The sequence below is a fragment of the Nicotiana sylvestris genome, chromosome 8 (assembly GCF_000393655.2).
Source record: "Nicotiana sylvestris chromosome 8, ASM39365v2, whole genome shotgun sequence".
Taxonomy (NCBI): Eukaryota; Viridiplantae; Streptophyta; class Magnoliopsida; order Solanales; family Solanaceae; genus Nicotiana; species Nicotiana sylvestris.
Window position 1 is genome coordinate 198897744 of NC_091064.1, and position 144179 is coordinate 199041922.

At 38.0% G+C, this 144179-nt stretch overlaps 7 protein-coding genes across 12 annotated transcripts; 4 read left to right on the top strand and 3 right to left on the bottom strand.

Moving 5' to 3' along the window:
* Nucleotides 1-5879: 5879 nt before the first annotated feature.
* On the top strand, nt 5880-11930 carry LOC104224664 (deoxyhypusine hydroxylase-B-like). 2 transcript variants are annotated; one of them, XM_009776349.2, is made up of 2 exons: nt 5880-6055; nt 10462-11930. In XM_009776349.2, the coding sequence occupies exon 2, from the start codon at nt 10644-10646 to the stop codon at nt 11646-11648; it is 1005 nt and encodes a 334-aa protein (XP_009774651.1). In that variant the 5' UTR covers nt 5880-6055; nt 10462-10643; the 3' UTR covers nt 11649-11930. The 2 variants fall into 2 exon arrangements, with proteins under 2 accessions (XP_009774651.1, XP_009774656.1); XM_009776354.2 differs by lacking the exon at nt 5880-6055 and adding an exon at nt 6974-7196.
* A 150-nt stretch (nt 11931-12080) lies between these two features.
* Nucleotides 12081-17581, bottom strand: LOC104224652 ((S)-ureidoglycine aminohydrolase). Of its 2 annotated transcripts, none has more exons than XM_009776340.2 (13): nt 17425-17581; nt 17195-17329; nt 16467-16554; nt 16308-16384; nt 15835-15874; nt 15587-15653; nt 14327-14412; nt 14092-14173; nt 13820-13876; nt 13449-13487; nt 13104-13174; nt 12488-12541; nt 12081-12411 (listed from the first exon to the last, which is right to left on the bottom strand). In XM_009776340.2, exons 1-13 carry the CDS (start codon nt 17495-17497, stop codon nt 12342-12344), a joined length of 939 nt encoding a protein of 312 aa, XP_009774642.2. In that variant the 5' UTR covers nt 17498-17581; the 3' UTR covers nt 12081-12341. The 2 variants fall into 2 exon arrangements, with proteins under 2 accessions (XP_009774642.2, XP_009774637.2); XM_009776335.2 differs by having other exon boundaries at nt 17195-17338; nt 17425-17579.
* Nucleotides 17582-18604: 1023 nt separating this feature from the next.
* On the top strand, nt 18605-63559 carry LOC104224633 (uncharacterized). Of its 2 annotated transcripts, XM_070152989.1 has the most exons (35): nt 18610-18900; nt 19824-19917; nt 24761-24855; nt 24992-25545; nt 25650-25860; nt 25966-26271; nt 26739-26892; nt 27054-27191; nt 28391-28472; nt 33504-33766; nt 33854-33967; nt 34118-34380; nt 35897-36145; nt 36227-36382; nt 37154-37294; nt 37400-37642; nt 39163-39290; nt 40115-40238; nt 40362-40523; nt 40660-40807; nt 40944-41044; nt 41807-41959; nt 42387-42434; nt 42901-43008; nt 43882-43956; nt 48848-48898; nt 49883-50026; nt 50315-50442; nt 51498-51585; nt 53008-53067; nt 53134-53383; nt 56165-56316; nt 56423-56493; nt 62458-62614; nt 63146-63559. In XM_070152989.1, the coding sequence occupies exons 1-35, from the start codon at nt 18736-18738 to the stop codon at nt 63314-63316; spliced, it is 5547 nt and encodes a 1848-aa protein (XP_070009090.1). In that variant the 5' UTR covers nt 18610-18735; the 3' UTR covers nt 63317-63559. The 2 variants fall into 2 exon arrangements, with proteins under 2 accessions (XP_070009091.1, XP_070009090.1); XM_070152990.1 differs by lacking the exons at nt 51498-51585; nt 53008-53067; nt 53134-53383; ... (2 more) ...; nt 62458-62614; nt 63146-63559 and adding an exon at nt 50108-50189 and having other exon boundaries at nt 18605-18900; nt 50315-50403.
* A 97-nt stretch (nt 63560-63656) lies between these two features.
* LOC138874496 (subtilisin-like protease SBT2.5) lies at nt 63657-68515 on the top strand. Of its 3 annotated transcripts, none has more exons than XM_070152991.1 (9): nt 63657-64504; nt 64598-64748; nt 64864-65276; nt 65768-65866; nt 65957-66026; nt 66150-66432; nt 66514-66848; nt 66928-67195; nt 67473-68515. In XM_070152991.1, the coding sequence occupies exons 1-9, from the start codon at nt 64383-64385 to the stop codon at nt 68159-68161; spliced, it is 2430 nt and encodes an 809-aa protein (XP_070009092.1). In that variant the 5' UTR covers nt 63657-64382; the 3' UTR covers nt 68162-68515. The 3 variants fall into 3 exon arrangements, with proteins under 3 accessions (XP_070009092.1, XP_070009093.1, XP_070009094.1); XM_070152992.1 differs by having other exon boundaries at nt 65771-65866; XM_070152993.1 differs by having other exon boundaries at nt 63657-63832; nt 67473-68514.
* On the bottom strand, nt 68431-69594 carry LOC104224643 (uncharacterized). The gene is made up of 4 exons (XM_009776326.2): nt 69252-69594; nt 68921-69163; nt 68599-68775; nt 68431-68520 (listed from the first exon to the last, which is right to left on the bottom strand). Exons 1-4 carry the CDS (start codon nt 69264-69266, stop codon nt 68458-68460), a joined length of 498 nt encoding a protein of 165 aa, XP_009774628.1. The 5' UTR covers nt 69267-69594; the 3' UTR covers nt 68431-68457.
* Nucleotides 69595-71392: 1798 nt separating this feature from the next.
* Nucleotides 71393-73833, bottom strand: LOC104224625 (light-harvesting complex-like protein 3 isotype 2, chloroplastic). The gene is made up of 3 exons (XM_009776309.2): nt 73219-73833; nt 71973-72110; nt 71393-71891 (listed from the first exon to the last, which is right to left on the bottom strand). The coding sequence occupies exons 1-3, from the start codon at nt 73616-73618 to the stop codon at nt 71641-71643; spliced, it is 789 nt and encodes a 262-aa protein (XP_009774611.1). The 5' UTR covers nt 73619-73833; the 3' UTR covers nt 71393-71640.
* A 5199-nt stretch (nt 73834-79032) lies between these two features.
* On the top strand, nt 79033-80054 carry LOC138876227 (uncharacterized). Its single transcript, XM_070155132.1, has 2 exons — nt 79033-79301; nt 79394-80054. Exons 1-2 carry the CDS (start codon nt 79033-79035, stop codon nt 80052-80054), a joined length of 930 nt encoding a protein of 309 aa, XP_070011233.1.
* The last annotated feature ends 64125 nt before the right edge of the window (nt 80055-144179 follow it).

A 144179-nucleotide genomic window follows, 5' to 3' on the forward strand; every position in this document is an offset into this window, starting at 1 on the left:
TGTACCTGCTTCCTGCTTAGTTCGTTTTTTATTGCAACTGCCTTAACTTCAAACAAAGGAAAATTGTTAGTTTGAAATTGTGGTCGGTTTTTTTGGCCTTCATTGCTTTTCTTGGTCCCAAGCCTCATTTTTGTTGAGAAAATTCGCCATTGATTGGATTCCAAGGCAACCTCCTTTCAAACTGATAAGACTCAGTATTTCAGGATTTCACGATGATTTGTGCGTGTACGGCTCTGTTTCTTCCGTCTCGCTCTGTTTGGGGATTTTGAGGTAATCAAACGCCACGATCAGTTGGGATTGGACTGACGCATCACTGAGGCCGGGTATGTTCTCCACCTCTTGCCAGACAGAGCCCTGTGAAACCGGTCCTGCCACCTTTTCTTTCTAGCATGTTTTAGGGCTTAGGGTTAAAACGAAAAAGAATCCAAAGAAAGGTAAACAAAGAGCGAGGAAATGAATTTAAAAGAGAAGCGTCCTTTTCGGGAAAAAGAAAGACTTATCTGAGGTGCATGCTGGCTATAAATTGACATGACCTGCTTTTTGGACTGGATGCCCGATTCTCACGAACCTACATTTTCTCACGAACCAAAACGGATCTATGTTTCCAAACCAGGGAAGCTTGCCAGAACCTTCTGTGGTGAAATCCTCTTTTCGGCCGACAGCGCCCTTTGCGAGTTTTCGCTAGCCGACCTCTCTCATTTCTCTTCTTACCGCCGCCTTATAGTGCTCGTCATGAGTTTTCACTAACAAGACTCTCTCATTTTGATTTCTTTGCTCGCCATCGCCTTATGGTGCCTGTAGGTTTTCACCAATAAGACTCTCTCATTTATTTCTCTCATCCTGACTGCGTCGGATCCGAGCAACTGCGTCCTTTGATTTTGAAGAAACTTTTGCCGATTGATTGGAAGGACTTACAACAGGTTTGGGGTCAAAATAACTTGGATCGAATTACAACTTTGGAATCGTCCAGGCGGGATTATCGCCGAATTATTATAATGTCTGCCCCAGTTTAAATTTTGGGGAAAAACTGGATTTTTGTTTTGGTGTGACTGAACCCCATAGAGAGGCTGCCTACGTATCCTTTCGGAATCAAGTCAAACGTAGTTCAGGAAATTTTCATTTTTTTTTGACTGAGCACTTCCGGGTTCCAAATGGGTAATGAAAGAAAGGAAAACGGCTCAAAGGGTTAGCAAAGGATTTGAGTGTTTGGGTAGCGGGAATGAAAGCCTTCGTCTTCTCAATTGTGCAAAAACAATCAGAGCAAGTTCAGACATAGTATCTTTTTACTACATCCGCATTCACGGCTGTGTCGGGATCTTTTCCTTCAATATCACCTAGATATAATGCTCCCCTAGGCAATATCTTCCTGATGATGTATGGATCTTTTCAATTAGGAGCAAATTTTCCTTTCGCTTCCTGGTGATGTGGAATAATGCGCCTTAACACCAGTTGACCTACCTCAAAATTCCTGGGTCGCACTTTTTTGTTGTAAGCACGGGCCATTCTTTATTGGTACAACTGCCCGTGACAGACCGCAGCCATTCGCTTTTCATCGATCAGCGTTAACTGTTCCAAACGGGTTTTGACCCACTCACTGTCTTCAATTTCAGCTTCAACAATGATCCGGAGAGAAGGGATTTCTACCTCTGCCGGTATTACCGCCTCGGTCCCGTAAACCAACAAGTATCGGGTTGCCCCTACTGATGTGCGTACTGTAGTGCGATATCCCAGCAGGGCGAAAGGTAACTGCTCATGCCATTGTCTGGAACTCTGGGTTGTCTTCCTCAAAATCTTCTTGATGTTTTTGTTCGCTGCTTCAACAGCGCCGTTGGCCTTGGGCCGATAAGGAGTGGAATTCATATACGTTATTTTGAACTGTTCGCACACATCCTCCATCAAATGACTATTCAGGTTTGCTGCATTATCTGTGATTATAGTTGTAGGAATACCGAAACGACAGATAAGATTTGAATGTATGAAATCCACCACGGCTTTCTTAGTGACCGATTTGAGAGTGACAGCCTCGACCCATTTTGTGAAGTAGTCGATAGCGACCAATATGAATCTGTGTCCATTTGAAGCTTTGGGCTCAATTGGACCAATGACATCCATACCCCAGGCAACAAATGACCAAGGTGCAGACATGGGATGCAGTTCTGTGGGAGGTGCGTGAATTAGATCTCCATGCACCTGACACTGATGACACTTTTGAACGAAGCTGAAACAGTCCTTTTCCATGGTCATCCAGTAATACCCAACCCGAAGGATTTTCTTTGCCAAAACATACCCGTTCATATGAGGTCCACACACTCCTGCGTGTACTTCATGCATGATTCTACCTGCTTCTTCGGCGTCAACACATCTTAATAAGTTGAGATCAAGGGTTCTTTTATACAATATCTCACCGCTCAAAAAGAATCCACTTACCTGCCGCCTAATAGTTCTCTTCTGATCTCTAGTAGCATGTTCGGGGTATTCTTGTGTTTTCAAGAACCTCTTAACATCCTGGTACCATGGCTGGATACTTGGTCCTGCCTCGATGGCATTGCAGTAACCATGCCTTTCCCTGATTTGGATTTCCAAGGGATCGATGTGGGCATTGCCTGGATAAGGTAACATTGAAGCTAAAGTGGCAAGTGCATCGGCTAATTCATTGTGACATCGCGGGATATACCTGAACTCTACTGATCTGAACCGCTTGCTGAGATCCTCTACGTGCTGCCGGTAAGGAATAAGCTTGACATCTCGAGTTTCCCATTCACCCTGGCCTTGCCGGATAATCAAATCAGAATCCCCCATAATCAACAAATCCCCAACATCTAGATCGATAGCCATATTCATGCCCATGATGCAGGCTTCATATTCAGCTGTATTGTTCGTGCAAAAGAAACGAAGCCTAGCTGTAGCCGGATAATGTTGACCAGCAGGTGAGATCAAGATTGCCCCTATTCCTACACCTTTGGCGTTTACGGCCCCATCAAAGAACATCTTCCAAACGTGAGTGTTTTCCGAGACCACTTCTATGGTATTTATTTCTTCATCTGGAAAATAAGTACTCAATGGCTGGTATTCCTCATCAACCGGATTTTTGGCCAAATGATCTGCTAATGCCTGGGCTTTCATTGCCGTACGGGTGACATAGACTATGTCAAATTCAGTAAGCAAGATTTGCCACTTGGCCAGTCTTCCAGTAGGCATTGGTTTCTGAAATATATACTTCAAAGGATCCAGCCTGCTTATGAGGTAAGTAGTGTGAGTTTGAAGATAATGTCTCAATTTTTGAGCAACCCATGTTAAAGCACAACACGTTCTTTCCAGCAGAGTATACTTGGCCTCGTAGCCGGTGAATTTCTTGCTCAAGTAGTAGATCGCCTGCTCCTTCTTTCCGGTTATGTCATGTTGCCCGAGGACGCAACCGAAAGAATTTTCCAAGACTGTCAGATACAAGAACATGGGTCTCTCTGGCTCTGGCAGGACCAAAACTGGGGGATTTAAAAGATATTCTTTGATCTTGTCAAAGGCTTCTTGACATTCAGCCATCCATTTGATCATTACATCCTTCCTTAATAGCTTAAATATGGGCTCACACGTGCTAGTCAGCTGGGCAATGAATCGACTGATATAGTTTAACCTGCCCAACAGACTCATCACGTCTTTCTTCGTTCTTGGGAGAGGTAGATCTCTGATAGATTTTATCTTTGTTGGATCTAACTCTATACCTCTCCTGCTTACTATGAAACCCAAAAGATAGCCTGATAGGACTCCGAAGGCGCATTTGGCCGGGTTCAGCTTCAAGTCGTACTTTCTCAGTCTCTCGAAGAATTTCCTCAAGTCTTGGATATGATTGCCCCGAGTCCTGGACTTTATTATCACATCGTCCACATACACCTCTATTTCTTGATGCATCATGTCATGAAAAATGGCAGTCATGGCTCTCATGTAAGTTGCCCCAGCATTCTTCAGACCGAATGGCATAACCCGGTAATAGTAAGTGCCCCATGGTATAGTGAAGGCAGTCTTCTCGGCGTCTTCTTCATCCATCAATACCTGATGATATCCAACGTAACAATCTATGAAATATCTTCTATTCATGGGTCTCAGAAAAACACATATTTGATAAAGTTTACCCGAAAGGTATATTGATTTTTATGGTATTCCGAGAAAATCTTATTAACGTATTTCTTATGCATTTCATGCATTGCATTCATTTACACTGACCCATGACCAGATGGTATTATATACGCGTATATATATATATATATATATATATATATATATATATATGTGTGTGTGTGTGTGTGTGTGTGTGTGTGTGTGTGTGTGTGTGTGTGTATGTATGTATATGTGATATGGGAAAAGGTTACGGCGTTATGTACGCACCACCACCAGATCAGTTAGTATATGTAGATGATGTTGCCCACAGTGGCCGAGACGATATGATGGGATGCCCTCAGAGGCTTGATGATTTTATGTACACCTATACCTATGCATGATACGACATTTATACGCACGTGCATGACATTATAAATGTTTCAGAATTTACCAAGTTATTTAGACTTACAGATGGATTTCTTTATTCTATGTTTCATCTATGTCTTTTATGTACTGATTTTCATGCCTTACATACTCAGTACATTATTCGTACTGACACCCTATTTTTCGGGGCATGCGTTTCATGCCCGCAGGTGCAGGTAGGCAAGTCGACGATCCCCCTTCTTAGGATCCTTGATCAGCGAGAGTTGGCGTGCTCCACTCGATCTGGAGCTGCTTTTGATTTTGGTACGATATGCTAGTATACACATATGGGTATGACGTGGCCCAGTCCTGTCCCTGTACAGTTGTATTTTCTATTAGAGGTCCGTAGACAATTATGTATAGTTGAATAATATGTGGCCTTGATGGCTTCTAGTTTTGGGTATATAGTTGTCTATAGCAGCCTTGCCGGCTCGCCCACTGTATTTTCGCATGTATATGTACATATATTTTTTGGACAGGTTTCCTTCGCATATGTTATTCATGTTTATATCTTAAACGCATGCTTAAGGGTGTTCGACAGGTAGGACTCGGGCACCCGTCGCGGCCCATCGGTTTGGGTCATGACACCCCCAACGTTCAACAATTGAAAGATGTTACTTTTACTAATGGTTTTGTTTTATAGGAGTATTGCTTTTCAAATTTCCTGATAATTCCATTATAGCAACTGGATCTTAATGACAACTTGTCATTGTTGTTTTAGAACTTCAACTCTAAGAATGCTGAAGTTCAGCAAATATAAACAAAAACTTTAGCTCCTAGAATTCTGAAGTTCAACAAATACAAAACAAACTTCCGCTCTGTAGTTCATCACAAACATAACAAAGCTTCAGCTAAAACATGCTGAAGTTCAGCAAATTTAGAACAAAACTTCAGCTAAAACATGCTGAAGTTCAGGAAATTGAGAACAAAATTTCAGCTGCTAGAATGCTTAAGTTCAACAATTACAAACAAAACTTCAGCTACTAGACTGCTTAAGTTCAGCCATTACAAACAAAAACTTCAGCCTACTTCAGACCCGTCTACTAGAATGCTGAAGTTTGCGTGAATGCCTTTGCTACTTCAGGCCCGTATGCCTGAAATTACGCGAAAAATGGGTACGCTTGTAATTTTTTTGCAAAGCGGATATAAATAAAAACGTGATCCAAAAAACAGATATAGATTCAAATGCCCCGCTAATTTCTCCATTTTATGTTCGGGCCTGGGCTGCACTAACGTATAAAGTTATAAACTACTGTAGTAAATACGACAAAGCAAAGAGAAAGGCTTTCAAAATAATCCCTAATGATTGGACTCTAGATTAAAATCAATCCTCGTTCCTTAATTTGGAGCACTAATAGTCCTCCGACTTCTAGTCCAACTCCAACTGAGACGGAGTTAAAATAATCACGTGTTTATCGCGTGCTTCCATTACAAAACGAAAAAAACACGTTCTTCCCCAAAATCAAACCCTAGCCCTAATCGACAAAAAGAGAACCTGATTTACGACATAGGCTGCGACGAAAGAGCTGAGATATCAACGGTCTGTGATTCTCCTACTAATCCCTGATTATTGCTTGTGATTCTTTTGGCGGTTTTATGTCTGATTTCATGATTGTTTACTTGATGTGTTATTTTCTAAACGAAACTTTGTGCTTCCATTTTGTCTTTCAAGTACAAACTGAATTGAGGTAAAATGATTTTTTTTACTTGGAAGTTTGTAGTAGTTGTGGGTATTCCACTGCTGAAAAAAGTGAAAAATTTTCATATGCAGAGCGAGTATTGCAGCAACTGCAATTATAAGGTATCTAGGAAGTAGGAGAAACATAAAAAAATGGCCCCTTGGAAAATGCAACTGGCTCTAAACTGAGATATGAGAGAGATGATTGATAAATTAACTCGACTGTTTTAAATAGGAATTAGCTTGACACACAGGGGCCATATATTTGTTGTTTCACATGATTTAAGAACCTGTGGAACCAATACAAAATTTAAGGAATAGATGGCAAAAAAATCTCAATTTTCTAGGTTTACAGAGATTTGTTTTTCTTTTAAAATGGTTAAGTTGTTCTGTGATACTCTGTTTTGGAGGATAAAAAATTGAGAGAGAACCTATACGGACTTATCAATAAAAAGAATAAAAAAGAGAAAGGTATTAAGAGAGGTAAAGAAGGGTTGACTTTGGGGCTGGATATATATAATATGGGTAACCCCAAAGTAGTCAGACTGATTTCATATTTGTGCAATACTGTTATCTGTTTTATTAGTGTCAGTCTAGGTTTTTTTTTTTAAATTAAAGGCCACTAGGTTTTGTGCCACCTAGTGGCTATTTTATTTAGGGATAGCAATTGGGGCAGGATGGTGCGGGGCAGGGCTAACCTTAGATGGGGCGGGGCAGGGGACGATTTTAAAGGGGCAGGACGGTGCGAGGCAGGGCAAAGTGTTATATTTGAAAACTTTTAATAGGGCACGTAGGGTTGGGCACATTACGGGTTAATAGTTGGGTTAGACCCGCGTACTTTTCTTATTTTTCCCCAAATCAAACCCTCCAATTCCCAAACTTCCTCAACTCTCCAGCAATTCTTCTTCCTCAACTCTCCTGCGATTCTTCTTCCTCATACCTCAAACCTTCTTCGATTCTTCTTCCTCCTGGCTCGGGGCAAAGTTTTCTCCAGCAAATCCAGGTAATGCTCTCAATTTCTCTTTCTCTCAGCTTCTCCATCACAGTTGATGTTCTTCTTTTCCTCTTAGTAAGAAATCTTAGGAGGTAGAAAATCTTCTTAGAAAGAACTGTAACATTGTATTCCCTTTATAGGAAACAAATAAACAAGATGACCCTATGGAAATGGTTGAAGCCGAGGTTTTAAAACTGGAGAAGACAATACTTATATCAGTTGGAGAGAAAGAAACAACTGAATTTTTTAAGAGCAAAAGGCAGAATGTAATGACCTTGAAACACAGTTGCATTTTTTTGGCTAACCTTTTGGTGCAACAGGGCTGATGTTAATGATACAGAAGCCATACTTGACTTTCTTAACTCGTTACATAGCTATCCCTAGCATCTCTTTATGCTGGGTCTTCATATCAATAAAATCACCCTATTGAGTGTATATTAGAAAAAAGATTTGCTTTATGAGGAATGTCTGAATTATGATCTAGATTATGGGTTATTTTTGCTTTGCAAATCATTAGTTGATCATTACTGATTTGTTATTCTAGCTATTTCTTTTGATTGTCTAGAACCTTTCTATATATATAGAAAAGAAAATTGCTTCTGGTGTTGAAGACGATATTTTATTGTGTTGGCATTGAGATGTATACTATGCCATAAACGAATAACCAGCTCCTGCAAATGAATTACTCTGATTGATTGAACGAATGTCTGCAGCAGAAAAAGGATTCTCTCTGTGCAGAAGTCACTTATGTGCTTAAAAGAATGTTTTCTTGTCTTTGTTTTACTATATTAAGTATTTAGTAAATAAGTTTTGGATCTGTGCTTTCTTTATTTTTTTATTTTGTGGGATTGTGGATTCTTGAAGCATTTATGTGAAACAAGGAGGTGATTCGTGTTAAATATCCTGTAATTGCTTTCCACTTTCCAGATTAACATTCTGCTTATGTTTTTGTTTCTCTATTTGGTCCGCTTTTGTTCTATCTTAGGGATTTTACTTTCTAGGGTGATTCGTGTCAAATGAAAGTCGAGTTAATTTCCTTTTTGAACACTGTAATCTGACCTTAAACAATTTTCCGTCCTCTGAAGAAATTTCAACTTAAAATAAACGATACATTTTCAGAAATTGATCCAAGTAGCTATTTACAAGCACGGGTTAATGCTATTATATCAATTTTGTTACTAGGAAAGCCAAGTAAAATAAAGAGTCCAACTATGAGAAAAAACTCAACCAAACATACAAAATTTTGTTCCTATATTACATTTAAGAAACAGTATAAAAAAGGCTAAACATAACATTACAAATTAGAAAATAAAGAAAAAAAATAAAAGAGCGTCTAAACGGGGCAGGGTGGGGCAGGGAAAAATTTGAAAAAGGGCTAAATAGGGCAGGGCAGGGCGGGTCAAAATATTAGCAGGTCAAGGCTTGCCCCGCCCCGCCCTAACCTGCCCTGGCCCATTTACACCCCTAATTTTATTAATAAAAGAAATGGTACCAACAAAAACCAAATTGCCTTAAAAAGAAAAGGAAAAAGAAAGACCGGCACACTACACTAAACATTAAGCTAAGCAAAGTAGCAGCCATTGAACTCGATCTGAACGACCCTTTGCGGCCGATTTCAATAGATTCTATCTTGACGCTCCATGGATCTCAGGTTTGTTGCTTATCCCTATTGGTTTCTTCCTTTTGTGCTTCGGGATTTGTGTCGATCTGGGTTGATTTTTCTCTTGGTCTGCTCTAAATTGAGTATTTTTTGTTGATGAGCCTCCATTGGTTCCGATCTTGTGCTGATTGTGGGATTTCTGAGTTATTCCGTATCTCTTTGTTGTGTGTTTGTGTTTTTCTAATGTATCCAATTGCTTCTTGATTCCCTAGCTATCTGCTTCTCCAATCTGTTCCTGCTTGTGAATTGGGAATTCTTTGTTGTATTAGTCATTGCATGCCTGTGCTTTGTGATAATTTTGATTGCATATCTTTGTGTATGTTTCGGATCTGCCCGTTTCTCCATTGTTATCAACATGTATAGTTTAATACTTTGTTCGAACGCCTGAGATTTCTCAGATGAATAACCCATGACTTTAGAACCTGCACCTAAAACAGCTATGTTAGTGAAACACTTGATCTCCATTCTCTTCTTCCTAAGATTTTGAGAATTTTGATCGCTCAGATGCTTGCTCCTCCTTCCTGTCTCTGCCCCTTTCTTCCTTTTATCTCCCAACCACTCCATCATCTTCTACAGTTCCTCACCCTTAGGTAGGGTATATTACTCTTATCACTGTTTATAAGCTTCCTTCCCCATGATTCCATTTCTAGGAAATTATTAGCAGTGTAATCTCCTCTGTCCAGAGCGAAATTTTCCAGAAAATCTGCAAGTTTATTCCGTTGCCTGAATATATGGTTAACTATCACATTTCTTTCACCCATGATCCTCCAAATTTCCTCCATTATATTGATGATTTGCCAAGGACTCTGCCACCTCTTTTCCATTATATTTTTCAGCACCATAGAATCAGTTTCTAAATATCATTTGGTGGATATGCATCCTTTCCATGTACTTTAGTGCCTGTATAATAGCCTCCGCTTCAGCCTGTGTATTAGTGTAATTGCCATCCCTCATCTCCTGAGATTGAGCATGTACTTGATCTCCATTATTATTTCTGATATAAAAACTTCAAGAACTTCTACCTGGGTTTCCTCTTGATGCCCCATCAGTGTTGCATTTTACCCATCATGTATCTGGTGGCCTCCAACATACTTGATAGATCTTTAACTTAGGGGAATAAGATTGCAATGACTTCAATAACTCTAACCAGTTATATGGGCTACTTGAAGTTACTCCTCCTTGTCTTCATGAATAAAATCACAGTATGCATGATCTTATACTTCAGTTTGTTAACAGTCTAGGTGTCTTGAAAGTGGGTAACTTGATAAAAACTGATTGAATAGGTTGAGCGGTAATGTTCAACTGATTGTTGCATTGAAACAGTCTGTGTGGGATGCATTGCTTATCCTAATACTTAACTGGCCATACAACAACGGGAACAAGTGCGCCTCAATCCTAGCTAAATAATTATTGTTCTTAATCTAAATAATAAAATTTGATTATACGTTTGCTTTTACTTCTATAAGGTGTTTACTCTTCTATATGTTCATATTTGTCCATTCTTTATTTCAAGAATGATTCCAACAAGAAAGATTCACATGCTTAGTTATGCAACAGATACAAAATCATAGTTTCATTACATTTTGGTACTGAACATGCATTTTTCAATTGCAGGGTTTATAATTCTGTTAGTTTTGGTATTGAAGTGATGAAGAAATAGATTAAAGATCCAAACTTGGTTAGTAATATTTGCTACCTGCGCCTGTGCATAAGTCTCTTGAAGGCGAATTGCCAAAATTTTGGTTGGGTGACAACATTATTCCTGTGAAGTTTCAATCTCCGGCTTAGGCATATACATGGAGGTCAGAGTTGATGAGACTGAAACTGTAGTTGGAGTGGAGGACCAAGATGATCTTCCAAAAAATTCATTTAAAGTCTCTCAGGAGATGGAGAAGTTTCTATGTGACAGATTGCTGGACCAAGAGCAACCAATTTCAGAGCGTTTTAGAGCTCTTTTCTCTCTGAGGAACCTTCGGGGCTCAGGTCCACGAAATGCCCTTATTAATGCAACAAGGGACCCCTCAAATCTCTTGGCACATGAGGCTGCATTCGCACTGGGTCAAATGCAAGATGCTGATGCTATTCCTGCTTTAGAAAGAGTTCTATTTGATTTCTCCTTGCATCCAATTGTTAGGCATGAGGCTGCAGAGGCACTTGGTGCAATTGGTTTGGAAAGTAATATTTCACTTCTAGAAAGAAGTTTGGCTTCAGATCCAGCTCAAGAGGTCCGAGAGACATGTGAACTGGCTCTCAGTCGAATCAAAGAGCTGAAGAATTTAGGAGCTGATGACGGTTCCTCAACAGTGGTGTCGTCACCCTTTCTGTCAGTAGACCCAGCTGCTCCTGCTGCTTATTCCTCTGTTGAGGACCTAAGGGAAGTTCTTTTGAGTGAAGAAAAGGGCATGTATGAACGCTATGCTGCTCTCTTTGCACTACGAAACATTGGAGGAGAGGAAGCTATCTCTGCAATTATTGGATCTTTAGGTTCAACGAGTGCTCTATTAAAGCATGAGGTTGCTTATGTATTGGGTCAATTGCAGAACAAAAAGGCTTCAGATGCCCTGTCCAGGACACTTAAAGATGTCAATGAGCATCCGATGGTTAGACATGAAGCAGCCGAAGCTCTTGGGTCTATAGCAGATGCTGAATGTCTTGCACTTCTTGAGGATTTTGCTAAGGATCCTGAGCCTATTGTTTCACAAAGTTGTGAAGTTGCTCTTAGCATGCTTGAGTTCGAGAAATCAGGCAAATCCTTTGAGTTTCTCTTCATGCAGATGCCTCATGTCGAGCAGGTCTCGTAGGAAGTGTCTGGCTATACTTAAATGCTTGTCACATCTGCTGATCTCAGAAGATAATTCAGTTCCCTGTGCAATTAACATTTATCCAATTGTAACTGGTTTCATTATAATGTTTGGTTGGATTGTATAATTGAGTTTAATCATAAGGTCATTTTTTTTTACTACTAAAGGTCATTTGTGACTCCTAAAATAAACATTGTATCACTAAACATGAACAACTTTATGGACTCTTTATACATTAACAATGAATTAAGTAATATGGAGTGAGATTCATTAAGCTACTGATTTGTTGGTTTTTCTGCTTAAAGTTAGGCTCGTCTTCTTCCTCTTTTCTTTTCTACCCGTGGTTTGAATGTTGTAGTTTATGGGGGTTTAAAGCTCCTGTTTTGGAAGCCTATTGGCCTTACTACTATCTATTATTGGAATTCGAAAAAAGAAATAAACGGAAGTCTCATTCTCATATTTCCCTTCTCATAACATGGCAAGATATTTGGAAATATTTAAGTTCTTTCTTTCCTCATTCTGACAAAGGCAACAATGATCGGTGATTGTTTTAACTAAGAATTCAATAAATGCACATAAGGTTTATGTCAGCCCAAAAGATAGGGTGGTCAAGGAGAAAAAGTGACGTTGTGCAAAGCATGCTGTTGAGCTGTTCAAACCAATACTCAGAACAGAGTGATCTGCCGAATGTCACTACAGTGGATTCCTGTTTACGTCTTTGTACAACAAGTAGCGCGAACGTGTCTTGCCCAGTGCAGCATACCTGAAAGGAAGAGCAAACATATCACTAAGACATGGTTTCACATATTTGCAGTAGAAAGATCGTGCGTCACACTTACCACTGAGGCACAAATGGTGCCATCCAAATAGCATCACCGGCTTGAATCGGGTACCTATCCAAAAGAAAATGGGAGAATGTTAGACCATGATTTTAGGTTGCTGAAGTGTCAATAGATTGAAAGCAAGAAATCTATTCCGGAGTATGTTAAAGTTCTAGTCTTTTACTATCCATCTGAAAAGAAGTTCAGAGATATGCACGAATGCTTGCATGGATACATTACCTAAGACAAAGTTGCTAATTCTTGAGGCTAATATCTCATGGCAAATAAATTTTCCACCATTTGCAGATCTTAGGTTTTATATTCAGACTACGAAATGCTGATTGGTTAAAGATAGCAGTCAAAGGTACTGAAAATTATAATGATGTTATTGTCATTAGGCATCTACAATGTTCAATGGACACAACACTTTTCAAATCATTTCCTAGCTTTACGCTCATGAGCTTCTTCGTAAAAGAATTTCACTTTTCAGAGAATAAGAAATACTTTTTGTCAAAACATTTTATCTTCTACCAAATGGAGCCATAGTGCATGCATATATTTACAAAGGCATACATGTAAATGATTCCAGGAGATCTTATCAAATCCAGATCAATATATAGAGTTTGATCCTTACCAGCTATCACCCAGTCGATAAATACCTTGCCCCTCCAAAAGCAGCAAACCATGCTGGTTATAATGAACTTCCTGCAATCCAGCCAGAAATACGTTTTATATACAACTTGAAGTAATTGCAGGTGAGAAACAATTGGTTCTCAACGATATTATGGAAGATCAAGCAAGATGCCAGTTAATCATCTAGTGTAATTATTAATGCTAAAGAATACCGTCAAATATTGTATAGGCAACGTAAAATAACTTTTATGTCTTCTTCTTTTATACAAGTGCCTTGCTGATACAATGTGACAGAACTAGGAGAACCAGGGAAAGGGACGCAAGCAATACTAGTGAAAAAGTATACCTTGACATTGAGAAATTCTCCTGGTTGGAAATCCATGATCTTCCGCAGGCAGAAACATGTGGCAGAAATAAAGGAAACAAAGAATTTAGGACAACACTACTGAAGAAGATCCAAGCGAGACTATTGTCTACTTTAGCTCTATGTGTATAAGTTTGCCTGTGGGTAAAAATTACTATGGATACACTTTCAGCCAGCTTCGAGGAACCTTGTTTACATCTAAGCAAAATTTCATTCATTTGCAGAAGTTTTATATTACTCAACTCTACCAACTCTAAGCAAGCTCATATGTCAGAGTTAAAAGTTATCCGGAGTATAATAAATTAGGTACAAGTAATGTGAAACAATAGCCACGAATAAGCGGTAGAACTCACGTGTATATTGAAATCATAAGCTAAAGATGTTGGTAGAAGCTTCCTTAGCTCAAAAATCTGGCAACATAAAAGGAAATGGAAATAAAAAGGATGTTATTGTATTCTACTATTAAAACCAAAACTCTAACAATAAGGAAAAAGAAACCTCCTTTCTCTCTCCAAGGGACCTGAATTTTATGATTTCAAATAGAGAGGAGAAAGAAATAGAATAATATAGTTCAAATAAGGGAATCAAATTGTATTTAAAAATTGTAGAGATGGGAAAAGAATACCTCGCCAGGAGTTTCAAGAAGGGGCTGCTTTTCTGTTGAACCAACAATTTGCTCAGTAACATGATTTTCCAAGCGAGAATACCTAAAACAGAAGACTTTGAGCATTTAGAATTAAAATATACAAGAAACCTGGCAATCAAAGTTAGATGTTGAACGCATGTTGTTATGATGCCACAAGTCAATCCGAGTGTACGGAATGACAGCAACATGAGGTAGCATGAAATAAAAGACTGACCTCCTTTCAAATACAACAAGAGTAGCAGCTGCATCAGTTTCCACTGCATGAACAAAATTGGGAGGCAGATAAGCATACGAATCAACCTGCATTTGAAGTTAGAAGGCATAATAAGTCTACAGGTTTCATTCAAGTTGTCTTAGGGGGGAAGAGGCAGGTGGATCTACTTATTGATTGAAAGATGTCAAGGTAAGATAGAATAATAAAGTTTTGAAATCTGATTACCAAACTAAAATCTTAAGTAACGATTGGAGTATACCAAGACGGCAAGACCTATATATAACTCTTGGGAATGTCCTTAAATGCCTGAATTGGGACACCATAGAACTCAACGTCCTCCCACACGTATAATCTGATTCTAGAGTTGATACTTGGACTTGTGATCTAATGGGGACTTACGATTTTAAAAATGGGATTGTTAATGATTGACTCCAATACCATGTGAAATCTAGGAGTAAGAGAAACAAGGAGACGACAGCTTCAGCGTCTTGTATATTAGGAACTCATAATTATAAGATAGGCTCCTTATTGTCAAATCACCATTTCTCATCCAATAACCAAAATTCTAATATAGATGACATCATTGAAGAGATACTGGATAAAAGGGCCCCTTAAAATCTGAGAGATGAGATCAGAAACTGATAAAAAGAATAGACCAAAATTCTCAAATTCGGTTGACATATTTGAAGAAGTATCAGATAGCTATAGAAAGGGCCTCAAAATCTCATGGAGGTTGGAAATTGCTGAAAAGATAATGAAACTTTTCTTTATTTATTTTAGTCTACAACAGCCCTCATATCGATTTCTGAGTCCTTTTTTCTTGGATCAAGTACGTCAAAATGTTTTGTTGATAGGCGGTGCTAAAACATGAAACAGGATTTACCTACTTTGCACTAAAGAGTCCATGCTCTGTCCCAAAATACTAAGCAATGGGTGGAGTAGTGTAAGACCACTATAAGCCATTTTGGATAACTTTATAATACACAACACACTGTATAACTGAAACAAATTCCACTATATAGCCTTAACCTAAAGCTTAGCACTCACATTTGAATGGAGTCTTAACAACTATAAGTTAAAGCATCATTGGGGAAGCAAATTGATATCTGCTGCCATGAATAGGAAAAATGAAGTAGAATCTTTTCCTTATACACAAAATTGATGGTTGCCTGGCATTATACCAGCTGTGTAGCAGCAGCTTCTCAAACTTCATTACAGTAATAAGAGAAATGGCAGGCCATAAAAGTACAGTTGGCGTACTGTTAGTTTGTGGACATTCCCGGACATGTTGGTGAGAACCACACTTCCCTGGACCACAAAAATGAACCTGATTTGCAAGTTAGAAAAACTATACAAAGGAAGTACTAGAACTTTTTGTTTCGCTGTGAAATAGTAATTAGAAAAATTTTGCACAAGAGGCTCTAATTGAAAAAAGCATGTGCCAAGTTTAAAGTATACTCAGCGTGAAGGAAGTTTTGGAAAAAGAAACAATCTAAAAGTCTGCCCACCTTTCAACACCACTAGGAGGGAGCCCTGATTTTGAATTTTCTGCAAGAAGGAAAAATTGCAAATAGTTACAACCAAACATTCATAGAGCGCTTACAGAATGCATCATGCAACTTTTTCTGGCGAACATCATTTGGTTTTGGAGCTGAGGATAGAGACTACTGTCTGTATCATGATGTGCCCATAGAGTCTTCACTCTTGTTAGTTTAAATAGGATATAATAGACTTTAGAAGCCTTTGTTTTGGTCTTCATAGCATTTTCTCTACATACTTTTTTTTCCCTTTTGTTTCTCTTAAATTAGGAGAATACAAATAGGGATGCACCCACCACCCTCCCTGACATTTTGAACTTAATCTGAAACCAGACCACCGGATAATATATAAACATGAAAGCTTAAATGGCAGATTAACATGAAAAGATCCTTAATTATTCTGCAAAAATATGGCAGCAACATTGAAACACTCAAGAAGACACCTTGCATTTTTGCCAAGTACATGACGAAATGCGAGCCGATTGCTGGTGTAATTAGATAGGCGCCTAAAGTATTCGACCTGCCAAATTGTTTTAGATGAGCGATCAACCAAGATTTATGAATCTATCAACCAGACAATGCAAATGGTTGGTTAAGCATACCAATCAGGCAAAGGGCTGAATACATGGCTTTCAGGAGTAATGAAAGCATGGTCCTTCTTATATGCACTACGAGTAAATCCGGGCAAGTCTGCAAGCAAACAAAGAATAAATAAATTAATAACCAAATAAATAGCCCAAAATTTAGTTTCATCTGCATCATCATTGTCTCAGCAAAATTTGCAAAAGCGTCATTGTAAAACAATGCTAAAAGATATCCTAAGAAAAAGACATCTAATTGTTTGCGGGGTTGCTAAGAGAATAGAACACGGTAAAATCTTACCCCGCACCTAATGTTTACACCCAGCCAATGAATATAGGATACATGTATTCACATACACTCTTATCTTTCTTTTGAGAAATAAATACATATACTCTTATCACTAAATCATAGTTAATCTATACACATTCGCACTTAATTTGTGACTTGGCCATGGTAAATAAGTATGGTTTGGTGTAAACACCGGGCATGAATAAATATTAACCACGGCATGTCTATAATCAAACAAGTAACAATAGCATTCAGCAACTTTTTCATTGCACACCATTAGCCAATAACTTTAAGTTATACACTGACAATATAAAAGCCTTTCACATTAGTCTAATTTAATCTACCTGTAATCAGACATGAACTTGATAAATTCACAACAATCAAAAACTGAACTTGATGGATTCTTGTTTTTCTCTTATTTCCAATAGAGTATATATGGAGCCAAACAATATGTACTGACCTTGGAGATGAGAAGGGGAGAGTGTGGGGTTAGTAACTTTCCAGTAAAGCGGCTGAGTGCTGGAATCAGAATCAGCATCAAGAACTGATGGCGCAGAGCAAAACCCATCTTGGGTTAAAGCAGTTTTCACAAAACCTGAAAGAACTTTAATATATAAAGAAACATAAGCAACATACACAAATGATTAATGGAATTTTTTAATTAAAGAAGTAAGAATGAAAGGGAATTACTCGGAGTTGTTAAGAGAAGGAAGAAAGAAAGAGAGGAAAATGGTGAAAAAGACTGCATTTTGAGATTGCCCATGTACACATTACAGTCCAGATACTGAGGGGTTCTTATCGATTGTTTTGGCTTTTTGTCTTGTTGTTGCTTCAGTTCCAATTGGTTGGTGGCTAATGGGAAATGAGTAAGCTGCCAAGTGTCAATTGCCATATAAAAAGCCTCAACTTTTTGGGAATATACTGAATCTTAGAGGCTACATGTGATTTCCTTTCTTTTTTCTTTTGGGCGGAATACAATAATAATTCTTAGTGTTGGTTTGGTTGGAATTAGGATTTATAAGTTATGTTGGGATAAGTTATGCTGAGATTAATTATGCTGTGGTTGTTGTTTATTCACTGTTTGGTATGTTAGTATTAAGAATGACAATTGCATAATTTCTAAAAAGAAAGTATAAGTTATACTGGTGCTAATTACCCCACCCTTTTTAAGTTATACCTGGTTTGCTAATCAAACATAGTATTAAGGTGATATTAAATTAGATACTCGTGAGGAAATTATGAAAAAATGGCTCTTGGTTTTCTTTTTTCAACGAATCAGGATTATTGTTTAACGAAGTGAGAGTTTGCGTTTAGTTTATTGAGTTCTTTTTTAATTGACCCGTATGTTTTTGTTTGTTATGTAAAAGTTTTTTCTTGATGTGTATAATTAAAGGATGTAATATATTTTAAGTGGTTAATTTATCCATGTAACGGGGCTTGAGAATACACGCAGAAGATTTTCTAAAGTTTGACCTACAAGTGTCTAATAGAAAAACTTTATTATATGTTTAGACGTTCAATTATAACATACCTTAGTTCAAAGGTTTAAACCAAATATACTAAAAAGTTTAAGGGGTTGTCGAAGTATTTTACCTTTTTTTTCCTTTTCAAATTGAGTCTTAATAAATTGAAAAAGTTCAAATATGTTGATGAACAATTGAAAATATTCAAATACCACTACATTACTTAGAAAAATTTTTCTATTAGCGAGGGGTGCATATTTGGGACGAAAAATAAGGATAGGGTTCTTATGAGCCAAAAAGTAAAGGAAAGACATATCTAAGACATAATCGCAAAGTTAATGATACATTTGGACCTTTTCCTAAGTTCTAAGATACAAATACAAATACGAAAAAGCAGGAGGACATATTTGCAAACTCCAACGATCTCCATAAATCCCAGCTCGCTGGCGCTCTTTCTGGGTTTAGGGTTTATCGGCATAAAAAACTAGCCGTTAAAACTCCATTATTACTTATTTCCTCTGCGGAATTGGACTCGCCGATGGATACGCCAATGGACCCAATCGTCGAATCACTTCTGAGCAGTTTCCGGCAAGTACCTCCGGCAGCAATTCCGGGGATGCTGGACTGTATATTGGCTTCGACAAACGCTGCTCCTTCATCAATTTTCTCTACTCTCCTCAACGAGTTTCCCACTTTCAGCAAGGTATTATTCATAGACCTAGAATGTACTAAAGACGCTAAAATGCACTGCTAACTTAAGCCATAAGTAATAAGTACTGCTTAAACGAGCTAAATAACTTGGTACTTAATGGCGATCCACGTGAGCTACTCATTTTGCAACTGCTTTCGAAGGCTATAGCAAATTACCTATTGTATCACACTCTATTTTGTGGGATGGACAAAGTTACCTGGTGCCTGTGCTGGTGGAAGGTAGCATGTACTCCGCGGAATTAGCCATGGTGCACTCAAGCTAACTCAGACACCCTCCTGTTATCAAATTTTTTTTTTTTTGGGGGGGGTGGGGTGGGGAGAGGGTTATTTCTTTGACAAGGTTTATCTTTTGGAGCTTCTGTACTTAACTGTATACAATTGCATCCCTAGAGGCAGATGCAGGATTTTAGATTAGTGGTTGCCGAATCCAATTCACCTTTGTGACAATGTGTATGAACTCGTGTGGGTTTATATTTTCTGAAAAATAATAACTATATATACAGAGGTCGAGCTGATACTTGCATCCGCCCAGTGCATCCTCCTTGGGTTGTTTCTTGTAAGAAATTGTTTTTTATAAGTTTTTCGTTTAGTAAATTGTTTGCCTATCATAAAGGAAAAAGAAAAATACGGAAAAAGGAAAAGAAGGGATATGTGAATCTGATAGCACTGGCGCAGTAAGATTCACATTTCTATATGCTTCATTATAGACATGTAAATATATCTTCTTCACTTTTCCCGGAAAATCCTTTATCATTGTTAAAAATTTGCTTTATTATTGGCTTTGATCATTGAGACTTGAAGTTTTGATATCATTTTCTTCTTATTTTATTATGTACTATATTCTCATTGATGTGGGAGTTGGAGTAAAAAATATTTTGATTGTTAAATATTCTTTGGTGTTTGGTGCTTTTGTAGGGTATAGTAGATGGGAGCAAACATTTGGATTTTGAGCAGCGCAACTGTGTCGTTTCGTTTGTTAGTGCAATTTGTCACCTTCTGAAGAAGTCAGGTCAGATACATTCATGGATTTATTGGGCATGAGACTTAGTCAGGACTGTGTTTTAATGGCCGAAGTATGTGCAGCTAAAAATCTTTTATTCCTGGATTCTTGTTTTTGCAAGTGTGTTATATTAGGTTGTCAACACTGCTTGGTTTGCATCAAGAGTCTCAATTAGGTCTGAGACAGACTGATAATTTTCTAGGTTTCCCCGCGTATAGTTGATTGTCACTGAGGCATTCTTTTGTGTTCTCAAAATTAGAAAACATCCTTTGCTTTGAGCATAGAAAAGGATACACGTAGTCATGGTTCAAAATATTTTAGTGGCTCGTGAGTTTAAGTCCTAGTTATTACCATTAAATTTTTTTTAACTTTTTCAAGGAAAATAAAATCTTCCAATAAAAACCAAACACTACTTAGTAGATCCTCATTTCTAACCAGCCAAATTCTTAAACTTTCTCAATGGTCCCACTCATCTTCAATAGTCGTTAATGATTCAGATAGTGTATCAACTGCCAGAAGTTATCTTTTACCATGTGACTGTGTAAGATAAAATGACTTGAGAATGGTTAATTTATTTCTAATTTCCCGTTAAGAGATTTATTACATTGTGTTGCATACTGAATGGATGATATAGTTCCTTGTTTCCAAGCAACGGGGCCATCTACTTTAAATTGAGGTTGCTTATTCCCACGAGTCCATGACCCTTTCTTTGAACCAAGAGTTGAGTCATGACTATTTTTTACTGAAAGCTCAAAAGAAAAATTTCTTTCAATGTAAGACTGAAGATAGGGGGGGGGGGAAGAAGGCACTTATAAAAGAAAAGAAAGAAAGAGGTAATGTGGGAAATTATAATGAATAGCTACTTTGACATTTCATTTCATTTTTCCTTTTCCCGATTAAAATGAATGAATATCTTTTGCATATCATATTTTCTCCCGTGCCTTCTCACAACCTGGGCCTGATGCTGGATGTGGACAGTGATGATAAGTCAAGAGTGGCGGAGCTGCAGAAGGTTGAACTGGATTATGTGGAGGAATTGGACCTATAGGTGGTGGAACTGGAGCTATAGATGGTGGAACGGAAGCTATAGGTGGTGGAGCTGGAGATGTAGAGGAAGATGGATGGGAGATAGTGACTGAATCTCCAAAAGAAGAAACTGGTAGTACCTCAGAAATATGTAAGTGATTACCTGGACCTGTGAAGTATGATTGGGTTTCAAAGAAGGTAACATCAGCAGACATAAGGTACCGTTGGAGGTCAGGGGAATAGCATCGATACCCCTTTTGCGTTCTTGAGAAACCAAGAAATACGCACTTAAGAGCACGGGGAGCTAACTTATCTGTTCCTGGAGTAAGGTTATGGACAAAACAAGTGCTTCCAAAGACACGGGGTGGAAGAGAGAACAAAGGTAAGTGGGGAAACATAACAGAGAATGGAACTTGGTTCTGGATAGCTGAAGATGGCATACGATTAATAAGATAGCAAGATGTAAGAACTGCATCCCCCCAAAAATGCAATGGAGCATGAGATTGTATGAGTAGGGTATGAGCAGTTTCAATAAGATGTCTATTCTTTCTTTCAGCTACCCCATTTTGTTGAGTTGTGTACGGACAAGATGTTTGATGAATAATCCCATGAGATTTCATAAACTGCTGAAATGGGAAAAACAAATACTCTCGGGCATTATCACTATAAAATGTGCGAATAGAAACCCCAAATTGATTTTGAATTTCAGGGTGAAAGGTCTGGAAAATAGAAAACAACTCAGATCAATTTTTTATCAAAAATATCCAGGTGCACCTAGAATAGTCATCAATGAAACTAACAAAGTAGCGGAATCCTAAGGTAGAACTGACCCGACTAGGACCCCAAACATCTGAATGGACTAAAGTAAAAGGTGACTTTGCTCGATTATCAATACGTCGAGGAAAATGAGAGCGAGTATGCTTACCGAGCTGACAAGACTCACACTCTAGAGCTGACAAGTGAGATAAACCAGGTACCATTTTTTGCAGTTTTGACAAACTAGGATGTCCCAACCGTTTATGTAATAAATCTGGTGAATCAGTAACATGACAAGTTGTTGAAGGAAGACAAGATGTGAGTCCATGTGATTTAGCAAGGATAAGGTAATAAAAGTCCATTTGATTCATGCCCGGTACCAATGATCCGCCCTGTACTGCGTTCCTGTATAAAAACATGGTTATCAAGAAATAAAACGGCACATTTAAGTGATTTGGCTAGGCGACTAACAGCTATGAGATTAAAAGGACTATTAGGGACATAAAGAACTGAATCTAAAGGTAAGGAAGGAATTGGGCTTGCTTGGCCTATTGCAGTTGCCATGGTTTGAGACCCATTGGCCATTGTGACTCTTGGAAGAGATTGAGAATACGAAATAGTAGTGAAAAGAGATTTGTTACCGGAAATATGATCCGATGCACCTGAATCAATAACCCAAGACTCAGAGGATGAAGATTGAGAGACACAAGTCACGCTATTACCTGTTTGAACAACGGAAGCTATCTCAGAAGATGTCTGCTGACCTGCTTTGTACTGAAGAAACTCAAAATAATCCACTAAAGAAACCATCCGACTATTTGAAGCATCGGTTCCCATGTCGTTACAATTAATAGTAGTAGGGTTAACTTGAAATAGTGAAAATTAGTAACTCCTTTGGGAAAACTGAAGAAATCGTTGAGAAAACACTGTTTACAGCAGGAAAACAGAACACTGTTCTGCGCCGGAAACACTGTTCACTCCAGAAATACTGTAACCCTCGGAATATTACTGTAGCAGCCGGAAAAAATTCAAAGTGGTCGGAATGGAATAAAAACAGTGGGGGTAGGATTATAGTGATACTTTCTCTCCCGTGGCTAAAGTAGCATCTGTTCGTCTTTTTTTGTCCATGGCTATTGTACGTCATTGGCTTCTTTATCAGTTAGACATTAAGAATGCTTTTCTCCATGGTGATCTTGACGAGGAAGTTTATATGGAACAACCACCTGGTTTTGTTGCTCAGGAGGAGTTTAATGGTTGTGTATGCAGATTGCGCAGGTCACTATATGGTTTGAAACAGTCCCCTCGAGCCTGGTTTGGTAAGTTTAGCACAGTTATTCAGGAGTTCGGCATGACTCGTAGTGAGGCTGATCACTCTATGTTTTATCAGCATCCCGCTCCGAATCTGTGTATTTATCTGGTGGTTTATGGTAGTTTATGTTGATGATATTGTTATTACTGGCAATGATCAGGATGGTGTTACTAATCTGAAACAACATCTCTTTCAGCACTTCCAAACTAAGGATCTGGGCAGATTGAAGTATTTTCTAGGCATTGAAGTCGCTCAGTCTAGCTCAGGTATTGTTATTTCACAGCGGAAGTATGCCTTAGACATTCTTGAGGAGACTGGAATGATGGGTTGCAGACCTATTGACTCTCCTATGGATCCGAATGCCAAGCTTCTGCCTGGACAGGGGAGCCTCTTAGAGACCCTACGAGATATAGGAGGTTGGTTGGAAAATTGAATTACCTCACAGTGACTAGACCTGACATTTCTTTTCCGGTGAGTGTTGTAAGTCAGTTTATGGATTCTCCCTGTGATAGTCACTGGGATGCAGTTGTTCGTATTCTTCGGTATATAAAGTCAGCTCCAGGCAAAGGATTACTATTCGAGGATCGAGGCCACGAGCAGATTGTTGGGTACACAGATGCGGATTGGGCAGGATCACCTTCTGATAGACGATCTACATCTCGATATTGTGTTCTAGTAGGAGGTAATTTGGTCTCGTGGAAGAGCAAGAAACAAAATATAGTTGCTCAATCTAGCAGTGAAGTGGAATATCGGGCCATGGCTATGGCAACGTGTGAGTTAGTTTGGGTCAAGCAGTTGCTCAAGGAGTTAAAGTTCGGAGAAATCAGCAGGATGGAACTAGTGTGTGATAACCAAGCTGCTCTTCATATTGCATCAAATCCGGTGTTCCATGAGAGGACTAAACACGTTGAGATCGACTGTCACTATGTCAGAGAAAAAATACTTTCAGGATATATTGTTACAAAGTTTGTAAAGTCGAATGATCAACTAGCAGATATTTTCACTAAGTCTCTTGCTGGTTCTCGTATTAGTTACATGTGTAACAAGCTCGGTATATGATGTGTATGCACCGGCTTGAGGGGGAGTGTTAGATATGTAGTCTTATCCCACATTGGAATAGGAGTAGTATATCCTTGTATAGTATAGCTATAAATAAGGACCTCTTATATTGTATTGGACACAAAATATATCAATATATATCATATTTTCTCTCGTGCCTTCTCACACAAAATATAATGCATATTAAAATAAAATTATTTTAAAGTTTCTCTGTGGCTTGTCATGTGGGAAATTTGCTTTATTATTGCTGCCATGTGGGAGCCTTGGCGTAGCTGGTAAAGTTGTTGCCATGTGACCAGGAGGTCACGGGTTCGAGCCGTGGAAACAACCTCTTGCAAATATGCAGGGGCTGCATACGAATTACGGTAGATCCTTGTGGTCCGGCCCTTCTCCGGACCCCGCGCATAGCGGGAGCATAGTGCACCGGGCTGCCCTTATTTTTTCTTTTTTTTCCTGTGGCTTGTCATACAGAATTTTAGAATTGCTCCTGCTTGTGCATTTATGCTGCATCATTATCTCGCTTGCCTATCTTAAGGATCATATTCATTCCTCCAAATATTTTAACCATTGTGGTCTGTGAGGCTTGGAAATATTAGTTTGTCAGCCAGAGAGTTTTTGTTGGATTCTAGTTATAGGCTTCAAATCGTTTCATTTGGCCTAAAACTTTTTACTGGCTTGATACCTTTTATACCTTTTCTGCAGGAGCTGAGACTAGATATATGCAGTTATTGATTTGGAAAATATTTCTTCCCCTAATGAAGCTGGTTCATTCCATTGATCGTGAATTATATAACAAGGTAAAAGTATTCATTTCTGTTGAATAAGGATATATAAAATTTTATGGACTTCAGATTATAGGTGATGTGATTTTTTTTTTTTGGGGCCAAAATTTTGTTTCTGATTTTCTCTGACTGAACGTGATGACGGATTTAGGTTGCAGGCATGACTTTCAGTGTTGTCTCTGACACAAACAGTTGGGGGGTTGTTGAAGTAACCATTATCCCATTTTTGTTAAGATTGGTCAGACTATCTATGACTGAGATTCAAAGTGAAGAGTTAGATACTTATAAATGGTGCCTGACTTCTAATGGTTCAGAAGACCGGCATTTGGAGCCACAGTTCACACTAAATTTATGTTCGCAGTTAAGAGACAACGAGATATATGACAATCTTGTGCAATGCAATCCTAACTATTTGCCGCTGCCTGTTTCTTGTCATATTTTAACCTTGATACTAGAAGCTGCTCAGCAAAGTTTACATACAGTGAGATCAGTATCTGGATTGGACTCCGTAGACGGATGCTGCACTGATATATTTTCTGCAAAGTTGCTCTGGGATCTTTGCAATATTACAATTCAAATGCTTTCACAAAGCTTGGAGCATCGGTCTTCTGCAATTACCTTTTTGCTTCCCTCCATATTCAAAGCACTTGATTCTCATTCTGCTTTTGAAGTCTCAATTATTGGACAGAACTATATACTTTCTCGGTAAAATTCTCTTACTTTTTAATTGGACATGAAATGATGATTACTTATTCATGTATAAAGTGTCTGAATTCTGGACTTATGCCACTAGATTATTGCTCTTTTAGGAGAAGTATTTTAGAGAAACTATGGAAGAGTTGCAAGACATTGTTTTCTTTGGGGCCCCTGGAGAGAAGAGATGCATATTCTATACTTTCTCTGTACCTGTCTTTCTTTACTAATACTGATGAATGCCAGTATATTTATATGAGTAGCACGGCAGAAGTGTTTGATTTGAGAGCAGAGAAACAATTCTGGGATGAAATGAAAAAAGGCTTGGTATGTTGTGCATCTACTATAATGTGTTTCCATTGTTTGATATAGCGCTTGCGACAAGCCTACAAGTAAATTTTTTTTATTATCTAATATATGTAATCTTCTTAGGTTGATAAAGAGAGCTCAGTGAGGAAGCAATCTTTATATATACTGAAGAGAACCATAAATTTAGACAAGAAAAACCAGTATCAAACCACTGTTAAGACCATAGACGAGAGAAGTTTAGTCTATCGTGGTATGACTAAAAGGGAAAGGTGGGCTGAGGAGGAAGCTAAGTCCCTGGGAGTTGGGATAATTGGCAACAAAAGTGATTTCCTTTCCAGTTGCTACCAGAAATGGGAGGCATTTTTTCTTCTTTATGAAATGCTCGAAGAGTATGGCACTCACTTGGTCGAAGCAGCATGGAGTCACCAGGTTTGATCACATGATGACAAATACTTTCACATTCTCTTTGCATAGCTGTGAAACGTCTTTTGGTAATCAAAAATTCAGTTAGCATTAGCAACATTCCCTTGTATACGTTAAGCTGATGAAGGAATACCGCTGGACCCTCATATTAGGATGATTTATTAATTTATTGATTAGAAATAAATGCATTAATTTTTAGGTATTTTGCTTGACTAGAGTGTTGAGATTCTAAAAACTAAACCAAGAAAGTAAAAAGTTTGTGATTTAAGAAATTGATTATAGTTCAGTGGGCGATCTTATGGTGCACTTCTCTTCCAGATCTTTTTTCCTTTTGATATTATGCTTTTTCCGTATAGGTTTCCTTTTATGTGTGATTTGATTTCCTGCTGAAGTTTATCGATTCCAGTCATATGGGATGTATCATCACTATCACATACTAACAAACACTACTGTATAACTAATTTTCCCTGCAGATGACCTTGTTGCTTCATTCCTCTTTGTCTCCAGAGAATTCAGTAAAAACTATCAATGGAAATGTGTGCCAAACTTGGATGGACAGTTTAGAAGAAATTTTTGAGTGGTTAGCTGTACTGTGGGAACGTGGTTTTTGTCATGATAATCCTCAAGGTAGAGGGAAAAAAATAGTAGACTGATATATATTATGGTAGAGAAAACTTATCTGATTGATTGTTTTAATGATTTACCACATTAATATCCTGCTACTTTTTAAAATTCCTTTTTTAATATTCTGCTACTTTTTTTTATTCCTTTTCTTTTTCCCATTGCAGTTCGGTGCTTGGTCATGCGGTCATTTCTGTGTACAGAGTGGACAAAATACAACCACTGTGCAAAGTTGGTTCCGCAAAATTTCGTTACTGGTTCACTTGTAGAAGGACTGAATGATCCTGTGCACAACAAAGATTTTGGTATGTTTATCTCTAGATCACTTGTAGGACATGTATGTCTTTGTGGTCCATTTTGTCCTTTGTTGCTCAAGTGGCGTTTTACAAGCGGCTGATGTGGGTGGTGCGATGTGGAAGCAAATGGAGAACGGATGACCTCTGCTACCTTGTAATTGGATTTGGGTTGCCTGATTTTGGAATTTCTTGACACTTTAGGGCTAAAGCTTTAGTATTATGAAACTGGCATATCAAAAGCTTTAGAATGGAGGACTATGGTACACAAAGGTTTCTGAGAAGTGAGAAGGGCAGAGCCTCAGTGTATGAGGGAGAAAATTTGAGTCAGGCTACTCCTTTCTCTCCTGGAGAACTGGAACTGAAATGTTACTATCTCAAAAGAAAAAAAAATTGGAACTCAAACTGTCCTTTCTGGATGTCCCAAAATAAAACATAAGGCACTTATCATTTGTTTATACTTCATGAAGGGGGGTGATTGCAGAAAAATATGGGGTCTTGGTAGGCGGATGGACGACTAAAAATATTACCCTCTGGTGGAGAAGAATAATGCGTGATCAACAGAGCCATTGATGTAATTTGAAAGTTGTAATTCATTTTTGATACAGTGATGGACTTCCTGAGCTCCTTGAGAAAGGAGAAAAATCCTATGTGTCTTTTGTATCTCTAGCACTTTCTTTGTGCTTGGACAATTAATACATTTCGTTATTTAAAAAAAAGATTTAGTAAGATTCTAATAATATTACCCTCTGGTGGAGAAGAATAATGCATGATCAACAGAGCCATTGATGTAATTTGAAGGAAAATTTTATTTTGTGTCTCATATAACTGACACTAGTTGTATGAGGCAACTTTTTTGTCTCACAATTTTGTGGACCCAGATTTCTATGGACCCAGAATTGTAAATTGGGGTTCACAAATTTGTGAGACAAAAATGAGCCTCATGCAACTAGTGTAAGTTGTATGAGACACAAAATAAAACTTCTCTAATTTGAAAGTTGTAATTCATTTTTGATACAGTGATGGACTTCTTGAGCTCCTTGAGAAAGGAGAAAAATCCTATGTGTCTTTTGTATCTCTAGCACTTTCTTTGTGCTTGAACAATTAATACATTTCGTTATTTAAAAAAAAAAGAATTAGTAACATTCTATAGCCGTTCAGACATACTGTTGAACTGTACTGATTCTTTTGTTTGTGCATATGTTACATAGGTGTAAGAGGAGTTTACTCTACCTGGACAATTGAAGCTGCTGCCGAATTTTTTTCCCAGTACAGTAGCTATCTAGATGAAAGGTATGCTATCACATATTGATAAGTTCTTACTTCAACTATTAGGATTGGAATTTTATAATTTTTATTGGATGGAATTAGTGGTGATAGACCTATTTATGAGTTGGAAGCGAGTCGCAGTCTGATTAAAAAGGGATTGTGTGTGGAAGCTGATTGTTTTAAACTTAAACCTTCTAAAATAGTAATGGAAGTTTGCAGATGAGGAGAACACTTTGTGCAAGGAAGTGATTAAGTGAAGAATAGGAATAGTCACCTTGCATGATGTCTAAGACGAAATGATCCAAACATATGGGATTACTTATGAAAGAGACTATAAAGGGGGGAAAAGAGTTCAGTCAGTTCACAAAATCTGTAGGCTACTCAGTTCATGTAGGGTTCAATTCCCTTTCATTTTCCTGATCCAAAAAAATCTGTTGGCTACTCAGTAGGAAAAAGGAACTGTTTTCAGGTTTTGTTTGAAGTTTGGCGTGGTGATATTGCTCTAAAGGATGAATTTCCTCATCTGTTTTTGATGGCAAATGCTAAAACAGCCACAGTAACCCATATACTTAATAAGGATTGTCGTGGGTGCTCCAGAAGTTAAACAAAAACAAAAAGTCCTAATCTTACACGATTTTGTCCTGTTTCTCATGGAGAATATTTTAGCAAACTTCGGAAGAAAGTTACTATTTGTGAGGAGAGAGAGACTTATTGCTTTTGCAGTATAGCCTGGAAGCGTAATCTAGCTTGTAAACAACTGTCGAGGATCTGGTATTTCCTACCAAGCAAATATGGAAGTTGGAGGATCAGTTATTTCATGAGTGTTAGATAGTTATTTAAAAAATGTGAATTAGTCGCAGTCCCCCATAGAATAGGAGTGTAGGATATGTATTGTATTAATAAGGCTCATTGTATTATAATTGAATAGAATATCAATAATATATTTTTCTCCCGTGCTTTCTCACATGGTATAAGAGCAACCGTGAGAGATCCTTCGCTGTGCAAAAATACCAGCGATTCCGGGAAGAACAAATAAGAAAAATGGAAAATTTTTCAGTGACCGAATGTCTGTCCACAAGAAAGTTCATTCATATCCATCAGTGTCGTGCAAAAACTAACACTACCACGAGGTAGATCAACTTCCGGCGATCAACCCGTAAAAATTTCTTTGGCAGAGCCCCTCCCGCGTACCCTCACGCGCCGTCGGCAAAATATTTTCCGGCGAGACTCCGACTCATGCGCCAGCGTGTGAGATGTTTTCTGGCCAGTTTTTGACAAAGTTTCTTTAGGACTGTTTGGTCGCCCTGTGATTCCGAGCCTACCCATATAGATTACATCAAATTCTGACAACTTTGTTCTTTTCCGGCATGAACGGTGCACTTTTCTGGCATGAACAGTGATTCCGGCGTGGAAATTTTTCTCATGTTGTGAATAGTGTATTCCTAGATATTTCTTCAGGTTTTCACTATTACAAGTGAAGAACTTGGTTTCCCTTTGAACTCATCTAACTAAGGAAAAAAAAAAGTCTCCAGCTTAACTTGTTCTGATTCGGCATTCTAAGTTAACCATACAAGTTTTAGTCAAGAATTTGAGAAATTGGTTGTAGCGAAATGGGATGTACTATGAATAGTTGGATGGTTTCTCTATCGTATTATATTAAGTTCCTTCAGTACAAAGCATGTAAACAGACATCTTCAAAGATAGCTTCCGTTGTTCAAACAAGTAATAGTGTGACTTGTGTCTCCTAATCATCATCCTCCGATTCTTGGGTCATTGATTCAAGTGCATCTGATCACATTTCTGGTAATAAATCTCTTTTCACTACTATTTCATATTCACAATCTTTTCCAATAGTCACAATAGCCAAAAGGTCTCAAACCAGTTGCCATTTGATGAATGGGAGTGGTGGAGTTGGAGCTATAGGTGCGGATCATTGGTACCGGACATGAATCAAATGGACTTTATTTCCCATTCATCTTCCTCCACAACTCCAGCTCCACCACCTACAACTCTAGTTGCAGCTCCAGCTCCATCACCTATAACTCCAGTTTCAGCTCCACCACCTACAACTCCACCACTCCTAACTTATCATCGTCGCCCGCGCCTAGCATTAGACCCAACGGATTCACGTCCTACACCTGACCTTGCTCCTACTATGGACTTGTCTCCTCTTAGTCAACCGATTGCACTTCGAAAAGGTATACGGTCTACACGTAATCCTAATCCCCATTATGTCGGTTTAAGTTATCATCGTCTATCATCATCCTATTATGCATTTGTATCATCTTTGTCCTTTGCTTCTATTCCTAAGTCTACAAGTGAAGCATTGTCTCATCCAAGATATCGACAGACAATGATTGACAAGATGTCTGCTTTACATACGAGTGGTACTTGGGAGCTTGTTCCTCTTCCTTCAGGTAAATCTACTGTTGGTTGTCGTTGGGTGTGTGCAGTCAAAATTGGTCCAGATGGCTAGGTTGATCGACTTAAGGCTCGTCCTTTGCCAAAGGATATACTTAGATATTTGGGCTCGATTATAGTGATACTTTCTCTCCCATGGCTAAAATATCATCAGTACGCCTTTTTCTATCCATGGCTGTTGTTCGGCATTGACATCTCTATTAATTATTAAGAATGTTTTTCTTCACGGTGACCTTGAGGGTGAGGTTTATATGGAGCAACCACCTGGTTTTGTTGTTTAAGGGGAGTCTAGTGGCCTTGTATGTCAGTTGCGCCGATCCCTCTATGGTCTAAAACAGTCTCCTCGAGCCTGGTTTGGTAAGTTCAACACAATTATTCCGGAGTTTGGCATGACTCGTAATGAAGCTGATCACCCTGTGTTTTATCGGCATTCTGCTTCAAATCTCTATCTTTATCTGGTGGTTTATGTTGACGATATTGTTATTACCGGCAATGATCAGGATGATATTACTAGGTTGAAGAACAATCTCTTTCAGCACTTTCAGACTAAGAATCTGGGCAGATTAAAGTATTTTTTGGGTACTGAGATCGCTCAATCTAGTTCAGGTATTGTGATCTCACAACAAAAGTATGCCTTGGACATTCTTGAGGAGACAGGAATGAAAGGTTGTAGACCTGTTGACACTCCTATGGATCTGAAATCTAAACTTCTGCCAGGACGTGGAGAGCCGCTTAGTGATCCTGCAAGATATACGCGACTGGTTGGTAAATTAAATTATCTCACAGTGACTAGACCTAACATTTCCTTTCTTGTGAGTATTGTGCGTCAGTTTATGGATTCTCCCTGTGATAGTTATTGAGATGCAGTTGCCCGCATTCTTCGGTTTATAAAATCAGCATCAGGCAAAGGATTATTGATTGAGGATCGAGGCCATGAGCAGATCGTTGGATATTCAGATGATGTTTGGGTAGGATCACCTTCTGATAGACGTTCTATGTCTGGATATTGTGTTTTAGTAGGAGGTAATTTGCTATCTTAGAAGAGCAAGAAACAGAATGTGGTTGCTCGGTCTAGTGCTGAAGCAGAATATCGAGCAATGGCTATGACAACATGTGAGCTAGTTTGGATCAAACAGTTGCTCAAGGAGTTGAAATTTGGTGAGATAAGCAAGATGGAACTTGTGTGTGATAATCAAGTTGCCCTTCATATTGCATCAAATCCGGTGTTCCATGAGAGAACTAAACACATTGAGATTGACTATCACTTCGTCGGAGAAAAAATACTCTCAAGAGATATTACTACAAAGTTTGTGAAGTCGAATGATCAACATGCAGATATTTTTACCAAGTCCCTCACTGGTCCTCGTATTAGTTGCGTATGTAACAAGCTCGGTACATATAATTTGTATACACCGGCTTGAGGGGGGAGTGTTAGATAGTTATGTAAATAATGTGAATTAGCCGTAGTCCCACATAGAATAGGAGTAGAATATGTATTGTATAAATAGGGCTCATTGTATTATAATTGAATATGTTAGCGGAAACGTAAAAGAAAGAACACAAGATTTAACGTGGTTCGGATCAAAATAATCCTACGTCCACCAGAGAACAATTGCCCTTTTTAATATTAACAAAGGAAGGGGAGATTTCCCAATTACACTTAAGAGAATTTCTCTCTTAACTCTCTACTCACTACAATGTATTGTATTATTTTGGGATGATTTCTACAAGTGAAGGAGTGCATCTATTTATAGAGGTAAAGACCTCCTCTTGATGTCATTGGTGACATCAAACTACCTCCTCTTGATGTCATGGGTGACATCAAAGGAGGAAGCTTCCTCCTAGCATCCACACCAACTCTTTCCACCAACTCTTCCAATTGGCATGCCATTGTTGACTAAACATAAACCAACATTTTCAGCATGCCATTGTTGACTAAACATAAACCAACATTTTCAGAATAGAATATCAATAATATATTTTTCTCCCGTGCTTTCTCACACCGAGATAGCTGGTGGAATCCTCTCCTTCATCGTACGACGAGTAAGGAATTCAATAAAATCTTAGTTGGCTATTTAGGCCGAGGTTGAAGTGGTCAAAGTGCAGCGCATGATGTGTGAGCTAAGTGCACATCACGGCTCACGAGAAGGATAGAGCTGCGCCAATATCCACGTGTCTTAGATGATGCTCCATCTGGCCCTTGAGGATTTCTCGGTATTAAAAAAATATTTTGAAAATGGATGGTCTCTTGAAGGAGCACTTTTGAAACATGAAATTATACATACAACACTCCTGATAAAGCAATTAAGGAGCTGTATTATAGATTGTCTCTAGTCTATAAGCTCTTCCAATTGGAATGTGGAACTGGTGTCTCCATTATTACTCTGCCATGCTTTTCATCTCTGTATTAAGCATCTTAGTTATTTTAATTTTGTTTTTGGGTCTTCACTATATCCAAAATGACTTTCTTGGATATTCAAAGGTCGTATTTTTTTAATCTCAGTGGCGAATTGCACCTCCTCTAAATCTCCAGTACCAAGCAACATAGACTTCAACATGATTTTTCTAGGAGAGCCATCATTGAACTGGTTTTATAAAACCAATTTAATAGTTTGAAGTTTCATTTGGTGACAGGAATCGGGTTGCTTTTCTGAATAGTTTGGCTTCCATTGCTAAGAGGCAATCTTTTGGACGGGCTGGATTAATGTGCCTTACAAAGTGCATTTCTTCAGCAGCTTATGGTATTGGACAATGCGGTGATATATCACCAGTCATTTTGCAAGATAAATATGCACAGGAGGAGTCTTACATGAGTGATAAAGCAGACTTGCTCGACAGTTTCCGATATATTATTGAAAGCACTAAACAACATTTCAATCCATCTTATCGGCACCAAGGTCCATAAATAGATTGTTGGTAGTGCTGAAAATTTCATCATCAGTATTTTAATTCACAATCATGGTAATCCATCTTGTTTCATCCAGTTTGTGAGAACATTCTAGCTGCTGCTGCTTCTGTGATGATTCCTCTTGACATTCCAATTGAAACACTTCTACTTCTCATTTCAAGCTTGCCGCGAGAAATTACTGATAATGGAGGTATGACAATGTGTACGTGCATATCCTTTTACCAGCATGCTGATTTGCTTTTGGAATATCTTTGATTCATCTATTTGCAGATATTGATAGACTATTTTTTTTTCAGAAGTAAATATTGATAAACAAGGTCCTTTCCCTTTGCCAATTTAGGTTCTTTGAGATCAAGGGTGCAAGATTGGCTTTGGATTAGCAGCGACAAACCTTCTATATCTGACCGTGTACAAACAAATCTCAAGCTTTTGGAATCTCTCATTGGTTACCAGAGAAAGTTGATAAGTTCTTGTCATGCAATTGGTACTTCTGTTACCTATGATGATGAAGACTTGGATTCTTGGGGATCTGAAGCAAAAAGATGGACAAGGGTGCTTTTTCTTGTTATCAAGGAAGAAGAGGACTTGAATCCAATATTCACGGTTTGCTTTCTCTATGCTTATTAGAAATAAGGACCTGACAGTGCGCTTCACAATAATTTACTGTTCTTTGCGCTATTTTGACGGATTATTTAGAACACATAACAATGGCAATTACGCCTCAATTGCGAACTAGTTTGGATTTGGCTACTGCATTCTGCTTCATTTGGACTAGTCTCATTGCAATACTCAATATATTGTCTTTTAATACACATTAGGTTTTCTCTAACGCTGGAGGTTTCACTCTATCTTCGCTGCTGATACAAATCTCTACACTAAGTAGAAAGAATTGTGTGAACACCTGACTTATATAAGTGTAGCTATACGAGACCATGCTTTAATTTCAACTAGTTGGCATCTTTATATAGATCTTTTGCTTCCATATGAATTTTTCTTTGATAAGTTCACATGGATTCAAGGGATTGTAAATGTTTTGATACAACTTCCTTCTATATGATTTTACCTCGTACTGAGTACTCTTCTATCAGCTTTTATCATCAGTGTCTAACCGGTGCATTTGAAGGTTTATGACATGGCAAACAACTTCAGGCAGCCTCCTCTATTTTATCCTTTATATGTCTAACTTGTAATTCTTGTTGAGTATGGTCATTTACGATCTTGTCTAATCTTGTGAAATTCTGAAGTAGCTGTAACTGGCTAATGGCATATTTCATTCTAAGCTTGTTTTTCTTGTGTTCATGTGCTTTCTCATCTTTATCCTTTTAGGAAGACAATAAGAATGGGGACTAAACAAACAGCTGAGGGAGGAAAAGTGGGAGTGAGAGTTGTGGATCAGGATATCCCATTTTTACGTACTTCTCTTGTCTTCATTCATTCTAGGCTGATGTGTTTCACCTTAGCTAGATGCACCCTAAGCAGGATTCTACTCTTTCATCATATAACATTGCATCAGTTGTTGTTAAGTGTCTGTTTGTTTTCGAGTGATTCTTAGAGATGACCAAGTAAATGAAATTTGGTCTTGTGATGGTGTTCTCTAAATTTGCTAACTTATGCATTAGTTCCCATACAATGTGGAGCTTATTTGGCCGACGAATTATATAATAGTTTTTGGTCCCAGTTGTTATAAGGTTGTTGTAATTCTGAGTAACTGTAGATGGCTAATAGCATATTTTCATTTCGATGCTTGCTTTCTGTTGTGTTCATGTGCTTTCTTTTCTTTATCCTTTTCGGAAGAGAATTGTGATGTGGTTTAAACAAACAGCTGAGGGAGGAAAATTGGGAGTTGGACTTATGGTTGAGGACATCTGATTTATATTTTCTTCTCGTCGTCATTTATTCTAGGCTGCTGTTTCACCTTAGCTAGCCATGTCCTGTACAGGTTTCTTCTGTTTTGTCATATAACATTGCATCAGTTGTTGTTAAGTGTCTGGCTGTGTTTGAGCAATTCTTGATGATCAAGTACATGAGATTTGGCCTTGTGATGGCTCTCTAAATTTGCCTAGCTATGCATAAGTGCCAGTTATAGGGTAGTAACACTTGTAGCAACTTGTATGCACAGTTTATGCAGGACCATGGGGATAATTTATGCGATGTGAGCAACAATTTGGAGTGGGTACCTGTGAAATTTCTCGTACTTCTCTTGAGCTTCATCCATGAGCTACAAGTACTCCAAGGGAGAGCAGTTGACTGCTTGAAAACAGGAAGCTCGAAAACAAGCCTTGAGAATTCTGACAAAGTTGGCCAATATTCAATGATGAAAAACTCGATCATTTTTGCGGAGTTCTCTAAATTGTTTTTCTCTATATTGGTTAGCTACCAGGACTCTTCTATGTTATTTCATTTATGGTTTCTCGAGAATTCTCTAAAATCCTGAACTGCCTGCTTACAGGATGCACTAGTCTCATATGCTGGAACGTCATGCAGCATTTTTTGGTCAAAACACATGGAAGAGTGTGGGGATTTTTCTGGTTCCATCCGAGGCAGGCTGGGTGGTCCAAGTCAGCGTCGGTTGTCATCTTCAATGACCAGTTCAGTTTTGCAGGCTGTATGATCCTCTATGTACATAATTTTGTGGGCATGTATACTGCATTCGTGCAGGGCCTTTGATGTTGATGTAGCATCTATAATTCATATCCTTTTATCATGGTTTTATTTTGAATTAAACGCATCTTTGTAAACTAATAATCTCTAGCATTTAGGGTCTCGACATCTAATATTTGGATATGTATGTGACTCTTTAGATGTATTCACTAATGAAAGACAACTGTTTGCATTGAAATGCGCTTAGTTTAAGATGTTGGAAGATCTGCTCTCTGTGCCTTAACCTTTGTTTTCTAATCCTCAATTTTCTATGAAAATCCTTTCTTATTCTTTTTAACAATGTAGTTCATCATGAAACTTCATTTGAAATCTGTCAGGTATATTCATGATTGCTGTCTTCTATCTTATCAAAAAAATAATTGTTGTCTTCTAGTTGTTTGTAAGATATAAGGGGTACATAATTCCCTTCCTCAAAAAAAAAAAAAAAAAAAAAAAAAGAAAGAAAGAAAGAAAGAAGTGATACCTAATTCTGTCTGTCAAATATCCTAGGTGTTTGATCTTTTGATAAATAGGGTGTATGTGGAATTGTTTCTGTAAGTGTTCAATATGTTTTCTTCACATAAAGACACAATTCTTAATGCTTCTCCGTAGGCATTTGAGCAATCAATCAATCCTTTCTCCTCATTCCCAGAATGCCTAGTTTGTTTTCTATTTTTTTTTCTTGTAATCAGATACATAATTTTCTCACTTTGTGTTCTAACAAACCTTTGGATAGGTGACGTCTATAAAAGCAGTTGCTTCCATCTTCAGTTGGTCCGCACAGTTTGGCGCTGATGCTTCGCTCAAATCTGTTGTTACCTATCTGTGGAATTTTTGCTGGAAAATTAGTAGTACATCTCTGGCATGTAATTCAGAGGTAAGTTTTAGAAAATCATGGGTATGTATAGGCATACATTAAAATGTAACGGCCAATTCATTTGACTATCTTGCTTCCATTGTTCTTTTTTAATTCCTCAACCAGATTGAGGCGGAAATCTGCCTAGCAGCATATGAAGCACTGGCTGGTGCTTTGGATGGATTAGTGTCCATGTTCTCTCTGTTGTCGTTGGATCATGTCACAGAAAATGATGAGTTAACTCCATTAGAAGCTGATGGTAAATCAGTCTTGGATTCCTTACTCAGGACTTTGCTTCAGAACATCAACAGCATAGTTGCAGTGGGCAATTTGGCACGAACTCGACGAGCAGTTTTATTGAACTGGAAGGTGATCTTCTTTGCCTTTACTTGATACATGCATAAGGTTATATGTACTAGGAGATTATATCTAGTGTATCCATATTGAACATGTGATATTCATCTTAAAAGGTAGGCAAAAGACTGAAGGAGGGTGGTGGTGGCATTGAGCAAAACAGTTGTTCGAAATAATTCGCGGTATTGAAGGACTAATAATACTTGGCATCTCTGATGCATCACCTGAAAATGAAATTAAAGAGCACGTAATTATCCTAAACATCTCCCTGTAGCTCGAGCTTGTAGCCTAAAAGCTTTGGCATATCCTCTAGAAGTAGTGAAGATGAGAACCCATGGCATAGATCAAAGAATGACACAACCCATTTGGAAAAGCTGGTGTATCGGTATTGAAGGACTAATAATACTTGGCATCTCTGATGCATCACCTGAAAATGAAATTAAAGAGCACGTAATTATCCTAAACATCTCCCTGTAGCTCGAGCTTGTAGCCTAAAAGCTTTGGCATATCCTCTAGAAGTAGTGAAGATGAGAACCCATGGCATAGATCAAAGAATGACACAACCCATTTGGAAAAGCTGGTGTATCGGTGTTGCAATTGGAATACACAAAGAAGAATGTATGTCTTACAGCTGAGGCTAGAAAAAATGGGCAAGTGGACATAGAAATAGCTATCTTGAATATTCAAAAATGTAATACAGATAGCTATCTTGAATATTATCAATGTGTTCATTTTGCTACCTAAGCAAGAAAGTTTCAGGTGGAATCAAGTTGGATTGGTCAAGAAATGGATAACGAAGCTGCTTAAAATAATTACTTATTAAAAAGAGGCTTAAATTAATACTAGTTTACTACCTGTTGTTTGAATTATTTAGACGGCAAAAGAGAAGAGAAAGATTGTTAGCTTTTGGGAAGCAGTTAGAGTAGTAAATATAAGTAGGTAATTGTTGGGGATAATTGTTGGTGTTGCAATTGGAATACACGAAGCAGAATGTATGTCTTACAGCTGAGGCTAGAAAAAATGGGCAAGTGGACATAGAAATAACAAAAATGTAATACAGATAGCTATCTTGAATATTATCAATGTGTTCATTTTGCTACCTAAGCAAGAAAGTTTCAGGTGGAATCAAGTTGGATTGGTCAAGAAATGGATAACGAAGCTGCTTAAAATAATTACTTATTAAAAAGAGGCTTAAATTAATACTAGTTTACTACCTGTTGTTTGAATTATTTAGATGGCAAAAGAGAAGAGAAAGATTGTTAGCTTTTGGGAAGCAGTTAGAGTAGTAAATATAAGTAGGTAATTGTTGGGGATAATTTTCTCCGTCGAGATAAAAATATAACCACTAGATACTTGCTTTGATGCTAGTTGTTATTATTTTAGAGGATCAGTGAGATTGTTGGAGTTTATTCTTCTTTACCTTCTTCTGGTTTAACTTGCCAGTGCATTCCTCTTTTATATGTTAATAATTTTACTTGTGGTTGTTGAAATTGATGTGCTACCCATGATAAGACGGTCTTCTTGTATGATTTCAGTGGATATGCCTCGAGCTGCTGCTATCAATTCCAAATCATGCACTTAAGAGTGAAGTTCACTTGAGAAAACATAACTTTCACTTCTCAGACACAACACTTTTATGGACTTTCGATGATCTTGTTGACAGGTAAGCACAACCATATGTATCTTCTCAGCAATCACTAAATTAGAAATTATCAGGGTTAATTCTACTTTACCCTTGAATTATGAGTTTTGTACTAACTCTCTTTCTTATCAAAAGTAGAATTCTCTACCACTAATAAATTGAAATGGTGAGGTTATTTTCTTATCTAAACTAAAGATTGTTGAGCAACACTTTGCATTAAGATTTCCTGTCAAAAGAAATTCTTCATTTTCCAAAATCAAACTTTTGTGCCTACCTCGTCAATTCTGCAGTAACCAGAGCTTTTGACATCCTTCCTTATTCCTAGCCTCGTGTAACCTGCTCTCTAACCTTACAGTTCCTTATGGCCTCTTTTTGCTAATAGCCAACCTCAGCTCCTCAATATTTTGGTTCCCCTAATTAAACCTACATGCCCCCCCCCCCTCCTACCTGCTGCACCTTGTAATACTTTCTCTCTTCTTCTTTTTTTCAAATATTTTTCTTTTAATTTTTAAAGTTTAAACTAGGCTAATGTGGGAAAACTTGACTCTTTTTATTTCATCTTTGTTCTTGTTCTTTTTAGGTTTTGCTTAGAATAACTAGGGTTTGATTCATTTTAGTTGAGAAATGGAAGGTTTATTTTGTACATTTTAGATTGTAAAGCTTAGTAGCCGAAATTTCTATTGAACAGGAAGCGTCTCTTTGGTGAGTCTTTTAAATTTCATCAACATATTGGACTTGTCATTAAATTTAACTGAAGATCTAGGATATGAGTTCATTGCCAAAACCATTTGTCTATATCATTAATGCATTTACTGCTACTGAGGTAGAGATTGATATGGTTGCAGCCTTGAGAATGCTGGAGAGGCTTCTGTTTTACCCATGCTGAGATCTGTCAGATTGATCATGGAGCAGTTAGCTTTAGGAAGGAAAGGTTCAATGGTTTCTGCTTGTCATGGCATAGACATCCAGGTATGCTTAACCTGTGTATTTGATATGTTAATTTCCTTTATTTCAAGTTGTATGTCGTTTTCACTTATTTATTTAAGTTAATTTTTCCATGAAATCGAACTTATTGATCAACACTCAGCACAGATGATGTGGAAGCTGGTGCGCTCTTCTTGGATTTTACATGTCAGCTGCAACAAAAGGAGAGTTGCTCCTATTGCTGCACTTATGTCTTCTGTGATGCACTATTCTGTTTTTGGCATTGAGAAGATGCATGAATATGAAAATGCACCTGGGCCTTTGAAGTGGGTAGGTAGTCGCCCTCCCTTCTATGTGTTTGTGCTCGGCTTTTTTTTTTTTTTCCGCTTTTCTGTGCTGATAAATTACTTAGTTCACCTGCTTACCAGTTTTTCGGAGAACTAACAAAATTCTCCACTTTCTGCAGTTTGTGGAGAAAATACTTGAGGAGGGCACTAAAAGTCCGCGTACCATTCGGTTAGCCGCCTTGCATTTAACTGGACTTTGGCTTGCTTATCCCAGTATTATAAAGTTCTATATGAAAGAGCTAAAGTTGTTAACACTATATGGTTCAGGTATGTCCTTAATTTTCAAATTAGTGCAGTTTAGCCTGTCAGTGATTATGTTATTGACTGTAAATATGTGGAGCAGTTTTCTTTCTGATGACAGTTAACTTGTTTATTTTGCATGTGCAATTTCATCCCTCTTCAGTTGCATTTGATGAGGATTTTGAAGCTGAATTGTCTGAAAATCGTGATGCCAAAATTGAAGTATCAGTGCTGGCTAAAAGCCCAGATCCTGAGCTGACTGAAGTAAGTTAATACCATGTATTTTTGGAGATCACCCTCTACAAGCATGAACCTCTACTGGAACAAAAGCATGAAGGCAGCTTTCTGATTGATGTCATTTTGTTGTTCTTAAACACTAGAAGAACACTTACATTATTGCCCATAATTTTGTTACGCCTACTGATTTTTTATCATCGTTATGGTACCAGCCATCCTTCTTTTAACCAAACGACGAGTATTTTATAAATTGAGTTCCTATGAGTTGCTATTTCTGTTTTGTCAGCAGTCTTAAGATTTTAGGCAAGTCATGTTATAAATGAGAATTGCAGTTTCTGGACTTAGAATTTATTTGACAAAAAATTACAAAACGTTTTATATAAATATTTCCTTAATTTTATATATTAAGTTAAAAGTTAAAAGTTAATCAACTAGATGAATTAGGATAGCAACTTATGGTAATTTATACGGGTGTTTTGGGGGGGGGGAGATTATCTATTTAAATTGGAGAACCTCATAGTTACTGTGAGGAGTTGATCCAATGCATCTTATAAGTGACTGACGCTTCATGCTTTCCGTTTTATTTCTCTTTGTTTTCTTTTCTTAGCTAATCGTTGGAAAATAAGTAGTACAACTTACACCAAAGTTATTGTTCTTTAGCTTCTGTAGACAGTATTTAATGTTTAGAGTATATTGGCTCCAAACCTCCCCCCCCCCCCCAAACCCCCATAATGTCCTAACATTCAACAAGTTTCTGATGTGAGTGATCCTATGCTGGCTTTGTACCAGGAATTCATCAACACAGAGCTCTATGCACGTGTATCAGTGGCAGTTATGTTCTATAGACTTGCAGAGATAGCCAGCATGTGCAATGAAGATAGAAACAATAGTGCTGCTCTTGTATCTGGCAAAATGTTCCTACTGGAACTTCTCAATTCTGTGGTATTGGATTCTGCTCTTGTCATCCTTGCTGAACCCCCCCCCCCCCCAAACAAAAAAAAAAAAGAACCCAAAATCCCCCCAACCCAAACAAAAGAAAAGCAAACTCTTACAAATGAAGGGGCTTAATATTTTAGGTATATTTTTTCAGCTAACTGTTGCACCAAATTTTTGGTTTTGGTATAAACTTGTAACTGAATGCTTAGTTCAAGAATATGTCAACGTATACAGTAACCACTTGTGTATTTGGATATCATTATATGGATAAGAAATTATGCATTTATGCTTAAGTATGTCATGTTAAGTACCTGACTCCCAATACTACACAACTATGTTCGTAACAAGCGCACCTGAATTTTGTACACTCATTGTTGACTATGCTCCACGTAACTTGTTTGTGGAGATACCAACTTCTAGATTGTTTATGCAGGTGAATGACAAGGATCTAGCTAAAGAGTTGTGCAAAAAGTACAGTGCGGTAAGTACTTTGGTTCACAGCTCTTCCTCTCTGTTATAAGCTTAAGGAACCAAAGATAGGAGATAGTCAAGGTCTTCTGGTTTTTCCTATGAGCATTCTAGTTCTTGTGATTTTTCTTAGATGCATGTATTCTGCTTTTGGTTATAAATTCTCTAGTTCTAGGAGTTCACTCAAGGACTCTATTGATATTTATCTGAGTTAGAGGGACACCTTTTAGTACTGGTGTAAATTATCTCTTTTAATGGTTAAGTGCCATAATCTAAGACTAACACGTGTGCAAGCTGCTCCTTATTTCTGTTTTCTTCTCTAAATTTGTGTAGCTTTTCTTAACTAGTGTTGTGATTAGCCCTTGTCCTTTTTTGGTTTTTGCTCAAATATTAATTATTCCAGTAATTCCTTAGTGCTGTTTTTATAATACAGTTACCTTTCTCTCAAAAAGGCCCTTGTCTTTCCTCTTCCTGGGCAGATTCATAGGCGCAAAGTTCGTGCATGGCAGATGATATGCATTTTGTCACGGTTTATTGATCAAGATATAGTCCAACAAGTTACCTATAACTTGCATGTATCTCTCTATGTAAGAACCTCTGCCTGGCAATCTCTTATTTGTTCTTTTTCTGATTGACTGTTATCGCCACCAGAAAGAAGGAAAAGAAAGAGCCCAATTTTACTTACCAGTTGTCTTAGGATAAAAACATTACTGGATTTGCATAACTCTGGGTTTGGAGATGTTTGTGCTAGATATTCATAGATGTCTTCAACTACCCTTTCTAATTGCACACTGTTTCTTTTCCACTGAAAATTTGGAAGTTGCTAGCTATTCTACATAGCTCTATACTACTTTACCTTGGGCATCTCATTTATTGGGTATTCCAGAATTTTTTAAGCACATCTACAAATAAGAAATAGATTCTATTGGATACCAACATTGTGGTGTAGCTACCAGACGAGCAGTAATTATGACAATTATTCTTGTTATAATATTTTTGCAATAAATACATTATTTATAGGGTGCTCGAAGTCTAGCTATAATTGTAAATTTTCATAAGATTTGGATGACTATCCACTAACTGTCGCATGGAGTATCTGGAAGAATGAAATGGGAGATGCTTTGAAGAGAAAAAGGAAGTGATTCATGCTGTTAAATAACATAGAATTTGCCCTTCCCAAACCCCATTCTTTTTCCCCTCCCTCCGCAAAAAAGAACAAAAGAAAAAAAGGAAAAGAAAAAGGATTCGACTCAGGTAGTGTTAGGTCAAAATTCTCAAGGGTTTCATTAGCATCTGCTGCTTCATGCAATATATACAGTTTTGTGACATATTTGTACATGAAAGCCAATATCTCTTTTTGGGTAATGGATATAGTGTCCATATGTGCTCAAGTGATTGACGTCTATATCGAGCAGTTCCATTGCTGATCCTAATGACTCTGACTGTTCTTTTCCATGTAGAGAAATAATTTCCCTTCGGTTCGGCAGTATTTGGAAACTTTTGCGATCCATGTCTACTTGAACTTCCCGTTGCTGGTATGGAATTCTCTGATAAATTCATAAGATTGGATTTTTCTGTGTTGTGCCATTTGACGTTTTGATCTTTTGGGTGATGACTAGGGTTTATTTTTCCTTATTATGTAGTATTCTCTTTTTCCCTGAAGTTTATTTTTATTCTCTTCATGTTTTTGTTTTTGTTTTCTCTTTCTATATGTACGAATTTCTGAATATGTGAATATCCTGGGCAAGTAATTATCCTAATGTTTCAAATGTTCCTTCTTTCTGCCAGCAAGGAAAATTAAGTGCAACGTGTTATAATAAATAAGCTTTTCCCCCAAGGTTAAGATATTGTCTTGCTGTTTCTATTCCTCTTTCTTGAGGAAAATTCAATTTTGGTCCCTTTATTAACTTTGTTTGCTCTATCTGTCTCCTATTATTATACTTAAGCTTTAATCTATTGAACTTTTTAAGAGTTGTCCAACTTTAAATGTAACTAAATAATTGGGCATTGACCAGTTAACAGCCCTTTTAAGTGGCACATACGTCTTTTAGGTAAAGGGAATAGTGGTTTGCATAGGCGTGTGACATAAGTGATGACACTAGAAATGAATAAGTCTACCCAAAGGTGGCACACAGAAACCACATAGTTATGGGTTAACAGAGCTGTTAGAGTTAGCTAATTCCATTCAAGATTGAATTAGATTTGCAAAATTTGATAAAAGTGAAGGTTAAATGTGCGAGATGGATAAGGTTGGGACACAAGTGCTAATATAGCAGAATTTAAGGACTAAAATTGTATTTCCTCTTTTCTGGCTATGTTGATCCGTAAAGATGTGAAGCCTTTGAGGATTAAAAGATATGAATACTTTTCTGGCTACGTTGATAGGAAAAGAAGATTCATTCTGCATTAGTGGGGAAAGGAACTGAAACCCAGGATGGACTAGATGTCTTATGCTAGCTGGTTTTGCAGCATCAACGAGAATACAGTTACTCATTTTTGCTAAATAAGAAATCTACAGTTACTCTTGAAGCACAATAAAAAACCCACTTTTTGCCGCTCTAATGCAATTGACAAGCAGCAAATGTTGAACTATCTTTACATGTTAGTGTGGCATGAGAATTGTGCTGGTGAGAGGTAGCATTTACCCGGTGGAATTAATCGAGATGCTCGCAAGCTGGTCCAGAGACTCCCGTCATTAAAAAAAAAATGTTTGTGTGGCATGAAATTACCCAATCATTGCCGACTGCCGAGAAAACAATGCTCCATAACATTTTACCTTTCATACCGAACCTAAATACTTCAATTCAGGCCAGTTGATCTAGAAATAGCTGGAATGCTGAAGCGTCCCGATATTACCAATAGGATCCCTTCTATAATCACAGGGAAAAGAGTGCTTACCAGAAGTCAGAACAGATGATTATGATTCTTACCATTGTCTTTACGCATGAAACAGAAATGAGTAAAAAGCTTATTCAATTTGTGTACTTGTGACCAGTTGTGTGTTAAAAGTCACTAGAGTCAAAGACAATCTCAAAGTTTTGGTGGTGATCAGAGCCTCTGGTTTCCATAGAGCTAAGTAGAAGTGTTCATGCAAGGCAAACCTAAAGGGAGTAAAACGACTTGACAAAGAAACATCTACAAGTGTCTGGCATGAAGCTGAATACAACGCATAAGCTTATACTTTTACAGACGAATATTCTTTAAACTTTGCAACAACAACAACAACAACATACCCAGTATAATCCCATAAGTGGGGTCTGGGGAGAGTAGTGTGTACGCAGACCTTAGCCCTACCTGGCGAGGTAGAGAGGCTGTTTCCAATAAACCCTCGGCTCAAGAAAAGGTGAAAAGAGAGAGAGGAAGAGACGAAGAAGAAAGAAAGAATAGGGGGACAAAGGACGATAAGGAGAAGGGGAGAAAGACAACTATAGTAACAACAACAACAACAACAACGAAACCAGTAACAAAAAATAGCATCAAACAACAACAGACTGGAACATACGATACACAGAGTGGATGAAAAAAAACAAGGGAGCTACTAATACTACTAAAAAAGAACGGGGAACTCTCGACTACCTACTAGCCAACTACCTTAATCTTTGACCTCCACACCCTTCTATCCTGGATCATGTCCTCAGTGAGCTGAAGTAGCGTCATATCTTGCCTAATCACCTCTCCGTAATACTTCTTCGGCCTTCGTCTACTCCTCCTCAGCCCCGCTACGGCCAACCTCTCACACCTCCTAACAGGAGCATCCGTACTCCTCCTCTGCATGTGCCCGAACCATCTCAGCCTCAACTCCCGCATCTTGTCCTCCACGGGGGTCACTCCCACTTTGTCCCGAATAACTTCATTCCTAATCTTATCTCTCCTGGTATGCCCATACATCCATCTCAGCATCCTCATTTTTGCTACTTTCATCCTCTGAACATGGGAGTTCTTGACTGGCCAACACTTAGTCCCATACAACATAGTAGGTCTAACCACCACTCTATAGAACTTACCACACATGGGAGTTCTTGGTGGCACCTTCTTATCACACAAAACACCGGATGCGAGCCTCCATTTCATCCACCCCGCACTAATACGGTGGGAGACCTCATCATCAATCATTTCTGCTACTTTCATCCTCTGAATATGAGAGTTCTTGACTGGTCAACACTTAGTCCCATACAACATAGTAGGTCTAACCACCACTCTGTAGAACTTACCTTTTAAGTCCTGATGGCACCTTCTTATCACACAAAACACGGATGTGAGCCTCCATTTCATCCACCCCGCACCAATACGATATGAGACCTCATCATCAATTTCCCTGTTACCCTGGATTATAGACCCGAGATACTTGAAACTACCCCTCCTTGGGATGACTTGGGTATCAAGCTTCACGTCCACGTCCGCTTCATGAGTCTCGTCACTGAACTTACACTCCAAATATTATGTTTTGGTCCTGCTCAACTTGAAACCTTTAGATTCTAGGGTCTGCCTCTAGACCTCCAGCCTCGCATTGACCCCGCTCCTCGTTTCATCAATCAACACTATGTCATCGGCAAATAACATGCACCATGGCACCTCCCCTTGAATGTGTCGCGTCAGCACATCCATCACTAGAGCAAATAAGAACGGGCTAAGAGCCGATCCCTGGTGCAACCCCATCACTACTGGGAAGTGATCTAAGTCACCTCCTATTGTCCTCACCCGAGTCTTAGCACCATCATACATGTCCTTGATTACCCTAGTGTAAGCTACCGGAATGCCGCTAACCTCCAAACATCTCCACAGAACCTCCCTCGGAACTTTATCGTACGCCTTTTCTAGGTATATAAACACCATGTGTAGGTTCTTCTTTCTCTCCCTATACTGCTCTACCAATCTCCTCACCAGATGAATGACTTCCGTAGTCGATTGCCCTGACATAAATCCAAACTGATTCTCGAAAATAGACACACTCTTTCTCACCCTGACTTCCACAACCCTCTCCCAAATTTAAACTTTGCCAAAACACATAATTTGTCTTTGTCATTCTTCATCTTTTAATGGGCATGGTCCCATTCTATATGAACGAACCTGCCATATGAAAGTTGATTCTGAAGTGTATTAATTGCTTCCTTATACTCAACAAGTAGTTTTTTTTTTTTTTTCAAATTGTAGCAAGTTTCACCTGTTCATGTGCCCACCTGATCCATATAGCCACTTTAGAGAATATTTTGTTGTTGTAACTCTGATGCACAATATTACTTTATGTGCATGGGGCCCGTAACAGGTTGGCAGTCTTTATGCAATTTGCTATTTCCGAACCACATGATTAGCTATTTAGATCCATATAGAAATCACTCATTTTGAGTCAGCAGATTCCAAAATTCAGAGTTTTCTCCTCCTTAATTTAGGTAGAAGGACACGTTCATTTGCGTCCATGTTAGATATGTCAGTATATTGTTTCAGATGGAGATTGTTGGGCATATTTGTTGAAATGTAATTAAGTAAATAAAAATGTGCATTCTCTAACAACTTTAACTTTTAAAGGAGATGGTCACACAATTCAATATAGTATCGGACTAATTGGAGATTCGGAGTCAGACTCTACTCTATTCTTGGTTTCCCTTATGCAGGGTTCCCTTGTTATGTTGTTCATGCTCTATATGTTTACTCATTATCAAAAAGAATTTTTGGGCATATGAAAAAAGTCAGGCCCGCACATGAGGGGTGCATTGAAACATAATTAATGAAAAAAGCACTCTCTAATAATTTAAACTTTTAGATGAGATGGTCACAATTTAATATGGTATCAAAGTCGGACTCACTTTATTCTTGGTTTCCCTAATGTGCAGCTCCCATGTTATGTTGTTCGCACTCTATATGTTCACTCATTATCAAAATGAATTTTTATGCATATGAAAAAGTCATGCCCTCACATGAGGGGCGCGTTGAAACATAATCAAGTTAAAAAATGTGCACTCTAACAATGTAAGCTTTTAGATGAGATGGCCACACAATTCAATATTATGGATATATTGACTTTTGCTGCACATGCAATATTGATTTAGTATGAGATTAGCTTTCCCGCAAGTCTATGATACCTCTACAGAATTACTCCATCCCTAATTATTACGGAGTTGTTTTCTTGAGTTAATGATGATTGTATCTGTTGAATAAATATTCTTAATAAATTTCAATTGTTGAAAGTCAACAAAATCATAAAGAATGTTGCGTATAATGTTCTTACTGATTATGTCATACTAATTAGGAATCCAAGAATTAAGAAACTTATCTTATTTTATGTACCCCAAAACTCCTATATGAGGAGCCTTCTTGTAAGTACTAAGTTAACTATCAATTTCACATGAGTTTCTCTCTTTCTTCTTTCCCGAGCATCTTTTATTCATTTAATAGATGAGGGTTTCAGTCTTGTTCAATTTTCTTTTGCAGGTCGGGCAAGAATTAGTACCGTTGCTGCGAGATTACAATATGCGGCCTCAGGTGAGATCTTTCTCATTCCACTTTTTAGTATCTAAGTTGTTAATACTTCATATTTACAGATAACTTGAAATGGTACTACAAAGGTAGCATGATCCCTGTGCAAGGATGACATGCACTGAACAATAATGGATAAATAGTCACATTTTTTAGTCCTTTTTAAGACTTTTGTCCCTTAAAAATGCCCTCACAATTATTTATTTTTTTATCTGGATTTTGTGGTCGAATTTGTGTAAAGAAAACTTCACGGAAAAGCTTGTACTTAGAAAGGGGGTACAACAAAATGTTACCATCTCAAACAAAAAAAAAAAAAATAAGAAAGAAGAGGGGTACAGCATCCTTTAATTGGCGACAAGACTTTAAAATTGTAAATCCTTGTTTCTGCTGGACGTAGTAGTTCTTTTTATTCTTCCGCTTAAGAATATAATATATAATCCTGCTACAACATTCATTGTTCCGAGACTGATCTTCGAAGCAGGAAACTGTTCATTTGTAATAAACTAACAATGAAAGCTTGTGCAAATTTTATTTTATATTAAACAATGTACTGATATGAAAAATTGAAGAGGCACTGGAGGAGGGGACCAGCATATTAATCTCTTTGTTTGCTTGGTTTAATAAATTAGCACAACTTCCAGTCAGTTCAATTTTAAGGGAAAGAAGTACCCTCCCCTCATAGGATAAGGGGTTTGAAAATGCAACTGTTTGATGCACTGGCCAAATTGTGATTTTCAAACTGTCATACATGTCCATTTTTGAGGTAGGTTAAATATAGCTTCAGAAACTCAAGAATTTGGCAAGTATCTTCATTTGGTGTACTGAAGTAAAAGTCAATGTATACTAATTTACTTTGTTATCATGTGACTTATCAGAAAATCTTATATCTTTGTCAAAAAACTTCGTTATAATGCTACCTTCGATTGTACTAAATTTAATTATCCACTAGCTATGAAGAAAACATCACCTTATATTTTATCGCTATTGCAGGCTTTATCTTCCTATGTGTTTATAGCTGCAAATATCATCCTTCACTCAACTGAAGAGTACAAGTCCAGGCATCTGAGTGCTTTACTGCCTTGTATAATTCCTTTGTTGACCTCACACCATCATACACTACGTGGTTTCACCCAGGTTGGTTACTTTGTGTTGTGGATTTTGTGGCCTTTGCTTAGCATATTAATTGGCGCTATGATTTTGAATGTGGATGTTTAGAAGGGGAGCCTTGGCAGAACTGTAAAGTTGTTGCCATGTCACGGGTTCAAGTCGTAGAAACAGCCTCTTGCAGAAATGCAGGGTAAGACTGCGTATAATAGACCTTTGTGGTCCAGCCCTTCCCCGGACCCTGCGCATAGCGGGAGCTTAGTGTACCGGGCTGTCCTTTTTTATTTTGAACGGGGATGTTTTCTTGTTGTTTTGCAGTTATTAGTGCTTCAAGTTCTTCAAAAATTGTTGCCATCAGATTCTAGTGTCTATGCAACCATGACTTTAGAGGAAAGATGCTTTCAAGATTTGAGATCGTACTTGCAAGATAACCCTGACTGTGCACGGTAAGTTGTGTTGTATGAGCTTCTCTAAGATAAAAATTCTGTTTTTACTTTTCATTCCATTGTTTTCCCTTTAGCATAGACAAAAGACACTGTCTCACACAGTAATGTATGTACAAAAATTAGAACAAACTGGGAACTCAGTTAATCCCACAAGTGGGGTCTAGGGAGGGTAGTGTGTACGCAGACCTTACTCCTACCTGGTAAACAAACATGGATTGAGAAAAAAAGTATATATCGACACGGAGCAAAACAGGAGTTATGGTCTTAAATCCTCTATCACCAAACTGAAATTTAATATGTGATGACTCTAGAAGAACTTCACTATAGGACAGATTGCTTTTGAAAGGGAGGGAGGTAGAACTGCATTATAGGACAGATTACTATTGAAAGGGAAGGAGGTCACCGGATGTTAGGTAAGTTGGAAAGCAAACATATATCGTTCCCCTTAAAAACCTAACTGGTTTGTAACTAATAAATGGACGTTGGGCCTAACTCAACCTCAAAAGCTAGCTTAAGAGGTGAGGATTGCCCAAGTCCATATAAGGAGACCACCCATCCCCTTCATTGTCGATGTGGGACTCAACACCCCCGCTCACACCAGGACTGGACATCTGGAGCGTGGACAATTATAGAGGCCCAACATCGGGAAATCGGGATGGGTCCTGCTCTAATACTATGATAAATGGACCTTGGGCCTAACTCAACCTCAAAAGCTAGCTTAAGAGGTCAGGGATTGCCCAAGTCCATGTAAGGAAACCATCCATCCCCTTCATTGTCGATGTGGGACTCAACAGTAACCAAAACATCTTTAACCAAATATACCTATGAGATATTAAGCATATACATATATCATTCACGTTGGAAATCTAAATGCTTTACTGCTGAGATATTTGAGCAAAGTAGCCTGACGTGCTTTCCAAATTTCTCTCATATCATACTGCATTCGATACACTCTGAGGATTAGCTTTATGGTGTTATCCAGTGTGCAGAAAATATAGTGATATCTATATTATGTGTATAGACTTGAACTAAACATTTGTTTCTTTCTATCACAGGTTAAGAACATCAATGGAAGGTTACCTTGATGCTTTTGATCCAAAGAAGTCGGTCACACCAGCTGGAATTTTCAGTACTAGAGTTGAGGTGAGGGATATTGCAAATTGGTCAAGGCTTAGAGTGTCATCTTTCCTGTGGCAGATACATAGGCCTCATTTGTTTTTTTAAGATTAAGACGTCTGAATCTGAATACACATCTGAATATCAAGATGTGTATTAAGATTAAGACATATGAATCTGAATATATTAAGATGTGTATTAAGATCTGAATACTAAATAGTTAAGACTGTTTGATTTTTAACATATGAATGTATAAAATTTATCTTTATTTGAAAATTAATAAACATAATATTCAAATGATATACTAACTAATCTATCAATAAAATATATCGTTTTTAAAAATATGATAGTTGTTGGTGGTGATGGCTAATGGGAGAATGCCGACTAGAGGCGATGGTTGGTGGTAGTTTTGGTTGATGATGGTGGTTCATGCTAGTAGCTAGTAGTGATTGGTAGTGGTGGCGATTATGATTGAGGATGGTGGTGGTGGGTGGTGATAGTTAATAAGTCGGGTGGTGGTAGTAGTTGTGACTGAGGAAGGTGGATGGTGGGTGGTGGTAGGTTATAATAATGGGCAGTGCCGCCTTTGGTTGTTGATGATGATGGGGTGGTCAGTTGTGGCAGTTGAGGTGGATGAGTGTTGATTGTGGATAAGAATGATGGTGGTCGGAGTGGTGGGGATAGTGGGTGGTGATGGTCGATAATGGTGGCGGCTATGATCGAGGATGATGGTGGCGTGGTGGTGGTGGAGGTGGTAGTGGTGGTTGAGTATGGTGGTGGTGGCGGCGACATGGTGGTAGTTGATAATGGTAGGCGGTGACGACAGTTAATAATGGATATGTGATAGCATCTTAATGAAATTAAATCTCTATTATAGATCTTAATCATACAGACCTATTCAGACCCATTAAGTGGTTGTGAAGTAAAAAAAACAAGCACACTTAGTGATTAAGATCTGAATAATTAAGATTCAGACTTTAAAAACAAACGCACTTAATATCTGAGATCTGAATGATTAAGATTCAGACCTCCATTAAGTGCAAACAAATGAGGCCATAGTAACATTGGGAAGATTTTGTCCTTAATTGCCCTGCCTAATGGCTTGACGTGAACTAATATGATTATGCTAGGAAGTTGTCTCTGTGATTGCCCTGCCTAACTTCTTAATGTGAACCACATGTATTTTACCCTTGCAGTTTCAGAAGCACTGAAACTTTAATTTATCAATCATTGTGGTATGACCATTAATATGAGCATAAACTTGGCTAGTTCCTTAAAAAGCTTTAATCAACAATAATAAAACAATTCCCTTTATTAGCTGAAGTTGAAAGCAATTATATTGCTAAGTCAGGTATAGCAACCATATCTGCCAGTGTTGTCTTTGCCAACTATCTATTTCTAATTTCTGAAAGCATAATGTCCTTTTTTCCTTACTGGTGATATATGTAGGAACTTGAATTCGAATGTGTACCAGCAACCCTAATGGATCAAGTAATTAATTTTCTAAATGTAAGTGCTCACTTTCGCTATTTCATTGTATTTCGTGGTTTTGTTGCTCACTTCCCTTATTTCCAGGGGACTAGGGAGGATCTCAGATGCTCAATGGCCAAAGATGCAGCAGCTATCAAGAATGAAAGCTTGCTTGTTGACGATGATGGAAAGTGCAAGGAGATAACTGGAAATCTTACCGAAGGGCAAACAGTTCTGCCGCTGCAAGATATATCACTAGATTTCCAAAGGAAAATTACTGTTTCCAAACATGAAATGCAAAGTATTGATTCTACCGTCTTGTTGGAAAATGAAGGACCATTAAAATCACTACTAGGTAACTGGATTCAATACTAATTTCATATTGCTAGGCATCACCAATTTGGTATGAGAAGGTGAATTACACAGATAATCCGTTCGATCAGTAAGTTCATTGCTAGTGTAGTTTAGCTTGTGTGCTTGTCACTTGCGCCATGAACGTACTGTGCTTTCCTGGAATGTCCTCCCCATCCATTCCCTCGAGGAAAATTTCGTCTTGCTTTTTTATCTCAGCCTTGTTTCTATGTTAAGTGTCCCACATTGTTTAAGGTAATGAGTAGTTGTCTCCTTATATAATCTTGGATAGTCCTGTCCTGGGCTGGCTCCTTTTGGTTGAGTTAGGCCCAAGGTTCATTTTCTTAGTATGGTACCAGAGTCGGACCCGTCTCAATTCTTGGTTTACGCAATGTTGGATTCCCATGTTATGTGTCCGCACTACATATGTCCACCCTTGGGCATGGTGGGGGGCCTGTGTTTAATGTTTCACATTAGTTGAGAGAATAGGCTGTAGTCTCCTTGTAATTTGTATGGTCTTAGGCAATAGAGTAGAGATGGATTATCCACCGTCAAATCACATTTGTAAGAGGTTATTAGTGAGAGGAATGGATTTTCCCTCATTGCTCTACTTGGATTCCCGGAGCACCAAGAAAGGTATGTTTCTTTGTGTGGTTGGTGGCAAGGGAAGTGATTTTGACAGCAAAAAATCTGAGAAAAATGAGGATCACGTATGCAGTTGGTGCTTCATGTGTAAAAGCTTGGATGAACATGTAGATCATCTACTATTGCATTTTCAAGTGGCTAATCGTTTGTGGAGGGCGGTTCTTAATTTGTTTGGGGTGCGATGAGTGATGCCGGGTTTAGTGAAGAAGGCGTTGGATAGTTGGGCTCACAAGAGGGGAGAGAGAAGTCCAAGGGCATGGAGTGTTACCCCCATAGCAATCATATGGGTTACTTGGAAAGAGAGAAATAGGAGGGGGCATTTGAAGGAGTGGAACAAGAGTTTGTAAAACTACAAAGTAATCTTTTGTTTCTAGTTTCTTCTTGGTATTCTCATGAGGTCCCTATTTGTATAGATGATTGGATGTAGGGGTGGGCGTCGGTCGGTTCGGTCGGTTATTATGAAAGTACAGTTCGGTTTATCGGTTTTCGGTTTTGTAATATTAATAACCAAACCAAACCAAAGTATTTACGGTTCGGTGCGATTTTTTCAAGGTTCGGTTCGGTTATTTCCGGTTTAGTTTTTCGGTTATTAACGGTTCAAGATTTTAATATCCGGTGTAGACTACGAATCTTTAATTGCAGCAAACTTTTTCTGTTTCTAGTTGGCAGCATCCGATATAAACAACATCAATAGCTACAAGAGTTGAACTTGTACCAATATTAATTACCTGAATAAAGAGCAACATGGATTATCAAATAAGTCAACACTAGCTTAGCAGCTTTCTGCATGTAGAAAAGTATGTGCACTTGCATATCATTCCAGCAAATAAATTAAACTGAAGTGCTAAAGAAATAAATGAATCAATCTTTACATAAATCATACGTAAAAGATTTCCTTCCAATCGTACAAGCTAAGAACAAATGAAACTACAAAACAAACTAATTAAAAAACAAACTACAACAGCAGCATACATCTCAAGCATACCTCTACCGCAATTCGGTTTTTCGGTTTAACCGAAAACCGAACCAGTAAAACCGACCACCGAACCGAACACCGAACTTTTTAAAACTATAAACCGCAAACCGACCGAATAAACCGAAAAACCGAAACCGAATAAGCCGAATTTTTTGGTTCGACCGGTTTTTTCGGTTTGGTCGGTATTATGCCCACCCCTAATTGGATCTCCTTTGTTGAGAACTATATTTTTGGTGTAGGTTCTCTTCCTTTGGTATACGGCTTGTATACGAGGTTTCTCCCAATTGTTGATAAAATTATTTACCTTATAAAAAAAGGGTCTTAGGCAATCTTCCCCTTATGAGCTAGTTTTTCTGAGTTGAGTTTGACCCAAGGTCCATTTCCTTAACATTCTGAAACTACAGAAAAGGATGGAAACGAAAGGAAAGCGTAGAAAATTTTCCATTCCCTTGTTCTCTTTTAGGTAACTGCCAAAGTTTTATACTTATTCGTCGGTTGTGACGCCAAACATGAAGATGCTAACTCTTAAATTTCTTCACTTCTATGCTGGATAGAATATCTGAGTATAACAGTTCATGCCATTAAGATTACCAGCTTGAAGTTTCTTATTCCTTGTCAGCTTATACTTACCTTGGGATGTGTTTAATTTTGTTGTCGTGCCATAAACTTGGAAGTTATGGACTTCTGCAATTTTTAATCAAGGCCTAGAATTGAATTGGTTCTTCGACAAAATGGAGATACTTGTTCGCAAAATTGGAATTACATGATTGTTGATGCACGTTAGCTTTGTTAGAGATTTCACTAGTTTCTGTTTATGTAAAGTTTATCTGCTCCTTCTGATGTCATAGAAAGGCTGCCTTAATGTAACTTATCATTTATACCTGCTTGTCACTGACAAATAAAGCTCAAACTCCATTGCTAGTCTTTGAATACAATATATATGTAAGCTTAACCTTAATTCTGATGGGACTCTGTCAACCCTTCAGGAGTGATGTGCTGCAGTAATATGTTAAGTAACCATGTGAACTTGTATGATATATAACAGTTGTTATGTGCTGAAAGTTATAAGAAGGGTATTTCCCTCGCTTTCCATAATTTACATCTCAAGTATTCTCAAGATTTATTTCATTGATTATCCTACTTGGTTCTTTTGTGTAAATACAGACATAGAAAAGGAAGATCAGCTTCTTGATCAGTTGCTGCACTTAAAAACTGTAGCTTTTGAGAAGTTGAAAGCAAGTCGGCAAGATATTATCCTCGTAGCATCACTAATTGATCGGATACCTAATCTTGCAGGATTGGCCCGAACTTGTGAGGTGTGCAATCACGTTGTTGTTTCTGTGCTTTGTGGATTTTGGTGTTGGTATGTGCATGTTTTTTAGTTTCAGGTGGTTCATTGTTCTTCTGATTAACTGATAGCAGGTATTTAGAGCATCTGCACTGGCCATTGCCAACAAAAACGTAGTGAAAGACAAGCAATTCCAATTGATCAGGTTCTGATAGTATTACTCTCTCTTGCTTTGCTTATACTGCATGTCTTTGGGCTTTGCTTTAATTTTTCACAATGCAGATGTAAAGAAATCTGAAGCAAGAGAGGTTGCAGTGAAATGGATGAATGATGAGATTTCTTGCCTTCATATAGAGAATAACTAAATCTTTCTATAACTAAAATTTTCTATCTCATTCATGTTAATATAATCGAGGATCTGATGACATCCTTGAATAGAATAAAGATGATGTCATTGCTGTTGCACTATTGAAAGAAATACTAGATTGCCTGATATAATGAACTAACCCACAAATTCATTGACGTCTCTTAATATTTCATCTCTTTGTGCAAAAACTAATGGAGTGTCAAGTAAAACTTATGGATTAACATTATGGTCAAGGTGATTTTAATGAAAGGAGCTGCGTGTTTACAGCAAATGGCTACAAAATGTACATAGAAAATTGATGATTTCAAGAAGAAGAATAGAGCTTCTTGTATTTCTGTATATTATTCACATCAAGAGTACTGATACTTATACAATGAATCCTATGGATAAACTAGGAAAAGAAATCAGTAATTGCTACAATTAAGCTACAGAATAAAATAAGCCTATAATTAGGCTAGAGAATAAATCTAATCTAATCAAATCTTCCTACTAATTACACTAATCAACACTCCCCCTCAAGTTGGTGCAAAGATGTCGCACATGCCCAACTTGCAAACCAAAGTGTGAAGTCTTTTTGCTGAGACCTTTTGTGAGCACATCTGCTAGCTGCTTTTCTGACGATACATGAAGCAAACTCAAGGTACCACCTACAATCTTTTCTTTGATGAAATGTCGATCAATTTCAACATGTTTTGTTCTATCATGTTGAACAGGATTATGAGCTATACTAATTGCAGCCTTGTTGTTGCAATATAACAAAAGCTTCCCTGTCTCAGACAATCTCAATTCATCCATTAACTTTTGTAGCCAAATCAGTTCACAAACACCCTGGGCAATTGCTCTATATTCTGCTTCTGCACTGGATCTAGAAACAACATTTTGTTTCTTGCTTCTCCAAGTAACTACATTCCCTCCCATGAGTGTACAGTAACCAGACGTAGATCTTCTGTCATCTAGAGATCCAGCAAATCTATAGGTGACCATGTTTAGAGAAAAGTAGACCCTTTCCCAGTGCAGACTTCAGATACCGCAAAATGTGAAAGACAACTTGCATATGAGGATCTCTTGGATCGTGCATGAACTGACTCACCAAGCTAACTGAATATGCCATATCTGGCCTAGTGTGAGAGAGATAAATAAGTTTTCCAACCAACCTCTAATATCTCTCCTTATCAATAGACTTTCCAACCCTAGTTTGTAACTTGTGATTACTTTCAATGGGAGATTCTGCTGGTTTGCAACCTGCCATACTAGTTTCTTTCAAGAGATCTAAGATATATTTCCTTTGAGAAATAAAGATTCTTCTTTTTGATCTAGCAACCTCAATTCCCAAGAAGTATTGCAACTTCCGTAGATCTTTGATCTCGAATTCCTGGGCTAACAGCTTCTTCAATCGGGCCATCTCTTCATTGTCATTCCCTGTCATTACTATGTCATCAACATAAACTATGAGAAGAGTGAGTTTACCCTTTTGGTGTTTCATGAAGATGGTATGATTGACATTACTTTGTTGGGAACCGAAGGAGATCATTGCTTTGCAGAATCTGTCAAACCAAGCTCTTGGAGATTGCTTCCATCCGTACAAGGCTTTCTTCAATCTGCACATTTTTCCTTGACTTTGTTCGGTATCAAATCCAGGAGGAATCTCCATATACACCTCTTCTTCTAAGTCGCCATGAAGAAATGCATTCTTCACATCAAACTGTTGTAAGTCCCAATCAAGATTAACTGCACAAGACAAAAGTATTCTAATAGTGTTCATTTTTGCAACAGGGACAAATGTCTCCTGATAATCCACTCCATAAGTTTGAGTGAACCCCTTAGCCACCAGTCTTGCTTTGAACGTTTCAATCGAACCATCAGCTTTGTGCTTCACAGTAAAGACTCATTTGCAGCCAACCAATTTCTTATTTAGTGGTAAAGTGACAAGATCCCAAGTCTCATTCTTTGACAAGGCCTTCATTTCTTCAATCATAGCTTGCTTCCATTTAGAATATGCAAAAGCTTCCCTCCAATTCTGGGGAATAGACACAGAAGAAATAGACAAGGCAAAAGCTCTATAGGAAGGAGATAAGGAATTATAGGAGACAAAGTTAGATAAAGGATGTTTGGTGCAAGATCTGACTCCTTTTCTGTGAGCAATAGGTACATCTAACTCACTAGGAAATGTAGATAACTCACCAGTAGAAAAAGTTTCAACAGCAGAAGAGGGATGAGCTTCAGTAGATTGCACGGTGACTTCTTCAGCTCTTTTTTTTCTTGAATACTCAAATCAGGTTTATCCAAACGCCCAATAGTCTCCCCCTGAATTCTTTCTTCAATTTCACATTCTCCTATCTTAGTGGCTTCAATAGTGGGAATCATTTCAACAGTGGGAATCATCTCTTCATTCTTATAGCTCTCCCCCTAAAGAGGTGATGGTGTTTTATTGTAATAGGGCTCAGATTCTCAAAAGGTAACATCCATGCTGACGAAGGATCTCCTAGAAGGAGGATGATAGCATTTATACCCTTTCTGTGTTGGAGAATACCCAATAAAGACACATTTAATAGCTCTAGGATCAAGTTTTCCGGAACTCCTAGTGTGAACAAAGCAAACACAGCCAAACACCTTCGGAGGAACAATATAATCATTCTTACCTTCGAAAGGACTCTGAAAATTGAGGTTTTTAAGTGGCATTCTATTGATAAGGTAGGCAGTCACTAGAATGGCATCCCCCAGTAAGGTTTTGGTAAATTCATAGTAAACATTAGAGATCGTGCCACTTCTAGCAAATGCATATTTTCCTTTCAGCAACCCCATTTTGTGCACTAGTACAAAGACAACTAGTTTGATGGATTATCCCAAAAGACTCCAAATACGCACCAAAATCTTTACCCGTATATTATGTGCCATTGTCAGTTCGCAAGATTTTTATCTTAACCTCAAATTGGGTACAAATCATCTTATGAAACGACTTAAAACAGGAGAAGACTTAATTTTTTGCCTTTAACAAATATACCCAAGTCATCCTAGTGCAACAATCAATAAAAGTAACAAACCATCGACTACCAGACAAGGAAACTGTTTAAGTGGGACCCCATACATCAGAGTGAATAGTTGAAAAAGGGATAGTACTTTTATTGTCACTTAAAGGATAAGAGTTTCTAGTGTGTTTGGCATTTTGACAAGCATCACAAGACAAAGATTCAAACTCAGTTCTAGAAAACAAACTAGGATATAATTTTTTTAGAACAAAAAAAGATGGATGCCCCAACCGTCTATGCCACTGTATTATTTCTTGGTTGACGTTCTTATTTCCTCCAAAAAAGGCTTGACCAAAGGCTCGAGTTCCATCAATCCAATATAAGTCATCATGCAATCTACCACTGTCAATCCTCTTCCTTGTTTGAAGATCCTGAAACACACAATAATCAAGAAAGAACTTGACACTACATTTTAGTTGTTTGGTGATGGCGTTAACAGATAACAAGTTAACGGGAAACTCAGGTACATGAAGAACTGATGACAATGTAATATCAGGTGTACAGATAACAGAACCTGTTCCAGAGACAGGAGTTAGAGAGCCATTGGCTATTCTGGCACAGTCCCCTTTGGGACTAGGAGAGTAGTTTTGAAAGCCTTTAGAGGAGCCTGTCATGTGTCTATTCGCACCAGAATCAATAATCCAAGAATTAAGATGGGCATTAAAGGCAATACTTGACTGCACATAATTGGAAGTCCCAACATTAGAAGTGTCAAGATTGTTCAGGAGACGGTGAAGGTGCTGAACTTCCTCCGAAGACAAAGTTTCATTTGAAGCATTTTCTCCGAATGTTTCCACATTTTCTGCAATATTAGCTTGACCCCTTGATAGACCGACACGCTTGCCTCCACGACCTCTAGTTGGTCTACCATGCAGTTTCTAGCATGTCTCTTTTGTATGTCTTGACTTTCCACAGTAGTCACAGTGCAAATGATCTTTATCAGAAGTGAACACCTTTGTTTGCTCATGAGACACAGTTAACCCAGACTTCTCGGTTGGTGTGGAATAAAGCATGACTCTTCGTCGGCTCTCTTCCTGTTGAACATAAGAGTGTGCATCCTCAAGAGAAGGAAAAAGAACTTTACCAAGAACTTGGACCCTGATCTGATCGTATTCTGGGTTCAAACCTAAAAAATCATATATCCTTTCCTTTTCAACCAATTTTTGAAAGAGAACTGCATCATCGGTACACTTTGCTTGGAGATCCTGATAGTAGTCAATTTCCTGCCATAACCCAGTTAACTCGGAATAGTAGTCAGTGATAGTCAACTCACTTTGCTTAGTGGCATGAGTCTTATTTCGAATTTCAAAGACCTGAGCGTCATTTCCCTTACGAGAGTAAGTGCGCTTAGTGGAATTCCATATCTTTTCAGCAGTATCAAGCAATAAATACTGTTTAGAAATTCGAGGGTGCATAGTATTCAAAAGCCATGTCATAACTAGGGAATTATCTGAATCCCACTGACTATAGCTAGCATCAGTCACAACAGGTGCTTTCTTTTCTCCCGTAATATAACTAAGCAACTTTCTGGACTTAATAAAAAGCAAACAATATCTTGACCAAGCAAGATATGTACCAGCCCCTCCAATTTAACTGTGCTAACTTGTGAAACAGAATTAACCATAAGTGAAAGAGAATTATCTGGTGATTTGGTGTCCCCCATTATTTCTTAATTAGTAGTCCAGAAGCTAAACTTGAACTTCAAGAAAAAAAAGCAGCAGCAACCTTACTGGAAACAAGGGCTGAGAAGCAGAGACCCTACCTCTGATGATAGAAAAAAAAATTGCAACTGGGGTAGGGTCGAACTGTGCTGGCGACCTGAAGGGAGCAAAAAAAATTCCAGAAAAACTCGCCGGAAAGCTGTCTACTCGCCAGCGCGTGGGATTCACGCGCGCCGAAGCTGGAACTGTTGGTGGCGCATGGAGGCGCGTGCGGAGGTGTTTCTCGGAGCTGCTCACTGGGGTTTGGTCGCCGTCGCCTGAGGAAGCTTGTAGTGGTGTTAGTTTTTCCACACTACTGGTATATAATGGCTTCAATGCGGACAACCACCGTGAGGGAGGAAAAACTCGATCTCTTTCAAAGAACTGGAATCTATAGTGCTGCGGAGGGAGGAAACTCACCTCAAAATGGCAGCAGAGGCTCTGATACCATGATGATTTCAAGTAGAAGAATAGAGCTTCTTGTATTTAGTATATTATTCACATCAAGAGTACTGATACTTATACAATGAATCCTATGCTAATCTAGGAAAAGAAATCAGTAATTGCTACAATTAAGCTACAGAATAAAATCAGCTTATAATTAGGCTAGAGAATAAAATCTAATCTAATCAAATCTTCCTACTAATTACACTAATCAACAAAAATAAATAAATAATTCTTATGAGACCAACTGAAATTGCCTTTTTGATAAATAACATGTAGAACCAAGAAAATAAGCATCAATTAAGTAATATTAATCATATAAATGAACCGCCTTCCTTGATAAGAACTGCAGAAAAAACTTCAAACTTTTTTTGATTGGTAAAAAAGAAAAAAAACAAAATACAAAAGCAAACTTGAATTGAATGAGCTGGAAATTCACAACTTGCAAATCCTCTATACAAACTTTTGTTTTTTGTATTGGAACTTTAGATCAGCATAACCAATGGGAAAGTTACCTGGATAGGGAAAAATGTTGGGTTATCTAAGTTGGAGATGAAATGCTTGGTTATCTGGATAGTCATGAATTATGGGTTCCTTTGCAAATTGACTGGAATTATTTGTTGTACGTGTAGTGTAACTGCAGAGAAATGGGTGCCAATTGTTGAAGTCCCAGTTAGTAGTATGAAAGTTTTCTTGGAGAAAAAGAAGCAAGAAGGATTCTCCATCTTAGGTCTGGAGCAAACAGCAAACAGCATTTCTCTTGACCGATACGCGTTTCCTAAGAGGACGGTGAGTTTCATACAGTCAACATGGTGATCTCTTCTTCTTTCCCTTGAGTGAAAATTTTTGTGAAATTATCTTCACTAGTTCTGATTATAGATTTTGGTTCTTGTGGCAAATATCATAAGACTATTGCAGTAGCTTGTCTTTTGTTTTCATTTAATTTGAAGGGCTATTTTGTACCAAATATCAATACCTTTTAATGTTTATAGTATTCTATACCACGTGGTTTTTATAAGAAAAGGAGAAAGAGAGTGCTAATGCTAAACTTGAAAACGTGTGTATATCACTAATTTTGACAATAATACCAATTTTTTGTGAAAGGCATAAAACTATTCTTAAAAATTCTCTTTCACGAAAGGAATTAAAAGTTACGCTAGAAAGCAGTTTTAGATAATTATTCTAATCTTTCGACGTTTGTGTTTTTGTTATTGATTTAATTCATGATTCATAAACTAAACTGATATATTGATGTGTAACTCATGATTTTTTAAGACATTATCTTTGTAACGAGTCTGATGATTGGTTGAATATTTCTAGGTCTTAGTCCTTGGCCGAGAAAAAGAGGGTATACCAGTGGACATCATTCACATTCTGGATGCTTGCATAGAAATCCCACAGTTGGGAGTAGTTCGATCACTCAACGTTCATGTCAGTGGTGCCATTGCACTTTGGGAATACACTAGGCAACAAAGATCCAGTAGCTGCTGAATTACATTATGAACTTTTGTTCTGTGCAATATAGCTAATTGCTTCTATCAATCCTCATATTTATTGTACAATTACGAGTAATATATATTAATATAAAGAACACATGTATATGTACCCCTCAGTATGTGGTGACATTGTTGTTCTTGAGTGGTTCCAATTGTGTTATGAAAGATGTCCGATCTGCAAGTAATTTGAAGCTAAGGGAACAATGGTTCATCCTAATTGTTTCTCATTGGATTAGTATTTTCTCTGTGTTGTGTCTTTTCTCCTACCAAGTTGTATACAATAGGTACTTGTTTTGATTATTCAGAATGAAATTGCAAGCAATTGCTTCTTGTTTTGAAGTATAGCGAAGGCTGATGATTAGAAATGTTCTTCCCTTTTCTCTCCCCATGCAGCCACCATAAAACAAGAGGAGCTGATCTCTTGCTTGGGGCCTTAATTTGGTTTCTTTACCACTTACCACAGAAAAATATCAATTCTATTTAAGAGATTACTCAGCCACCGAATTCTCAGGTTCAAATTTGGTTACCTCTGATCTGTGGGTTAAGTTTGTAATTGACTCGAGCAAAGTCTATTTAGGCAAACGAGACTTGTACTTCAACTAAAGGCACAAGCAAATAGCGAGCACAAAAGAGGAAATGCATGTATCTCCTTGAAGAACGAAGTCTAGGTAGGAAAGAAAAGTGGAGTGAGAGCGTTGTGTGAGAAAAACAAAAAAAGACAACTGAAATTTGCAAAATGAAAGCCAAGAAGTTTGGACAAGTGAAAAAGAAAATGGAAGAAATAAAGCCAATGTTCTTGCAGAAAACCTGAAAACTTTATAGCAGTATGTTTAACCTATTAGGTGACTATTAGCATGCTTTACTTCTACTCAAACCAGAAACTAAAGAAAAAAGAAAATTCCCCAAATAATAACCCATTCCACGCATAAGGAAGAGGTGCAAAACCAAAATGGACTGTGGTGGTGGTGGTTTGAAAATGAGAAAAACATGCATGCAAAACAGTAGTGCTTTAAAGGTGATTACTTTTCCTTCCTACAATATACCATATCTCTAGTAAAACAATGGCAGCCATTTTCACCTTCATTGCCCTCTCATTTATCATTATATGGGAGCCCTTAATGGCAAATGCAAAAATCTTTATAGTTCTAATGGAAGATGACCCTTTTGTATCTACAAAATCAAAGTAAAAACTCTAGCCTCTTTCTTAGCATGTTTGGTCTGACCATTAAGCATGCACTCTGCTTTACTATTGATTATTATGCCAAACTTTTTGCAGGAATTTTGAAGATTTTGATATCTACAAGGAAACGTTAAGAAAACAACATGACATGCTTCTAGAAAATCTCCTTGAAAGAAGTGTGTATACCAAAGTTTACAGCTACACTCATTTGATCAATGGATTTTCCATTCATTTGACATCTCATGAGGTAGGCATTTATATTTCTTTTTGACTTGATATAACTAACTACTTAAACATGTTACTTTTTTACTCTCTTTGACGAGCTAAATGCTCGAATAATTGAAAGTGTTACATTGCTGCAGGCCCTTGATATTCTAGAGAATGCAGAAGGCGTTAGAGCCATTTATGAAGATGTGAAGATGAAGAAGTTGACAACACATACACCTGACTTTTTAGGAATTCCTGCTGGTGTCTGGCCTAAATTAGGTGGTGCTACGGCTTCAGGGGCAGGAGTTGTGATTGGAATGATTGATACAGGAATCAATCCATTCCATCCGAGCTTTTTGGCTCAAGCATCAAATGGTGATCGCCGGGGTGTAGTTGTGAAAAGTGGAAAGTTCAAAGGGAAGTGTGTGACTGGGGATAGATTCCCTGAAACAGCCTGCAACAACAAGATAGTTGGAGCACAATATTTTGCAAGAGCTGCAACTGCTGCTGGTGAATTCAACGCCTCTCGTGACTATGCTTCCCCTTTTGATGCTGATGGACACGGAAGGCAGGTCACTTAGCATGAACCACATACTTTGTGTTATATCTTGTTGAGCCTCGCACATCGCCTAAGGGATGAGGATTTGGTATCCTCATATGGCTTGGGCAATCCTCACATCATGAGCTAGCTTTTGGGGTTGAGTTAGGCCCAATGTCCATATCTTTATCATGGTATCAAAGCCGGACCCATCCAAATTCTTTGTTTCACCGATGTTGGGTTCCCCATATTATATTGTTCCCGCTCCAGCTGGCAGGCCTAGGCGTGCGGGGTGGAGGGGAGGGGTGTTGGGTCTCCCACATCGGCTAAGGGATGGGGGATTTGGTCTCCTTATATGGCTTGGGCAATCCTCACCTGATGAGCTAGCTTTTGGGGTTGAGTTAGGCACAAAGCACATATCTTTATCATATCTAGCCTTTTTAATCATTATCGTTCTATTTTATTTGATATTTTTTAACGATAATGCATGTTCATAATCTATGAAAGATGTTTGAAAACAGCAGCCATACAGCGTCAACTGCAGCAGGAAATCATAATGTTCCTGTCATCGTCAACCATTTCAACTACGGTTATGCAAGTGGTATGGCTCCAGGAGCAGGGTAATCTTAGTATGCTGTTTTTATTTTTCTATCAAGAGTTTTACATGTGAAGTTTGATCTTGATAATGACAATGAACTGTGCTGTAACAGGATTGCAGTGTATAAGGCCATGTACTCTTTCGGAGGTTTCATGTCAGATGTTGTGGCTGCAGTAGATCAGGTTCCGCAATTGTCAATGAATAGTATTTAACTTGTTATGCATCTTTACCCCTTTTTTAGACTTTTCATAAGTTAAAATAGCTGAAACTCCTAGTTAATTTTGGCAAACTTTCTTATTGTTTAGGCAGTGGAAGATGGAGTGGATATATTAAGCCTTTCTGTAGGGCCAGCAAATGTCCCTTCCGGTCCTTCTGCTTTCCTCAATGTTCTTGAAATGCAGCTTTTATTTGCCACAAGAGCTGGTGTGCTGGTTGTTCAAGCTGCTGGAAATGGTGGTCCTTCTTCAACTTCCATTCTTTCCTTTAGTCCCTGGATCACAAGTGTTGCTGCCTCCACTACAGATCGTAGATATAATAATTCAATTGTTCTAGGCAATGGACAGAGCTTCTCTGGCAGTGGTCTTTCACGTTAAGTCCCCTTACCCCTTTCTTGCTGTTAACTTTCTCAGTTGATCACTGAAAATGTGGTTTCCACATCTTACTTTGCAGCCCCAACGCTTTCAGGAACGTATTTCCAACTTGCTGCTGCATCTGATGTTTGTAAAGGGAACACTACCTCTGGCCTCTTGACAGTTGAGAGCTGCCAAGAGACAGAAACATTCATCCGAACTTTAGTTCATGGGAAGATAGTGATATGCACATACACTTTTGATTTTGAATCAGAGACGGCAAGCATAGCCACTGTTGCTGATACAATACAAAAAATTGGGGCTGCTGGCTTTGTACTGACAATGGATCCTGATATTGGCTCTGAACAAATTAAGGGAGCCACAATGACCTTGTCGGTACCTGGTCTAATCTTAAACAACATGGAGGCCTCTACGGTATCTATCTTGTATCCATAATACTTGATAAGACTATCAACTTTGTATTAATTCTGGTGCTCTTTGTTGTCTGGTGCAGGCTCTGCGCGAATATTATAACTCCAACACATTACGAAGTAGAAGTGGAAGGGCTATTAGTTTCAGAGCTACAGCAAGAATTTTGGACGGGAGACAAGCTAGTTATACCAAGCAGGATCCAGTTGTGGCATCGTATTCATCTAGAGGTCCTGATGTGAACAATGCATTCTTAGACACTGCTGATGTCCTTAAACCAAACATCATGGCTCCAGGTTCCTCGATATGGGCTTCCTGGAGCCCTACTAGTGAAGGAGATCGATACATCAAAGGTATAAATATACAAATGCTCATTTGACACACTTGGAAAACGCTACTCAAGATTTTTTATTTATTTATTAAATAGGGGGTAGGAAAGGGGGAATGGGGAGGAGATTATAAAGTTGGGAATCGAACCCTCACCAACAAGGTGAAGGTTCAAGTACCCAACCAACTAAGCTACGAAGATTCACCTGGTACTCAAGAATTATTTGTCATATGGTGCCTTTTTCAAATATCAATTATTTCTACTTTCAAGAATGGTAATATGAAACCACATCTTTTTACCAGGACAAAATTTTGCACTACTATCTGGAACAAGCATGGCTACACCACACATTGCTGGAATCGCTGCTCTAATTAAACAGAAGCACCCGGGATGGACACCTGCTGCCATTACATCCGCAATGATGACAACTGCAGATGTAACTGGGCAGTCAAATGCCCCTATTTTAGCTCAACAAACCAACCAGCTAACTCCTGCTACTCCATTTGATTTTGGATCCGGACTTGTCAATCCTTCCCGAGCCATTGACCCTGGACTTGTTTTCAAGGCAGGGTTTAAACACTATGTACTGTTTTTATGTTCAGTTCCAGGAGTCGATGAAATGTCTGTAAGACGAGCAGTTGGAGTTGGATGCCCGAACAAGAAAAAAGCATGGTGCTCGGATTTAAACACGCCGAGTGTGACAATATCAAATTTGGTAGGCTCAAGAAATGTGATCAGGAGGGTGACTAACGTAGGTGGTGTAGATGAAAAGTACCAGGTGATCGTGAAAGAGCCTCTGGGCGTGAGCGTTTCTGTAGCGCCACAAGTTTTTAAGATAATGGCCAATGCTTCAAGACATATTACAATTGTCCTAAATGCAACTCAGACAACCAATGTTTACTCATTTGGAGAAATCGTGTTCGAAGGTAACCAAAACCATAGAGTTCGAGTGCCTTTGGCAGTGTTTGTAAGCAGCACTTTACATTCATGATGCTCTTGTATATGTTTTCAATAAATAAACTATTCTACACTAGCTTACATTGTAATCAGACTAAGATTGTGATTGTGATGCAGTTTACCTAAATAAGGGAAATTCGTTCAGGTAACTTCTTCTAAGCTTGGGAGCTTGAAGTATATCCAACCCCCTCCAATATATAGGAGATAGAAAAATAAAATGAAATGAAGAGGGGACATGAAAGTAAGATTTAATAGGAATTATCACTCTTCAGTTTGTTAATGTATGGACCTTTGAACACCTTGATTCTTGGACTTAGTTGATGAGTCTGTTCATCGACGACCCTTTCGTAGTGAAGCAAACATTTTGGAGAATAGGCCAGGCTTTCTTTGAATCTGAAAGAAAGTGAGTGTTTTATAATGCAGATATTTTGTAAAAGCTAGAATTGCATAACATATCAATAAGCAACTTACTTGAAAACTTTTCACTATAGCTTTCATTTTATTGGTTTTAGAAGCCATATTATTCTTCTTCTTGGATTTCTTATTCTGAGGCATGAATGTTCTGAGGAACCTTGGCATAACAAATTTCCATCTTCCCATACAAGTTGGTAGACTTACATATCTTGGCTTGTTTTTCACTGCAACAATCTGGAAAAATGTGTTATAGATGGTTAGAAAATACTGCTACTGCAATTTCAGTCCTAAATATATGAGCTGTGTACAATGATCTTCTTCTTTATCCTTCCAACTTCCTATCTTATTTAGGCAATGCATATAATAATGATATTAGAACCTGAGAATTCTGTCTTTGAATTGGCTGTGGAGCCAAAGGTGTTGATGGCTGTGATTGCGCCGAAGCTCGAAGATTTCTTGAGTAGTCAAGAAGCTGAGCTTTTCTGTTGTATCCTCCAACATTAGCAACATGTCTAACATGAAGATGTTGATGATATTTGTTATTTGATGAACTGCTCCTCTTTCTCTTAGGCCCCTCTACAAGAACAGAAACATATACTGTCCTTTCTCTATAGTACGTAACCTAAACCATCAACAAAAAAAGAAAGCAACTTAGCATTATTTTTTGCAAGAAAATTCAAAAGAAGACTAAGGATGATCACTGCACTAACCATTCTTGTTGGCATTTTTTCTTTTTATTATTTTAATGGAGTGCCGAGGGTCTATTGGAAACAGCCTCTCTACATTCACAAGGTATGGATAAGGTCTGCGTACACACTATCTTCCCGGGCTCGCGGTGTGGGATGATAATAGGTATGTTGTTGTTGTTGTATTCTTTCAATGGGCTTCTTCTTTTTCCTTCCTTTTTTGTTGGTGGAGGTTTGGGGGTGGGGTGGGGGTTATTGAAGAAAGAGTGAAAGGAGTATATATGTGAAGAAATTGGAGATGAAGAAGTGGTGATCTACAAAAAATAGGAAAATGTTGGTTGATGGTTCATATAAAGTGGAATGCAGGCCTAAAGGAAGGAAGATAACTTGGTCTTAATTCATTGTTAAAATCGTAACCGAATATATATTATAATAAGGAAGGTCCTTCCAAAAAAGAAATCTAAATTATGATTAAGATAGATAAAATTAAAAGTAAACAATGAATTCTACTTTGAAAAGGAAATACTTTGTTATTGCTTTATGTTTACATTTCTTTCTCCTTTTGTCTTTATCATTTAGGTAATGATAAAGTAGAAAATGTTGTGTATGGTTAGATAATAGGGACATTTAAATCATTAAACTTATTGAATCAACATAGGTGGATTTTATGATGTGCTAGTATTACCATCCTATAACTCTTCATGTGTTGTTATAAGCCTATAGCAACCACTCCTAGATTTTCTTCTTTTTTCCTCTTATGTTGTTGACAAGCTTAGGTAGGGTGCAAATATTAAATTTAATGAGAAAAAAGAAGTTCTAAATTAATTAATTTTTTGTGTTCAAAATTGTATCCACCGATAATTAAAAGCTAATTGTAAGTAACTATCTACATTGAACATGGACGGGTAACTTCAAAAGGAGGATAATTAATTTATTGTAACCGATCAAACTAAACGTATAAAAATTCTTTGCACTATCGGACGTAAATAAAAATTCTTTTAATTTTACTGGATTATACATGCTTTAAAAAAAATAATGCAAGATTTAGAAAAGGTAGCTTTCCTTTTCCTTCTTGCAATTAGTGTCCTTAGTGTTGTGCCCAGATTTTATTTTTTATTTTTTTTTTAAAAAAAGGTGTATTTGAGTTGCCTATAATTCTTGTCCACCTGTGACAATCTTTGGAGCATCAGTTTTACCATCTGATAATTACACCCCAACAGTTGAATCAATGATCTTGTAGCATGCGGAAGACACATGTTCGAGACAGCTTGAGTGCACTTTTATCACTTCACCGGATACTTGCTACCTTCCACTAGCATAGACACTCAGTAATTCTGTCCGCCAAAGACTTGAACATATGCGAAGAAATCATCTATCATTTTGTCGATTTCTTGTCTCTTTCTTAAGGTGGTTACATAAATAAAGGAATTGAAGTTAAGCTAATAAGCAAGCAGAGTCCTCTTCCGCCCAATTGTTGGGCTAAAACAACTCAATGATACTTTTAATATAGTGTAATATTGTCCGCTTTGGACCAAGCCCGTATGATTTTATTCAAAAGGCCTCATACCATTAAGATCCCTACAACTTATTAGTAGACTCTTAATCTTTTCCGCTACCAATGCGGGACTTTGTTTGTACACCTATCACCAATAATATCAGTTTCTTCTTTTTCATGGTAATTCACCATCACAGGTATTAAAAAACTACAGGTGAGTGACCAATTTTGGACAATGACAACATCAAAAGTATATCACAAACAAGAAAAAGTTCTTATTGATCAAAGCATCACTAATACAGAAACTAAGAAGTCAATCAATCTAACAAGAACCAACAGCAAGAGGTTGTCACAAAACTCAACAATTAAAAGAATCATTAACAACGAGAAGTTGACACATGTAAGTTTTGCCAAAGAAGAGCCAATGATACTGATATAGTCCGCCCTCAGAGCATTAAGGAATCCTACAGACAACCAATTCTCAAGCAATTGCTTCTTCTTTTTTTCTTTTTCTTAGCTTAATTCAAGGACACCTGGGATTCCATTGCAGACTTACCTTTGCCAATATGAAGCTATCTGTTCCAAACCTGAGTAATACCTCAAACACTGATTGAAGAATAGAGTTACAGTATACAAGCAACGCTCGAGGTTGAAGGATGACTATGGAATCTGATGAAATAGAACTATTATAGATCAGCTAAAAATTTGTTTACAACAAAGACGAGGAAAAAAAAATCATTGCCGGAAAACAAAATAAAAAAAGAAGAAAGATACATTGAGAACTAAAACAAAAAAAAAAGAACTAAAACAAAATGGCAAATACAATTCTACGCTCTCCTTTGACTGGCATCTTGATATCTCCTGATCACAGTCATCCAATTAAATACATGAAAATCAAAGATTAAGTGAGAAATGTGTTCAAGAGTCCTTTGAACTGCTTGAGTTCTCATCTTTCCAAGATGCTTGCCACTGCTTGTCATAAAAAGTAGACTCTTCCACCAACTTTTTGACTGTTTCTATATCCTCATTCTTGCGGATCAGAAGCACACCGGCCACAGCTATAAACAATAGTGTTTTGCAAAAGAAGTTGCCCATTTGGTCAACGAGGCCTACGCCAGTCAAGCTATCCACAAAATAGGCCATAAAGAAACCAACCATTGCAGCACGACCTGCATAAGATTTAAGTTACTATATTAGAGCTTTGTGTTTGAGAACTGGAAACAACTACCGGAAATAGGATAGGAGCAAACCATTGAGAAGTTCAGCTTCAGGAAGATGGAACCTCTTCATCCATGCCCACCAAGGAATAATGGAGGTGTCAAAAAGCACAGGTTCTTCATTACTTGACGACTCTGGATTATCTTCCAACCATTTCCTTCTCCTAACCTCTGCAGATGAATAGCCATTCGATTGTTAGTAAATCAAGCGATTTCATTTGAATGCCCCAAAAAGGAGGCTCTAGAAAAGGAGATGTAGTGATGTTTTCTACTCTTAATTACTGCTCGGTATACCTTAAGTCGAGCTAAGACAATTTATAATTAGAAAACATCTAGTATATGTAACGACGAAGAAGAAAAAACTGAAAAATTATTAGTTGTACGCTATATTACACCATCTGAATAAACTGTTAGGTGATGGCTGACAATAAGCTCAATTCAAAGGCTTAGCAACTGAAACAGAGGAAAAACGATCAATACGTTATAGCTTTACTATTAAGAGTAACAACCACATAGTTGCTGGTTTAGTGCATCAACTTTCAACAAATACTCCCTTGTCATATACATTTGATATAAATTCAAGATGATGCATCAAGCATGAATCAAATCATCCTTTCCCCCAACAAAGTAATAAAATTAGTACTTTATCAAAAAGAAAGCATATCAAATCGACAAACTTTGGTCATGCAAGAAGGCTGAATGACACCACATCTACTCCATAAGTCATAGAAAGTTCCATATCTAGGTTAACCCCCTCTTTTCATTGTTCATCAGCTCCTGCTTAAGGATTAAAGACAAAAGTTTTTTTTTTTTTTGGTTTCACATCCGGTGTCCGGTACCCACATTGGGGCCGACTAAATCCGGATTCGCGGCGGGAAGTCCCACATTGGGGGTAAAGCGCTCCCTAGCAAAGGCGACCCCATCTAACCCAGACCTCTGGTTAAGGATGAAGCAGTACTTATGACTCCACCACAACCCTTGTTGGTCTGAAGACAAAAGTTACTGGAACCACTTCTTAACCATGAACTTTTAATTCTTTGTGTAATCCAGATATCACTACTAAACAAACTCTTCATGCTATTCAACTAAGGAAAAACAAGTGTAGCTAGTATAAATATCATCCGAAACAGCATTCACTGTAGCCAGACTGAAGTAAAATTTTGGTAATCATAAGTTAAATAAATTAAATAAACTGAAAAAGAAGTTGCATGTCGAAAGAACAATAATCAAATTAATGGAGAAAAGGAGCAACATGCAAAGCAGAGAGGTAAAGACTCACCAGCATCAATAACAGAATCCCAATGGGTCTCTCCATCTTTCTTAAACTGATTCAAATCCCAAGTCCCACTAACCCATCTAGGATCTTGAAATTTTTTTACAGTCTCCGGTGCCGGAGCTCCGGTGGATGCAACCGGCGCTGACCCATTAGAGTCCAAAGAAGCCTCATTTGACTCCTCAGCTTTCACAGCACTATCCTGAGCTTTCTCTTCAGGTATTTCTGGCTCAACAGTCACAGCAGAAGCACTAGACCCATTATCTATGGCTCTCGGAGAACCCAAGAAAGAGAGATGGGGTTTCTTTAAAGTTAGAAAAGGATAAGGTTTGTGGGTTGAGTGATGTTTTGAAGGGGAGAGAGTAGGGAAATGAAGCGGAGGAGCAGAGAATAAGGCCATTGACATTATCGTAGCTGTTTGAAGAGGTATTGTAATGGCAGAGAAAAAGAAGAGCTTTTAGGACATTGGTATACTGATCTCTCAACAATCCTTAGCCGCAGAAATGGGGGAGGGCCTTTTGGATTCGTTTGCTTTGCTTAACTTTTAAAATAAAATACACTTCCTAATAGTAGGAAAATACACACATATTTTCCTAATATGTGAATTATTGGTTTCTTCTCACATAGCACAAGGCCTTAAATCCTTTAAAATACGAGAGGCGTCTCTGTGACTAAATTCATATAGGGATGTCTACGGTAATTTAGCCATTAGCCATTAGCCATTCTTTTTGCTACTTAAACCGACCAATTGTTATTCATTTTGGATTGTCAATTTTACTATTCTATTTTAAGATAATTTATCCTAGAATTACTATTCCACCCTCATGAGCTACTCTATAAGTTATGTCGATATTATTTTTAATTATGGAATAACTTATCCCAGAATTAGTAATCAAACAAGGGATAAGGTGGTGCTAAATTTTTAACTCGAAATTATTTTTGCTTCTCCATCATAGCAACCAACCTCTTATAATATAGTTCAAGAAAGAGTCGTCTCATTTCCTTACTTCTTTCTAATTCATTCACTTCAAGACTGGTTCTGAACGCCGTGTGTTTTTACGATTTTAATCTAATTATAGTAGACAACCAACTTTCTTAATAAAGAGAAGTTGGGGCTGGATGTGGAACTGTAATTCATCCTCAACTGGATAGAAGAACTTCGCCTTTCTTCTTCTTCTTGAAATGAAATGAAGAGAAAGAAGGTGCCCGGCCTTATTTACCAAGCTCGGGACTAGAGGAGCATTTTTGGAATTTGAGGTATCGCCAAAGTCTTCCTACTTCTCCATTGTTACAATCAGATCCGAAAAATGAGAAATCAATTAAAATGGATCTGAATTGAATCATGACTATATAAGTTATTCTGATATTAAGAGATTTAATATAGATTTAATTCGTGGTTAGAAGTTATTTTAGTTTTCACTATAATTAGCACTCTGATCATAAACATATACACTAGGTGCAAGTTGCAACCTAATCAGCTAAATTATTATAGTCTTAAGTATAATTTTTTTTTTATCAAAAGGTCCATTATTACGGTAGAGGAGTTCGGCACGACTCCAACATGTAAATAGCAAAAGTTATAATTACACGGAGAAGGATATAAGCCGTAGCTTCATTAGCATAGTGTAGATTAGTGTAAACCAATCTAATGTACCATTGTTCAAAACAGCTTAACTGGGGATTGGAGAAAAATTATTATAGTCTTAAGTATAACATTTTTCTTAATCAAAATCTAAGCCTTAAGTATATATTTAATTCTCCGAATTAGAACCATACAATTCTATTTGTTCAAATTAAAAAGAGAGAAAAAAGGTAAGGTTTGAGATATGGTGGGCCAGCATAGGTTTAACTCAATTCAGCAATTGGCCAAACAAAATCTGCACGACAGCCTTGTCTAATTGTGATATTGACAAGGCTTCAATCTCAATGGAATTTTGCTTCCTAAAGGTACTTGAGATTAACTGCGTTGAAACTAAGGGTGTATAACGGGTGGGATGGGCCAGGCTGGATAGGCAAATTTAGAATCGTACGGATTGGGTTTCGGGCCAGTTACGGGTTGGGGCTTATCGAATTTAACGGGTTCGGATTCATTCGGATAAAAAAATGAACCGTAAGGGTTACGAGTACAAGGGGCCGGGCCGGGTTAGTGTAATTTTTAATTTGTTTTTGTTTTTTGTTTAACTATTGTAAGTTATATTAATATAATGTAAAAATATAAAGAATACAATGAAGATGGAAAAAATTGCACTTATAAATTACAAGTGCTACATTTATTTCAAAATTCAAACTTACAAATTAAAAGGTTTACATTTAACAACAAGTAAATTAACGTAAAAAGAGTAAATTCAAAGGTTTTGCATTGCCTTAGTAAGTTCGTCATAATCAATATGAACTGAGTGACCTTCTTTTGGAGTGTTAAATTCAGATGGGTTACCATGTGTTAATATATCTCCAAGTTCCTCGTCTTCTGGGCTATCAACATCTTCACGTCCTTGATTTCTTCGTTCTGATCTAATCCAATCTCTGAAACATACTAAAACTTCCAAAGCATTGCTTCCCAATGAGTGACTGGTGTCTCCAAGTTGTTGTCTTGCTTGGCTAAAAGCACTCCCTGATGCAATAGTTGAAATTGACACATTCAGCATGTCCCGAGCCATAGCGGAAAGAACAGAAAATTGCTTTCCATTCTCACGCCACCATCCCAAAGGTGAAAATTCCTTTGTGCGAGGCTCTTTTTGCTTTTGCAAGTAGAATTGAAGTTCATCAATGTTCCTGCTACTGGTTTGAGTGTTAGAAAATGTAGAAAAAATATTAAAACTATCAAGGCCTTCTTCATCATCCACAATAGTTGAAGTGATATAATGCATAGTGAAATTAACATTGCCTACATTAAGAGCAACATCATCAATTATATTTGCATAATAATTATATAATTGTTGTAAAGAATAATTTAGCTTGTTCATACAAACATATATATCTAGGTTTCAGTTGGTCCAATCTCTATATAAGTATATAAAACATTGATTAATTAGTGACAATCAGACATCTTAATAGACGGATTTAAAACAGTACCAATTAAGTAAATCGGAGGAATTGGAAAGAAATATCTTTTGAATTTTGCTTGCATTTTTTCAACAACATCCCTATATTTTTCTTTCTTCTTAAATTCAAAGAGTAGAAAAGAAATTTCAGCTATATGTACTAAAACCATAGTAACATTAGGGTAATATGCTCCAGAAAACTCAACAGTAGCTGTATAAAATTTATGTAAAAATTTAACAACATCATTAATGGCCTCCCAAATAGTAGTTGTTAACATACGGTTTGGATCAGTACAATGCGCATTAGCAACTTCAGTTATTGGGAATTTATATTTGTAGCAACATTTTAAAAATATATATATATAATTTCATCTAGTCACAATTTCGTCTAGCATGAATCTGGGCTTAAGGTTATGCTCGTTACACTTATTCTTAAATTCCCTAATTCTAGATTGTCTATTATTTCCTTTAATAATACCAACTACTCTTCTAACATGAGTAATCTTAGTTGAAAATAACTCAAGGCTGCTTTTAACAATTAAATTATAAACATGACATGCACACCTAACATGAAAATTTTCGTCAAGTGGTGTTTGCAAATGCAGTTTTAATATTAAAATTGCGGCATTGTTGTTAGAAGCATTATCAAAAGACATACACAATACTTTTTGCTTGAGATTATAAAATTTAACAACTTCGCAAATAGTAGTACTTATAAACACAGCAGTATGACTCTGATCTTCATCATATTTAAAAGCAATAATACGTTTTTGTATAAAATAACTATCATCTATCCAATGACATGTAATAGTCAAATAATCATTTCATTGACAGCATGGCCAATATCAGAACTTAGAGGAACTCTACAAGGAAGGTGGCTAAACAAATAACGTATGTATGTTTGTTATTGTCCATGAAGTCTAAAGATATCAGATCTACAAGTACTTCTAGAGATACCTTTAAATAAAGGATCGTAAATCCTTTGAATATACATAATAAGATATGATGAAGAAGCAAAAGAAAAAGGTAGACAACCCAAAGTAATCATTTTTGCTAACTCCTCACGATCCTTCATTTTATCATATTTCATAAGACCTCCAGTAGTAGGGTTTAGAGTTGCTTGATTTCCATCTCCATCAGAGCCCCGTTCTATAGGATGCTCAATTCTCATATGTCTACTAAGTGTCTCAGTCCCCCCTAATTGTCCTCCAGTCTTATGTTTAAAAGTATCATTACAAAGTTTGCATTTAACTCTATTAGTACCTTCTATTTCGACAAAAAATTTTCAAACCTTACTTCTTTTTCTCCGATTACTAGTCGGAGCCACGGGTGGTCTACTACTAGCACCACGACCACCATCCCTGCTACCAGCTCCAGCACTACTAGGTGTAAGTGGTATCTCATCTTTCATTTCTAATTCATTATCTTCTATACCAAAATCTTTCTGGAATTGTTCATAATCTATATTATTCTCAGGTAATGTTTCAGGAATATTTGTAGTCATTTAAATTACTACCAGATGCTGAAGTACTACCTCTTTTTTTATTTTCCCGATTAGTAACCTTATTACAAACTCTTTTTGCAACATTAAACATATTGTAAAAATTTAACTACTAGCAACAATTAAATATGCAAATAAAGTAGTAAATAAGAGAAAGAACCAAGGGAGTGCACCGAATTCGGTAATAAATTGAACACTTGATGATTTCGCAACTCCAATGTTACCACGAAGAAACGTCAATTGTTCAAACTTCAAACTTCAAATATTAAATAATACGATAAATGAAATTTCAAAAAAAATGAGAGCCAAATACTTAATTGCACTTTAAGTGAAGAATGAGAGAATGATAATTAAGAATATGAGTTTGAGAAATGAGAGATGAGTGAAGAAATGAAGAAGAGGGAGGTGTATTTATAGTTTTTCAAAGGGGTAATTAGGTAATTACAAAAGGTGTTTATTTAAAAAAACAAAAATAGGCTATTTGTGTAAATATGCCGTTGGGCAACGGCCCCAAGGCCATAAGACCATTGCCAACGGTCATAAAAGGCCCCATTACTTAAAAAAATTTAAAAAAATTAAGTAGCCGTTATACGTGTCTGAGTCGGTCCGATCTGGGCCGGTTAACCGGTTGTACAGTAAAAATTGTTGACCGAATTTGACCGATCCGGTTAACCGATAGCCCCAATGTAAACGAACCAACCCCCTTACCTTATTAACCCAGCCCACCCGACCCCCTTTGTATCAGTCCGGGCCGGTTTAGGTTTTAATCGATCTGGGCCGGTTAGGTTATAGTTAAACCCGACCCGTTAGATACCCTTGGTTGAAACTAAGAAAAATATATTTTTTTAGCTGTTTATAAAAATAATAGCGACAAAATACATATTCTTTTGTATGTATAGTATATGTATATAATAAACATATTTTATATATATTTTGCCTACGAAATGCAATTTGCTTAGGCCAACCAACCAATTTTGTATTTTACCTTAGAAATATTGGGTTTACTTTATGGTTGGTGTTATGAATAGAATTGTAATTAGAGTGAATGTCTATCTTTTAGAGAGTTTTACTTTGTGACTAAGTCATTTTTCACCTATAAATAGATGGATCTTACCCCATTGTAAATCATCCCAAAATTCAATAAGAATTACTCTCTCTTTATCCGCAATATTGTTCTTCTACTTTTATTGTTTTATTACACGTTATCAGTGCGAGACTCTACCGTCTCAAGAAGCTCTTTGAGAAGATTAAGGTATAACGTTTCTCCTCTTTTTAATTATGACTGACATTATGACAAGAAAGTTCATTGCCCTTGAAATTTCTAGCAAAAACTATATGACATGGGTGTTGGATGCTGAAATCCATTTAGATGCAATGGGTCTTGGAGACGCCATTAAAGACAAAACTAAAGCATCCGCCCAAGACTATGCTAAGGCTTTGATTTTCTTGCGCCATCACCTTGATGAAGGATTGAAAATAGAATATCTTACAGTCAAAGATCCACTTGTTTTGTGGAATGGCTTAAAGGAAAGATATGACAACTTAAAGTTGGTCACTCTTCCACAAGCATGATATGATTGGGCTCATTTGAGGCTCTAAGACTTTAAGTATATTTTTGAATATAATTCTGCGATGTCAGAATTACTTCTAAATTGAAACTCTATGGAGATACTATCACTGACTATGATATGCTTGAAAAAACGTTTATAACATTTCATGCCTCAAATATGGTCCTGCAACAGCAGTACAGAGAGAAAGGTTTCAAGAAGTACTCTGAGTTAATTTCTCTTCTCCTTGTGGATGAACGAAACAATGACTTGCTCATAAGAAATCACGAAAATCGACCCACTGGGTCTACACCATTGCCTGAAGTGGATGAGGAGTATTCCCATTATGCTAAGAGTGGAAAAGGTCGCAGCCCTATTTGTGGTCGTGGTCGTGGCCGTGGCCGTAACCGTGCACAAGGAAGAATTTTTTCTAGTGTTAACCATTCCCCAAAGAAAAATAACTACCAAAAGTGGAAAGGGAAAGAAGAGAAGCCAAAGGCTAATGATTCAGAAACTGAATGCTATCATTGCAGTGGAAAAGGACATTGGGCAAATATTTGTCGTACACCAAGACATTTGGTTGAGTTTTATCAAGCATCTCTAAAGAATAAAGGCCCTGAAACTAATTTTGTCTATGACAATGAATTTGATATCACCCACTTAGATATGAGAGACTTCTTTGAGCACCTTGATGGAAAAATAGACCACTTGATCGGTGATGGATCAGTGGTTAAAGATGATTGTGTAGTTTGATTTTAATTTTGGCTTATTCGTAGTAGCTAATCATAATTGTTTATATGAGTAGCAGCCATTAGTACCAATTAGTAATATTATTTTATGAAATAGTGTTAGTTTATTTTGATTAAATATAATTCTAGTATTTTTTTTAAAGAAATCAAAAATAGTACATGTCTTGGTGTATAATACTTTGTCACCTTTCTCTAATTGCATAACGCATGTGGGTAATTATTTATATGTGATTGTAATTCTAGCAATATCTCATAAAATTTGTTATCTTATTTCCTTTTGGTCTCTGTTATTTGTGGCTTGAATTATTTTCTTGTATTTTTAGGAAACTCATAGTCCCTATATGTTTAGGAAAATCCATTGTCCTAATAGATTTGGTAAAGAAAGACCTATAGTCCTTGTCAAATTGGGAAACATTTCTCATATATGTTTGGGACCTTTTGGGATCTATATATAGGGGTTGTAGCTGGGGATTCTATAGATTGTATTGTGCTTTTCTTCTCATTCATAGTGGAAAACTCTCTCTTCTTTTGCCCCGAGGATTAGGCTTAGCCGAACCTCGTTAAATCCTTGTGTTAATTTTTCTTCTCTATTTGTGATATTGTATGCTAGTTAACCCACGATATTCCGCAACAATTGGTATCAGACCAAGGTTCAAGTTTTTACACATAATTTAGGGTTAAGATGTCTTCATCATCTTCAACAAAGTATGAAGTCGAGAAATTTGACGGAGGTTCTAGTTTCAGTCTATGGAAGATTATGATGAAATCGTCCCCGGTGTTACAAGGATTATGGAAGACAATTGATGAGGATTTTCCTGAAGATATGAAAAAGACAAAGAAGGAAGATCTGAAGGAGAGGGCTTTGAGTGCGATCTTCATGAGTGTTACAGATAGCGTTCTTCAAGAAATTGCAGGAGAAACTTCTACAACAATGACATGGAAGAAGCTAGAAGATCTGTATTCTAAGAAATCGCTGACAAACTACCTCTACCTAAAAAAAAGGTTATACAGTCTCCGTATGAATGAAGATACACCTGTTAAAACTCACCTTGATGAGTTTAAATCAATTATAATGGACCTGAAGAATGTGGATATCAAAATTGAGAGTGAGGATCAGGCCTTGATTGTGTTATGTTCTTTACCACAGTCTTATGATACTTTTGTCGATACACTGTTATATGGGAAAGATAACATTTCACTTGAAGATGTTAGTAATGCACTAAACTCTAAAGAGTTGAAAAAGAGCTTTCCAAACAACAGAATTGAGGGCGAGGGTCTTGTGATTAGAGGAAGAACATAATAAAAGGACTTTAACAGGAAAAATTCAACCGCAAGATCAAAGTCTAGGGCAAGGAAGCAAAATTGTTATGAGTGCGGGGAGCAAGGTCACTACAAGAGAGATTGACCTAAGCTGAAGGAGAAAAGAGGGAAGCAAAAAATAGATAATTTGGTAAATATTATTGACACTGGCAATAATTCTGATGATAATGATTATGTAGGGGAAATATGTGCTGTGAGTTCTACTCATGGGCAAAATTCTTAGGTTCTTGATTCTGGTGCTACTTTCCACATGTGTCCACACAAGAATTGGTTTGCAACTTACAAACAAATGAGTGAGACTGTCTATATGGGAAATGATAATCCATTACCAGTAGAGGTTGTTGGTAACATCAAATTGAGAATGTTCGACGGAATTATCAGAAACATTGAGTGTTAGCATGTTCCTCGGATAAAGAGAAATTTGATTTCTCTTTCGACTTTGGATGATCAAGGGTATAAATTTCACTCTGAGAATGGAATACTTAAAGTGTGTAAAGGCTCCATGGTACTCATGAAGGGTAAACTACATTCTAAATTGTATCATCTTCAGGCCAGTGTAGTTGAAGGGGAAGCTGCTGTAGCTTCTAGGAAAAGTGATCTGAATCAGTCTCAGTTGTGGCACTTGCGACTTGTCATATGAGTGATAATAGATTGTCTTTGAGTAAGCAGAATTTGCTGAATAGGTACAAAAATCAAGTTTTGAATTTTTGTGAGCATTGTGTGTTTGGTAAAAAGACAAGGGTAAAGTTCATCAAGAAGGCCGAGCACAAGACCAGAGACAAGTTAGATTATATACACTATGAATTGTGGGGTCCAAACAGAGTTCCCTCCAAGAGTGGTGCCAAGTATTTTATGACTTTGATTGATGATTACTCAAGGATGCTGTGAGTGTATTTTCTGAAAACAAAAAATGAGGCATTTTCAACATTTGTTAAATGGAAGACGATGGTTGAGAGGCAGACAAAAAGAAAAGTTAAGCGTCTTCGAACTGACAATGGGTTGGAATTTTACAATTTTGAGTTTGATAATTTCTGCAGCAGGGAGGGCATAGTGAGACATCACACTTGTGTCGGAATACCACAACAAAATGGTGTTGCAGAATGTATGAATAGAACACTTTGTGATAAGGCACAAAACATGCTTTCACACTCATGTGTTAGCAAATTTTTTTGGGCTGAAGCAATAAATAAAGCTTGTTATTTGGTCAATAGATCTGCATCCACAGCTATTGAGTTCAAAACTCCTTTTGAGGTATGGTCCGGTTCGCCTGCTGATTATTCAAATTTAAGGATATTTGGTTGTCCTGCTTATGCTCATGTAAGGGATGGAAAACTTGAGCCGAGGGCAAAGAAGTGCATATTTCTAGGGTATGCAACTGGAGTGAAAGTTTATAGGTTGTGATGCACAGATCAAAAGACTCCGGGGGTAATTATCAGCAAGGATATAACATTCAGTGAATCTTCCTCATTAGACAGTCAGAGGGAGAAGGCAATAGCAAAAACAGATCGTGGTGTCAGTGACCGCATAGAGCTAAAAATTCAATCTCCACTAGCTCAGCCTAGTAGTTCTAAAGTAGAAGAAGTGGATGAGGTGCAAAATATTGATCATGACGATAATGTTGATGAACCTGCGCAACAACAACCATATATCATTGCAACATGCAGAGAAAAAAGAGTGATCAACCGACCATAAAGGTTTGCAAACGTAGTTGATGGGAATCTTCTTGGATATACTAATCCAATAGGATTTGCTTTGGCAGTTGCAGAGACCGTTGATGCATTTGAGTGTTATAGCTACTCAGAAGCTATTCAAAGTACAAAACCAAATCGACGAATTAGTGTTATGGCCGAAGAGGTTGAGTCTCTTAACAAGTTTAGGCGTTGCCTAGACTTGGTTGATGTATGCGGCAATGGATAGAGCCCTTGCGAGGGCTGAGGGAAAGGTAGAGAGATGTTGTTCCTGTTGATGAAGAGAATTTAAGCCAAGGGAAAGATTTGTTATTTGTGGCTTAAATTATTTCCTTGTATTTTTAGGAAACCCATAGTCCCTATAGGTTTAGAAAAACCCATTGTCCTAATAGATTTGGGAAAGGAAAACCTATAGTCCTTGTTAAATTGGGAAACCTTTCTCATTTATGTTTGGGACCTTTTGGGATCTATATATAGGGATTGTAGTTGGGATTCTATAGATTGTATTGTGCTTTTCTTCTCATTCATAGTGGAAAACTCTCTCTTCTTTTGCCCTGAGGATTAGGCTTAGCCGAACATAGTTAAATCCTTGTGTTGATTTTTCTTCTCTATTTGCTTTGTGTGAGATTGTGTGCTAGTTAACCCACGATATTCTACAACAATTGGTATCAGAGCAAGGTTCGAGTTTTTACACATAATTTAGGGTTAAGATGTCTTCATCATCTTCAACAAAGTACGAAGTAGAGAAATTTGACGGAGGTTCTAGTTTCAGCCTATAGAAGATTAGGATGAAATCTTCCCTGGTGTTACAAGGATTATGAAAAGCAATTGATGAGGATTTTCCTGAATATATGAAAGAGACAAAGAAGGAAGACCTGAAGGAGAGGGCTTTGACTGCGATCTTCATGAGCGTTACAGATAGCGTTCTTTAGGAAATTGCTGAAGAAACTTCTGCAGCAACGGCATGGAAGAAGCTGGAAGATCTGTATTCTAAGAAATCGCTAACAAACCGCCTCTATCTGAAAAAGAGGTTATACAATATCCATATGAACGAAGGTACACCTGTTAAAACTCACCTTGATGAGTTTAACTCAATTATAATGGACCTAAAGAATGTGGATATCAAAATTGAGAGTGAGGATCAAGCCTTGATTGTGTTATGTTCTTTACCACAGTCTTATGATACTTTTACCGATACACTGCTATATGGGAAATATAGTATTTCACTAGAAGATGTTAGTAATGCACTAAACTCTAAAGAGTTGAAAAAAAGCTTTCCAGACAACAGAATTGAGGGCGAGGGTCTTGTGATTAGAGGAAGAACATAACAAAAGGACTTTAACAGGAAAAAGTCAACCGCAAGATCAAAGTCTAGATCAAGGAAGCAAAATTGTTATGAGTGCGGGGAGGAAGGTCACTACAAGAGAGATTGTCCTAAGCTAAAAGAGAAAAGAGGGAAGCAGAAATAGATAATTTGGAAAATATTATTGAAACTGGCAATAATTCTGATGATAGTGATTATGTAGGGGAAGTATGTGCTGTGAGTTCTAGTCATAGGCAAAATTCTTAAGTTCTTGATTCTGGTGCTACTTTCCACATGTGTCCACATAAGAATTGGTTTGCAACTTACAAACAAATGAGTGGGACTGTCTATATAGGAGATGATAATCCATTACCAGTATGGGGGTTGGTAACATCAAATTGAGAATGTTCGACGGAATTATCAAAAACATTGAGTGTTAGTATGTTCCTCAGATAAAGAGAATTTTGATTTCTCTTTCGACTTTGGATGATCAAGAGTATAAATTTCACTCCGAGAATGGAATACTTAAAGTGTGTAAAGGCTCCATGGTACTCATTAAGGGTAAACTACATTCTAAATTGTATCATCTTCAGGCCAGTGTAGTTGAAAGGGAAGCTGTTGTAGCTTCTAGGAAAAGTGATCTGAATCAGTCTCAGTTGTGGCACTGGCGACTTAGCCATATGAGTGATAATGGATTGTCTTTGTTGAGTAAGCAGAATTTGCTGAATGGGTACAAAAATCAAGTTTGAATTTTTGTGAGCATTATGTGTTTGGTAAACAGACAAGGGTAAAGTTCATCAAGAAGGCCGAGCACAAGACCAGAGATAAGTTAGATTATATACACTCTGAATTGTGGGGTCCAAACAGAGTTCCCTCCAAGAGTGCTGCCAGGTATTTTATGACTTTGATTGATGATTACTCAAGGATGGTGTGGGTGTATTTTTTGAAAACAAAAGATGAGATATTTTCGACATTTGTTAAATGGAAGACGATGCTTGAGAGGCAAACATAAAGAAAAGTTAAGCGTCTTCGAACTGACAATGGGTTCGAATTTTGCAATTCTGAGTTCGATAATTTCTGCAGTAGGGAGGGCATAGTGAGACACCGCACTTGTGTCGGAACACCACAACAAAATGGTATTGCAGAATGTATGAATAGAACACTTTGTGATAAGGCACGGAGCAAGCTTTCACACTCATGTGTTAGCAAAGATTTTTGGGCTGAAGCAATAAATAAAGCTTGTTATTTGGTCAATAGATCTCCATCCACAGCTATTGAGTTCAAAACTCCTTTTGAGTTATGGTCCGGTTCGCCTACTGATTATTCAAATTTAAGGATATTTGGTTGTCCTGCTTATGCTCATGTGAGGGATGGAAAACTTGAGCCGAGGGCATAAAAGTGCATATTTCTAGGGTATGCAACTGGAGTGAAAGGTTATAGGTTGTGATGCACATATCAAAAGACTCCAGAGCTAATTATCAGTAGGGATATAACATTCAATGAATCTTCCTCACTGGACAGTCAGAGGGAGAAGGCAATAGCAAAAATAGATCGTGGTGTCCGTGACCGCATAGAGCTAAAAATTCAATCTCCACTAGCTCAGCCCAGTAGTTCTAAAGTAGAGGAAGTGGATAGGTGCAAAATATTGATCAAGAGGATAATGTTGATGCACCTGCGCAACAACAACCAAATAGCATTGCAACAGGCAAAGAAAAAAAAGTGATCAACCGACCACAAAGGTTTGCAAACGTAGTTGATGGGAATCTTCTTGGATATACGAATCCAGTAGGATTTGTTTTGGCAGTTGCAGAGACCGTTGATGCATTTGAGTGTTATAGCTACTCAGAAGCTATTCAGAGTACATAACCAAATCGATGGATTAGTGCTATGGCTGAAGAGGTTGAGTCTCCTAACAAGTTTAGGTGTTCCTTAGACTTGGTTGATGTACGCGGCAATAGATAGAGCCCTTGCGAGGGCTGAGGGCGAGGTAGAGAGACGTTGTTGCTGTTGATGAAGAGAATTCAAGCCAAGGGGAAGATTTGTTATTTGTGGCTTGAATTATTTCCTTGTATTTTTAGGAAATCCATAGTCCCTATAGGTTTAGGAAAACCCATTCCCTATAGGTTTAGGAAAACCCATTGTCCTAATAGATTTGGGAAAGGAAAACCTATAGTCCTTATCAAATTGGGAAACATTTCTCATATATGTTTGAGACATTTTGGGGTCTATATATAGGGGTTGTAGTTGGGGATTTTATAGATTGTATTGTGCTTTTCTTCTCATTCATAGTGAAAAACTCTCTTCTTTTGCCCCAAGGATTAGGCTTAGCCGAACCTCGTTAAATCCTTGTGTTGATTTTTCTTCTCTATTTGCTTTGTGTAAGATTGTGTACTAGTTAACCCACGATATTCCACAACAGCTTTTTTATGCTTACTAATAATAAATTATATTATACTTTATGAACTTTTCAGTTTGTTTTCTTTTGTAAGTTTCGAAGAGAATTTTAAAAGTATTGAGAATTGTTAACTGGAAGGGAAAAGTGACATCGGCAAAGTGTGACATACCCCACAGAAATACACGCCTTCTTCTAAAAAATATTAAATTTTGTAATTTTCACACACAATCTATTAACAGGAATTGTTTGTATCATAATCAAAGATTGTGTCTTACGAAAATTATCATCACACTTATTGAATAAGTCATTATTGAGTTATTGACTTCACTTTGTCTCTTTTTCTTTATCTCTGAAAATACTAATATTTATTCATATATTTCTTTTGTGTCAAACCATGGGAAGCAAATATGGTATCTCACAAAACAAACTTGGATCAAAGTTCAATATTTATTTAATTGATTCATGTACAACACATACAATATTCAAAGAGGAAATATTTCTCTCATTTAAGTATGTGTAAGACATATGTTACTACAATTTTTGGTAGTAGTAAATTAATCGAAGGATCTGGAAGAGCTACTATAACTCTGCCTAAGGGAACAATACTTATCGTAGAGAATGCAATGTTCTCCTCCAAGTCCAAAAGGAACTTGTTGAGTTTTAAAGATATCCGCCGAAATAGATATCATATTGAGACAATAAATGAGAATAATTTTGAATACCTCATCATTACCAAGAATGTCTCTGACCAAAAGAGGGTTATTGAGAAGTTCCCATCTTTATCTTGTGGCCTGTATTGGACAAGAATTAGTGTAATTGGACCACATTCTATTGTACACCAAAATGTAACTGATTCCAATACTTTTGTACTTTGGCATGATCGATTGGGACACCCTAGATCAATTATGATGAGACGGATTATAGAAAACCCAAATGGGAATCCATTAAAGAATTTAAAGATTCTTTTAAATAATGAATTTTCTTGCACTTCTTGTTATCAAGACAAGTTAATTATTATACCATCACCAACAAAGTTGGGATTGAGTCCCCTGCGTTTTTGGAACTTATACAAGGGGACATTTGTGGATATAATCACCACCTAGTGGATCGTTTAGATATTTTATGGTCTTAATAGATGTATCTTCTAGATGGTCTCATGTGTGCCTATTGTCATCTCGTAACCTCGCGTTTGCAAAATTAATGGGACAAATAATTTGATTACGGGCGCAATTTCCCGTTAATCCAATTAATTCTATTAGACTTGATAATGTTGTTGAGCTTTCATCCCAAGCAATTAATGATTATTGTTTATCAATTGGGATAAAAATGGAACATCATGTAGCTCAAGTTCACACTCAATGGCCTTGCAGAGTCTTTAATTAAACGTCTGCAATTGATAGCAAGACTGTTACTCATGAAAATGAAGTTGCACTCTTTTGTTTGGGGTCACGCCATTTTGCATGCAGCAATGCTAGTTCACCTTAGACCGATAAATTATCATAAATATTCCCCGTTGCAATTAGTTTTGGGTCATGAACCTAATATATCCCATTTAAGAATTTTTGAATGTGCAGTATTTGTGACTGTAGCAGTGCCATATCGCACCAAAATGGGTCCCAAAGAAGGTTAGGTATATATGTTGGGTTTGAATCACCCTCTATTATTCGCTACCTCGAAACATTAACGGGGGATTTGCTTATTGCACGATTTGCAGATTGTCGATTCGATGAGACAATTTTCCCAAAATTAGGGGGAGAAGTTGGTGAAACTAAACGGGACATTTTGTGGGAAAATCCATCATTATCTCATCTTGATCCGCGTGCCTCTATTTGTGAAAAAGAGGTGCAAAAGATTATTCATTTGCAGAGAATAGCAAATCAAATGCCAAACGCATTTACAGATCTGAAAAGGATAACAAAATCACATATCCCTCCAGAGAATGCTCCAACCCGTATTGATGTCCTTATTGGACAATCCTCTAGTGTCATAGCTAATGAGTCAAAAGTGCGCCTAAAACGTGGCAGACCATTGGGTTCTAACGATCAAAATGACACTTCGAAAGAGTCTCATGAAGAAATCCACGATTTAACCAATCATGAGATTCATGAGAAATCATTGAGCCTGAGACTCAAGAAAATAAGGAACTATCAATAAATCCAATCGATGTTGAGACAAATTTGAATCGATTGGATATAGTGGTGGATTATGTCTTTGCATATAATGTTGCATCTAGCATTATGTAAGATAGTGAGGATCTTGAACCTCAATCTATTGGAGAATGTCGACAAAGACGTGATTGACCAAAATGGCAAGAAGCAATCCAATCAGAGTTGAATTCACTTGCAAAATGTGAAGTTTTTGGGCCTGTAGTCCAAACACCTAATGATGTTTAGCCTGTTGGCTATAAATGGGTCTTTGTACGCAAGAGGAATGAGAAAAATGAGGTACAAAGATATAAGGCACGCCTTGTTGCACAAGGATTTTCACAAAGGCCTGGTGTCGATTATGAAGAGACATATTCACCCATTATAGATGCTATAACGTTCCGTTATCTCATTAGTTTTGCTGTCCATGAAAAGCTTGACATGCATTTAATGGATGCGGTTACCGCCTAACTTTATGGATCACTTGATAATGAGATATACATGAAAATTCCCGAGGGATTTAACATGCCTAAAGCACATAATTCAAAGTCTCGGGTAATGTTTTCAATCAAATTGCAAAGATCTTTGTATGGTCTAAAGCAATCAGGATGAATGTGGTATAATCGTCTTAGTGAGTATTTATTAAAGGAAGGTTATATAAATGGTGTTATTTGTCCATGTGTTTTTACAAAGAAAACAACATCGGAATTTGTTTTACTTGCCGTATATGTTGATGACATAAACCTTATTGGAACTCCTATAGAACTCTAAAAGGCAATTGATTATTTAAAGAAGGAATTCGAGATGAAAGATCTCGGGAATACAAAATTATGTCTTGGTTTGCAAATTGAACATTTGGCAAATGAAATTTTTGTTCATCGATCTACCTACATAGAAAAGGTAATGAAACAGTTTTACATGGCTGGAGCACATCCATTAAGTACTTCGATGGTTGTTCGATCACTTGATGTGAATAAGGATCCATTCCGATCTCAAGAAAATAATAAAGAGCTACTTGGTCCTGAAGTACCATATCTTAGTGCAATTGGTGCACTAATGTATCTTGATCTACAAGGCCTGACATAACCTTTTCAGTTAATGTTTTAGCAAGATATAGCTCTGCTCCTACAAGGAGACATTGGAATGGAATTGATCACGCCCAAATGTGCCTTCAAAAAGATAAAGCAGTCGTTGCAAATATAATCCAATTTTAAGTCCGGAGTTGAATCCTTAGGGAACTAACCTATCTATTATAACTCTTGGCAATGCTATTATCAACTCAAACTATTTCTAGATGCAAGATTTTTATCAATAAATATTGGGTTTTTGTTTAACTACTTCAACTGATATTAAAAATAACAATATGCTAAATCAAAAATAATTCAATGGTAAAAAGGTCTAGGGCATTGATTTCCCCAATTGCTAGTTTAGATCTTAATTCTTTTGCTATAATCTCGCTGTAATACTCTATAAGGATTATGAGCTATGAGTTATCATAATTATCTCTCGATCAACTACGATAATTTACTAGAGCATTCTCTCGAACTATTCTAGCTGACAATTTGTGCAGCTCTGAATTATCCCACCAAAGTTTCGTTATCTCTAACCCCACTTTTAAGTTCAAGTAATGAATCTCTTCAATTACCCAAAAGTGGTGTTGTTCAACAGCAGTCTAACCTAATATTCTTTCTCAAGCAACATAAGGCAATTAGACACGATTAATCAAGGGCCCATTCAATTAATCACCATACAAAACGCAGTTGAACAATCATATAATAAATCCAGCTCGATTATAACAAAGTTGAGTCAAAACTACATCCAACAATTGGTTCCACCAACCCTAGATCAATTGTTTAGCTACTCATAATAAAGCAAGATAAAACTACGAAATTGTTCATAACATGTAATTGCAAGAAATAAAAGGAGATAGAAAAATTCTAATGTTTGGTTGATCTTCTCACACTTGTTCTTGCCTCCAAAGTAGTCTATAAACAAGCTTGATACTTTCTTGGGCGAGCTTCTTGAGTTTATAAGGATTTGGAATAAGTTTTTCCCGAGTTACACTTTGGTCTCACAAGTTCTGGGCTTGCACAGTTCACTGCGGTCGCAGGCCGACCACGGCACGGACGCGGTGAGAGCCAAACATTCTGCCTGCGTTTGTGGCCTGCTGCGGTCCCACCGCGGTCCACCGCAGTTGCGGTGGATTCAAAACTTGTCCCCTTTGTTATACCCCATTTTAAACTGGTTAAATTAAGGTACAACATATAGGCAATTCTAAGTTTTATTAAAGTTAAAGAGTCGCCACCTAATTATTTTATGGTGAATTAGGACACCTAAAGTGATTAAAGTAATTAAATAAAGTAAAACTCTATTAATGGTCTGCTTAACCTAAAGATTTTAGGTAAGTGTTCAATTAATCCAAAGGGAAGGTTTTCAAGGCACCCTTTAAGATCCATATTAAAATGATTAACCGACCGAACTTAAGATAATTAAGGTTAAGACTAGATGTTAGTTTTAAAAATCTATAAGTGTGTTAAAAAGATACAATTGTTGAAAATATTAAATCAAATATAGAAAGCCGTTGACATATTTCAAAATCAACAATTAGCTTGATGTAAAGAACTGAAAGTTAATAGTCCAACTTAGTGTAAAAAAAGTTACTTCAAGACTTAAAACCTTTAGAGTGTAGCAAAATCTTTCGGCCACCTTATCTGCTTAAGTAGTCCAAGAAAATCTAATTGGGTCTTTTGGATATAAAATAGCTCTTTGATTCATAGAGGGATCAAGACTTAAAGTCACATTAACTCTTAAAACTTCTAAAATGGAGAAAATCAAAGTCAATTTGAATTCTTGAAATAACAAAGGAAACTGTAGAAAATAGTTTTCATATTTTTAAAAGTAGTGCCGACTTCGGTCCTTAAAGCTTACAACAGACTCCAAATTTTACCATCAGATATTGGACTTAAAAAAAAACCCCATACCAGACAAAGTAACTGATATGGTTTCTTATTTTAAGCCCTTAATCTAGGTGTTGCAGTCTATTGTGATAAATTAAAAATCATTGTTAGCTAGAGATAGATGGCCTAGTGAAACTCAATTAACAGATAGCATGTCTAGGTTCAACATACAACTAAAATAACCTGTTAGTCACAATAGGGAATAGAATAAGAGTAAACGAAAATAGAGTAAAATGGTTCAGAGCCAACTTCAGAAGATTTAGTCTTTTGCATGTTTGCTGTCAAAGTAGAGGCATGTGGACTCTGTGTGGCAGCAATATTGAGTCTCAACTTGGGACTCTTCGGCTCCGGTATGTCATGCAAAAGAAAGAGAAGAGGAAAATGAAAGAGTTAGAAGGAAGTTTACTATTTCAAATAGTAAGAAGAAACGATAAAGCATAGCAGATTCATGACCATGTAAATATTCAAATGCATTATATAGCCTAACAGTGAACACAAATGTCAACCTAGTCCGAGATTATACAATGCTCATGGCATATAAACGATTGGAAAGGAAAAGATACTTCACTCGAATAACATTACAAGAAGCTAAAAATTAGTTTCTTTAAACCTGAACAGAATATATACTAACGATTTCAAAAGGGTTTGTTCTAGACATCGGCAATGTACTCAGTTCTTTCTTTCTATTTACAAATTAACAATATTCTTGAAACAAAAACTTCCATAAACCAAAACAGTCTAAATTCATAACTTCCTTTCAGTGATTCATTAAAAGCATAAGAATGCTTCAACAAATAGTGTGCATTCCTAAAACTCCTGATTTTACAACATGAATAAAAGCTCTAGCATTTACAAATGCATATGCACTCAGGAGCAGTCTTACTCAACTAGAAGCTCTAGCATTAACAGAATAGATTGTAAACCACATTATTTTTTCATGGTTCATGATTTCTCATCTACAAAATTTAGTCAAGACAGTCAAAACAAGAATTCTAAATATAAAGTTTGGGGCGCATGAAATGACCAAAATACTCTGTCACCTCAATCTGTTTTAAAACGAGACATGTAAGTCCTATGGATATTGATATCTAAGCTTCGAAAATAAGACTAAAGTCAGATTTCTTTTCATTTACTCAAATACAAAATAAACTATTACTTAAACGTAAACATCCTCTCGTTATCAAACACATGTTACTTAATATTCTAGCTAATAAAAATGCATATTCTGTTCATACAAAAGATTAAAAAGATGAAAAACCCACCTTGTGTTGGGGAATGAACTAAGACGTCGAATCTAGCATCTACTCTCTTGTCACGAACATATCCAAATTTCGAGCAGAATGAGTTCGGAGATCTCTGTTACAGCAAAAGTTTGCCGATACAGAAAAGAAAAGTTTTGTTTGTAAAATAGCCTTGCATGTTCGAAAGACTATAAGAGTAGTGAGAGTGACAAAATAGTAGTGTTTAAGAGGTGGCTGGTTCAAGCATCTCGTCTAGGTGGCTCTCGCCTCTCCAGAAGTGGTCCGATATGCAAGTATTTATAGTGAAAAATCTAGGGTTTGATCTTGAGCGGGAATACTTGATTTTGATTTTGAATTTGTGGTCAAAGAGTCAGTTCGAATCCGAACGTTTGAGGACTTCACGTGATTTGCTTCAGAAAGTACTCGAAATGGAGAGATTCACTTTGGCTTAAAAGGATTAAAGTGTACCAGATTATCGGGAAGAAAACAAGACCTGCTCCGAGAAGAGAGAGGTAGTAAAAATCCTTATACGAAAATAGAGTGGACAAATCTCTACCATGGTTGAAGAGAAGAAAATTGCCAAAAATGGAATGAGGCGTAAATGATGGTCTAGTAGGGTTTAGAATTGGTTGGGCTCATTATTTAGATTAATTTGGAGTGGTTTATTATTGGAATATTTACATTCCTATGCCACATAGGAAATCTTATTACCCTCAATGTTTAAGGTTTGACTTAATTACACTTAGTATACCAAATTACTAATTCTATACCGTAATTAATTAGGGTATAATTAATTGTATATTTTTTACTCCTTAATTAAAGGAATCTACACGTTTCTCTCTCCTAACCCCTCAGTCCCACCCACGTTTTACCCATACCCACGTTCTTTTTACCAGTTTCCATCTTCTGAAACCAAATTCTCCCTCTAAATTCACACAAAATTGAAGAAACCCTTCAACAAAGTTGGTTCCCCATTTTACTCCAGTTGAAGTTCATCAATGAAAAACAACAAAGTTCATCAAATTGAAGTCAAATCTTCAAAGTTCATACACACATTTACCTTCAGCTTCAAATTTTTTTCAATGAAGAAGAACAAACCTTCAAAGAGACAAGAGAACAACAATTCCACCATTGATAGCCATTAAAAAGCTTTGAAGCTTTGAATTCAAATTTGGGTTTTCAAAAATCATTATTTGTTTTGATTGGGTGTTGTTGTAAATAATTGGGGATGTGTTTTGGAGTTTATGTCTCAATTTTGAGGGGTTTTGGTGAAGATTTAGACTTGGTTTTGGTTAAATTTCAGATTGAAACTCGAAGAAGAAGAAGAAGATGTCACGACCCGGATTTCCCACCATTGGGTGTCGTGATGGCGCCTACTATCGGAGCTAGGCAAGCCAAATATTTAAAACACCTTTCCTGCTTTCTTTCAAATAATATAATAAACGAGACAAAATTTAAGCGGAAGACTTTAAATCTAAAGCAACTGAAAACCAAAAGTGTGGAAGTTTAATACACATCACTACCCAAGGTCTGGTGTCACTAGCTCACGGACTACTACAGAATACTACAAACAATGTCTGAAAGGAAATACATCATGTTTGTCTGATACAAGATGAACAAACGAAAAACATGGAAAGGGACTTCGGCCTGCGAACGCCAGGTAGGCTACCTCGAGAGTCCCTGGACTGAAGACAACTCCCAGAAATCCTACTGCTGGGGTCCGTAAGCTGCTCCCTGACCTGTGCACAAAAATTTGCACAAAGTGTAGCATCAGCACAACCGACCCCATGTGTTGGTAAGTGTCTGGCCTAACCCCGACGAAGTAGTGACGAAGCTAGACAGTACCTACCACATTTAACCTATACAGATATATATACAACAAGTGCAAGAAAACAATAACAAGATAATACAAAGTAAAACTGGGAGGGGACATGCTATCGGGGAATAATAGATAAAAATGAAATATCGGAAATAAGCAAAAGAGACTCCGGTTCCCATGATATATATATATATATATATATATATATATATATATATAAGTGGACGACGTGCCACACGATCCCATAATATCATATATAAGTGGACGGCGTGCCACACGATCCCATAATATCATATATAAGTGGACGGCGTGCCACACGATCCCATAATATCATATGTAAGTGGACGGCGTGCCACACGATCCCATAATATCATATGTAAGTGGACGACGTGCCACACGATCCCATAATATCATATATAAGTGGACGGCATGCCACACGATCCCATAATATCATATGTAAGTGGACGGCGTGCCACACGATCCCATAATATCATATATAAGTGGACGGCGTGCCACACGATCCCATAATATCATATATAAGTGGACGACGTGCCACACGATCCCGTAATATCATATATAAGTGGACGGCGTGCCACACGATCCCATAATATCATATATAAGTGGACGACGTGCCACACGATCCCATAATATCATATATAAGTGGACGATGTGCCACACGATCCCATAATATCATATATAAGTGGACGGCGTGCCACACGATCCCATAATATAGTTCGTAATATCTGACTTCATATAGTAGACCCCTTCAGGGGAGAATAACAACTCAATACCTTTAACCCGGCAAGGGTACAGCTAACAGCCCAAAATATCCCGACAAGGGAGAATATATATATCAGTCTACACATCCCGGCAAGGGAGTATTCACAACACATTCTCCTTTTTAAATCCATTCTTCCTCAACTAACACATTCATGTTCGAGCTAACGCTCCAAAAGTACACCAATCACAATTTTACCTCAACCGTTCACATTATATGAAACTCATCAAATAAACAAGGAGCTTGTGTCACATTATTCGAATTAAAAGCAATCAAGACTCACGGTCATGCTAGACTCCGGTGCATAGATAACCGTCACCATGCCTATACACCGTACTCCACATTAGCAAGTAGCAAATATCATCCTAATCCTATTCCCTCAAGCCAAAGTTAGAACAAACACTTACCTCGAATGCTCCAAACTCAACTCACGCTTCTAGTATAGCTTTACCTCTTGATTCCACCACCAATCCGCTCGAATCTAGTCATAAGTTACTTAATCACATTAATAATTACTAAATGAATCATCCCCAATGCATGAAAATAGATTTTTCAATGTTTTTCCCAAAAAGGTCAAAAATACCCCCGGACCCACGTGGTCGAAACTCGAGGTTCGGACCAAAACCCGGTTACCCATTCCCCCATGAATCCCAATATATGATTTGTTTTTAAATCGGACCCCAAATTGAGGTCCAACTTCTCAATTTGTAGAAAACCTAGGTTCTACCCAAAACACCCAATTTTCCCCATGAAAATCTTTGATTTGAAGTTGAAATTATGTTAAAAGATGTTAAGGAATAAAGAAATTAAGTTAGAAATCACTTACCAATCGTTTTGGAGAAGAAAAGTTGTTTGGAAAATCGCCTCTTAGGTTTTGGGTTTTTGAAAAGTGAAAAATGACTGAGATTTTCCGAACTTGTATACCTTTCTGAGGACCTGGCGCGGACCGCACAAAAATGTGTTGCGGCCGCGCCGAGTGGGAGAAAAGTGGGGCTTCTCTAAACCCTTCCAGCGCGGACCGCACTGTTTTGGTGCGTGGCCGCACTGGTTAACCTGAAACCCTAGCCCTCAGACTCAGCCACACGGACCGCACAGGAAGGCATCGTGGCCGCACGGCTCCAGCGCGGACCGCGCGGAAATGACCGCGGCCGCGCTGGTGTCTGCAAAACATGAACCTGCATTTTCTTAACTCCAAGACCTCCCGTGCCCCATTCAAAACTCACCCGAGCCCTCGGGGCTCCAAACCAAACATGCACACAACCTTAAAAACATCTTACGGACTTACTCGTGCGATCGATTCGCCAAAATAACATCATATACATAGGATCAAGCCTCACACACATGATTTTCTTTCAACTTTCATAAAAACTTAAATTCCCCATTTTTAATTCCGAAACACGTCATATGATGTCCGTTTTTAGCCAAACTTTACAGATAGTGCTTAAAACATATTTAAGACTCGTACCGGGCGTCGGAATCAAAATATGAGCCCGATACCACAGTTTTATGATCAATTTTCTTCTTCATTTTCCCTAATTAATTTCAGAAAACAATTTCACACAAAAATTCATTTCTCGGGCTTGGGACCACGGAATTTCATTCCGGGTACACGCCCAAGCCCCATATTTTTCTATGGACCCTCCGGGACCGTCGAATCACAGGTCTGGGTCCGTTTACTCAAAATGTTGACCGAAGTCAACATTATGCATATTAATACCAAAATTCATCAAATGTTTCACATAATTCACATATTCTAACATAAAAACTTTCCGGCTACGCGCCCGAGCTGTGCACGCCAATCGAGGCAATTAAAAGCAAGGTTTTCAAGGCCTCGGGAGCACGGAACAAGGAAGAATTACGGTGATGACCCCTTGGGTCGTCACATTCTCCATCTCTAAAACAATCGTTCGTCCTCGAATGGACAAAAGAAAGAAGTACCTGAGTCGGAAAATAAATGAGGATAACGGCCCTGCATATCGGACTCGGACTCCCAGGTCGATGCCTCAGGAGGCTGACCTCTCCACTGAACCCGCACCGAAGGAAAACTCTTCGACCTCAACTGCCGAACTTGCCGGTCTAGAATAGCCACCGACTCCTCCTCATATGACAGATCGTTGTCCAATTGGACAGTGCTGAAATCCAACACGTGCGATGGATCCCCGCGATACTTTCGGAGCATAGATACATGAAACACGGGATGCACAACTGACAAGCTAGGTGGCAAGGCAAGTCTATAAGCCACCTCTCCCACACGATCAAGAATCTCAAATGGACCGATGAACCTAGGGCTGAGCTTGCCCTTCTTCCCAAATCTCATCACGCCCTTCATATACACGGAGCAATACCCGCTCACCAACAATGAAAGCAACATCTCTGACCTTGCGGTCTGCATAACTCTTCTGTCTGGACTGAGCTGTACGAAGTCTATCCTGAATAATCCTGACCTTGTCCAAGGCTTCCTGAACCAGATCAGTACCCAATAATCGAGCCTCTCCCGGCCCATACCATCCAACTGGAGACCGACATCGCCTACCATACAACGCCTCATACGGAGCCATCTGAATGCTGGACTGGTAGCTGTTGTTGTAGGCGAACTCTGCTAAAGGCAAAAACTGGTCCCACGAGCCTCCAAAATCAATGACACAGGCTCGGAGCATGTCCTCAAGAATCTGAATAGTCCTCTCGGACTGACCGTCCGTCTGGGGATGAAATGCTGTACTCAACTCAACCTCGGTGCCCAACTCTCGCTGAACCGCTCTCCAGAAATGCGAGGTAAACTGCGTACCCCGATCCAAAATGATAGATAGCGGCACCCCATGAAGGCGAACAATCTCCCTGATATAAATCTCGGCTAACCTTTCGGACGAATAGGTGGCTGCAACAGGAACAAAATGCGCTGACTTGGTCAGCCTATCAACAATGACCCAAACTGCATCAAACTTTTTCCGAGTCATCGGAAGTCCAGTAACGAAATCCATCGTAATCCTCTCCCACTTCCACTCGGGAAGTGCAATCCTCTGAAATAGACCACCGGGTCTTTGATGCTCGTACTTAACCTGCTGACAATTCAAACACCGAGCCACATGCGCCACGATGTCTTTCTTCATCTTACGCCACCAATAGTGCTGCCTCAGATCCTGATACATCTTCGCGGCGCCCGGGTGAATAGAATACCGAGAACTGTGGGCCTCCGCTAAGATCAACTCTCGAATCCCATCAACATTGGGCACACAAACTCGCCCCTGCAATCTCAATACACCATCATCATCTAAGGTTACTTTCTTGGCACCTCCACGCTGCACCGTGTCTCTCAAGACACACAAATGGGGATCCTCAAACTGCCGCTCGCGGATACGCTCTAATAGTAAGGAACGAGCAACCGTGCAAGCTAACATTCTACTAGGCTCAGAAATATCTAACCTCACAAGACGATTGGCCAAGGCCTGAACATCCAAAGCAAGCGATCTCTGGCTGACTGGAATATAAGCAAGACTACCCATGCTGGCGGACTTCCTGCTCAATGCATCGGCCTTCCCCGGGTGGTATAAGATAGTAACATCATAATCCTTTAGCAACTCTAACCACCCCCTCTGCCTCAAATTCAACTCTTTCTGCTTGAACAGATACTGAAGACCCTTGTAATCAGTGTAAACCTCACACGTCACGCCATATAAGTAATGCCTCCAGATCTTCAAGGCATGAACAATGGTTGCCAACTCGAGATCATGAACCGGATAATTCTTCTCGTGGATATTCAACTACCTCGAAGCATAAGCAATGACCTTGCCTTCTTGCATCAATACTACACCAAGCCCAATACGAGACGCATCACAATAGACCGTATATGGACCTGAACCTGTGGGCAAAACCAATACTGGTGCCGTAGTCAGAGCCGTCTTGAGCTTCTGAAAGCTCGCCTCACACTCGTCCGACCACCTGAACTGGACACCCTTCTGGGTCAATCTGGTCATAGGGGCTGCAATGGATGAAAACCCCTCCACGAACCGACGGTAGTAACCTGCTAACCCCAGGAAACTCCGAATATCCGTAGCTGAAGCTGGTCGAGGCCAGTTCTTGACTGCCTCTATCTTCTTTGAGTCTACCTGAATACCTGCTGCTGATACGATATGACCCAGGAATGCGACCGAACTCAACCAAAACTCGCACTTTGAGAACTTAGCATACAACTGACTATCCTTTAGGGTCTGAAGGACCACTCTGAGGTGCTACTTGTGCTCCTCCTGACTGCGGGAGTATATAAGAATATCGCCAATGAAGACTATCACGAACAAGTCCAAATAAGGTCTGAACACTCGGTTCATCAACTGAACGCTGCTGGGGCATTAGTCAATCCAAATGACATGACTAAAAACTCATAGTGCCTATACCGAGTGCGAAATGATGTCTTGGGGACATCAGATGCCCTAATCCTCAGTTGATGATAACCAGATCTCAAATCTATCTTTGAGAACACCCTTGCACCCTGAAGCTGGTCTAATAAATCGTCGATCCTCGGCAGTGGATACTTATTCTTAATTGTAACCTTGTTCAATTGCCGGTAATCGATGCACATTCTCATCGAACCATCCTTTTTCTTAACAAACAACACCGGCGCACCCCAAGGTGAAACACTGGGTCTAATGAAACCTTTCTCAAGCAAATCCTGCAGCTATTCCTTTAACTCTTTCAACTCCGGCGGGGCCATACGATATGGCTGGATAGAAATGGGCTGAATGCCCGGGGCCAAATCAATACAAAAGTCGATATCCCTGTCGGGCGGCATACCCAGCAAGTCTGAAGGGAAAACCTCAGGAAACTCCCGAACAACGGGCACAGAATCAATAGAAGGGGCCTCCGCGCTAGAATCACGAACATACGCCAAGTAGGCCAAACATCCCTTCTCGACCATACGCCGAGCTTTCACATACGAGATAACACTGCGGGTACAATGACCAGAAGTCCCTCTCCACTCTAAACGGGGTAAATCCGGTAAGGCTAAGGTCACGGTCTTGGCATGGCAATCCAAGATAGCATGGTACGGGGATAACCAATCCATCCCCAATATAACATCGAAGTCGACCATGTCCAAAAGCAACAAATCAACACGGGTCTCAAGACCCCCAAACACTACGATACAAGAACGATGAACTTGGTCGACCACAATAGAATCACCCATCGGTGTTGACACATAAATAGGAATACTCAACGAGTCACTAGGCATAACCAAATAGGGTGCAAAATAGGATGACACATATGAATACGTAGATCCGGGATCAAATAGCACAGAAGCATCCCTATCACAGACCAGAATAGTACCTGTAATCACAGCAACTGATGACTCAGCCTCTGGCCTGGCTGGCAAAGCATAACAACGGGGCTGGGCCCCACCTCCCTGAATCATATCCCTGGGATGATCTGCTGCTGGTTGACCCCTACCTCTAGCGGTCGGAGCTCCACCTCTAAGACCTCTACCTCCACCTCTATGTCCTCTACCCCCGCCTCTAGCTGGCTGGGCAGGCTGTGGGGAAACTAGTGCCTGGATCATCGGGCGAGAACCCTGCTGCTGCGAGCTGCTGGAAGCTCGAGGGCAATATCTGGCAATGTGACTCACATCGCCACAAGTATAACAAGCCCTCGGCTGCTGAGAAAAACGAAATGGTGGTGCACTGATAGGTGCTGATGGTGAACTGAAGAGCTGCTGGTCAGAATACTGCGGCTGAGAACCACGACCACCTGGTGTACCATGAGAAGCCTGGAGAGCTGACTGAAAGGGCCTCGAAGGATGGCCTCTACCATAAGAATCCCTACCTCCAGATGAGATACTACTGAATCTACCAGAATGACGGGGCCTCTTATCAGACCCATGACTACCTCCCTGAGAAAGTGCCATCTCTATCCGGCGGGCACCATCTGCCGCCTCCTGAAATGAAATCTCACTACCAGCACTCATGGCCATCTGAACACGGATCGGCTGAACTAACCCATCAACAAACCTCCGCACCCTCTCTCTCTCAGTGGGGAGTATCACAATGGCATGACGAGCAAGATCAATGAACCGGGTCTCATACTGGGTGACCGTCATAGGACCCTGCTGGAGATGCTCAAACTGCCTGCGAAGAGCATCTCGCTGAGTAACTGGAAGAAACTTCCCCAGAAATAACTCTAAAAACTGATCCCAGGTCAATGATGGCGACCTTGCTGGCCTGGCTAAACAGAAATCCCTCCACCAAGTCTTGGCGGATCCTGCCAGGCAAAAAGTGGCGAAGTCGACCCCATTGGTCTCTACAATGCCCATAGTCCGTAGAACCTCATGATAGCTGAAAATGAAATCCTGAGCATCCTCTGAGGGAGTGCCACTATATGTGGTTGTGAAGAGCTTGGTGAAACGATCAAGCCTCCACAAAGCATCCGCGGACATAGTCGCACCATCGCTGGACTGAGCCGCAATACCTGGCTGGGCTACCACAGCTGGCTGAACTGCCACGGCTGGCTGAACCGCTGGAACCTGAGCCTGAGGAGCTACCGGCTCTGGAGTAAGAGTATCGAGAGTCTGAACTCCTCCCCCAGCCTGAGATGTGGCTGGAGTTACGGAAAGCAAACCCGCTCTAGAAATGCCCTCCATAAAGCCTACCAGTCGGATCAAAGCGTCCTGAAGCACTGGAGTGGCTATGAAACCCTCTGGGACCTGAGCTGGGCCCACTGGAATAGCTGGGGCCGGAACCTCCTCCTCAACATCGACCTGAGGCTCCGTCGCTGGAAATGCTGCTCGGGGCTGAGCTCTGCCCCGGCCTCGGCCTCTGGCACGGCCTCGACCTCGCCCTCTGCCCCTAATAGGGACTGCTGCTGGGGGTTCAGGCTGTTGCGCGGTAGAAGAGGAAGCACGTGTCCTCGCCATCTGCGAAAGAACAGAGTGGAAAGACAATCAGTACTTGAGAAACAGAATCGCATGACAAGAATGAACAAGGTAAAGTTTTCCTAACTCAGTAGCCTTTGCAGGATAAATACAGACGTCTCCGTACCGACCCCTCAGACTCTACTGAGCTTGTCCGTGAGTTGTGAGACCTAAGTAACCTAGGGCTCTGATACCAACTTGTCACGACCCGGATTTCCCACCATCGGGTGTCGTGATGGTGCCTACTATCGGAGCTAGGCAAGCCAAATATTTAAAACACCTTTCCTGCTTTCTTTCAAATAATATAATAAACGAGACAAAATTTAAGCGGAAGACTTTAAATCTAAAGCAATTGAAAACCAAAAGTGTGGAAGTTTAATACACATCACTACCCAAGGTCTGGTGTCACTAGCTCACGGACTACTACAAAATACTACAAACAATGTCTGAAAGGAAATACATCATGTTTTTCTGATACAAGATGAACAAACGAAAAACATGGAAAGGGACTTCGGCCTGCGAACGCCAGCTAGGCTACCTCGAGAGTCCTTGGACTAAAGACAGCTCCCAGAAATCCTACTGCTGGGGTCCGTAAGCTGCTCCCTGATCTGTGCACAAAAATTTGCACAAAATGTAGCATCTGCACAACCGACCCCATGTGCTGGTAAGTGCCTGGCCTAACCCCGGCGAAGTAGTGACGAGGATAGACAGTACCTACCACATTTAACCTATACAGATATATATACAACAAGTGCAAGAAAATAATAACAAGATAAAACAAAGTAAAACTGGGAGGGGACATGCTATCAGGGAGTAACAGATAAAAATGAAATATCGGAAATAAGCAGAAGAGACTCTGGTTCCCATGATATATATATATATATATATATATATATATATATATATACATAATATCATATATAAGTGGATGGCGTGCCACACGATCCCATAATATCATATATAAGTGAACGGCGTGCCACACGATCCCATAATATCATATATAAGTGGACGACATGCCACACGATCCCATAATATCATATATAAGTGGACGACGTGCCACACGATCCCATAATATCATATGTAAGTGGACGACGTGCCACACGATCCCATAATATCATATATAAGTGGACGGCGTGCCACACGATCCCATAATATCATATATAAGTGGACGGCGTGCCACACGATCCCATAATATCATATATAAGTGGACGGTGTGCCACACGATCCCATAATATAGTTCATAATATCTGACTTCATATAGTAGACCCCTTCAGGGGAGAATAACAACTCAATACCTTTAACCCGGCAAGGGTACAGCTAACAGCCCAAAATATCCCGACAAGGGAGAATATATATATCAGTCTACACATCCCGGCAAGGGAGTATTCACAACACATTCTCCTTTTTAAATCCATTCTTCCTCAACTAACACATTCATGTTCGAGCTAACGCTCCAAAAGTACACCAATCGCAATTTTACCTCAACCGTTCATATTATGTGAAACTCATCAAATAAACAAGGAGCTTGTGTCACATTATTCGAATTAAAAGCAATCAAGACTCACGGTCATGCTAGACTCCGGTGCATAGATAACCGTCACCATGCCTATACACCGTACTCCACATTAGCAAGTAGCAAATATCATCCTAATCCTATTCCCTCAAGCCAAAGTTAGAACAAACACTTACCTCGAATGCTCCAAACTCAACTCACGCTTCTAGTATAGCTTTACCTCTTGATTCCACCACCAATCCGCTCGAATCTAGTCATAAGTTACTTAATCACATTAATAATTACTAAATGAATCATCCCCAATGCATGAAAAATAGATTTTTCAAGGTTTTTCCCAAAAAGGTCAAAAATACCCCCGGACCCACGTGGTTGAAACTCGAAGTTCGGACCAAAACACGGTTACCCATTCCCCCATGAATCCCAATATATGATTTGTTTTTAAATCGGACCCCAAATTGAGGTCCAACTTCTCAATTTGTAGAAAACCTAGGTTCTATCTAAAAACCCAATTTTCCCCATGAAAATCTTTGATTTGAAGTTGAAATTATGTTAAAAGATGTTAAGGAATAAAGAAATTAAGTTATAAATCACTTACCAATCGTTTTGGAGAAAAAAATTTGTTTGGATAATCGCCTCTTAGGTTTTGGGTTTTTGAAAAGTGAAAAATGACTGAGATTTTTCGAACTTGTATACCTTTCTGAGGACCTGGCGCGGACCGCACAAAAATGTGTTGCGGCCGCGCCGAGTGGGAGAAAATTGGGGCTTCTCTGAACCCTTCCAACGCGGACCGCACTGTTTTGGTACGCGGCCGCGCTGGTTAACCTGAAACCCTAGCCCTCAGACTCAGCCACGCGGACCGCACAGGAAGGCATCGTGGCCGCGCGGCTCCAGCGCGGACCGCACGGAAATGACCGCGGCCGCGCTGGTGTCTGCAACACATGAACCTGCATTTTCTTAAGTCCAAGACCTCCCGTGCCCCATTCAAAACTCACCCTAGCCCTCGGGGCTCCAAACCAAACATGCACACAACCTTAAAAACATCTTACGGACTTACTCGTGCGATCGATTCGCCAAAATAACATCATATACATAGGATCAAGCCTCACACACATGATTTTCTTTCAACTTTCATAAAAACTCAAATTCCCCATTTTTAAGTCCGAAACACGTCATATGACGTCCGTTTTTAGCCAAACTTTACAGATAGTGCTTAAAATATATTTAAGACTCGTACCGGGCGTCAGAACCAAAATACGAGCCCGATACCACAGTTTTCTGATCAATTTTCTTCTTCATTTTCCTTAATTAATTTCAGAAAACAATTTCACACAAAAATTCATTTCTCGGGCTTGTGACCTCGGAATTTGATTCAGGGCACATGCCCAAGCCCCATATTTTTCTACAGACCCTCCGAGACCGTCGAATCACAGGTCCGAGTTCTTTTACCTAAAATGTTGACCGAAGTCAACATTATGCATATTAATACCAAAATTCATCAAATGTTTCACATAATTCACATATTCTAACATAAAAACTTTCCGGCTACGCGCCCGAATTGTGCACGCCAATCGAGGCAACTAAAAGCGAGGTTTTCAAGGCCTCGGGAGCACGGAACAAGGAAGAATTATGGTGATGACCCCTTGGGTCGTCACAGAAGAAGAAGAAGAAGAAGAAGAAGAAGAAGAAGAAGAAGAAGAAGAAGAAGAAGAAGAAGAATTGCAGCAATTGTAGATAAATTGTAGACCTTTTTTTGCAGAAGATTTGTAAAAGTTTTAGTCGTTTTTGATTTGTGAAAACAGAAAACAAAGCATCTACAATCAGAATACAAATAATCTACAATTTATCTACAAAATATCTACAAACTTGGTACATTGAATTTTAATATTCTAATTCCCATTCAATTGTAGCTTAATTGGTATTTTCGACATAATTGCATTTTTTGCAGAAGATTTTGTAGGAGTTTTAGTCGTTTTGGATTTGTGAAAACAGAAGACAATGCATCTACAATCAGAATACAAATAATCTACAATTTATCTACAAAATATCTACAAACTGGGTATATTAAATTTTAATATCCCAATTTCCATTCGATTGTAGCATAATTGGCATTTTCGACGTAATTGCGTTTTTTGCAGAAGATTTGTAGAAGTTTTAGTCATTTTTGATTTGTGAAAACAGAAAACAAAGCATCTACAATCAGAATACAAATAATCTACAAAATATCTAGTTTTTCTACATAATATCTACAAACTAGGTACATTGAATGTTTATATCCCAATTCCCATCCAATTGTAGCATAATTGTGATTTTTAATATAATTGCGTTTTTTCAGAAGATTTATAGGAGTTTTAGCCGTTTTTATTTGTGAAAACAGAAAATAAAGCATCTACAATCAGAATACAAATAATCTACAATATGTCTTCTTCTTCTTCTTCTTCTTCTTCTTCTTCTTCTTCTTCTTCTTCTTCTTCTTCTTCTTCTTCTTCTTCTTCTTCTTCGAGTTTCAATCTGAAATTCAGTCAAAACCAAGTCTTAATCTTCACCAAAACCCCTCAAAATTGAGATATAAACTCCAAACCATATTCCCGATTATTTTCAACAAAACCCAATCCAAACAAATAATGATTTTTGAAAACCCATATTTGAATTCAAAGCTTTCAAGCTTTTTAATGGCTATCAATGGTGGAAAATATCTCGAAGAATATCTACTTCCATAATTGTAGCGTGCCTAAATAGGAATATCTGGAAGAATATGATTTGATCTGATTTACGCCAAATCTTTTTAGAATATTCTGTTCCTCAATTTTAGCTCGACAAATTAGGAATATTCAGCTACTATTAATTAGTATTTAATAATTGGTATAATAACTGTAGAAAAAATATGGACAGGGCGGGTAAATTAGAAACTATGCACATTTTTGGTAATAAGGTTTTATATATGGTATAGGAAAGAAAAAAATGGACCAATTTTAGTCAGATGAATGGGCTGGCCAATGGAGACGTTTGGGCTGAATCTTTGGACTGTATTTGGATTTCCTTTCTTCTTGGTATTTCTTTGAGCTCCTAAATTAGACTTAATTAGCTCTTTCAAATGTTTTATAAAATATATTAAGTAGATAATAATAATAATAATAATAATAATAATAATAATAATAACAATAGTAGTAATAAAGGTATAATACTAATAATAATGACAAGAATAGTAATCTTAATAATAATAGTACTAATAGTAGTAGTAATAAAATAATAACAGCAATAATAATAATAATAATAAATGGAAATAGTACTAGAAAATAAAGTATTTGATATATTAATAATTTAGAAGCTCAAGGAAATTAATTGTAAGAAAGGAGGGAAAAAATTAGATGTCAACACCCTTTTTGCTTCTTTCCGCTCGGGTGCTTCTTGCTTGGATGTTTTCTTCACATTATTGACTCCAACACTCCATAGTTCTTCCTAACTTGATTAGTCCCTGCGAAGCAAAAGAACACCAATTAGAGCATTTTGTTATTATTTAGCCTATAAAACAACAATAAAGCATGGTATACTTAGGGTGTAAATATCGTCTATGTAGCCTAATTATCAACACCCCACACTTAAATCATTGTTAGTTCTCGAGCAATCCACCACACTTTATCAAAGCTCCTTTCCTAAGCTTTCCCCTTAATGAATTACACCATGAACAATTCACCAAAGTTGCACCTAGTAGTGAACAACCTTTGCCTCAAAAGTCGAATCTTTCATGCCATGCAATATTCGCACTTACTCAAACTACTCTATACAGAAGTCAAGACTTGCCTTTCCTCCGTGAATCACATGTCCTCACATCACACAAGAGAGTAGTTTCACAGTTAATATTAGTAAGAACAATTAGGAACTCAGATGGATAAAACTCGCTCACTCTCAAAAAGAACATTCACATGCCACAATGATGCACCATAGGCTTGCCCGTAGTGTACTACTCTACTAATCGAGCCTATTCAGTCTAAGATCAATTAGGACTCCACTTGGTTGTAATGTAGGCTAAGGGATGGGTAGGATATATTTGGATATAGTGACTAACCTCCCTAAGCACTTTTAATACGATCACATTAACCTTCAAAATCATGCTTATGTCAACCAGACATTCCACCACATTTTTATTTATAACATCCCATTCCTTTAGGTGCATTTGTATCAAGCTACCACTTATCAAATATTATATTTATTCATTTTTTTATGTGGCGCTTCTTCTTTTACTCTTCCAAAACTGCACCTTTCCTCTATTTCATTGGTTCCACTCAAAACCCAAACCACCACCCCACACTTTAACTTTTGCATATGTCAAGGTCATTCAAGTGCTCATGGGAGTAAAGGGTTTCAAACAGATAGCTATTCAAACAATTGGGTAAGGTTCGCAATGTGACTGCCAAAGAAACAAGCTTACATGCTCAACGGGGTTAACTACGATGTATTACATTTAGGTGGGTTTACTTATATATCTGGATTAACAAAGAAATTCCTATATCACTTCTAAGACTGAATGAAGCTACTATTTCGTTTTGCAAACACACAGGGCAAGTTCTAGGCATCAAATGTAGTAAAATAACTCGCGTTTCGCGCAATCGTGGAACACTAATGAATTTTAAAATAATTTTCTCACAATTTAATTAAGTTAGAAGAGAATTTTTTTATGGATATCCATACAACTAAAAATTCTATGTCTTGGTGATATTACAAATTAGTTTTTTTAATTAGAATTAGAGCTTAGGTGACCTGATTCATCATAAAAGTTTCTTTGAAAATAAAGGGAAAAAACAGAAAAGAATTTTAAAGGAAAATTTTCAGCTTTATATAGTGGTCCTTGATAACTAGGGATTTTGACGCATTTCATGCTCCTTCTTGCTTACGCTTTGATTATAAACTCATACAAAATAGTCCCAAAAGGCTCATAAGTTGTGCTTGATTGCAGGTTTGATCAACAAAGTAACGAGATGTCAAAGATCGACTCAAAAGGAGTGAAACCGGCACAAGTACCAAAGACAAGACAAAACTCAGGAGAAACAGGCCTAGTGCGGCCGCACTACACTTTGTGTGGTCCGCACTAGGGAGATTCTTAGAGTTGGATTTTCAAGCACTAAATAATGCGGCCGCAGTAGATAGTGTGCGGCCCGCACTGAAGGCACCGCGGACACACTACCATTCTGTGCGGTCCGCAGAACCAAAGTTCAAAGAGATGCCAGGTTCTGAAGATCAAGCCTGTGCGGTCTGCGGTCATGTTTGTGCGGACAGCACTAGATGCCTCCACGGCCGCAGTCCATTCTGTGCGGTTTGCGGAGCCTGGGTTGAGAGAGTTGAATTTGCAGAGTCAAGAGCGTAGTGCGGCCGCACACCATTTTGTGCGGTCCGCACTGACCCCACAGGGGCATTTTTGTCCAGTTTTTCCATCTTAGTATAAATAGAACCTTTTTCCATTTTTAGGGTATAAGATATTATCAATTATTAGCTGCGCTCGTGAGAAGACTTTTCTTAGCCATTTTGGGCATTTTTACTTAGTTTTTATCATTGAATCTTTGTATTTACCTTGGCAATTAATTAATATGTCTTTATCTTCATCTATTTCTCAGTTTTTCTCTTCAAGCATGGGTAGCTAGACCCATTAGCTAGGGTTATGGCACAATCCTAGTATGGGTAATTGATGGATGTTGTGATTTAATGTTAGATTGACTATGGGTGTTTGTTATTTGGGTCAATTTCGTGGTTTAATCTATGAGTGGTTGCAAACACTAGTTTGAGCTAAGTTGACTTGGGTTTTTCTTGAGAAAGAGAGCCTAAGTCTCCGAAATAGACCCAACAAGGAATTGGGATGGACTCAAGAGAATTGATAGTCCTAATTAAAGGGTTAAATCTCGAGAGAGTAATACCCGACTTGAACCCCAATTGCTTGAGCAAATTTGCCTACCCTATTGGTTTTGAGAAAGTCAATTGGGCAAAATCACTCTCTCTACCGAGAGGTGTGAGTGGGTAAAATTGTGCAACGGTTATCGCATATTCCCCAATCATGTCAATCATGCTTTAGGTTCAATTACCCATCAATTGGCCACCTAGGAAGATGCCACTACCCTAGTCCCTTTTAAACTATTAGATACAACTTGTAGCAATTTACTCGTAGTTAATCTAGTAGCAATTATAATTTATAGTTTGATAATAGTAGAATATAAAGAAAACCCAAAAATGATTAGAAGTGATATTTGGAACAAATACGCAATTCCAACCTAAATAGATACTCGACTCCTTTCCTAGCTCTCTATGAAAATCAATCCCGACCCACAAATCGGGTAAAAGCTATTGCGACCCTTTCTTTCTACTTTTTAGTAGTGTGGAGTAGGTTGTGATCACTTTTTGGCATCGTTGCCGGGGAGCTAACTGTTTTGGCTATCTATTTAGTTAGTTTTGTGTATTGTTCTTCTGTCCTTCTTTGTTACTTACTTGTTTATGTCATTACTCAGGTACCAACATGGCTTTAAACAACACTAATGACCCTCTTGGAAATGTGAAAGCGGGGGAGAAGGTAGATGATCTTGAGCAAGATGAGGTACCTCTTGCACCTCAAGGACAACGTCGAGGCCGAAATGCCAATGCTAATCCTAATGGTGATATTCCAGACCCTCCTCCGCCACTTCCAAGAGTGGCTCCTAGAGTACTACCGAACCAAGGCTATGCAAGTGCTATTGTCCCACCCAGAATCCGGGCAGCCAACATTCAGATAACCAATATGATGTTGACCTTACTTGAGCAGCGTGGGTACTTTACGGGCGCTGCGAATCAAAATGCCTACAAACATCTCAAGGGGCTCGTAGATACATGTTGGGGGAGGAAGCAGACGAATGCATCCGAGGATGCGCTGAGATTGAGACTTTTCCTGTTCTCACTTCGGGGGAAGGCATTAGACTGGCTCGAGAGACTCCCCAACCATTCTATCACAACTTGTAATGACTTGGCGGATAAGTTTATTGCCAAATTTTTCTATCCTAGTCATATGACGCCACTTCGAGATGAAATATTAGCCTTCAAGCAAGAGCCAACAAAACCTTTGCATGAGATTTGGGAGCGGTATAGAACGATGGTGAAGGAGTGCCCAAATAATGATATGACCGAGGCCATGATTCAACAAACCTTCTACCGGGGCATAAATACTACAAATCAATGCATTGTTAACCAATTTGCCGGGGGCAATTTTATGAAGCTTTCTTATAATGAGGCATGTGATGTACTTGATGAAATGGCGGACACTTCTTCAGCATGGTAGAGTAGAGCAAATGTGCCTCAAGGTGACCCTACGCTTATCCATTTGCACAAGGAATTACATGATCACGGGCAAGCAATAGCTGAGCTTACTACTACTATGAACCAATTGGCTAAGGCGCAGTTGCAACAAGTTCAGAATCCTTGCCAAGTGAATGCCATGGAGGGTGTTAGTATGCTTGTCAACAAGAGAAGGCAAAGGAGGCAACAAAATCAAGGGAATTCTGAGAAATATGATGATACATGTGATGGGTTTCAAAATGATGGTTATGATGATCAAAGTGAAGAGGTACAATATGTCAACAACTATCAAGACCATAGAGGCAACTCTTCAAATCAACAATGGCGACCCCAAGGAAATTGGGGTAATCAACAAGGTGGTGGTAATTGGAACACCGACAACCAAAACAACAGTTGGGGTAATCAAAACAACAACCAAGGCAATTGGAATGGAAATAACAATAATTGGGGCAAAAATAACAATCAAGGCAGGTGGAACAACAATGGAAACCAAGGCAACCGGGGGCAAGGCTTTCAAAAGCCCCCAATGTACGAACAACTGAACAATCCACCCCCTTCCCTTCTCAAGGTCCTAGTTCTTCTGGTAATGATATGGGTAGAATTGAAATGATGTTCGAGCAGATGATGAAGAGGAATGCGGATTTTGATGCACAGTTAGCTTCTCACAACACCTCTATCCGAAATTTGGAGGTGCAATTAGGCCAAATCTCTTAGGCATTGAATACTCGCCCGAAGGGTGCTCTACCAAGTGATATGGTAGTGAACCCAAAGGGTGGGAACAATCATGTTATGGCAGTCACAACAAGAAGTGGGAGAGGCGGTGATATGAATGCCTCTAAGCAAAAGCAAGTCGTGGATGATGATGTTGAGTTGCAAATGACGAAGTCCCTTTGGTAGTTGAAGATGTGGTTGATGAAAATGGGAACAATGAAGTGAGGATTGATATTCAAGAAGTCGAGGCAGAAACCTAAAATGATGTGAACCCGTCTAGGGAACACATAATTGACATGCCGGAGCCGGCTGTGCCAAAAGCCAAGGCTCCTTTTCCAAGGCCACCTCCACCTTATCCCTAAAGGCTCGCGAAGCAGAAGAATGATAAACAGTTTAAAAAGTTCATTGACATGATGAATAGTTTATCTATTAATGTGCCTTTGGTGGAGGCACTTAAACAAATGCCGGGTTATGCAAAATTCATGAAAGACTTGGTTATAAAGAAGCATTCTATGGATTGTGAAACTATAAAGATGACTCACCAAGTTAGTGCTATAGTGCATTCAATGGCCCCGAAGCTTGAAGATCCCGGTGCTTTCACCATTCCTTGCACCATTGGGAGTGCGGATTTTGCCAAGGCTCTATGTGACTTGGGAGCTAGTACTAATTTGATGCCATACTCGGTTTTCAAAACTTTGGGTATCGGGCAACCTAGACCAACTTCAATGAGACTAATGGCGGATCGATTGATGAAGCGACCTTTGGGCATTATCGATGACGTGCTTGTCCTGGTAGACAAATTCATTTTGCCGGCCGACTTTGTCATTTTGGATTGTGAAGTGGACTATGAGGTTCCTATTATCTTGGGTAGACCTTTCCTTGCAACGGGGAATGCATTGGTTGATGTTGAAGCGGGGGAGCTCACTTTCCGAGTGGGTGATGAAAAGGTCATTTTCCATGTTTGCAAGTCGATGAAGCAACCTAATAGCACCGAGGTTTGCTCATTTGTAGACCTTGTCACAGCCGTGATTGTGGATGATACCAGTGCTATGATCAACGTGGAGGATCCTCTTGAGTCCGTGCTATTAAATCTTGATGTCAATAAGGATGCAAGTAGAGTGGAGTGCGTGAATGACTTACATGGGATCAGCTCTTATTCTTATGAGCCTAGAAAATTGTCTTTGGATATTGAAAACCGAAAAACTTCACCAACAAAACCATCAATTGAGGAGCCACTGGTGTTGGAGTTGAAACCACTTCATCCACACCTCAGGTATTAATTCTTGGGCTCAAACTCTACTTTACCAGTTATTCTTTCTTCTTGCCTTACTAACATGCAGGTTTAGGCCACTTTGGCGGTGCTTCAAAAGAGGAAAAGGGCAATTGGATGGACTCTAGCTAACATTCAGGGAATACCCTATTTGTGAGATTGTGTGCTAGTTAACCCACGATATTCCGCAACAATTGGTATCAGAGCAAGGTTCGAGTTTTTACACATAATTTAGGGTTAAGATGTCTTCATCATCTTCAACAAAGTATGAAGTCGAGAAATTTAACGGAGGTTCTAGTTTCAGTCTATGGAAGATTAGGATGAAATCGTTCCTGGTGTTACAAGGATTATGGAAGGCAATTGATGAGGATTTTCCTAAAGATATGAAAGAGACAAAGAAGGAAGACCTGAAGGAGAGAGCTTTGAGTGTGATCTTCATGAGCGTTACAGATAGCGTTCTTCAGGAAATTGCTGGAGAAACTTCTGCAGCAACGGCATGGAAGAAGCTAGAAGATATGTATTCTGAGAAATCGCTGACAAACTGCCTCTACCTGAAAAAGAGGTTATACAATCTCCATATGAATGAAGGTACACCTGTTAAAACTCACCTTGATGAGTTTAACTCAATTATAATGGACCTGAAGAATGTGGATATCAAAATTGAGAGTGAGGATCAGGCCTTTATTGTGTTATGTTCTTTACCACAGTCTTATGATACTTTTGTCGATACACTGCTATATGGGAAAGATAACATTTCACTAGAAGATGTTAGTGATGCATTAAACTCTAAAGAGTTGAAAAAGAGTTTTCCAGACAACAGAATTGAGGGCGAGGGTCTTGTGATTAGAGGAAGAACACAACAAAAGGACTTTAACAGGAAAAAGTCAACATCAAGATCAAAGTCTAGAGCAAGGAAGCAAAATTGTTATGAGTGCGGGGAGTAAGGTAACTACAAGAGAGATTGACCTAAGCTGAACGAGAAAAGAGGGAAGCAAAAAATAGATAATTCGGTAAATATTATTGACACTGCAATAATTCTGATGATAGTGATTATGTAGGGGAAGTATGTGCTGTGAGTTCTACTCATGGGCAAAATTCTTAGGTTCTTGATTCAAATGCTACTTTCCACATGTGTCCACACAAGAATTGGTTTGCAACTTACAAACAAATGAGTGGGACTGTCTATATGGGAAATGATAATCCATTACCAGTAGAGGTTGTTGTTAACATCAAATGGAGAATGTTCGACGGAATTATCAGAAACATTGAGTGTTAGCATGTTCCTCGGATAAAGAGAAATTTGATTTCTCTTTCGACTTTGGATGATCAAGGGTATAAATTTCACTCCGAAAATGGAATACTTAAAGTGTGTAAAGGCTCCATGGTACTCATAAAGGGTAAACTACATTCTAAATTGTATCATCTTCAGGCCAGTGTAGTTGAAGGGGAAGCTGCTGTAGCTTCTAGGAAAAGTGATCTGAATAAGTCTCAATTGTGGCACTTGCGACTTGTCATATGAGTGATAATAGATTGTCTTTGTTGAGTAAGCAGAATTTGCTGAATAGGTACAAAAATCAAGTTTTGAATTTTTGTGAGCATTGTGTGTTTGGTAAATAGACAAGGGTAAAGTTCATCAAGAAGGCCGAGCACAAGACCAGAGACAAGTTAGATTATATACACTCTGAATTGTGGGGTCCAAACAGAGTTCTCTCCAACAGTGGTGCCAGGTATTTTATGACTTTGATTGATGATTACTCAAGGATGCTGTGGGTGTATTTTCTGAAAACAAAAGATGAGGAATTTTCGACATTTGTTAAATGGAAGACGATGGTTGAGAGGCAGACGGAAAGAAAAGTTAAGCGTCTTCGAACTGACAATAGGTTGGAATTTTACAATTCTGAGTTTGATAATTTTTGCAGCAGGGAGGGCATAATGAGACATAGCACTTGTGTCGGAACACCACAACAAAATGGTGTTGCAGAATATATGAATAGAACACTTTGTGATAAGGCACGAAGCATGCTTTCACACTCATGTGTTAGCAAAGATTTTTGGGCTGAAGCAATAAATAAAGCTTGTTATTTGGTCAATAGATCTCCATCCACAACTATTGAGTTCAAAACTCCTTTTGAGGTATGGTCCGGTTTGCCTGCTGATTATTCAAATTTAAGGATATTTGGTTGTCCTGCTTATGCTCATGTAAGGGATGGAAAACTTGAGCCGAGGGCAAAGAAGTGAATATTTCTAGGGTATGCAACTGGAGTGAAAGGTTATAGGCTGTGATGCACAGATCAAAAGACTCCAGGGGTAATTATCAGTAGGGATATAACATTCAATGAATCTTCCTCATTAGATAGTCAGAGGGAGAAGGTGATAGCAAAAACAGATCGTGGTGTCAGTGACCGCACAGAGCTAAAAATTCAATCTCCACTAGCTCAGCCCAGTAGTTCTAAAGTAGAGGAAGTGGAGGAGGTGCAAAATATTGATCATGACAATAATGTTGATGCACCTACGCAACAACAACCATATAGCATTGCAACATGCAGAGAAAAAAGGGTGATCAACCGACCATAAAGGTTTGCAAACGTAGGTGATGGGAATCTTCTTGGATATATGAATCCAATAGGATTTTCTTTGGCAGTTGTAAAGACCATTGATGCATTTGAGTGTTATAGCTACTCAGAAGCTATTCAGATTACAAAACGAAATCGACGGATTAGTGCTATGGCTGAAGAGGTTGAGTCTCTTAACAAGTTTAGGCGTTGCCTAGACTTGGTTGATATATGCGGCAATGGATAGAGCCCTTACGAGGGCTGAGGGAAAGATAGAGAGATGTTGTTCCTGTTGATGAAGAGAATTCAAGCCAAGGGGAAGATTTGTTATTTGTGGCTTGAATTATTTCCTTGTATTTTTAGGAAACCCATAGTCCCTATAGGTTTAGGAAAACCCATTGTCTTAATAGATTTGGAAAAGGAAAACCTATAGTCCCTTTTAAATTGGGAAACCTTTCTCATTTATGTTTGGTACCTTTTGGGATATATATATATGGATTGTAGTTGGGGATTCTATAGATTGTATTGTGCTTTTCTTCTCATTCATAATGGAAAACTCTCTCTTCTTTTGCCCCGAGGATTAGGCTTTGCCGAACATCATTAAATTCTTGTGTTGCTTTTTCTTCTCTATTTGCTTTGTGTGAGATTGTGTGCTAGTTAACCCACGATATTCTGCAACAATTGGTGTCAGAGTAAGGTTTGAGTTCTTACACATAATTTAGGGTTAAGATGTCTTCATCATCTTCAACAAAGTATGAAGTAGGGAAATTTGACGGAGGTTCTAGTTTCAGCCTATAGAAGATTAGGATGAAATCGTCTCTGGTGTTACAAGGATTATGAAAAGCAATTGATGAGGATTTTCCTGAAGATATGAAAGAGATAAAGAAGGAAGACCTGAAGGACAGGGCTTTGAGTGCGATCTTCATGAGCGTTACAGATAGCGTTCTTTAGGAAATTGCTGAAGAAACTTCTGCAGCAACGACATGGAAGAAGCTGGAAGATCTGTATTCTAAGAAATCGCTAACAAACCACCTCTATCTGAAAAAGAGGTTATTCAATCTTCGTATGAACGAAGGTACACCTGTTAAAACTCACCTTTATAAGTTTAACTCAATTATAATGGACCTGAAGAATGTGGATATCAAAATTGAGAGTGAGGATCAGGCCTTGATTGTGTTATGTTCTTTACCACAGTCTTATGATACTTTTACCGATACACTGCTATATGGGAAAGATAGTATTTCACTAGAAGATGTTAGAAATGCACTAAACTCTAAAGAGTTGATAAAGAGATTTCTAGACAGTATAATTGAGGGCGAGGGTCTTGTGATTAGAGGAAGAACATAACAAAAGGACTTTAACAGGAAAAAGTCAACCGCAAGATCAAAGTCTAGATCAAGGAAGCAAAATTGTTATGAGTGCGGGAAGCAAGGTCACTACAAGAGAGATTGTCCTAAGCTGAAGGAGAAAAGAGGGAAGCAGAAATAGATAATTCGGCAAATATTATTGACACTGGCAATAATTCTGATGATAGTGATTATATAGTGGAAGTATGTGCTGTGAGTTCTAGTCATAGGCAAAATTCTTAGGTTCTTGATTCTGGTGCTACTTTCCACATGTGTCCACACAAGAATTGGTTTGCAACTTACAAATAAATGAGTGGGACTGTCTATATAGGAGATGATAATCCATTACCAGTAGAGGGGGTTGGTAACATCAAATTGAGAATGTTCGACGGAATTATAAGAAACATTGAGTGTTAGCATGTTCCTCAGATAAAGAGAATTTTGATTTCTCTTTCGGCTTTGGATGATCAAGGGTATAAATTTCACTCCGAGAATGGAATAATTAAAGTGTGTAAAGGCTCCATGGCACTCATTAAGGGTAAACTACATTCTAAATTGTATCATCTTCAGGCCAGTGTAGTTGAAGGGGAAGATGCTGTAGCTTCTGGGAAAAGTGATCTGAATCAGTCTCAGTTGTGGCACTTGCGACTTGGCCATATGAGTGATAATGGATTGTCTTTGTTGAGTAAGCAGAATTTGCTGAATGGGTAAAAAAATCAAGTTTGAATTTTTGTGTGCATTGTGTGTTTGGTAAACAGACAAGGGTAAAGTTCATCTATAAGGCCGAGCACAAGACCAGAGACAAGTTAGATTATATATACTCTGAATTGTGAGGTCCAAATAGAGTTCCCTCCAAGAGTGCTGCCAGGTATTTTATGACTTTGATTGATGATTACTTAAGGATGGTGTGGGTGTATTTTCTAAAAACAAAAGATGAGGTATTTTCGACATTTGTTAAATGGAAGACGATTGTTGAGAGGCAAACGGAAAGAGTTAAGCGTCTTCGAACTAACAATGGGTTGGAATTTTGCAATTCTGAGTTCGATAATTTCTGTAGTAGGGAGGGCATAGTGAGACACCGGACTTGTGTCGGAACACCACAACAAAATGGTGTTGCAGAATGTATGAATAGAACACTTTGTGATAAGGCACGAAGCATGCTTTCACACTCATGTGTTAGCAAAGATTTTTGGGCTGAAGCAATAAACAAAACTTGTTATTTGGTCAATAGATCTCCATCCACAGCTATTGAGTTCAAAAATCCTTTTGAGGTATCGTCCGGTTCGCCTACTGATTATTCAAATTTAAGGATATTTGGTTGTCCTGCTTATGCTCATGTGAGGGATGGAAAACTTGAGCCGAGGGCATAGAAGTGCATATTTCTAGGGTATGCAACTGGAGTGAAAGGTTATAGGTTGTGATGCACAGATCAAAAGACTCCAGGGCTAATTATTAGTAGGGATATAACATTCATTGAATCTTCCTCATTAGACAGTCAGAGGGAGAAGGCAATAGCAGAAATAGATCGTGGTGTCAGTGACCGCATAGAGCTAAAAATTCAATCTCCACTAGCTCAGCCTAGTAGTTCTAAAGTAGAGGAAGTGGATAGGTGCAAAATATTGATCAAGAGGATAATGTTGATGCACCTGCGCAACAACAACCAAATAGCATTGCAACAAATAGAGAAAAAAGAGTGATCAACCGACCACAAATGTTTGCAAACGTAGTTGATGGGAATCTTCTTGGATATACGAATCCAATGGGATTTGTTTTGGCAATTGCAGAGATCATTGATGCATTTGAGTGTTATAGCTACTCAGAAGCTATTCAGAGTACATAACCAAATCGATGGATTAGTGCTATTGCTGAAGAGGTTGAGTCTCTTAACAAGTTTAGGTGTTACTTAGACTTGGTTGATGTATGCGATAATAGATAGAGCCCTTGCGAGGGCTGAGGGCAAGGTAGAGAGACGTTGTTGCTGTTGATGAAGAGAATTCAAGCCAAGGGGAAGATTTGTTATTTGTGGCTTGAATTATTTCCTTCTATTTTTAGGAAATCCATAGTCCCTATAGGTTTAGGAAAACCCATTCCCTATAGGTTTAGGAAAACCCATTGTCCTAATAGATTTGGGAAAGGAAAACCTATAGTCCTTGTCAAATTGGGAAACATTTCTCATATATGTTTGAGGCATTTTGGGGTCTATATATAGGGGTTATAGTTGGGGATTCTATAGATTGTATTGTGCTTTTCTTCTCATTCATAGTGGAAAACTCTCTCTTCTTTTGCCCCAAGGATTAGGCTTAGCCGAACCTCGTTAAATCCTTGTGTTGATTTTTCTTCTCTATTTGCTTTGTGTAAGATTGTGTGCTAGTTAACCCACGATATTCCACAACAGCTTTTTTATGCTTACTAATAATAAATTATATTATACTTTATGAACTTTTCAGTTTGTTTTCTTTTGTAAGTTTCGAAGAGAATTTTAAAAGTATTGAGAATTGTTAACTGGTAGGGAAAAGTGACATCGGCGAAGTGTGACATACCCCACAGAAATACACGTCTTCTTCTAAAAAATATTAAATTTTGTAATTTTTACACACAATCTATTAACAGGAATTGTTTGTATCATAATCAAAGATTGTGTCTTACGAAAAATTATCATCACACTTATTGAATATGTCATTATTGAGTTATTGACTTCACTTTGTCTCTTTTTCTTTATCTCTGAAAATACTAATATTTATTCATATATTTCTTTTGTGTCAAACCATGGGAAGCAAATATGGATATCTCACAAAACAAACTTGGATCAAAGTTCAATATTTATTTAATTGATTCATGTACAACACATACAATATTCAAAGAGAAGAAATATTTCTCTCATTTAAGTATGTGTAAGACATATGTTACTACAATTTTTGGTAGTAGTAAATTAATCGAAGGCTCTGGAAGAGCTACTATAACTCTGCCTAAGGGAACAATACTTATCATAGAGAATGTAATGTTCTCCTCCAAGTTCAAAAGGGACTTGTTGAGTTTTAAAGATATCCGCCGAAATAGATATCATATTGAGACAATAAATGAGAATAATTTTGAATATCTCATCATTACCAAGAATGTCTCTGACCAAAAGAGGGTTATTGAGAAGTTCTCATCTTTATCTTGTGGCCTGTATTGGACAAGAATTAGTGTAATTGAACCACATTCTATTGTACACCAAAAGGCAACTGATTCCAATACTTTTGTACTTTGGCATGATCGATTGGGACACCCTAGATCAATTATGATGAGATGGATTATAGAAAACCCAAATGGGAATCCATTAAAGAATTTAAAGATTCTTTTAAATAATGAATTTTCTTGCACTTCTTGTTATCAAGGCAAGTTAATTATTAGACCATCACCAACAAAGTTGGTATTGAGTCCCCTGCGTTTTTGGAACTTATACAAGGGGACATTTGTGGATCTAATCACCACCTAGTGGATCGTTTAGATATTTTATGGTCTTAATAGATGTATCTTCTAGATGGTCTCATGTGTTCCTATTGCCATCTCGCAACCTCGCGTTTGCAAAATTAATGGGACAAATAATTTGATTACGGGCGCAATTTCCTGTTAATCCAATTAAGTCTATTAGACTTGATAATGTTGTTGAGCTTTCATCCCAAGCAATTAATGATTATTGTTTATCAATTGGGATAAAAATGGAACATCATGTAGCTCAAGTTCACACTCAATGGCCTTGCAGAGTCTTTAATTAAACGTCTGCAATTGATAGCAAGACTGTTACTCATGAAAATGAAGTTGCACACTTTTGTTTGGAGTCACACCATTTTGCATGCAGCAATGCTAGTTCACCTTAGACCGATAAATTATCATAAATATTTCCCGTTGCAATTAATTTTGGGTCATGAACCTAATATATCCCATTTAAGAATTTTTGAATGTGCAATATTTGTGCCTGTAACACCGCCATATCGCACCAAAATGGGTCCCAAAGAAGGTTAGGAGTATATGTTGGGTTTGAATCACCCTCTATTATTCGCTACCTCGAAACATTAACGGGGGATTTGCTTATTGCACGATTTGCAGATTGTCGATTCGATGAGACAATTTTCCCAAAATTAGGGGGAGAAGTTGGTGAAACCAAACGGGACATTTTGTGGGAAAATCCATCATTATCTCATCTTGATCCGCGTGCCTCTATTTGTGAAAAAGAGGTGCAAAAGATTATCCATTTACAGAGAATAGCAAATCAAATGCCATACGCATTTACGGATCTGAAAAGGATAACAAAATCACATATCCCTCCAGAGAATGCTCCAACCCGTATTGATGTCCCTATTGGACAATCCTCTAGTGTCATAGCTAATGAGTCAAAAACGTGCCTAAAACGTGGCAGACCATTGGGTTCTAACGATCAAAATGACACTTCAAAAGAGTCTCATGAAGAAATCCACGATTTAACCAATCTTGAGATTCATGAGAAATAATTGAGCCTGAGGCTCAAGAAAATAAGGAACTATCAATAAATCCAATCGATATTGAGACAAATTTGAATCGATTGGATATAGTGGTGGATTATATCTTTGCTTATAATGTTGCATCTAGCATTATGTAAGATAGTGAGGATCTTGAACCTCAATCTATTGGAGAATGTCGACAAAGATGTGATTGACCAAAATGGCAAGAAGCAATCCAATCAGAGTTGAATTCACTTGCAAAATGTGAAGTTTTTGGGCCTGTAGTCCAAACACCTAATGATGTTTAGCCTGTTGGCTATAAATGGGTCTTTGTACGCAAGAGGAATGAGAAAAATGAGGTACAAAGATATAAGGCACGCCTTGTTGCACAAGGATTTTCACAAAGGCCTGGTGTCGATTATGAAGAGACATATTCACCCATTATGGACGCTATAACGTTCCATTATCTCATTAGTTTTGCTGTCCATGAAAAGCTTGACATGTATTTAATGGATGCGGTTACCGCCTACCTTTATGGATCACTTGATAATGAGATATACATGAAAATTCCCGAGGGATTTAACATGCCTAAAACACATAATTCAAAGTCTCGGGTAATGTTTTCAATCAAATTGCAAAGATCTTTGTATGGTCTAAAGCAATCAGGACGAATGTGGTATAATCGTCTTAGTGAGTATTTGTTAAAGGAAGGTTATATAAATGATGTCATTTGTCCATGTATTTTTATAAAGAAAACAACATCGGAATTTGTTTTACTTGCCGTATATGTTGATGACATAAACCTTATTGGAACTCCTATAGAACTCCAAAAGGCAATTGATTATTTAAAGAAGGAATTCGAGATGAAAGATCTCGAAAATACAAAATTATGTCTTGGTTTGCAAATTGAACATTTGGCAAACGGAATTTTTGTTCATCGATCTACCTACATAGAAAAGGTATTGAAACAGTTTTACATGGATGGAGCACATCCATTAAGTACTCAGATGGTTGTTCGATCACTTGATGTGAATAAGGATCCATTCCGATCTCAAGAAAAGAATGAAGAGCTACTTGGTCCTGAAGTACCATATCTTAGTACAATTGGTGCACTAATGTATCTTGATCTACAAGGCCTGACATAACCTTTTCAGTTAATGTTTTAGCAAGATATAGCTCTGCCCCTACAAGGAGACATTGGAATGGAATTGATCATGCCCAAATGTGCCTTCTAAAAGAAAAAGCGGTCGTTGCAAATATAATCCGGTTTTAAGTCCGGAGTCGAATCCTTAGAGAACTAACCTATCTATTACAACTCTTGGCAATGCTATTATCAACTCAAACTATTTCTAGATGCAAAATATTTATCAATAAATGTTGGGTTTTTGTTTAACTAATTCAACTAATATTAAAAATAACAATATGCTAAATCAAAGATAATTCAATGGTAAAAAGGTCTAGGGCATTGATTTCCCCAATTGCTAGTTTAGGTCTTAATTCTTTTGCTATAATCTCGTTGTAATACTCTATAAGGATTATGAGCTATGAGTTATCGTAATTATCTCTTGATCAACTACGATAATTTACTAGAACATTCTCTCGAACTATTGTAGCTGACAATTTGTGCAGCTCTAAATTATCCTACCAAAGTTTCGTTATCTCTAACCCCACTTTTAAGTTCAAGTAATGAATCTCTTCAATTACCCAAAAGTGGTGTTGTTCAATAGCAGTCTAACCTAATATTGTTTCTCAAGCAACATAAGGCAATTCGATACGATTAATCAAGGCCCATTCAATTAATCACCATACAAAATGTAGTTGAACAATCATATAATAAATCCAGCTCGATTATAACAAAATTGAGTCAAAACTACATCCAACAATTGGTTCCATCAACCCTAGATCAATTGTTTAGCTACTCATAACAAAGCAAGATAAAACTACGAAATTGTTCATAACGTGTAATTGCGAGAAATAAAAGGAGATAGAAAAATTCTAATATTTGGTTGATCTTCTCACACTTGTTCTTGCCTCCAAAGTAGTCTAAAAACAAGCTTGATACTTTCTTGGGCGAGCTTCTTAAGTTTATAAGGATTTGGAATAAGCTTTTCGCGAGTTACACTTTGGTCTCACAAGTTCTGGGCTTGCACAGTTCACTGCGGTCGCAGCCAGACCACGGCACGGACGCGGTGAGAGCCAAACATTCTACCTGCGTTTGTGGCCTGCTGCGGTCCCACCGCGGTTCACCGCAGTTGCGGTGGATTCAAAACCAGTCCCCTTTGTTACCCCCCATTTTAAACTGGTTAAATTAATGTACAACATATAGGCAATTCTAAGTTTTATTAAAGTTAAAGAGTCGCCACCTAATTATTTTATGGTGAATTAGGACACCTAAAGTGATTAAAGTAATTAAATAAAGTAAAACTCTGTTAATGGTCTGCTTAACCTAAAGATTTTAGGTAAGTGTTCAATTAATCTAAAGGGAAGGTTTTCAAGGCAACCTTTAAGATCCATATTAAAATGATTAACCGACCAGACTTAAGATAATTAAGGTTAAGGCTAGATGTTAGTTTTAAAATATATAAGTGTGTTAAAAAAATACAATTGTTGAAAATATTAAATCAAATATAGAAAGCCGTTGATATATTTCAAAATCAACAATTAGCTTGATGTAAAGAACTGAAAGTTAATAGTCCAACTTAGTGTAAAAAAAAGTTACTTCAAGACTTAAAACCTTTAGAGTGTAGCAAAATCTTTCGGCCACCTTATCTGCTTAAGTAGTCCAAGAAAATCTAATTGGGTCTTTTGGATATAAAATAGCTCTTTGATTTAGAGAGGGATCAAGACTTAAAGTCACTTTAACTCTTAAAACTATCTAAAATCAAAGTCAATTTGAATTCTTGAAATAACGAAGGAAACTGTAGAAAATAGTTTTCATATTTTTAAAAGTAGTGCCGACTTCGGTCCTTAAAGCTTACAAAAGACTTCAAATTTTACCATCAGATATTGGACTTAAAAAAAAACCCATACCAGACAAAGTAACTGATATGGTTTCTTATTTTAAGCCCTTAATCTAGGTGTTGCAGTCTATTGTGATAAATTAAAAATCATTGTTAGCTAGAGATAGATGGCCTAGTGAAACTCAATTAACAGATAGCATGTCTAGGTTCAACATACAACTGAAATAACCTGTTAGTCACAATAGGGAATAGAATAAGAGTAAACGAAAATAGAGTAAAATGGTTTAGAGCCAACTTCAGAAGATTTAGTCTTTTGCATGTGTGCTGTCAAAGTAGAGGCATGTGGACTCTGTGTGGCAGCGACATTGAGTCTCAACTTGGGACTCTTCGGCTCCGGTATGTCATGCAAAAGAAAGAGAAGAGGAAAATGAAAGAGTTAGAAGGAAGTTTACTATTTCAAATAGTAAGAAGAAACGATAAAGCGTAGCAGATTCATGACCATGTAAATATTCAAATGCATTATATAGCCTAACAGTGAACATAAATGTCAAGCTAGTCCGAGATTATACGACGCTCATGGCATAGAAACGATTGGAAAGGAAAATATACTTCACTCGAATAACATTACAAGAAGCTAAAAATTAGTTTCTTTAAACCTGGACAGAATATATACTAACGATTTCAAAAGGGTCTGTTCTAGACATCGGCAATGTACTCAGTTCTTTCTTTCTATTTACAAATTAACAATATTCCTGACACAAAAACTTCCATAAACCAAAACAGTCTAAATTCATAACTTCCTTTCAGTGATTCATTAAAAGAATAAGAATGCTTCAACAAATAGTGTGCATTCCTAAAACTCCTGATTTTTAAAACATGAATAAAAGCTCTAGCATTTACAAATGCATATGCACTCAGGAGCAGTCTTACTCAACTAGAAGATATGATAGCATGGTTTTAACAGAATAGATTGTAAACCACATTATTTTTTCATGGTTCATGATTTCTCATCTACAAAATTTAGTCAAGACAGTCAAAAGAAGAATTCTAAATATAAAGTTTGGGGCACATGAAATGACCAAAATACTCTGTCACCTCAATCTGTTTTAAAACGAGACATGTAAGTCCTATGGATATTGATATCTAAGCTTTGAAAATAAGACTAAAGTCAGATTTCTTTTCATTTACTCAAATACAAAATAAACTATTACTTAAACGTAAACATCCTCTCGTTATCAAACACATGTTACTTAATATTCTAGCTAATGAAAATGCATATTCTGTTCATACAAAAGATTAAAAAGATGAAAAACCCACCTTGTGTTGGGCAGTGAACTAAGACGTCGAATCTAGCATCTACTCTCTTGTCACGAACAGATCCAAATTTCGAGCAGAATAAGTTCGGAGATCTCTGTTACAGCCAAAGTTTGCCGATACAGAAAAGAAAAGTTTTGTTTGTAAAATAGCCTTGCATGTTCGAAAGACTATAAGAGTAGTGAGAGTGACAAAGTAGTAGTGTTTAAGAGGTGGCTGGTTCAAGCATCTCGTCTAGGTGGCTCTCGCATCTCCAGAAGTGGTCCGATATGCAAGTATTTATAGTGAAAAATCTAGGGTTTGATCTTGAGCGGGAATACTTGATTTTGATTTTGAATTTGTGGTCAAAGAGTCAGTTCGAATCCGAACGTTTGAGGCCTTCACGTGATTTGCTTCAGAAAGTACTCGAAATGGAGAGATTCACTTTGGCTTAAAAGGATTAAAGTGTACCAGATTATCACTGCGGGCAAGAAAACAAGACCTGCTTCGAGAAGAGAGAGGTAGTAAAAATCCTTGTACGAAAATAGAGTGGACAAATCTCTGCCATGGTTGAAGAGATGAAAATTGTCGAAAATGGAAAGAGGCGTAAATGATGGTCTAGTAGGGTTTAGAATTGGTTGGGCTCATTATTTGGATTAATTTGGAGTGGTTTATTATTGGAATATTCACATTCCTATGCCACATAGGAAATCTTATTACCCTCAATGTTTAAGGTTTGACTTAATTACACTTAGTATACCAAATTACCAATTCTATACCGTAATTAATTAAAGGTATAATTAATTATACATTTTTTACTCCTTAATTAAAGGAATCTGCACGTTTCTCTCTCCTAACCCCTCAGTCCCACCCACGTTTTACCCATACCCACATTCTTTTTACCAGTTTCCATCTTCTGAAACCAAATTCTCCCTCTAAATTCACAGAAAATTGAAGAAACCCTTCAACAAAGTTGGTTCCCCATTTTACTCCAGTTGAAGTTCATCAATGAAGAACAACAAAGTTCATCAAATTGAAGTCAAATCTTCAAAGTTCATACACACATTTACCTTCAACTTCAAATTTTCTCAATGAAGAAGAACAAACCTTCAAAGAGACAAGAGAGCAACAATTCCACCATTGACAGCCATTAAAAAGCTTTGAAGCTATGAATTCAAATTTAGGTTTTCAAAAATCATTATTTGTTTTGATTGGGTATTGTTGTAAATAATTGGGGATGTGTTTTGGAGTTTATATCTCAATTTTGAGGGGTTTTGGTGAAGATTTAGACTTGGTTTTAGTTAAATTTCAGATTAAAACTCGAAGAAGAAGAAGAAGAAGAAGAAGGGGATGTGTTTTGGAGTTTATATCTCAATTTTGAGGGGTTTTGGTGAAGATTTAGACTTGGTTTTGGTTAAATTTCAGATTGAAACTCAGAAGAAGAAGAAGAAGAAGAAGAAGAAGAAGAAGAAGAAGAAGAAGGAAGAAGAAGAAGAAGAAGAATTGCAGCAATTGTAGATAAATTGTAGGTTGTTTTTTACAGAAGATTTGTAAAAGTTTTAGTCATTTTTGATTTGTGAAAACAGAAAACAAAGCATCTACAATCAGAATACAAATAATCTACAATTTATCTACAAAATATCTACAAACTGGGTGCATTGAATTTTAATATTCTAATTCCCATTCAATTGTAACTTAATTGGTATTTTCGACATAATTGCATTTTTTGCAGAATATTTTGTAGGAGTTTTAGTCGTTTTGGATTTGTGAAAACAGAAGACAATGCATCTACAATCAGAATACAAATAATCTACAATTTATCTACAAATATCTACAAACTGGGTATATTGAATTTTAATATCCCAATTTTCATTCGATTGTAGCATAATTGGCATTTTCGACGTAATTGCATTTTTTGCAGAAGATTTGTAGAGGTTTTAGTCGTTTTTGATTTGTAAAAACAGAAAATAAAGCATCTACAATCAGAATACAAATAATCTACAAAATATCTACAAACTAGGTACATTGAATTTTTATATCCCAATTCCCATCCAATTGTAGCATAATTGTGATTTTTGACATAATTACGTTTTTTCAGAAGATTAATAGGAGTTTTAACCATTTTTTATTTGTGAAAACAGAAAATAAAACATCTACAATCAAAATACAAATAATCTATAATTTATCTACAATTTCTGCAATATGTCTTCTTCTTCTTCTTCTTCTTCTTCTTCTTCTTCTTCTTCTTCTTCTTCTTCTTCTTCTTCTTCTTCTTCTTCGAGTTTCAATCTGAAATTCAGTCAAAACCAAGTCTTAATATTCACCAAAACCCCTCAATATTGAGATATAAACTCCAAACCATATTCCCGATTATTTTCAACAACACCCAATCCAAACAAATAATGATTTTTGAAAACCCATATTTGAATTCAAAGCTTTCAAGCTTTTTAATGGCTATCAATGGTGGAAAATATCTGGAAGAATATTTACTTCCATAATTGTAGCGCGCCTAAATAGGAATATCTGGAAGAATATGATTTGATCTGATCTACGCCAAATCTTTTTAGAATATTCTGTTCCTCAATTTTAGCTCGACAAATTAGGAATATTCAGCTACTATTAATTAGTATTTAATAATTGGTATAATAACTGTAGAAAAAATATAGGCAGGGCGGGTAAATTAGAACCTATGCACATTTTTGGTAATAAGGTTTCATAAATGGTATAGGAAAGAAAAAAATGGACCAATTTTAGTCAGATGAATGGGCTGGCCAATGGAGACATTTGGGCTGAATCTTTGGACTGTATTTAGATTTCCTTTCTTCTTGGTATTTCTTTGAGCTCCTAAATTAGACTTAATTAGCTCTTTCAAATGTTTTATAAAATATATTAAGTAGATAATAATAATAATAATAATAATAATAATAATAATAATAATAATAATAATAATAATAATATTAATAACAATAACAATAGTAGTAATAAAGGTATAATACTAATAATAATGACAAGAATAGTAATCTTAATAATAACAGTACTAATAGTAGTAGTAATAAAATAACAACAACAATAATAATAATAAATGGAAATAGTACTAGAAAATAAAGTATTTGATATATTAATAATTTAGAAGCTCAAGGAAATTAATTGTAAGAAAGGAGGGACAAAATTAGATGTCAACACCCTTTTTGCTTCTTTCCGCTCGGGTGCTTCTTGCTTGGATGTTTTCTTCACATTATTGACTCCAACACTCCATAGTTCTTCCTAACTTTATTAGTCCCTGCGAAGCAAAAGAACACCAATTAGAGCATTTTGTTATTATTTAGCCTATAAAACAACAATAAAATATGGTATAATTAGGGTGTAAATATCGTATATTTAGCCTAATTATCAACACCCCACACTTAAATCATTGTTAGTTCTCGAGCAATCCACCACACTCTATCAAAGCTCCTTCCCTAATCTTTCCCCTTAACGAATTACACCATGAACAATTCACCAAAGTTGCACCTAGTAGTGAACAACCTTTGCCTCAAAAGTCGAATCTTTCATGCCATGCAATATTCGCACTTACTCAAACTACTCTATACAGAAGTCAAGACTTACCTTTCCTCCGTGAATCACATGTCCTCACATCACACAAGAGAGTAGTTTCACAGTTAATATTAGTAAGAACAATTAGGAACTCAGATGGACAAAACTCGCTCACTCTCAAAAAGAACATTCACATGCCACAAAGATGCACCATAGGCTTGCCCGTAGTGTACTACTCTACTAATCGAGCCTATTCAATCTAAGATTAATTAGGACTTCACTTGGTTGTAATGTAGGCTAAGGGATGGGTAGGATATATTTGGATATAGTGACTAACCTCCCTAAGCACTTTTAATACGATCACATTAACTTCAAAATCATGCTTATGTCAACCAGACATTCCACCACATTTTTATTTATAACATCCCATTCCTTTAGGTGCATTTGTATCAAGCTACCACTTATCAAATATTATATTTATTCATTTTTTTACGTGGCGCTTCTTCTTTTACTCTTCCAAAATTGCACCTTTCCTCTATTTCATTGGTTCCACTCAAAACCCAAACCACCACCCCACACTTTAACTTTTGCATATGTCAAGGTCATTCAAGTGCTCATGGGAGTAAAAGGGGTTCAAACAGATGGCTATTCAAACAATTGGGTAAGGTTCGCAATGTGGTTGCCAAAGAAACAAGTTTATAAGCTCAACGGGGTTAACTACGATGTATTACATTTAGGCGGGTTTACTTATATATCTGGCTTAACAAAGAAATGTCTATATCACTTCTAAGACTGAATGAAGCTACTATTTCGCTTTGCAAACACACAGGGCAAGTTCTAAGCATCAAATGTAGTAAAATAACTCGCGTTTCGCGCAGTCGTGGAACACTAATGAATTTTGAAATAATTTTCTCACAATTTAATTAAGTTAGAAGAGAATTTATTTATGGATATCCATACAACTAAAAATTCTATGTCTTGGTGATATTACAAATTAGTTTTTTTTATTAGAATTAGAGCTTAGGTGACCTGATTTCATCATAAAAAATTCTTTGAAAATAAAGGGAAAAAACATAAAAGAATTTTAAAGGAAAATTTTCAGCTTTATATAGTGGTCCTCGATAACTTGGGATTTTAACGCATTTCATGCTCCTTCTTGCTTACGCTTTGATTATAAACTCATACAAAATAGTCCCAAAAGGCTCATAAGTTGTGCTTGATTGCAGGTTTGATCAACAAAGTAACGAGATGTCAAAGATCGGCTCAAAAGGAGTGAAACCGGCTCAAGTACCAAAGATTACACTTTGTGCGGTCTGCACTAGGGAGATTCATAGAGTTGGATTTTCAAGCACTAAAGTAATGCTGCCGTAGTAGATAGTGTGTGGCCCGCACTGAATGCTCTGCGGCCACACTACCATTCTATGCGGTCCGCAGAACCAAAGTTCAGAGAGATGCCAAGTTCTGAAGATCAAGCCTGTGCGTTCCGCGGTCATGTTTGTGCGGACCGCACTAGATGCCTCCGCGGCCACAGTCCATTCTGTGCGGTTCGTGGAGCCTGGGTTCAGAGAGTTGAATTTGCAGAGTCAAGATCCTAGTGCGGCCGCACACCATTTTGTGCGGTCCGCACTAACCCCGCAGGGGCATTTTTGTCCAGTTTTTCCATCTTAGTATAAATAGAACCTTTTTCCATTTTTAGGGTATCAGATATTATTAAACGTTAGCTGCGCTCGTGAGAAGACTTTTCTTAGCCATTTTGGGCATTTTTACTTAGTTTTTATCATTGAATCTTTGTATTTACCTTAGCAATTAATTAATATGTCCTTATCTTCATCTATTTCTCAGTTTTTCTCTTCAAGCATGGGTAGCTAGACCCATTAGCTAGGGTTGTGGTTGAATCCTAGTGTGGGTAATTGATAGGTGTTATGATTTAAGGTTAGATTGACTATGTGTGTTTGTTATTTGGGTCAATTTCGTGGTTTAATCTATGAGTGGTTGCAAACACTAGTTTGTGCTAAGTTGACTTGGGTTCTTCTTGAGAAAGAGAGCCTAAGTCTCTGAAATAGACCCAACAAGGAATTGGGATGGACTCAAGAGAATTGATAGTCCTAATTAAAGGGTTAAATCTCAAGAGAGTAATACCCGACTTGAACCCCAATTGCTTGAGCAAATTTGCCTACCCTATTGGTTTTGAGAAAGTCAATTGGGCAAAATCACTCTCTCTACCGAGAGGTGTGAGTGGGTAAAATTGTGCAACGGTTATCGCATATTCCCCAATCATGTCAATCATGCTTTAGGTTCAATTACCCATCAATTGGCCACCTAGGAGGATGCCACTACCCTTTTAAACTATTAGATACAACTTGTAGCAATTTACTCGTAGTTAATCTAGTAGCAATTATAATTTATAGTTTGATAATAGTAGAATATAAAGAAAACCCAAAAATGATTAGAAGTGATATTTGGAACAAATACTCAATTCCAACCTAAATAGATACTCGACTCCTTTCCTAGTTCTCTATGGAAATCAATCCCGACCCACAAATCGGGTAAAAGCTATTGCAATCCTTTCTTTCTACTTTTTAGTAGTGTGGAGTAGGTTGTGATCACTTTTTGGCGTTGTTGCCGGGGAGCTAACTGTTTTGGCTATCTATTTAGTTAGTTTTGTGTATTGTTCTTCTATCCTTCTTTGTTACTTACTTGTTTGTGTCATTTCTCAGGTACCAACATGGCTTTAAACAACGCTAATGACCCTCTTGGAAATGTGAAAGCGGGGGAGAAGGTAGATGATCTTGAGCAAGATGAGGCACCTCTTGCACCTCAAGGACAACGTCGAGGCCGAAATGCCAATGCTAATCTTAATGGTGATATTCCAGACCCTCCTCCGCCACTTCCAAGAGTGGCTCCTAGAGTACTACCGAACCAAGGCTACGCAAGTGCTATTTTCCCACCCAGAATCCGGGCGGGCAACATTCAGATAACCAATGTGATGTTGACCTTACTTGAGCAGCGTGGGTACTTTACGGGCACTGTGAATCAAAATGCCTACAAACATCTCAAGGGGTTCGTAGATACATATTGGGGGAGCAAGCAGACGAATGCATCCGAGGATGCGCTGAGATTGAGACTTTTCCTGTTCTCACTTCGAGGGAAGGCATTAGACTGGCTCGAGAGACTCCCCAACCATTCTATCACAACTTGGGATGACTTGGCGGATAAGTTTATTGCCAAATTCTTCTCTCCTAGTCATATGGCGGCACTTCGAGATGAAATATTAGCCTTCAAGCAAGAGCCAACAAAACCTTTGCATGAGATTTGGGAGCGGTATAGAATGATAGTGAAGGAGTGCCCAAATAATGATATGACCGAGGCCATGATCCAACAAACCTTCTACCGGGCCATAAATACTACAAATCAATGCATTGTTAACCAATTGGCCGGGGGCAATTTTATGAAGCTTTCTTATAATGAGGCATGTGATGTACTTGATGAAATGGCGGACACTTCTTCAGCATGGCAGAGTAGAGCAAATGTGCCTCAAGGTGACCCTACGCTTATCCATTTGCACAAGGAATTACATGATCACGAGCAAGCGATAGCTGAGCTTACTACTACTATGAACCAATTGGCTAAGGCGCAGTTGCAACAAGTTCAGAATCCTCGCCAAGTGAATGCCATGGAGGGTGTTAGTATGCTTGTCAACAAGAGAAGGCAAAGGAAGCAACAAAATCAAGGGAATTCTGAGCAATATGATGATACATGTGATGGGTTTCAAAATGATGGTTATGATGATCAAAGTGAAGAGGTACAATATGTCAATAACTATCAAGACAATAGAGGCAACTCTTCAAATCAACAATGGCGACCCCAAGGAAATTGGGGCAATCAACAAGGTGGTGGTACTTGGAACACCAACAACCAAAACAACAGTTGGGGTAATCAAAACAACAACCAAGGCAATTGGAATGGAAATAACAATAATTGGGGCAAAAATAACAATCAAGGCAGGTGGAACAACAATGGAAACCAAGGCAACCAGGGGCAAGGCTTTCAAAAGCCCCCAATGTACGAACAACCGAACAATCCACCCCTTTCCCTTCTCAAGGTCCTAGTTCTTCTGGTAATGATATGGGTAGAATTGAAATGATGTTCGAGCAGATGATGAAGAGGAATGCGGATTTTGATGAACAGTTAGCTTCTCACAACACTTCTATCCGAAATTTGGAGGTGCAATTAGGCCAAATATCTCAGGCATTGAATACTCGCCCGAAGGGTGCTCTACCAAGTGATATGGCAGTAAACCCAAAGGGTGAGAACAATCATGTTATGGCGGTCACAACAAGAAGTGGGAGAGGCGGTGATGTGAATGCCTCTAAGCAAAAGCAAGTCGTGGATGATGATGTTGAGTTGCAAGATGACGAAGTCCTTTTGGTAGTTGAAGATGTGGTTGATGAAAATGTGAACAATGAAGTGAGGATTGATATTCAAGAAGTCGAGGTGGAAACCTAAAATGATTTGAACCCGTCTAGGGAACACATAATTGACTTGCCGGAGCCGGTTGTGCCAAAAGCCAAGGCTCTTTTGCCAAGGCCACCTCCACCTTATCCCCAAAGGCTCGCGAAGCAGAAGAATGATAATCAGTTTAAAAAGTTCATTGACATGATGAAGAGTTTATCTATTAATGTTCCTTTGGTGGAGGCACTTAAACAAATGCCAGATTACGCAAAATTCATGAAAGACTTGGTTATAAAGAAGCATTCTATGGATTGTGAAACTATAAAGATAACTCACCAAGTTAGTGATATAGTGCATTCAATGGCCCCGAAGCTTGAAGATCCCGGTGCTTTCACCATTCCTTGCACTATTGGGAGTGCGGATTTTGCCAAGGCTCTATGTGACTTGGGAGCTAGTATCAATTTGATGCCATACTCGGTTTTCAAAACTTTGGGTATCGGGCAACCTAGACCAACTTCAGTGAGACTTCAAATGGCGGATCGATCGATGAAGCGACCTTTGGGCATTATTGATGACGTGCTTGTCCTGGTAGACAAATTCATTTTGCCGGCCGACTTTGTCATTTTGGATTATGAAGTGGACTATGAGGTTCCTATTATCTTGGGTAGACCTTTCCTTGTAACGGGGAATGCATTGGTTGATGTTGAAGCGGGTGAGCTCACTTTCCGAGTGGGTGATGAAAAGGTCGTTTTTCATGTTTGCAAGTCGATGAAGCAACCCAATAGCACCGAGGTGTGCTCATTTGTAGACCTTGTCACAGCCGTGATTGTGGATGATACCAGTGCTATGATCAACGTGGAGGATCCTCTTGAGTCCGTGCTATTAAATCTTGATGTCAATAAGGATGCAAGTAGAGTGGAGTGCGTGAATGACTTACATGGGATCGACACTTATTCTTATGAGCCTAGAAAATTGTCTTTGGATCTTGAAAACCGAAAAACTCCACCAACAAAACCATCAATTGAGGAGCCACTGGTGTTGGAGTTGAAACCACTTCCTCCACACCTCAGGTATTAATTCTTGGGCTCAAACTCTATGTTACCAGTTATTCTTTCTTCTTGCCTTACTAACATGCAGGTTGAGGCCACTTTGGCGATGCTTCAAAAGAGGAAAAGGGCAATTGGATGGACTCTAGCTAACATTCAGGGAATACCCTATTTGTGAGATTGTGTGCTAGTTAACCCACGATATTCCGCAACAATTAGTATCAGAGCAAGGTTTGAGTTTTTACACATAATTTAGGGTTAAGATGTCTTCATCATCTTCAACAAAGTATGAAGTCGAGAAATTTGACGGAGGTTCTAGTTTCAGTCTATGGAAGATTAGGATAAAATCGTCCCTGGTGTTACAAGGATTATGGAAGGCAATTGATGAGGATTTTCCTGAAGATATGAAAGAGACAAAGAAGGAAGACCTGAAGGAGAGGGCTTTGAGTGCGATCTTCATGAGCGTTACAGATAGCGTTCTTCAGGAAATTGCTGGAGAAACTTCTGCAGCAACAGCATGGAAGAAGCTAGAAGATCTGTATTCTAAGAAATCGCTAACAAACTGCCTCTACCTGAAAAAGAGGTTATACAATCTCCGTATGAATGAAGGTACACCTGTTAAAACTCACCTTGATGAGTTTAACTCAATTATAATGGACCTGAAGAATGTGGATATCAAAATTGAGAGTGAGGATCAGGCTTTGATTGTGTTATGTTCTTTACCACAGTCTTATGATACTTTTGTCGATACACTGCTATATGGTAAAGATAACATTTCACTAGAAGATGTTAGTAATGCACTAAACTCTAAAGAGTTGAAAAAGAGCTTTCCAAATAACAGAATTGAGGGCGAGGGTCTTGTGATTAGAGGAAGAACAAAACAAAAGAACTTTAACAGGAAAAAGTCAACCGCAAGATCAAAGTATAGAGCAAGGAAGCAAAATTGTTATGAGTGCGGGGAGCAAGGTCACTATAAGAGAGATTGACCTAAGCTGAAGGAGAAAAGAGGGAAGCAAAAAATAGATAATTCGGTAAATATTATTGACACTGGCAATAATTCTGATGATAGTGATTATGTAGGGGAAGTATGTGCTGTGAGTTCTACTCATGGGCAAAATTCTTAGGTTCTTGATTCTGGTGCTACTTTCCACATGTGTCCACACAAGAATTGGTTTGCAACTTACAAATAAATGCGTGGGACTGTCTATATGGGAAATGATAATCCATTACCAGTAGAGGTTGTTGGTGACATCAAATTGAGTATGTTCGATGGAATTATCAGAAACATTGAGTGTTTGCATGTTCCTCGAATAAAGAGAAATTTGATTTCTCTTTTGACTTTGGATGATCAAGGGTATAAATTTCACTCCGAAATGGAATACTTAAAGTGTGTAAAGGCTCCATGGTACACATGAAGGGTAAACTACATTCTAAATTGTATCATCTTCAGGCCAGTGTAGTTGAAGGGGAAGCTGTTGTAGCTTCTGGGAAAAGTGATCTGAATCAGTCTCAGTTGTGGCACTTGCGACTTGTCATATGAGTGATAATATATTGTCTTTGTTGAGTAAGCAAAATTTGCTGAATAGGTACAGAAATTAAGTTTTGAATTTTTGTGAGCATTGTGTGTTTGGTAAACAGACAAGGGTAAAGTTCATCAAGAAGGCCGAGCACAAGACCAAAGACAAGTTAGATTATATACACTCTGAATTGTAGGGTCCAAACAGAGTTCTCTCCAAGAGTGGTGCCAGGTATTTTATGACTTTAATTGATGATTACTCAAGGATGTTGTGGGTGTATTTTCTGAAAACAAAAGATGAGGCATTTTCGACATTTGTTAAATGGAAAACGATGGTTGAGAGGCAGACGGAAAGAAAAGTTAAGCGTCTTCGAACTGACAATGGGTTGGAATTTTACAATTCTGAGTTTGATAATTTCTGCAGCAGGGAGGGCATAGTGAGACATCACACTTGTGTTGGAACACCACAACAAAATGGTGTTGCAGAATGTATAAATAGAACACTTTGTGATAAGGCACGGAACATGCTTTCACACTCATGTGTTAGCAAAGATTTTTGGGCTGAAGCAATAAATAAAGCTTGTTATTTGGTCAATAGATCTCCATCCACAGTTATTGAGTTCAAAACTCCTTTTGAGGTATGGTCCGGTTCGCCTACTGATTATTCAAATTTAAAGATATTTGGTTGTCCGGCTTATGCTCAAGTAAGGGATGGAAATCTTGAGCCGAGGGCAAAGAAGTGCATATTTCTAGGGTATGCAACTGGAGTGAAATGTTATAGGTTGTGAGGCACAGATCAAAAGACTCCAAGGGTAATTATCAGTAGGGATATAACATTCAATGAATCTTCCTCATTATACAGTCAGAGGGAGAAGGCAATAGCAAAAACAGATCGTGGTGTCAGTGACCGCATAGAGCTAAAAATTCATTCTCCACTAGCTCAGCCCAGTAGTTCTAAAGTAGAGGAAGTGGAAGAGGTGCAAAATATTGATCATGACGATAATGTTGATACACCTGCGCAACAACAACCATATAGCATTACAACATGGAGAGAAAAAAGAGTGATCAACCGACCATAAAGGTTTGCAAACGTAGTTGATGGGAATCTTTTTGGATATACGAATCCAATAGGATTTTCATTGGCAGTTGCAGAGACCGTTGATGCATTTGAGTGTTATAGCTACTCAGAAGCTATTCAGAGTACAAAACCAAATCGACGGATTAGTGCTATGGCTGAAGAGGTTGAGTCTCTTAACAAGTTTAAGCGTTGCCTAGACTTGGTTGATGTATGCGGCAATGGATAGAGCCCTTGCGAGGGCTGAAGGGAAGGTAGAGAGATGTTGTTCCTGTTGATGAAGAGAATTCAAGCCAAGGGGAAGATTTGTTATTTGTGGCTTGAATTATTTCCTTGTATTTTTAGGAAACCCATAGTCCCTATAGGTTTAGGAAAACCCATTATCCTAAAAGATTTGGGAAAGGAAAACCTATAGTCCTTGTTAAATTGGGAAACCTTTCTCATTTATGTTTGGGACCTTTTGGGATCTATATATAGGGATTGTAGTTGGGGATTCTATAGATTGTATTGTGCTTTTCTTCTCATTCATAGTGGAAAACTCTCTCTTCCTTTGCCCCGAGGATTAGGCTTAGCCGAACATCGTTAAATCTTTGTGTTGATTTTTCTTCTCTATTTGCTTTGTGTGAGATTGTGTGCTAGTTAACCCACGATACACTGCTATATGGGAAAGATAGTATTTCACTAGAAGATGTTAGTAATGCACTAAACTCTAAAGAGTTGAGATCTTTCCAGACAACAGAATTAAGGGCGAGGGCCTTGTGATTAGAGGAAGAACATAACAAAAGGACTTTAACAGGACAAAGTCAACCGCAAGATCAAAGTCTAGATTAAGGAAGCAAAATTGTTATGAGTACGGGGAGCAAGGTCACTACAAGAGAGATTGTCCTAAGCTGAAGGAGAAAAGAGTGAAGCAGAAATAGATAATTCGGCAAATATTATTGACACTGGCAATAATTCTGATAATAGTGATTATGTAGGGGAAGTATGTGCTGTGAGTTATAGTCATAGGCAAAATTCTTAGGTTCTTGATTGTAGTGCTACTTTCCACATGTGTCCACACAAGAATTGGTTTGCAACTTACAAACAAATGAGTGGGACTGTCTATATAGGAGATGATAATCCATTACTAGTAGAGGGGGTTGGTAACATCAAATTGAGAATGTTCGACGGAATTATCAGAAACATTGAGTGTTAGCATGTTCCTCAGATAAAGAGAATTTTGATTTCTCTTTCTTCTTTGGATGATCAAGGGTATAAATTTCACTCCGAGAATGGAATACTTAAAGTGTGTAAAGGCTCCATGGTACTTATGAAGGGTAAACTACATTCTAAATTGTATCATCTTCAGGCCAGTGTAGTTGAAGGGGAAGCTGTTGTAGCTTCTGGGAAAATGATCTAAATCAGTCTCAGTTGTGGCACTTGCGACTTGGCCATATTAGTGATAATGGATTGTCTTTGTTGATTAAGCAGAATTTGCTGAATGGGTACAAAAATCAAGTTTGAATTTTTGTGAGCATTGTGTGTTTGGTAAACAGACAAGGGTAAAATTCATCAAGAAGGCCGAGCACAAGACCAGAGACAAGTTAGATTATATACACTCTGAATTGTGGAGTCCAAACAGAGTTCCCTCCAAGAGTGCTGCCCGGTATTTTATGACTTTGATTGATGATTACTCAAGGATGTTGTGGGTGTATTTTCTGAAAACAAAAGATGAGGTATTTTCGACATGTGTCAAATGGAAGACGATGGTTGAGAGGCAGACGGAAAGAAAAGTTAAGCATCTTCGAACTGACAATGGGTTGGAATTTTGCAATTCTGAGTTCGATAATTTCTGCAGTAGGGAGGGCATAGTGAGACACCGCACTTGTGTTGGAACACCACAACAAAATGGTATTGCAGAATGTATGAATAGAACACTTTGTAATAAGGCACGAAGCATGCTTTCACACTCATGTGTTAGCAAAGATTTTTGGGCTGAAACAATAAATAAAACTTGTTATTTGGTCAATATATCTCCATCCACAGCTATTGAGTTCAAAACTCCTTTTGAGGAATGGTCCGGTTCGCTTACTGATTATTCAAATTTAAGGATATTTGGTTGTCCTGCTTATGCTCATGTGAGGGATGGAAAACTTGAGCCGAGGGTATAGAAGTGCATATTTCTAGGGTATGCAACTAGAGTGAAAGGTTATAGGTTGTGATGCACAAATTAAAAGACTCCAGGGCTAATTATCAGTAGGGATATAACATTCAATGAATCTTCCTCACTGGACAGTTAGAGGGAGAAGGCAATAGCAGAAATAGATCGTGGTGTCAGTGACCGCATAGAGCTAAAAATTCAATCTCCACTAGCTCAGCCCAGTAGTTATAAAGTAGAGGAAGTATATAGGTGCAAAATATTGATCAAGAGGATAATGTTGATGCACCTGCGCAATAACAACAAAATAGCATTGCAACAGGCAGAGAAAAAAAAAGTGATCAACCGACCACAAAGGTTTGCAAACGTAGTTGATGGGAATCTTCTTAGATATATGAATCTAGTGGGATTTGTTTTGGTAGTTGCAGAGACCGTTGATGCATTTGAGTGTTATAGCTACTCAGAAGCTAAGAGTACATAACCAAATCGATGGATTAGTGCTATGGCTGAAGCGGTTGAGTCTCTTAACAAATTTAGATGTTACTTAGACTTGGTTGATGTATGCGGCAATAGATAGAGCCCTTGCGAGGGCTGAGGGCAAGGTAGAGAGACGTTGTTGCTGTTGATGAAGAGAATTCAAGCCAAGGGGAAGATTTGTTATTTGTGGCTTGAATTATTTCCTTGTATTTTTAGGAAATCCATAGTCTCTATAGGTTTAGGAAAACCCATTCCTTATAGGTTTAGGAAAACTCATTGTCCTAATAGATTTGGGAAAGGAAAACCTATTGTCCTTGTCAAATTGGGAAACATTTCTCATATATGTTTGAGACATTTTGGGGTCTATATATAGGGGTTGTAGTTGGGGATTCTATAGATTGTATTGTGTTTTTCTTCTCATTCATAGTGGAAAACTCTCTCTTCTTTTTCCCCAAGGATTAGGCTTAGCCGAACCTCGTTAAATCCTTGTGTTGATTTTTCTTCTATATTTGCTTTGTGTAAGATTGTGTGCTAGTTAACCCACGATATTCCACAACAACTTCTTTATGCTTACTAATAATAAATTATATTATACTTTATGAACTTTTAGGTTTGTTTTCTTTTTTAAGTTTCGAAGAGAATTTTAAAAGTATTGAGAATTTTTAACTGGAAGGGAAAAGTGACATCGGCGAAGTGTGACATACCCCACAGAAATACACGTCTTCTTCTAAAAAATATTAAATTTTGTAATTTGCACACACAATCTATTAAGAGGAATTGTTTGTATCATAATCAAAGATTGTGTCTTACGAAAAATTATCATCACACTTATTGAATAAGTCATTATTGAGTTATTGACTTCACTTTGTCTCTTTTTCTTTATCTCTGAAAATACTAATATTTATTCATATATTTCTTTTGTGTCAAACCATGGGAAGCAAATATGGATATCTTACAAAAAAAACTTGGATCAAAGTTCAATATTTATTTAATTGATTCATGTACGACACATACAATATTCAAAGAGAAGAAATATTTCTCTCATTTAAGTATGTGTAAGACATATGTTACTACAATTTTTGGAAGTAGTAAATTAATCGAAGGCTCTGGAAGAGCTACTATAATTCTGCCTAAGGGAACAATACTTATCATAGAGAATGCAATGTTCTCCTCCAAGTCCAAAAGGAACTTGTTGAGTTTTAAAGATATCCGCCGAAATAGATATCATATTGAGACAATAAATGAGAATAATTTTGAATATATCATCATTACCAAGAATGTCTCTGACCAAAAGAGGGTTATTGAGAAGTTCCCATCTTTATCTTGTGGTCTGTATTGGACAAGAATTAGTACAATTGAACCACATTCTATTGTACACCAAAAGGTAACTGATTCCAATACTTTTGTACTTTGGCATGATCGATTGGGACACCCTAGATCAATTATGATAAGACGGATTATAGAAAACCCAAATGGGAATCCATTAAAGAATTTAAAGATTCTTTTAAATAATGAATTTTCTTGCACTTCTTGTTATCAAGGCAAGTTAATTATTAGACCATCACCAACAAAGTTGGGATTGAGTCCCCTGCGTTTTTGGAACTTATACAAGGGAACATTTGTGGATCTAATCACCACCTAGTGGACCGTTTAGATATTTTATGGTCTTAATAGATGTATCTTCTAGATGGTCTCATGTGTGCCTATTGTCATCTCGCAACCTCGCGTTTGCAAAATTAATGGGACAAATAATTTGATTACGGGCGCAATTTCCCGTTAATCCAATTAAGTCTATTAGACTTGATAATGTTGTTGAGCTTTTATCCCAAGCAATGAATGATTATTGTTTATCAATTGGGATAAAAATGGAACATCATGTAGCTCAAGTTCACACTCAATGGTCTTGCAGAGTCTTTAATTAAACGTCTGCAATTGATAGCAAGACTGTTACTCATGAAAACGAAGTTGCACACTTTTGTTTGGGGTCACGCCATTTTGCATGCAGCAATGCTAGTTCACCTTAGACCGATAAATTATCATAAATATTCCCCATTGCTATTAGTTTTGGGTTATGAACCTAATATATCTCATTTAAGAATTTTTGAATGTGCAGTATTTGTGCCTGTAGCACCGCCATATCGCACCAAAATGGGTCCAAAGAAAGTTAGGAATATATGTTGGGTTTGAATCACCCTCCATTATTCGCTACCTCGAAATATTAACGGGGGATTTGCTTACTGCACGATTTGCAGATTGTCGATTCGATGAGACAATTTTCCCAAAATTAGGGGGAGAAGTTGGTGAAACCAAACGGGACATTTTGTGGGTAATCCATCATTATCTCATGTTGATCCGCGTGCCTCTATTTGTGAAAAAGAGGTGCAAAAGATTATCCGCTTGCAGAGAATAGCAAATAAATGCCAGACGCATTTACGGATCTGAAAAGGATAACAAAATCACATATCCCTCCAGAGAATGCTCCAACCCGTATTGATGTCCCTATTGGACAATCCTCTAGTGTTATAGCTAATGAGTCAAAAGCGCACCTAAAATGTGGCAGACCATAGGGTTCTAAGGATCAAAATCTTAGAAAAAGGAAAGAAAAATGATCAAAATGACACTCGAAAGAGTCTCATGAAGAAATCCACGATTTAACCAATCTTGAGATTCATGAGAAATCATTGAGCCTGAGACTCAAGAAAATAAGGAATTATCAATAAATCCAATCGATAATGAGACAAATTTGAATCGATTGGATATAGTGGTGGATTATGTCTTTGCATATAATGTTGCATCTACCATTATGTAAGATAGTGAGGATCTTGAACCTCAATTTATTGGAGAATATCGACAAAGACGTGATTGACCAAAATGGCAAGAAGCAATTCAATCAGAGTTGAATTCACTTGCAAAATGTGAAGTTTTTGGGCCTGTAGTCCAAACACCTAATGATGTTTAGCCTGTTGGCTATAAATGGGTCTTTGTACGCAAGAGGAATGAGAAAAATGAGGTACAAAGATATAAGGCACGCCTTGTTGCACAAGGATTTTCACAAAGGCCTGGTGTCGATTATGAAGAGACATATTCACCCATTATGGATGCTATAACGTTCCGTTATCTCATTAGTTTTGCTGTCCATGAAAAGCTTGACATGCATTTAATGGATGCGGTTACCACCTACCTTTATGGATCACTTGATAATGAGATATACATGTAAATTCCCAAGGGATTTAACATGCCTAAAGCACATAATTCAAAGTCTCGGGTAATGTTTTCAATCAAATTGCAAAGATCTTTGTATGGTCAAAAGCAATCAGGACGAATGTGATATAATCGTCTTAGTGAGTATTTATTAAAGGAAAGTTATATAAATGATGTCATTTGTCCATGTGTTTTTATAAACAAAACAACATCGGAATTTGTTTTACTTGCCACATATGTTGATGACATAAACCTTATTGAAACTCTTATAGAACTCCAAAAGGCAATTGATTATTTAAAGAAGGAATTCGAGATGAAAGATCTCGGAAATACAAAATTATGTCTTGGTTTGCAAATTGAACATTTGGCAAATGGAATTTTTGTTCATCGATCTACCTACATAGAAAAGGTATTGAAACAGTTTTACATGGATGGAGCACATCCATTAAGTATTCCGATGGTTGTTCGATCACTTGATGTGAATAAGGATCCATTCCGATCTCAAGAAAAGAATGAAGAGCTACTTGGTCCTGAAGTACCATATCTTAGTGCAATTGGTGCACTAATGTATCTTGATCTACAAGGCATGACATAACCTTTTCAGTTAATGTTTTAGCAAGATATAGCTCTGCTCCTACAAGGAGACATTGGAATGGAATTGATCACGCCCAAATGTGCCTTCTAAAAGACAAAGTGGTCGTTGCAAATATAATCCGGTTTTAAGTCCGGAGTCGAATCCTTAGA

Coding starts and splice junctions, on each gene's coding strand:
- LOC104224633 (XM_070152989.1), top strand. CDS start 18,736: ATGGATACGCCAATGGACCCAATCGTCGAATCACTTCTGAGCAGTTTC. Junction 18,901..19,823: donor AGTTTCCCACTTTCAGCAAG/GTATTATTCATA, acceptor GTGCTTTTGTAG/GGTATAGTAGATGGGAGCAA. Junction 33,968..34,117: donor AGAAATTACTGATAATGGAG/GTATGACAATGT, acceptor TTGCCAATTTAG/GTTCTTTGAGATCAAGGGTG.
- LOC104224664 (XM_009776349.2), top strand. CDS start 10,644: ATGGAGGTCAGAGTTGATGAGACTGAAACTGTAGTTGGAGTGGAGGAC.
- LOC104224625 (XM_009776309.2), bottom strand. CDS start 73,618: ATGTCAATGGCCTTATTCTCTGCTCCTCCGCTTCATTTCCCTACTCTC. Junction 72,111..73,218: donor GGATTCTGTTATTGATGCTG/GTGAGTCTTTAC, acceptor ATTCATCTGCAG/AGGTTAGGAGAAGGAAATGG. Junction 71,892..71,972: donor TGAAGCTGAACTTCTCAATG/GTTTGCTCCTAT, acceptor AATCTTATGCAG/GTCGTGCTGCAATGGTTGGT.
- LOC138876227 (XM_070155132.1), top strand. CDS start 79,033: ATGACTGACATTATGACAAGAAAGTTCATTGCCCTTGAAATTTCTAGC. Junction 79,302..79,393: donor GAAAGATATGACAACTTAAA/GTTGGTCACTCT, acceptor CTGCGATGTCAG/AATTACTTCTAAATTGAAAC.
- LOC138874496 (XM_070152991.1), top strand. CDS start 64,383: ATGGCAGCCATTTTCACCTTCATTGCCCTCTCATTTATCATTATATGG. Junction 66,027..66,149: donor TTGTGGCTGCAGTAGATCAG/GTTCCGCAATTG, acceptor CTTATTGTTTAG/GCAGTGGAAGATGGAGTGGA. Junction 66,849..66,927: donor ACAACATGGAGGCCTCTACG/GTATCTATCTTG, acceptor TGTCTGGTGCAG/GCTCTGCGCGAATATTATAA.
- LOC104224652 (XM_009776335.2), bottom strand. CDS start 17,497: ATGGGCAATCTCAAAATGCAGTCTTTTTCACCATTTTCCTCTCTTTCT. Junction 14,174..14,326: donor CTTGTTGTATTTGAAAGGAG/GTCAGTCTTTTA, acceptor CTTCTGTTTTAG/GTATTCTCGCTTGGAAAATC. Junction 12,542..13,103: donor TATCGACTGGGTGATAGCTG/GTAAGGATCAAA, acceptor TCTTTTGGATAG/GTACCCGATTCAAGCCGGTG.
- LOC104224643 (XM_009776326.2), bottom strand. Junction 68,776..68,920: donor TTCAAAGACAGAATTCTCAG/GTTCTAATATCA, acceptor ACATTTTTCCAG/ATTGTTGCAGTGAAAAACAA. Junction 68,521..68,598: donor CTATAGTGAAAAGTTTTCAA/GTAAGTTGCTTA, acceptor ACTTTCTTTCAG/ATTCAAAGAAAGCCTGGCCT.